This window comes from Coenobita brevimanus, chromosome 104, assembly GCF_032717465.1.
Source record: "Coenobita brevimanus isolate Jiangsu-jjx chromosome 104, ASM3271746v2, whole genome shotgun sequence".
Taxonomy (NCBI): domain Eukaryota; kingdom Metazoa; phylum Arthropoda; class Malacostraca; order Decapoda; family Coenobitidae; genus Coenobita; species Coenobita brevimanus.
Genome location: NC_137057.1, coordinates 45,471,579 through 45,597,153, shown reverse-complemented (window position 1 = coordinate 45,597,153; position 125,575 = coordinate 45,471,579). Strand labels below are relative to the sequence as shown.

Genomic DNA, 125,575 nt, shown 5'->3' with positions numbered 1-125,575 from the left:
TTATCATTCACACTGCGGTGAGGCGGCACACAGCAGCGGTACAAACTTCCTTCACAGTTAAATGGTGGTAGTGCTGGCCTTGTGCTCCCACCATTACTTTAACATCAAGGGCAGTATTGTCATGGGGCTAAGATGCTTACTAACACCTCTTCCTAACCGATTTATTTCTGATTCTGCACCATTAATATATTGGGTTATTCATGCAATCTATGTCGACAAAAAAAAAAAAAAAAAAAAAAAAAAAAGTAGGAAATGAAATTGTTATAAGGGTTATATTCTCAAACATTTGCGACTGATTCCCTGTCATGCAGCCACAGACTCCCACCATCACTGTACTGTACTCTGCCACAAATCCACCCAACTGTATCACTGAACTATACTGCGGAGTAGCGGTGGGCGATGCCACTTTTAGTGTGTGTGTGTGTGTGTGTGTGTGTAATCGCGACCAAACCAAATAATGGTATTCAGCTGAGGGAGTCTCCTGGTTAAAACCATTCTCAGACCTTATTTAGTGAGTGGTTACAATTTCTGACAGCCAGTTTATCATGGAACAGTACTCTATTCCAGTTAATGCCAGACAGTTTTCTTTCCTTACGTACTATAATCTGTTCCCTACCCTCTGTTGAGTGCCTGCCCTTTCCCCTCTCTCTGCCTTCTGCTCTGTGGCCACTAGCCCAGGCAGCACGGCCCCTCTTGAATCGTCTGCCCTGCCTCCTGTCTCTATATAGTACCGGTATATGAAATTCCTCTGTGAAATAAAGCTACCTCATGAATTGCATACATTATTATAAAGTTACTGTACAATACATTAAGTACACACATCAGCCAGCAGCTGATGCCATTTAGGTTTTATCCTTATCCACCAAAATAGGAGCTGTTTTCTCATTCTTATCAATGCCAACTGTCCTGGGATATTGAAAAGTAATACACTGTACTCAATATCTAACAAACAGTAGTTTGAAGAACACATGAAAAATGCATTTTGAAATGGTATACCTGAGTTTGCGGTCCACTCAATGTGTCAATGTGCCTGCGTCTAGTGGCGTGGTTCACAAATGAAAGAAAACTAATAACTTCTGTAGTAATCATTTCAACTAATCGAGTATTGAAAACAAAAACTGAATACTGCATTTTTTGGTTAGTGGTCAAAGCAATTGATTACGCCCATCCCTACTGCTGAGGCGACATTCAAAAACAAACTGATATAATATAATCAAGTCCCATCATGTGATATCACACTCACACCATCAATGTTCTGTATTTTGCCACAAACCCACCCAACTGTGCCACTGGATGGCTTTCTGAAATATTTTTACACTCAATTCCCTGTTGCATTATAGCTTCATACTCCCACCATTACTGTGCTGTACCCTGCCACGAACCCACCAACCCGTACCACTCTACTGTTTTACTGGGGTGACATTCTTAAACATATTTACGACCCATTCCTCATTGTAACTTTAAATTCGCTTCAGCAGAGAAAATTAACCATGGCAAAATTTTGCGGAGTCCTATAGAGTATCCTTCGTGCATAAAAGATACCAACAATAACTTCTCCTCTTTAACTAAAATTTGCTTCAAGAGGAACAGGAAGCAAAGGCAGACATTGCAATCCTCTTTTCTTGTCCTTTTTGCAACAACGACAAATTATGGTTACAACTGAAAATCGTTGAAAATATGTTTAAGAATCCCACCACTAAACTGAATATACTGAATGGTACAGGAATGTACAGTATAATGTACAGACACTGGGTAGGAGAGTGTATATGAAGGATATGGAGTGGGGGGGAGGGGAAAAAGGTAGGATAAAGGATAAAATGTAGAAAAGTGGTGAAGAGCAACATGACTGAGGGGTGTGGGTTGGTGAGAGGGTAGGCCAATGGTGGACAGGGTGACACAATATGCTTGTAGCTACCCCTTCCAAGATTAAGGCATCTAGCTGGAGACAGGCTGGACGGAAAATTCCATACTTAACAGTGTACACATGTTCCTAAAAACTACAATGTTACATGAAAATTATTTAAGGTGAAGGTTATGTTCCAGTAAGAAAGAATACATTATAAAAAATAAATAATTCACATTCAAAGTGGAAAGCAGTGTTAAATTTCATCTAATATTGTGACCTGAACAATTTAGAGGAATAACACTACCTTATTAGTGGCTGGTAATGTACAGTAATGAGATAAATGTAAGTGTGAGTTATATTACCATAATCATCTCCTTTCACTGCACAGCCTACATAATTAACAACAAACAATTGTGTTATGTGTTTTTGTTCCTGAGTGAAAGGATTTTAGTGAAAAAAAAGAAGAAAAAATGTGTTAAAGACTGTGTGTTAAATAAGAAATTACTGTACAACATAATATTTTACTTCATTTTGGACTAAACAGGTATACTGTACATTCACTACATGTTAACATTTTTCAGTCAACATCACCACCCTCACTCTTTTTCCCAGCTAAGGATGGGATGAGGCAGGATCCACATACAATGAAAAAGTGTGAAAGTGTGAGAAATATCAACAGCATGTCCTGTAAAATGGGTCCAACCACCACCCACACATTTCAAACTTCTGTCCTATCTATCTATAGCCAGACGCCATAATCCTGAGTTAGTTCTTTTATGGAGAGGGGAACTAACCCTCCGCCAACCCACTTGCTGACACGTACGGAACAAGTATGGGTTGGTAATATGGTTACCACCCAGTGCTGTAAATGGTTTCCTGGCTTACAGGAAATCATTAGGTTTGTCACTCAATGTAAAGCGACCTGAAAAGGAAAGTAATAAAAATTAACAAGAAAGATGGGAGAAATAGGAAGAGAGGAGGGTAAACACAGAAAAAGAATGATAAAGATGAAGGAAGAAGTAGGTGGCAATACATCAGTGAGTGGATGGTGGCTGCCACCACCTAAAACTTATTTAGCTACTCATATTCATTGCAATGTCCATCACTGCACAGGATATTATTTATAGTTTATAATAATGTGCATGTACGTTCCATATACAGGTACAGTAATATATTCCTGATCATATTACTGAATAACAAGATGAACACATATAATACCCTAAAAACAATAACATCATCCACTCACCTGATGTAAGACAATAATATCTCCAGGTGACTACACTAAGTGACAAGCCAAATTATTCCTTGTGGCCCGGAAAACCATTTACCACACTGGGTGGTAACCAAATAAGCAAACAGATGCCTGGTGATCTAGAGGATTAATGCAATCCCATCATATCTTGCCAGTAAGGGTTTACATCCACTGGAGGGTTGGGGTTCATACAATGCCACTCACGGGTTAAAAGACTGATCACCCTCACACTGGACATAAGGATTAAGCAGTTTACCCAAGGGCCCTTATGTACTATATGAGGCAATAATGGACTGAATTATAAACAGAGTATTATTCGTATTGTTGATAAAGGCTCCATCATGCTTGCATGCATTGGCCTTAGTTGCCTAATGGCGGCTGATCATGCTGCTTGATCTCCGGCAGCATCCTTATTCACCCCCTTAACACTATGGTCACAATCTACGACCTCATCCCAGGTCTTTTTCGGTAAGCCTCTCACAACCCTACCCAGACTAACAATACTGTAATAATAATACTGTAATTATGATAATAATAACAATAATAATAATAATAATAATAATAATAATAATAATACAGTAATAATAAACTTCTAATTATTTTTTGCCACTTAAGGACAGGATGAGGAACAGGTATGGTCCAGAGTACAATGAAAAAGAAGGAATAAAAAAGGGTAAACTATCAACAGCATGCCTGTATAATGTACTGTGCATAGAATGGTTCAGTAACATAACACATTAGATGGAGTGAGGTCTTGGGTGCAGACTGCAAGACATGGAGTTAATGAAAGATAATATTGTATGTCATTAGGCTAATCCCTTCAATATGGTGATGCAAGTTTTGGGCTTATTCTTGCTAACAACAGGCAATTATATTCAACTTAGGAATGATCTCTTGCCCTTTAGGGGTTTATAAAGGCTAGCTACATCTAACCTCTCCAGTGTGAAAAATCTTTTGTAAGCTAGGTAAAATCATCTGGCAATAACAAGAATCAAATGAAAAATATCACTATAGCATTAAGCTGAGAGAGTTAAAAACAAAAATTACTAAACCAACAGGGAATTGCAGGACAAGTATGGCAAGAAAAGTTTCTGGAATCACAGGTATACGGTATATAAATAAACACTAGATGACAGAGTTATGTTCCTGGAAAACCGACCAGACAACAGTCAACTGTATATCAAATGTGGAGATCATGGCACCCACATAAGCAAAATGGGCAATTATATACAGTCACAACTCAGTATGTGATGGGGTTACCGTATGTCAAGTGAAAACCTACTGCGTACCAGCTTATTATATATCCATGTCAGTTTAACATGGGTTCAATGGGAATACAGTATGTTGTGGTAGATCTAGGGCTATGTAACCTAAAATCTCAAAAAACATTACTGGGCACCCTTTTAGGCTTGCCCTCAGCTCCCTTAGTAGCAACACAGTTTCCACTAGGGGTAGCACCCTTGCCAGACATGATTTCCAAGTCACATGTGTCAGTATGTCACACAATCCCACTCCACTTAATAACGCACAATGCACTATTCATTCGACATGTCGAAAAAATACTCCGGCTAATACCAATACTGTACAACAGTCCTGTGTGAGACAGCCTTTACATGTACTGTAAAGTGATACCTTGGTTATCATGTACTTGGTTATACAGTATTGGTTTTCATTATCACTACAAGATGAAAATCTGCACTATTGCCGCCATTGCACATTTTTCATTTAAAAAACATCTTTATTATGCACCTGAGCCAGTTTCTGCAGACAATGGTGGTGAAATATTTATCTATGGTTTCTGATGGCTTTGAGGGACTGAAAGATGAGGCCTTATTCAAGGAGTTAATCCCAGGTGATGGAGACCACTGTTTCTCCACCCCCAAGCCTCAGAACCCCTTACCACAAGCCCATCTCCGTCCCTCTGTGGTATTTCTTCTTTACTGCATCCTTTTCATCACTTTCTACTAACCTATGCCTCTCTGTGTTTCTGATAATTACAATAACAATATTTATGTATTTAGTGGGAATAAATTGTTGCAAAAGAGAACTTTGGGTTTACAAATGGAAGGCCTGGTACCAAATATGATAAATCCCATAGGCTCTGCTTTCTTATAGTACAATTTCATTATCAAGCAATAGGTTCGGTACTGTACCAACTAGGCTATGCGCATTAACCAAGGGATCATTGAATTCAGTATGGACAGTGGGTGTTATGTGTCAAAAAGGTGACATATGGATGAGTATGTTGTGTACTGTAGGAGGACTACTGGACCATGGGAACAGACTGTATACAAACCCAGAAACATAAAATATATATACAGTATATATAAATATATACATATACATTATATAACGGCCATACCACGTTGAGTACACCGCTTCCCGTCCGATCAGCGAAGTTAAGCAACGTTGGGTCTGGTTAATACTTGGATGGGTGACCGCCTGGGAACACCAGATGCTGTTGGCATCCCTACGTGTCAAGTGGGGTTGGTGGAGGATTAGTGCCCCTCCCTGTAAAACAATTAACTCTAAGCCCTTGGCCACCCCATTTGGGATACATGGCGTCTGGCAATGAATGAATGAATGATATATATATATAGTAATCCCCGTACTATCCGGACGCCCACTTTTCGAAACCCCACTTACCGGGTCAGGATCCTTCAGAACCCAAAAATGGCCAAAAAAAAAAGAAAAAATATCTCCCCCAAAATCCAAAATTTTTCCCATCCATAATTTGAAACTGCCGAGCGGCACCAAACAGCTGTTTACACCACGGCCCTTTCACCCCTTCCTTCCTCCCCCCTCCCCCCTCCCCTGTCAAGGTTGCCATTTGGTATTTTTCATTACCAAATGTGGGCCAATTTGGTAATGAAAAATTCGTTTGGCAATGAATCAGAATAATGCATTACCAAATATGTATGAGGATACACAGGATGGAGATGGTGGATTGTTTGCTCTCTCAGATTAATCTGCTAGCCTACATAGCGTGAAAATAATCAACATGCTGTTAATTATAAGGAGAGTGATTACATGTATTTCCATTTGTATACATAATTAGTGAAGAATAAATGCTAGCTTTACGAATTTGGTAATGAAAACTGAGGAGTTTGGTAATGTAACCGTTGCGATCTGGCAACTCTGTTCCACCGTCACTAACAGTTACTGCCTAACTTCAATCGTGAGTAGATGCTTATCGCAGTGGATGCCACACGTGCTCGTTTTTTGTGAATAAACAGTGAATAAATTGCAATACCTCGTCACTAAACCACAAGGGAATTTACAGTGTTGTGCAGTGTTAAGAAATTAGAATTTAGAGTGCAAAGGATTAACTGTGGAGTGCAAATTGGTGGTTGAAACTGGTGTGGTGCAGTTAAGAACAATGTGTAGTGTTAAACAATTATAACTCACAGTGCAAAGAATTACGTGTGGCACAACACTGGATTATTGTACGTGCTTCAAGAGCATTTTCACCACTGCCAAAGCCTTAGAGAAGACAGCCACAGACGTGCTGTAAGTACCTGGCTGAGGTACAGTCACTTCTAATTCCTCATTCTGTGGTTCCTTTTCATTTATATCATGATTTATGTCCATTATTGGTGTGGATAGGGTCTTAAATAGGTTTAAATAGGTGCTATGCATGTCTGGTAGGGAGTTATTTAGGTGGCTTTCAAAGTTAGGCTGGGTTAGGGTCCTCAAGTACAAGTCCAGGAGGCTGGGGCCCACTTTCCGGACGGGACCACTTTCCGGACATGCCTTTGGCTCTACTACGTCACATAGTAGAGGGATTACTGTATATATATATACTGTATATACGCTATATATATACTGTAAATATATATATATATATATATATATATATATATATATACTGTATATACGCTATATATATACTGTAAATATATATATATATATATATATATATATATATATATTGTAAACAGTATATATATACCCTCAACCCCCTGCTATCACGCGTTCAGCTATCACGCTTATCTGCTATCATGCACACATCAAATGCACAACCACGCACCCCAAGACCGCTATCATGCGTCGAGTTTGAAGACAGGCTAAGCGAAACTTATTCACACGGCACTTCATATGAGGTTTGCAGAGGATACGATGGTTAATTGGAACGGTAACGTGGTAAAATTCCCGATTATAGCACAGGCATTTGCAATGCATCTGAATGGATTCCTGCCAAGGACACGATGGGCAAAACAGTGACCAAAACCCATTCGGCTCGAAAGAGTATATCGCACTACAGCATTGAAATTTAGCCTAACACTGAATACTGTACTTATTAATATTGTATTTTAGAATAAATATCAATCGTTTTGAAACCCTTATAAAGAGTTAATATTTCTTATGCCGAAAAAACTGTGATGTCGATAAAGTAATCACGTGTTTACAACTGAGACGGGGCTCTGATGACAGTGTGAGGAACGTGTGTGATAGCGTCCAAGTTTTGTTCCACTTAAATGTTCCTCAGCCATTCCTGATATAAGGTACCATGTGATACCCCCTTTAGCTGTGGACACTAAAGAAATGAAGACAGCCAAAGAGATCTGGCGGCAATTAAGCCACTCCCAAGCCTCGGAACCCATCAAAGCACCCAAGCCGTAATCCTTATAAATTTTTGATGGCCTTATATGTTGTTTATTTATTCATTATACTGTTATTATTAATATAATAATGCTTTATTTCATGTTAGAGGAGAGACTGGCAGGAAATCGTAGGCATAAAGTGGTTAAAAGTTAGATAAATGGGCCACTGAAAAACCAATTAGAAATTTTCCCATTGAGTGTTCACTTCAGCTATCACGGATTCGGCTATCACGTGCGTTTCCTGTGACCAATTAGGCGCGACAGCAGGGGGTTGAGTGTATATATATCTATCTATCTATCTATCTATTGCCAGAAGCCTCAATCCCGTTTGGGGTGGCCACAAACCAATCGCCTCCAAGTCGCCCTGTCCCCCGCCATTTCACTCCCCTGCTCCCAACTCACACCCCCCTCTCTCATATACTTCTCCACCCCATCTCTCCATCTCATCCTCGGCCTCCCCCTCCCTCTTTCCCCCTCCACCTCACTCACATACACTCTCTTCATCAGTCTTTCACCCTCCATCCTCTCCACATGGCCAAACCACCTCAGTGTGTTCCTCATAACGCTTCCTATCACATCCACATCCACACCACAACGCTCCTTTATATCCTCATTCGTCAGCCTGTCTCTCCATGTGACTCCACAGGCTCCTCTTAAATAACTCATTTCCACGGCTCTCACTCTTGACTTGTGTCCTTCCAACAACGTCCAAACTTCACTTCCGTACGTTAGAGTTGGTATCACAATACTGTCATGTAGTAACTTTTTCACTTCCATGCTCACTTCCCTGTTTCTTATCACTGCTTTCAAAGAACCAGCAACCTTTCTTCCCTGCTGTACCCTTTCAAGCACTTCACCCTCCAAACCTCCATCCTTACTCATCACACTACCCAAGTACTTAAACGTACTCACATTTTCCAAATTCCTCACCATCCAACCTCACTGTACATTCACTGACTTCACCTCTCTCAAAGACCATCACTTTACTCTTCCCTACATTCATCTTTAGATTCCGTTTCTTACACACTCTCTCAAACTCATCCACCAAGCCTTGCAGCTCCCCTTCGTCTTCACTCAACAACACAGTATCATCTGCAAACAACAGTACAGGGAGTTTCCAAACACTATCCTCTCTCACCAGGGCCATTCCAACATCCACTATCCTACCTTGTACCTCTTTTATTACCCCATCCATGTACAGATTGAACAACCATGGAGACATGACACATCCCTGCTTCAACCCAACTTTCAAAGAGAAAAATTCACTCAGTTCACCATCCACACGCACTGCAGCCTTCGCACCATCGTACATACTCTTCACAGCATTCAACAACTTCCCATCTACTCCATATATTCTTAACACTTTCCACAATCCTAGTCTATCCACCCTGTCATATGCTTTCTCCAAATCCATGAAAGCCGCATACAACTTCTTTCCCTTCTCTAGAAACTTTTCCATTAAAGATCTGAGAATGAATATCTGATCTACACAACCTCTTCCCTTCCTAAAGCCTCCCTGTTCTTCTCCAACTAATTTCTCTGTTCTTTCTCTAACTCTGTCAATAAGTATCCTACCATACACTTTTCCTATTATACTAAGAAGACAAATGCCCCTATGATTACCATACACTTCTTTTTCCCCTTTTCCTTTGTACAAGGGAATAATTATACCTGACTTCCAATCCTCCGGGACTCTACCTGCATCCCAGGCCAATCTGCACATCTTCCACATCCATTCTACTACTATCTCTCCCCCATGCTTCAGCATTTCACCACACACTCCATCAATTCCTGGGGCTTTCCCGAGTTTAACTTTCTTCATTGCTTCCACAACTTCTATCCTACTAATTTCTTCCTGTCTTCTCACCTCCCTCCTTCTCCCAGCCATTCCCCAGCCACTTATACTCGCATTACTTCCATCCTCCACGTTCAACAATTCCTTAAAGTGTTCTCTCCATCTGCTCACTTTTTCTCCCTTCTCCACTAGTAATCTACCATTTCTATCTTTCACTCCCCTGCTAACTTCACTTCCACCCTGTCTTACTCTTTTCACCTCTTTCCAGAACATTTTCTTACAGTCCCTCCACTTTACACTCAAATTCCTTCCAAATTCCTCATCCACTCTCTTCTTACTCTCTCTTACTAATCTTTTCACCTCTCTCTTTCTTTCTACATATAACTTTCTCTTCCGCCTCTCAACTTCTTCCACGCCCCTATTTCTCATCCATTCATTGTATGCTTTCTTCTTTTTGTGCCACAGCCAGTTTCACCTCTTCAGTCCACCACGCAGTTCCATGCACAACACTCAGTCTTCACTTCCTTCCACACACCACATCACATGCTGCACATATTTCTTCTGTAAATAGTCTACACACACACCTTCCACGTCCCCCATCTGCTCCAATTCATATTTGCCCAATCGTTCCTCCACTTCTCTCTTATACTCTGCCTTTTTCTCATCCTCTTGTAACCTTTCCACTCTCCTTGCAACTACTCCTTCCTCTCGTCTTTCCCTTCTTCTATTCCTCCATCTTACTTGAACTTTAATTCTGGCCACCACCAAGTAGTGGTCAGAAAGTCCCATCCCCCAACCTCTATAAACTCTTGCATCCAATATACATCTTCGCATCCTTTAATCCACACACACATAATCAATCATTGCCTTCCTTTCACTCAGTTCACCACCCACCCTTCTCATCACTCGCCATGTATACCTGTGGATCATTTTATGCCTGAAGAGGGTATTGGCTATCACCAACCCCCTCCCAGCACAAATGTCCACTAACGCACTCCCATTCTCATCTACCTCAGCAGGCACACCCCACTCACCAACTATTCCATCCACCTTCACATTCCCAACTTTACCATTCATATCACCAATCAAAAACACTCTCTCATTCCTTCCAAACTTTTCCATGCACACTTCTACATTTGTCCAGAACTCTTCTCCAACTCTTCTAGCACAATCTTGCGTTGGCGCATACACACACACAATCGCCCACATTTGTATTCCAACTTTCAACTTTACCCACACAATCCTTGATCCAACTGATCCATACTGTCTTATGCTCCTCTTCCATCTTTTACTCACAACTATACATACTCCTTCCTTTGCCCTCTCATTCTCACCTACTCCTGCACATATACCCCATCCATACTCCCATTCTCTCACACTTTCTCCTCTCCATTTTGTTTCAGTTATTCCACATACATCCACTTTCGCATCCTCAAGCACCTGGACAATCTCTCTCTCTTTCACCTCATCATTTGCTCCTCTTACATTCCAAGTTCCAATTGCAATGTCCTTTGTCAGTCCTTGGTCGTCAACGTTTGGTCAGTCCTTGTCCGAGGCTTCTTGTTTTTGTTTTTTAGTTATTTGTTTTCTGGGGAGGGCACTAACCCTCCGCCAACCCTTTTAGTCGCCTTTTTACGACAAGCAGGGATACTGGGAGTATTCTTGAAAAACCCCCTACCCCCAGGGGGGGTGGGGGTTTGTGTATATATATATATATATATATATATATATATATATATATACTTGTGTATATATATATATATATACACAAGTATATGTATATATATATATATATACACAAGTATATGCATATATATACACAAGTATATGTATATATATATATATATATATATATGTATATATATATATATATATATATATATATATATATTCATCATTCATTCATTGCCAGATGCCATGTATCCCAAACAGGGTGGCCAAGGGCTTAGAGTTAATTGTTTTACAGGGAGGGGCACTAATCCTCCACCAACCCCACTTGACACGTAGGGAGAACGTTATGCCAACAGCATCTGGTGTTCTCAGGCGGTCACCTATCCAAGTACTAACCAGATATATATATATATATATACTGTATATATATATAGTATAATCCCAGTAATAACCAAATGCCCAATTCCCGGACACCCGAATTTCCGGACATTTGGGCCTGGGCCTCCGGAATCCAAAAATGGTCAAAAAACAAAAACACTAATAATAATAAAAAAAAAAATACGAATTTTTTCCCACTCGTAATTTGAAACTGGCGCGTGGCGCCGAACAGCTGTGTTTACACACGGCCCCTTCATCCCCTCCTTCCTCCCCCTCCCCAGTTACCACCTAACTACAGCACCATCATAAGTACTGTAGATGCTCATTGCAATTGATGCCGCACGTGCTCGTTTTTGTAAATAAACAGTGAATAAACTGCAATACCTCGCCACTAGACCATATGGGAATTTACAGTGTTAAGAAATTAGAATTTAGAGTGCAAATGATTAAGTGTGATTTGCAAAATGGCGGTTGAAACTGGTGGTTGAAACTGGCATGGCACAATTAAGAACAGAATGTGCATTGTTAAACAATTATAACTCACAGTGCAAAGTATTAGATGCATCAACATTGGATTACTCTACGTGCTTTAAGAGCATTTTCACCACTGCCAAAGCCTTAGAAAAGGCGGCCACAGACGTGCTGTTAGTACCCTGTGCACTGCTATATATTTTCCACACTCACTTCTAATTCCTCATTCTCTGGTTCCTTTTCATTTATTTCATGCTTTATGTCCATTATTAGTGTGAATAGGGTGCTATGCATGTCCGGTAAGGAGTTATTTAGATGGCTTTCAAAGTTAGGCTGGGTTAGGGTCCATAAGTACCAGTCCAGGAGGCAGGGGCCCAATATCCAGATGAGCCCAATTTCCGGACATGCCTTTGGCTGTATTACATCGGATATTGGGAAGATTACTGTATATGGATTGTTATTAATTTGGCAATAGTGATGGTGTTTCAATGGCCTCACATGTGTAAGATGGAATGACAGGGAGATGGCCAAAGTGCATGTAAACAATGAGTAGCCATCTTGCCTCAAACTTCTGACTGTTGCCTAGTGTATTTACCTAATTGTGATATACAGGAAATGAGCTACTCTCGTAGGGGTCCCGTCTCTGTTTCTCAGTAAGTCAAATTTAGCTTTAAACACGTTTAAGTTTTTAGACTGGACGATCTCTTTGTCCAGGCTATTCCACAGGTCTATACATCTATAAGGAAAATTATATTTCTTGATATCCTTCAAGCAGCTTGGTTTCTTCAGTTTCATTCCATGTCCTCTTGTTACTCTCTTATCCCATAAAAACAGATCTTTGTCAATTTTATCTACTCCCATCATGGTCCTGAACACTGCAATCATGTCGCCTCTCTCCTTTCTTCCAAGGAAGGCAAATCCAGCTTTTCCGGCCTCTCTCTGTATGACAGATCTGCCAGACTGGGGACCATTTTGGTTGCTGTTCTTTGTATTCTCTCAATCTTGTTTATATCTTTCTTTTTGTGTGGGGACCACACTACTGCTGCATATTCTAACCTGGGGCGAATCATGGCCACTATCAATTATTTCATCATCTCCTCATCCATATAATGAAAAATTACTCTTATATTAGTCAGGAGTTTATATGTCTCTAACTGCCTTGTTAATGTGTTTTTCAGGTGACAAACTGTCCTGGACCAGCACTTCCAAATCTTTCTCTTCTCTTGCTTTTGTGATTGGTTCATTACCCATCAAATAATTCAATGATGGCCTCTTGGTACTTTTACCCATTTCCAATATTTTACATTTCTTTGCGTTGAATTTCATTTCCCACATCCGGCTCCAATTGTGTATCCTATCCAGATCCTCCTGCACATTTTACAATCCTCCTTAACCTCTACCTTCCTCAAGATCTTTGCATCATCAGCAAACAGACTTGCATAACTGTTCACTCCATCTACCATATCATTTACATAAATCAGGAACATTACTGGTGCCAACACCGAGCCCTGTGGGACTCCATTTGTTACTTCCCGCCATCCAGACATCCTATCCTTTATTACTGTCCTCATTTGTCTGTCTCTCAAAAAGTCTCTCATCTATTCCAGGAGGTTCCCCTTCAGTCCTCCTATATGCTCTAGTTTCCACATTAGTCTCTTATGGGGTACCTTGTAGAAGGCCTTCTCCAAATCTAAATACACACAGTCCACCCAACCATCTCTCTCCTGTAGCACATCAATTGCTCTTGCGTAAAAACTCAACAAGTTGGAAACACATGACCTTCCACTTCTAAATCTAAACTGACTATCAGCCAGAATATTCATCTCTTCCAAATATTTTATCCATCCATCTTTCAAAATTCTTTTGCACAATTTTGCGACCACGCTAGTTAGGGACACTGGTCTATAATTCAGGGGTTCTTCCTTGTTTCCTCCCTTATAAATTGGTACCACATTTGCCCTCTTCCATTCTTGAGACACCTTCCCCTCTTCCAGAGAACACACAATTAAACTGTGTGGGATGCACCACATACACATGGGATTGTTGTACACGGCAATCGTATAAGTAAATTACCCCACAACTAACCCGAAAATGAGTACTGTACAGTATAACTTTTACTTCACCGTGTTATCAATTTAGTGGAAACCAAACTGTCATATACTGAACTGTGACTGTACCAAAAATTTTATTTAATAGGGGACTGTGGTGATCATATAAGAGAAAGTGGCAGCATATATAAAATTTTAAAAAATGGTGCTAAATGTTAAGCTCAAATAGGCAAACAATTGTATAACAGTTGACAGTACAAGGTATGGTGAGGTTACCCTGTATTCCTTTAGTCCTGGTAGTACAGTATTGACAGTCCTTGTTATAAATACTGGTAGCCTTTTCTGACATCCTTTTTCTGCTTTTGAGTGCAGTAAATTGGAGAAAAAAATTGTCTATTAAGGTTTCATTACTATATATGAAGTTGCTTTACCAGTTCCACCCAATTTACAAGAGTAGCTAATTGAGGTAGGGTTGCTGTGTTAATGGGGATGTGTTGGAAAGCATTAGAAGAAGCAACCACCTTGAAATGGTCTGGTCATGTGAAGTGAATGGAGCATGTGAGACTGACTAGGAGAATATGTGAGTGAGGTGGACAGGGGAAGGGAAGGGGAGACCAGGTGTGAGATGGAAGGATGGGCTGGGGGAATATGTATGAGAGAGAGAGAGAGAGAGAGAGAATCTGGCCACAGAGAAAAACAGATGGAACTGTGAGTAAAAAGTTGTTCAGTTCAAAAACTCACTGCATACTTACAATGACTGAATATAGTTGTCACTTTTTAAAATGGGCAAATGTAACCCAATAAAAAAAATACACTAAAAAGAAAAGAAACTTCATTATAAACACTACCCATCTTGATATAACAACATGAAGAGCTAAGAAAAGAAAAGAATCCAGTATAAAAAGTTGCAAGACATCTGGAGTTGTATTGGTAAAGGCTCTTAACTAATTCTTTTGATTAACTAAGTCTCAATAACTGCTGGCTACCTGTATTATTGGAATCATGTTGGTTAGTCACATTTTTGCACTCTCAGTATGGTTGTGTAGGTGTCTGGCAGTTGTATGTGTGAAGATAAACCTGAAAAAGCCATAAAAACAAGCAATGTTAGACACAACTTAAGTTCAAGAGAATTTACTGTTATCAGAAATCATGTTTAACCTCTTCTTCTTCTTTTACTTTGATATTCACTCTTGTTTGGAAGTTTCATTAGAGAAGACAGAAACTGAGTTCAAGTGAGTTTGAAATTTTATCATCATCATAAATCATCTTATTTGTGTGTGTGTGTTTTTCGCTGTAATAATCACAACAATTGGCTGTGAAGTGTCTGGTAGCTATATGGGTGATGATAATATTTTGTACTGTACCTTACAAAACTTAAGGTCCACAAGTTTACTCCTGTTATATATGTTTTTTTTTTTACTTCAGTAATCATACCAATTTGGCTGTGACATGCTTTGTAGTCTGGACAAAAGTAAAAACAAAGGATTCTTAAGAACATATTGAGTTCAACACAGTTTACATTTATCAAAAATTCTCTCTCTCTCTCTCTGTATTTTTCACTTTTAATATTCACATTAGTTTGGTTGTGACACGTCTGGTTACTGTATGTGTGAAGATAAAAGTACAGACAAAAAAAATCTTACACACACCTTATATTCAAGGTAATTTAGTGTTACTGTCTCAGAAATGAATGAACGGAGGGCAATGCTTGATTATGTGTGTATGGATGACAGAATGAGAAGGTATGTAATGGATGCAAGAGCATACAGAGGTTGGGGGAATGGACTTTCTGAACACCACATGGTGGTGGTGAAAGTCAAGGTTCAAGTGCAATGGAGGAATAGAAGGAGGGAAGGACAGGAGGAAGCAGTCCATACAAGGAAGATAAAAATGTTGCAAGAGGATGAAAAAATGGCAGAATATAAGAGGGACGTGGAGGAGCAACTATGTAAATATGATTTGGAGCAGATGGGAGAGGTGGATGGTGTGTGCAAGATTTTAACAGAAGAAATCTGTGCAGCAGGTTAGGTGGTGTGTGGGGTGAAGAGATGAAAGGGAATGCAAGAAACAGCATGGTGGAATGAAGAGGTGAGGCAAGCTATGGCGCAAAAGAAGAAAGCATATGCGGTAGTGAGTGGATGGGAAGCAAAGGCATGAAGGAATGTAAGAAAATGTTCTGGAAAGAGGTAATGAGTTAGAAAGGGTACCAAAGAAGTTAGCTGGGGGGTGAAAGATAAAAATGGTAGGTTACTAGTGGAGAAGGGAGAAAAAGTGAGCAGATGGGGAGAACACTTCAATGAACTGTTAAACATAGAGAATGAAAGTAATGCAAGTATAAGTGGCTGGGGAATGGCTGAGAGAAGAAGGGATGAGAAGAGAGGGAGAAATTAGTAGGATGGAAGTTGTGGAAGCAATGAAGAAAGTCAAATTGGCGAAAGCCTCAGGAATTGATGGAGTGTGTGGCGAAATACTGAAACATGGGGGAGAGATAGTAGTAGAATGGATGTGGAAGATGAGCAGATTCGCCTGCGAGGAAGGTAGAGTCCCGGAGGATTGGAAGTCAGGTGTAATTGTTCTCCTGTACAAAGGAAAAGGGGAAAAAGAAGTGTGTGGTAATCATAGGGGTATTTGTCTTCTTCGTGTAATAGGAAAAGTATATGGTACGATACTGATTGACAGAGTTAGGGAAATAACAGAGGAATTAGTTGGAGATGAACAGGGAGGTTTTAGGAAGGGAAGAGGTTGTGTAGATCAGATATTCATTCTTAGATCCTTAGTGGAAAAGTTTCTAGCAAGGGGAAAGAAGTTGCATGCAGCCTTCAAGGATTTGGAGAAAGCATATGACAGGGTGGATAGACAAGGACTGTGAAAAGTATTAAGAATATATGGAGCAGATGGGAAGTTGCTGAATGCCGTGCAGAGTACGTATGAGGGTGCTAAGGCTGCAGTGCATGTGGATAGTGAACTGAGTGAATTTTTCTCTTTGAAGGTTGGACTGAAACAAGGATGTGTCATGTCTCCATGGTTGTTCAATCTGTATATGGATGGGGTTATAAAAGAGATACAAGATAGGGCAGTGGATGTAGGAGTGGCCCTAGTGAGAGAGGGAAGTGTTTGGAAACTCCCAGTACTGTTGTTTGCAAATGATACTGTGTTGTTAAGTGTAGATGAGGGGGAGCTGCAAGGCTTGGTGAATGAGTTTGGGAGAGTGTGTAAGAAACGGAATCGAAAGGTGAATGTAGGGAAAAGTAAAATTATGGTCTTCGAGAGAAGTGAAGTTATTGAATGTACAGTGAGATTGGATGGGGAGGAAATGGAGAATGTGAATGCTTTTAAGTACTTAGGCAGTGTGATGAGTAAGGATGGAAGTTTAGAGGGTGAAGTGCTTGAAAGGGTGCAGCAGGGAAGAAAGGTTGCTGGTTCCTTGAAAGCAGTGATAAGAAACAGGGAAGTGAGCATGGAAGTGAAAAAGCTACTACACGACAGTATTGTTATACCAATTCTAACGTATGGAAGTGAAGCTTGGACGTTGCTGGAGGAACAAAAGTCAAGAGTGAAAGCAGTGAAAATGAGTTATATATCTGAGAGGAGCATTTGAAGTCACATGGAGAGACAGATTGACAAATGAGGAAGTGAAGAAGAGTTGTGGTGTGGATGTGGATGTGATTGGAAGCGTCAGGAGAAACACATTAAGGCGGTTTGGTTATGTGGAGAGGATGGAGGGTGAGAGACTAATGAGGAGAGTGTATGTGAGTGAAGTGAAGGGAGGGAGAGGAAAGGGGAGGCCGAGGATGAGATGGAGAGATGGAGTGGAGAGGTATATGAGAGAGGGGGGTGTGAGCTGGGAGCAGGGCAGTGAAATGGCGGGGGACAGAGCGACATGGAGGCGATTTATTTGTGGCCACCCCTTACGGGATTAAGGTGTCTGGCAATAGATAGACAGATAGATAATTGGCATCAAGAAGGGTAACGCCCATAAAACCAGCCAAAACCAAAATGACAGAGCTGCATCATGAAGATTGGTTGATCACACTGACTCCATACAGTGGTGGGAAAAGATGGAAGATGGAGAAGATTGTAAACATAACTCACCCCAGAAGAGGGGAGGGGAAGGGGGAGACTGAGGATGAGATGGATGGAGGGAGGTGGAGAGGTACTGTACATGAGTGAGGGGTGTGTGAGTTGGAGAATGGTCAGCCTGATGGTGAAGGACAGAATGACAAGAATGGTGGCTTGTCCATGGCTACCCCTTCTGGGATTAATGGTCTGGCAACAGATACATACAGAAACAGACAGGTTCACTTTACATTAGCCTGGTCAGTTGGTCATGAAGTGCGTGGTGTTTGTATGAGTGAAAATGAAAGTACCATAACTGGTAAACATGAAAACATATACAGTACATTGACTGATGCCTTGGTTACTGCGCACAGTTGGTACCGTACTACACCAAATGCATGATAACGAAACTGCATGATAACAGTTGCACAGAACCTATGGAATTTATCATAACTGGTACTGGGCACCCCACCTGTATACCCAATGTTTCCCTTTTACAACAATTTAAACCCACTAAATACATACCTATATATCTGTTATGGTACCTAAGTACAGTATCAGAATCACACATGGGCATGGTCAGATTAACAGAAAATGATGAAAAAGGCACAATAAGGAAAATGCACATACTGTAACATAGAGCAGGGGTTCCTAACCTTTATTTACCCATTACCCCATTTTCCACACCTCTCTTCACTCATTACCCCTCATTGCTTATGTTTCCACAATTGCATTTTAGCTGCTTAACATTTTGATGCCTAGATTTTAGTTTGAATGTAGGACTTAATTAAAGGTTAGGCTAAAACCAAGAGGGTTATTGCAAGGAGTAATTTATTTTCATTATTAACACTGATACCAAGTAAACATGACTTTAAACATTCATCTCTGAATTTTAGTATAGGTCCGAAGTCTGTCATAACTGGTATGATTTTTAGATTTTTTTTTTTTTGTTACCTCCCCCATTACCCTTCACAAAAGGCCAAATTACCCCACTTGGGGTAATTTACCCCAGGTTGGGAACCCCTGACATAGAGTGACCTGAGATGGGCTTGAGGTAAGGGGTTCTGAGGACAGGGGGTGGAGAGTGGTCTCCCCCACCAGGGATTAACTCCTCAAGTAGGGCCTTATCTTTGAACCCCTCAATGCCATTAAAAACCATAGATACTGCTTTGTCATTAACAGCACAAACCAGCTCAGGTGACTGATAATAAAGTTCTTTTGTGAAAAAATGCACAATGATGACAGGAGTGCAGATTTCCATCTGGAAGTCTATCTATCTATCTATCTATTGCCAGATACCTCAATCCTGTACGGGGTGGCCACAAACAAATCGCCTCCAAGTCGCCCTGTCCCCCGCCATTTCACTGCCCTGCTCCCAACTCACCCCCCCCCTCTCATATACCTCTCTACTCCATCTCTCCATTTCATCCTCGGCCTCCCCCTCCCTCTCCCCTCCTCCACCTCACTCACACACTCTCCTCATCAGTCTCTCACTCTCCATCCTCTCCACATGGCCAAACCACCTCAGTGTGTTCCCCCTAACGCTTCCTATCACATCCACATCCACACCACAACGCTCCTTTATATCCTTATTTGTCAGCCTGTCTCTCCATGTGACTCCACAGGCTCCTTAAATAACTCATTTCCACTGCTCTCACTCTTGACTTGTGTCCTTCCAACAACGTCCAAGCTTCACTTCCATAAGTTAGAGTTGGTATCACAATACTGTCATGTAGTAACTTTTTCACTTCCATGCTCACTTCCCTGTTTCTTATCACTGCTTTCAAGGAACCAGCAACCTTTCTTCCCTGCTGTACCCCTTCAAGCACTTCACCCTCCAAACTTCCATCCTTACTCATCACACTATCCAAGTACTTAAACCTACTCACATTTTCCAATTCTTCACCATCCAACCTCACTGTACATTCACTGACTTCACCTCTCTCAAAGACCATCACTTTACTCTTCCCTACATTCACCTTTAGATTCCGTTTCTTACTCACTCTCCCAAACTCATCCACCAAGCCTTGCAGCTCCCCTTCGTCTTCACTCAACAACGCAGTATCATCTGCAAACAACAGTACAGGGAGTACTATCCTCTCTCACCAGGGCCACTCCAACATCCACTACCCTACCTTGTACTGTACCTCTTTTATTACCCCATCCATGTACAGACTGAACAACCATGGAGACATGACACATCCTTGTTTCAACCCAACCTTCAAAGAGAAAAATTCACTCAGTTCACCATCCACATGCACTGCAGCCTTAGCACCATCATACATACTCTTCACAGCATTCAACAACTTCCCATCTACTTCATATATTCTTAATACTTTCCACAATCCTTGTCTATCCACCCTGTCATATGCCTTCTCCAAATCCATGAAAGCTGCATACAACTTCTTTCCCTTCTCTAGAAACTTTTCCACTAAAGATCTAAGAATGAATATCTGATCTACACAACCTCTTCCCTTCCTAACACCTCCCTGTTCTTCTCCAACTAATTCCTCTGTTCTTTCTCTAACTCTGTCAATAAGTATCCTACCATACACTTTTCCTATTACACTATGAAGACAAATGCCCCTATGATTACCATACACTTCTTTTTCCCCTTTTCCTTTCTACAAGGGAATAATTATACCTGACTTCCAATCCTTCGGGACTCTACCTTCCTCCCAGGCCAGTCTGCACATCTTCCAAATCCATTCCACTACTATCTCTCCCCCATGCTTCAGCATTTCACCACACACTCCATCAATTCCTGGGGCTTTCTCCAATTTGACTTTCTTCATTGCTTCCACAACTTCTATTCTACGGATTTCTTCCTGTCTTCTCACCTCCCTCCCTCCCTCTCCCAGCCATTCCCCAGCCACTTATACTCGCTTTACTTCCATCCTCTATGTTCAACAATTCCTTAAAGTGTTCTCTCCATCTGCTCACTTTTTCTCCCTTCTCCACTAGTAATCTACCATTTTTATCTTTCACTCCCCTGCTAACTTCATTGTCACCCTGTCTTACTCTCTTCACCTCTTTCCAGAACATTTTGTTACATTTCCTCCACTTTACACTCAAATTCCTTCCAAATTCTTCATCCACTCTCTTATTAATCTACCCCCAAGGGGTAGGGGAGTGATTAAAAAAAAAAAAAAAATTACAGTAATCCCTCTACCATCTAATGTAACAGAGCCAAAGGCATGTCCAGAAAGTAGTTCTGTCTGGAAAGTGGGCCCCTAGCTCCTGGACTGGCACTTAAGGACCTTAACCCAGCCTAACTTTGAAAGCCACCTAAATAACTCCCTACCATACATGCATAGCACCTATTTAAACCTATTTAAGACCCTATTCACACCAATAATGAACATAAAACATGAAATAAATGAAAAGGAACCAAAGAATGAGGAATTAGAAGTGACTGTACCTCAGCCAGGGTACTTACAGCACATTTGTGGCCAGCATTTCTAAGGTTTTGGCAGTGGTGAAAATGCTCTTGAAGCACGTACAGTAATCCAGTGGTGCTGCACTTAGTTCTTTGCATTGTGAGTTATACTGTAATTGTTTAACACTGCACACTGTTCTTAACTGCACCATGCCAGTTTCAACCGCCAATTTACACTCCAAAGTTTATCCTTTGCGCTCTAAATTCTAATTTCTTAACACTGCACAACACTGTAAATTTCCATGTGGTCTAGTGGCGAAATATTGCAGTTTATTCACTGTTTATTCAGAAAAAATGAGCACGTATAGCTTCCACAGCGATAGGCACCTACTCGTCATCAAAGTGAGGCAGTAACTGTTGTTGGAGTGTTGGTGACGGGGAAACAAAGTTGCCAGATCGCAACGGCCACATTACCAAACTCCTCAGTTTTCATTACCAAATTTAACTTTTCATTACCAAATTCGTAAAGCTAGCATTTATTCTTCACTAATTATATATACCGTACAAGTGGAAATACGTGTAATCACTCTTCTCATAATTAACTGCATGTTGATTATTATCATGCTATATAGGCAAGCAGATTAATCAGAGACAGCAGACAATCCATCATCTCCATCCTGTGTATCCTTACACATGTGAAAAATCCATTTGGTAATGCATTATTCTGATTCATTACCGTACCAAACGAATTTTTCATTACCAAATTGGCCCACATTTGATAATGAAAAATACTAAATGGCAACCCTGACAGGGGAGGGGGGAGGAGGTAGCAAGGAAGGGGTGAAGAGGCCGTGGTGTAAACAGCTGTTCGGCGCTGCACGGCAATTTCAAATTACGGGTAGGAAAAAATTAGGATTTTGGGGGTATTTTTTTCTTTTTTTGGCCATTTTTGGGTTCTGAAGGTCCAAGCCCATAATGTCCAAGAAGTGGGGTGTCCGGAAAGTGGGCATCCGGAAAGTATGGGGATTACTGTACTTTAATTAGGTGCGCAATAACCAAGAGATCACTGTACACATCTCAAGTTTGAAAGTTTAAGAATGCAACCCCAAGTCAAACACAATGAATGGATACCATTGTGCTGTGTCGTTCCATATCATATCATTTATAAAGGCTCCAACACACTTGCATTCACTGTCCATCCTAAGAGCTTAATAGGGAAGAATGGCATGTGAAATGAAAGGGTTTCTATGTTGATTAACTGCTTCATGGTGAAAAAGGTGTTGGAGAGAGACACCTTCATGTGGTGGCACCATACAAATGTCTCTCAATTCCCTCCATATCCCCCTGCAAGGTAGGTTGTGGGCTGCAGAAGGAAAGCAATTTCATCCTGCAGTCTACCAGGTTCAAGTTCATACAAGTCTGGGGTTGCAGCTACAGTCCTACTATTACTAGGCTACATAACAAAAAACATGTTAAGTGAAAGTGTGTTAAATGACGAATTACTGTAAATCCTGACTGCTTAACTCCTTCACTACTATGACATCTTTTACACTTTCATCTTGCTGCTGCCAGATATTGTTGTTCAACTTACAAATGACCTCTCGTACTGAAGAGGTTAATGAAAGCTACATCTGACCTCTCCAGCTAAAAAAAAAAAAAAAAGAGAGAGAAAAAATCCAAGGCCGAATAAAATACTCTGCACAGACCATGAATAAAACAGAAATAGCTGCATCACCATACACACGAGATGATGAAAACCATAATGCCATTCATAAAATGGGTCTACTCAGCAACACTTACACCATTCATACACACATAAACAACCAATAACATTCATATTTTGTACTGTATGCATGATATATAATTCTTACACCTCAACTTGCCCCAGATCTCTTGCCCTCTGCAGCTTATTTCACATATATCAGTTGCATAAAGGACACTGCTATGGCTCTACATCCTTTCCACATCGATTCCTTATGACTACATCAAAATTTAGCTAATCTACTGTTACAAAACATCGTTCAATATGGAGGCATGGCAGTTTTAAGCCTAGTTAAAATTTAAAAAAAAAAAAGTACAGGTATACCAGTAAAATTCCTACATGAAATGCCAGGCAGACTTATCATAAGCCCAAAATAAAAGTACATTCGACCCTCACTATAACAGACTAACTGAGGGGGAAGCCTAATCTGATACAGCCAACAGTCCAGTATATCTGATGGTTCCCCCTCAAGGTGGGATTTCAAGCACGTTTGAAAATAAATGAGTATACTGTAATGCCATATTCTAGCGCTAAAAATGAAAATTACACCCATTTTACACTAACTTGGCCCATATTTCACTCTTTTGCACTGATTTCACATCCTTGTCATATTCTTTCTTCATAACTAGTGCAGTACAGTATTACTATTGCCTGTTCTTACAACTTAGCAATCATGATGGGGAGAGGATAATTTCAGGCCTGGCTGGAGTAAACAGCACAGGAAACACACGTATTGCACCCCACTGCACCCCATTTCGTGGACATTGTCCATTATAGCTGAAGGAAGTTCGCTGGCCTTCATAGAGTTTGTTAAATCAGCTATCCAGCCTATCAAGGTCCGTTAAAGTGATAGCCTACTGTATACAGTAGTAACTTTTGTCATCACTTTTAATTCGTCCTCATTTTATAACTATAGCTACAAGCCTTAATCCCCTAAGGGTGGCCACAAAAAAGCTGCCTTCATGTCGCTCCGTTCTCTGTCATTTGGCTGCCCTCCCTCCAACTCACACATCCCCCTCACACATCTCTCCAGTTCATCCCACCAACTCACTCTAAGTCTCCCCCTACCCCTTCTCCTCCTACTCTCCACTCCATCCCTCCATCTCATCCTTGGTCTCTGCCTCCCCCTTACATGCACTCATCACTAAAAAAGGGGGAGGCAGAAACAGGAAAAAGAAAGCAAAAAAACTGGACATTATGACTGACTAAAGTACAGGTACCTATAATTCTTTCCCCTTAACCTGGCCCATGTTTTTGCCCATTTTCACCTTATTTCACATGGCTACGTGGCACAAAGACAATGCTATGACTCTACATTGCAAATCAAGGGATCTGTATGTCTAGTATGCAGGGCCTGAATCTGTATGTCTAGTATGCAGGGTGAGATCTGTATGTTTAGTATACAAGGTGAAATCTGTATGTTCAGTATGCAGGCTGAGATCTGTATGTCTAGTATGTGGGATGAGATCTGTATGTTTACTATGCAGGGTGACCTCTGTATACTTAGTATGCAGAGTGAGATCTGTGTTTAGTATGCAGGGTGAAACCTATATGTCTAGTATGCAGGGTGAAATATCTACAGTATGTCTAGTATGCAGGGTGAAATCTCTACAGTATGTCTAGTATGCAGGATGAGACCTGCAGCTATGTCTAGTAAGCAGGGTAAGGATGTATGTCTAGTATGCATGCTGAGACCTTTATGTCTAGTATGCAGACTGAGATCTGTATGTCTAGTATGTAGGGCGAGATCTGTATTTCTAGCATGCAGGGACTAGATCTGTCTGGTATGTGGGGTGAGATCTGTAAGTCTAGTATGCATGACAAGATCAGTATATTTAGTATGCAGAGTAAGACTGTGTAGTATAAAGGGTGAGCTCTGTATGTCTGGTATGCAGGGTAAGGGTGATGTCTGGTATGCAGGGTAAGGGTGATGTCTGGTATGCAGGGTAAGGGTGATGTCTGGTATGCAGGGTAAGGGTGATGTCTGGTATGCAGGGTAAGGGTGATGTCTAGTATGCAGGGTAAGGGTGATGTCTAGTATGCAGGGTAAGGGTGATGTCTAGTATGCAGGGTAAGGGTGATGTCTAGTATGCAGGGTAAGGGTGATGTCTAGTATGCAGGGTAAGGGTGATGTCTAGTATGCAGGGGACGGGTGATGTCTAGTGTGCAGGGTGAGTTTTTGTTTAATATGCAGATCAGTATGACTAGTGTTTCCCAGGTATGCTAGCTGAGATGTCTAGGATGCATGGTGAAATGAAATGGATTGTTAGTATGCACAGTGAGGAGTTAATGTGCCTAGTATGTATGCAGGGTGAGGATGTCTGTTTGCAGTATGAATATTAGTGAGATGTGTAGGCTTAGTATCACAGCAGGGTGACGTGAAATGGATCTAGAGTGCATGGTGAAAGGTTAGTGAGCCTAGCTAGTATGAAGGGTGTTTGTCAATTTTGCTTATATGTGTGGGATGTGTTGGCCTAGTATGAAGGGTGAGATACATTAAACACATAGGATGAAATGAAACTGGTAGTGATGAAATTCCTGTGCTCAGCAAGTATGCAGGATACCTGTAAGTAGTATGCACATTAGTGTGATATGTCTCAGCTTAATATGCAGGGTAAGATGAAACAGAACTACTGTAGTGTGCAGAAAGTGGGGTTACTGAGCCTAGCTAGTATGCAGGATGAGGATAATTGTTACCTTGTATGCATATTTAGTGTGATGTGTATGCCTAGTATGCAGGGTGAGGTGAAACGGAACTAGTGTACAGAGTGAGGGGATATTGTACACACCTAGTCTGCAGGGTGAGGATATATCTGGCTAGTATGCATATTAGTGTGAGATGTATAAGTGTAGTGTGCATAGTGGCGGTGGAGGTGATGGTCTTTGCACTGGCACCTCAATCCTGCAACAGAGCATCATAGCAACAAGTTAGAGGCACATCATTCACCGCCTTCCCGCACCTCACACGCCGGATATGTCGCGTTTTTATTACTCTGGGTGGCGTCATACTGGCCTCATGGATAACACAGGTCAGGTAACAGGTGGAAACTGTCAGTAAAATGTCATTAGTTTGTCAAAGTCGCTGATTATCCCCTACGTGTTAGACCTCCCCACTGGGTTAGGCAGGCATCCCCCCCTACCTCTCCTGCCTCACCTCCCTGCCTTACCCACCGTTTCCCTGTCGCCATTTATCCCTAAACCCTCCGCCATCACTCCCACGTCATCAAATGTTACAGTGGACAAATGGGGTACTCACCAATTCTTCCTCAGGATGGAGATTTGCTGCCATTTTGGACCATCCTGTCGACGGAACTACAAACAGCTGAGCATCGCCCCACGCTCGACCCCACCAATTTTCTTTGGTTAATATGGAAGGGGAAACTGTGATGTATTTTGGCACCTCTACCTGTATTTGACATTTTATGCTTAATCACTGATTAGGACACTGATTTCTACTCATTTATGCTTGGCCTTTGGTAGTAACGTTCGCCAGAGAGTTGAGGCTAGTACTGAATGTTAAATAAAGAATCTAATATTAATTAAAAAATATATACAGTATATTGCAACTGTTAGTCATAGGCCTTTGACTGTTAGTATTTGACAGCTGTAACTTGAAACTGAAGCACTTTCATGGCAGCTAAAAGGTTAACTTAGCTTTTTCCCTCAGTTGCTCAGAATCATCTGTTCTTTGTACCATTAAATTTATTTCTCAAAGCTGACCAAACTCATCTATTCCTCTTACTCCTTCAGTAGGTGGTGGCAATCATCCGCTCACTTGATGTAGTGCTGCATACTTCTTCCTTAGGTGATTCTGCACTGACAAGCTTAACGATTTTCTGCAAGCCAGGAAACCATTTACAATGTTGGGTGATAGCCATATAACTAAACAATGGGGTGATGTGGAGCCTGCTAGGGGGTGCCCCTGTTAACTGGATGGAGATGCAAATGCAGCATGCATCCCGGAATCAGACCTCCACACTCTTTCCCATGCCTCGCTGTGGTGAGGCACTGTCCATCACAATAGAACATTGGCTGCAGGGGACTGCCCAACAGGAGCAATTGCTTTCCTGCAGCTGGTGGGTCTGCCCATCCAGACAGACCAGGGCTGAACTATAACTACTACTGCAGTGTTACTCCTTCAGTCAACCAAATGTCAGTTTAGTTTGAATAATAGCTTAGGTGTATCCATAGCAGCAAATTAGCTTCATTCCTAATATTTTATCTATTCTTTGCATGCTGTAGTTAAGCTACAGTACTACACCTTCACTCTTTATGTCTTTTTTCTCCAAGTTCTTCCCATGCTTTTGTGTGGTTATATCAACATTCTCAGTTATAAGTACTCCTAAAGCCACCTCATTAGTTATATTGTTCCTACCCCTACTGCCTTCTGGGAAGTTTTTAACAGACTGGAAAGGTTTCATCATAATCATAATCATCCAGTGCCATTACAATGCCTCCATTGGCTTCTACTGACTCTTGGCCTGTCCCATCTAATCCCAGAATAATGTACAAATTTATGTCCCTCTTATGTTTCTGCCTTTCTTATCACACTATCACTGGGTCGCTACTCCATTACCATCAAACTACTTGGTAAATAATAGGACTAGACTGCAAATGAATATTATAAGGTATTTCTTTCTTGTGGTAAATAAAGATTTGTAGCCAGACACCTTAATATCACTCCTCACAGTACACAGTAAACTCACCTCATTCTCACATCATCACGGTCATTTTGTTTCATGTATTTTTTTTAGGGGACAAACTGGTTCATCTCAAGCAGTCCTCCATTTTAACCGCTAAATATGTAGTCCTCATTAAGTCAGGAATGGGTTCTGAAATATCCTAATGTTTTCAAACAACTAGCACTGTACAAAGCCTGGGAGTTGGGTTGGGGTGTTAATGGTACCAAAACATCAAGGCCCTATGTCACATGCACAAACTACCCTACATCACATTCCTGGTCTTTGGGCATAAAATACACAGTACTGCCAGTAAATAGGTAATTTCCTCTGATAGACAAAGGGACAGTCTGATCTATGTATGGTACATAAACTCTCTCTCTGTCTGTCACATGGTCACCTACAGTATTTAGTACTGTACTGATAAGCCCCAAAACAAGGATTTTATGTTGCTTACTTTGTGCATGTACAACCTTGGTGTATGTGACCCTATGCACAAAGTACCCTGAACCATATCCCCCATAATTAGGAGTGGGGAACTTTGTGCATAGGGTGCTTTGTGCATGGATGAAATTGGTGCTTGTGACACCAAGACAAAGGGGAACCCAGAGCACAAACCAGGGTCTTGCTGATAAGTAAGTAGTACAGTACAGTGTTCTTCAGTAAAACATGAACTAGCTCTAACAAAACTGATCATCTTACCACACACAAGGATAAGTTTTTTTTTTTTTTTTTTTTTTAGGGGGGGGGGGAAGGGGAGTAGGGAATGCTGTTCCAAAAGGGATGAAGGATTAGAGGCTCTTACATTCCTCAACACTAGGGTACCAAGGTGTCTCTACCAGGTCCTAGTACCGAATATCTGGGGAAACTGTCAAATCAACTTTAAAGGTACCAATGGAACTATAATTGGTAAAATTTTTAACTGAGGACCTAATATCACAGAAATGCTAAAAAAGTCTACTACATTCTTTTCACCTTAAATTGGCCCAGAGCTGTAATCTTCCAACTTATTTCATGAAGCAGTGACAGAAAAAGACAATACTTCAGCTTTACGTTTTTTCGTTGCACTTCTTCATGATTAGAACAGTACTATATTCCTGTGTTAATCTGATGTTATAACCCTATATTCAAGAAGAAGAGATGGCAATTTTAAGGCAAGTTAGAGTAAAGGAGGTATATCTGTAATAACAAGAATTCGTGGTATTAGTCATCTGGGAGTGGTGTGGGGGCCAGTGGGGTGTTGGCATCATACTCAGCTCACAACTGGATGACTGGTGTTGAGGAGGAATGACTTCATGTGTTGGCACCGCAATAACTGTGTGGTGGAACTACATGGTTATACAAAACATTCCTCAACCCCCTCTCTTTTACCCAGAAGGATGATGGTGAACTGCTAGAGGATGAAAACTATAGCTTGCAGTCCATAGGGTTCACATTTCAGATGAACCTGGGGCTACAACAACAACAGCAACAACACCTACTACTACTACTACAACCACCACTACTACTACTACTACAACTATTACTAATGCCACCACTACTACCTCTACTACTGCTCTTGGGTAAAATTATTCTCCCTTGTCCCTGTTCACCACACAGTACAGTTAGGGACCTGGATGTATATTTGACTCTTGTGTATTGTTTTCTAAGAGATGACTAGACCTTAATAATAAACTGATTACACAGTATCTGTCTTAATATCCGTGTGTGCAGTCAAAAGGCATTAATCCCAAGCCTTTCTCTTCTGGGAGTGCCTAATTGAAATGACTAGATATCTGAAGTGCCATGTGGATTAACTCCTTTGATATTCTGATGCCTTTTTATTTTATTCTTCCTTGTGCCAGACATCTCTATTCTATTCTTGCTATTTTTGAAGCTTAGGGCAGATTTCCTTAGTTCTTTTACTTTAACTTGGTCCAGATCATTATCTTTTTGTAGCAGCTTGCATGTAGCTTAGTGGCAGAAAAAGACACAACTATGGCCCTCCACACAGTTCACTGCACTTCTTTGTCAACACCATCATAATGTTATGTTCATCAATGTTTAAAACTCTGTATAAGCGATTGAGAGATGGCAATTTTAGGTCAGGTTGGAATAAAATGAGTATGGCAGAGCAGCTCCCCTTCGTCTTCACTTAACAACACAGTATCATCTGCAAACAACAGTACAGGGAGTTTCCAAACACTATCCTCTCTCACCAGGGCCACTCCAACATCCACTACCATACCTTGTACCTCTTTTATTACCCCATCCATGTACAGATTGAACAACCATGGAGACATGACACATCCGTTTCAACCCAACCTTCAAAGAGAAAAATTTACTCAGTTCACCATCCACATGCACTGCAGCCTTAGCACCCTCATACACACTCTTCACAGCATTCAATAACTTCCCATCTACTCCATATATTCTTAACACTTTCCACAATCCTTGTCTATCCACCCTGTCATATGCTTTCCTCAAATTCATGAAGGTCACATTCAACTTCTTTCGCTTCTCTAGGAACTTTTCCACTAAAGATCTAAGAATGAATATCTGATCTACACAACCTCTTCTCTTCCTAAAGCCTCTCTGTTCTTCTCCAGCTAATTCCTCTGTTCTCTCCCTAACTCTGTCAATAAGTATCCTACCGTATACTTTTCCTATTACACTAAGAAGACAAATGCCCCAATGATTACCACACACTTCTTTTTCCCCTTTCCCTTTGTAAAGGGAAATAATTATACCTGACTTCCAATCCTCCGGGACTCTACCTTCCTCCCAGGCCAATCTGCACATCTTCCAAATCCATTTTACTATCTATCCCCCATGCTTCAGCATTTCACCACACACTCCATCAATTCTTGGGGCTTTCCCCAATTTAACTTTCTTCATTGCTTCCACAACTTCTATCCTACTGATTTCTTCCTGTCTTCTCACCTCACCTCCTTCTCCCAGCCATTCCCCAGCCACTTATACTCACATTACTTCCATCCTGTATGTTCAACAATTCCTTTAAATGTTCTCTCCATCTGCTCACTTTTTCTCCCTTCTCCACTAGTAATCTGCTATTTTTATCTTTCACTCCCCTACTAACTTCACTGCCACCCTGTCTTACTCTCTTCATCTCTTTCCAGAACATTTTCTTACAGTCCCTCCACTTTACACTCAGATTCCTTCCAAATTCCTCATCCACTCTCTTCTTACTCTCTCTTACTAATCTTTTCACCTCTCTCTTCCTTTCTACATATAATTCTCTCTTCCATCTTTCAACTTCTTCCACTCCCCTATTTATCAACCATTAATTATATGCTTTTTACTTTTGTGCCACAGCCTGTCTCACCTCTTCATTCCACCACGCTGTTCCTTGCACCCCATTTCGTCTTCTCTTCACCCCACACACCACCTCACATGCTGCACATATTTCTTCCGTGAATATCTTGCACACACCTTCCACGTCCCCCATCTGCTCCAATCCATATTTACCCAATCGTTCCTCCACTTCTCTCTTATATTCTGCATTTTTCTCATCCTCTTATAACCTTCCCACTCTCCTTGCATCTATACCTTCCTCATGTTCTTCTCTTCTTCTTTTTCTCCATCTTACTTGGACCTTGATTAAGTGGTGGCCAGAAAGTCCACTCCCCCAACCTCTATAAACTCTTGCATCTATTACACATCTTCGCATCCTTTCATCCACACACATAATCAATCATTGTCTTCCATTCATTCAGTTCACCACCCACCCTTCTCATCACTCGCCATGTATGCCTGTGGATCATTTTGTGCCTGAAGAGGGTATTGGCTATCACCAACCCCCTCCCGGCACAAATGTCCACTAGTGCACTGCCATTCTCATCTATCTCAGCAGGCACACCCCACTCACCAACTATTCCATCCACCTTCACATTCCCTTCTTTACCATTCATATCACCAATTAAAAACACTCTCTCATTCCTTCCAAACTTTTCCATGCACACTTCCACATTTGTCCAGAACTCTTCTCGCACTTTCCTTGCACAATCTTGCATTGGTGCATACATGCACGCAATCGCCCACATTTGTATTCCAACTTTCAGTCTTACCCACACAATCCTTGAACCAACTGATCCATACTCACTTATATTCTCCTTCCATCCACTACTCACAACAATACACACTCCTACTTTTGCCCCCTCATTCTCACCTACTCCTGCGCATATTTCATAACAACAAAATGGGACGGGCAGGATCTAGACAAAGAAATAATGAAGCACAAAGGGAGTACCTGTGTAAAAGATTAAAGAGGAGCCGGAGACATATTCCTTCAAGCAGTGGCACTGGCTTTGCTCCTGGTTATACAAACATCCCAAACTCTTTCCTTGTTCACTGAAAGGAGGATGGTGGTGTGCAGGAAAGAAGCAACTTCAGCCTGTAGTATGATGCTGTAATTACTTGCACATGAGGCTGGGACTGCAAGAACAACAATGCAAGGATAAATGGATACCAGTAATTACAAAGAACAATAACAACAACAAGAATGGAAAGATAAAAGGATAATTACATACAAGATAGGGCCAATTCACACCACCCATTTTGGTTCCAACAGGCAGTCCGGCAGCTAGACACCGTCGAGATTTCTTACATGCATTCTAATGTAACTGTTCACATGACCCGTCAAGATGACAGCGACAGCCATCTGTCAGCCGACCAACATGTCACTGATATCTTCTCGAGAAATCGTGGCTGTCTAGCTGGTGACCTGATGCCGGCCTGACGGGTTGGTGATGGCTCATGTGAATGAGGACATGTTGCATGCCCATCCATTCCATGACTCGGAATTACTGCCTTGTCCATGTAGATAACACATACAGTTCATTGTCTGGCATCATGGACGAAAGGCTGATCGAACTTGTGCGTTCTTATGAAGAGTTATTTGATATGACTAACAAGAAGTACTGATTATCTGCATGAAGATAAGATATGGAAAGTGATTGACGAGGAAGTAAACAAACCAGGTGAGTGTGTCATTAGTTTATTATACATGAAATTGTTGGGTCTGGTTAGTACTTGGATGGGTGACCGTCTGGGAACACCAGATGCTGTTGGCATCCCTACGTCAAGTGGGGTTGGTGGAGGATTAGTGCCCCTCCCTGTAAAACAATTAACTCTAAGCCCTTGGCCACCCTGTCTGGGATACATGGCGTCTGGCAATGAATGAATGAATGAATCTTTGCCGGTAAAATTCAGTTTTTTCTGGCCTTAATACAGGATATGCTATATCACTCCCAAGGTAGTGCTCCAGCAGGACTACTGAAAATATTTACCTCATCATCTGCTAGTTCTTTTATACAGGATCCAGATCTCCCTCGAACTTTCTCTTTTTCAGTGACTGGTGTACCCATAACCTTTTCCTCTTTCCACGAACTTTTTCTTCCTCCTCCTCTTCTAATAGTAGAGCAATTGCCACCAAATTCCTTAGAGACCGACCGGTTATGATTATCAAGCAACAATGAGCCTACACTGAATGACGATGCTGGACGGACCCGAAACACATCATGTGAATACACAACATTCTGACAGCGTCAAGCCGGCGGCCTGCCTGTCGGAACCAAAACAGATCATGTGAATTGGGCCATAATAGGATAACTAATAATAATCATAATAAGAAAAAACCATGAGTGCAGCAAATCTTTATCAACATTATTTACATCAACCTGAGTGTCATGCTAAAAATACAGCTGTCATCTTTGCATTATGTATGATCCAAATGTCACATAACAACAGCACATCAGTTCAAACACATTCCCTATATCTTGTAATGTTCAAAATTCCTGTCATCCCCAACAAAATGCAAAGTCCTAGTCAATATTTTCTTATGCGGCTTGAGTTCTATGTAATGGAGTCTAATTCACTGGATTATAGAGCTGGAGAGGGAGACCCAGTAACACAGGCATCCCTCAGTTCCCTCCCCACCTCATAAAAGGGGACGGTGGACTGCCAGAGAGGGGTAAGTTCAGTCTGCAGTCTACCAGGTTTGCCTTTCAGATGAACCTGGGACTACAGCTATTAGCCTACTACTATTATTCATGTTTTAAGAGATATCACTACATCATGACATGGTTTTGTAACAATCTACAGAACCACCAGTGTATGTATGTATGCATGAATGTATGTATATCCTCATCAACCTAACCTTGTCACCCACTTACATGAGGTAGTCGAAATACAGGAATGGGAGCAAAACAGCACAGAAATATCAGAACTATTAAAAGCGTCCAGTAAAAATGCATCACATATCCATCCACTCATCAGTTACGTCCCTGACACTCATTACCTCATCTCATAATCCAAATAATTCACATAATATTGCACTTGATAATGTCTGGGGCAGAGCCATTCCACCAACCCAAAGGTTTTGAGAAAGCGTACAACTCTTGTCATAAGCATCTCCATAAATATACGTATGTATCATAGTGTACTGCAATACCATTCTGTCCATTCTGGACCGTTACCTAAAGACTGGAAAACAGCAAGTATTGTGCCAATCTTTAAGGGAGGAGATAGGGAAGATCCACTCAATTACAGACCTGTATCACTTACTAGTACTGTTTGTAAAATCTGTGAGAAAATTATCTGAAAAAGATGGATAAAGCATTTAGAAGAAAATGAAGAGATAACACCAAGACAATTTTGTTTTACGGAAGGAAGCTCATGTGTTACTAACCAAATAAGTTTCTACAGTAGGGTAACAGATGTCATATGGGGGAGGTGGTGGCTCAGTTGGTAGAGAGGTGGCCTGCAGTCCTACCGGACCCAGGATCAAATCCCCGCTGGGGCAGGGAACAGTTTAAGGATTTAAATGTGATAAATGCAGACTTTCCTGATCTACCAGAAAACCCGCCGACATGTCATAAAAATACGCCCGATAATACCAATACACCAGTCCTGTATGAGACAGCCCTAGCATGTATTCAATATGGACAGTGGGTGTTAGCGCCGAAGTGGTGACATGTAGAGGTGCATGGTGTGTAGGAGGACTACTGGGCCTTGGAAGCAGGCTGTGAAGCTTATGCTCAGAAAAAAAAAAAAAAAAGGGGGGGGTTGGGGGGGGGGAGACAGATGGGCAGATTGTGTCTATCTTGATCTCAAGAAAGCATTTGACAGGGTGCCCTATAAGAGGCTGCTGTGGAAGTTGAAGACCTTTGGAGGGGTGCATGGAAAACTATTAAAGTGGATGGGAGATTATTTGATAGGAAGGCAGATGAGAACAGTTATAAGAGACAAGGTGTCACAATGGAGAAACGTGACTAGTGAAGCACCCCAGGGCTCTGTCTTAGCCCCAGTAATGTTTCTGATTTATGTAAATGATTTACCAGAGGGTTTAAATAGTTACATGAGTATGTTCGCAGATGATGCTAAAATCACGAAACATATTAAAGGTACTGATAGTTGTAAAAGGACTTGGACAAACTCCACAGCTGGAGCCAGACTTGGAAAATGGATTTTAATGCCAAGAAGTGTCATGTATTAGAAATGGGAATGAGTGAAAAAAAGATTGCACTGGACATATAAAATGGGCAATGAGATAATTAGTAAAAGAAAAGATGAGAAAGATTTGGGAGTGATTATTCAGGATTTGTCACCAAAAAAGCATATAGAGAGAATCGTTGGAGGCACTTATGGATTACTGACCAACATGAGAATGGCTTTTAATTATATGGACGAGGAAATGCTGAGGGAGTTGATAGTGACCATATTAAGTACAAGACTCAAGTATGCGGCTGTGGTATGGTCACCTCATTTGAAGAAGCATATTGATAAACCAGAGAGGGTTCAACACATGACAACAAGGGTGATACCATGTTTAAAGGAACTCACCTACAAGGAGTGTTTAAAACTAGATTAGACAAGTGGTCGTGGGCCCTTCGGTCCCCTCGCACTTGCTCCTGCGGAGGGCTCTCGTGCTGCTATAATACACAGTATTTTAGTTATACCTGTGGAAAAAAAATTCTACAGAGATCCCATGCCAGGCGCCTGGAGCAGTGTTTTATGGTCAAAATGTGATTGCTCATTAAATATAGTAAAAGTTTTTCAATTGTGATGGGACCAAGTTTTTTCACATCAACAAATTTTTTGTGATTTTTGTGCCAATTTTGGGGCGATTTGAATGTGTAGTTTCAGCAGCCCAAAACACACACACACACACACACACACACACCTACTGCTATAGTATATTAGATAAATGTAGATATGGAGACAGGACAATATGAGCTTTGCTCAATTCCTGTATACTACAAATAGTTAAACACACACACACACACACACACACACACACACACACACACACACACACACACACACATTACTTACATTTTAAAGAAGATGACAGGATTTTTTGGACATTGTAAAATCAACTAACTCTCTGTGGATGACTTTCACAAATAATAATCATGATGTCCAGAAATAAAACTAGAGGAGGATTTCTTTCAGGTGAACAAATATCATAAAACTGTAATTAACCAGGCAATAATTATCCAGTTTATGAGACTTCTTTAGGAAATGCTTAACTTTCTCACAACAATTACCGGTACATCTTTTCATTTTACTCCTGCTACTTCCAGTCTATTTTATTCAGCTTAGAAGACCACCCCTGCAGTGATAGGATTTATGAAGGCTGCATCTCACCCCTCCAGTTCAAAATGCCAAAGCTGATTGAACTGTACGGAGACAGCAAGAGCAAATTTAACCACTTCATTCCCCTCACATATTTTATTCTTGATACCACCAGACCAATTTATTCACCTCTTGGAAGGCTTTTAGAACTTTGGGGGTTACAGACAGCCTTGATTAACCACCTTAACTACAGTACTACAGGTCCTTCCATCCATCCATCCATCCATCCACCTATCCTTCCAACGAACCATCCACCCTTCTATCTGCCCAATCTAGTATTGCCCCATCAGGAACATAAGGACCCAGGGTTAGGCTTCTTGGTCCAGGGATATTAGGCAAGTGACCAGTTCCTAACCCCTGAGTGGCATTGTGTGTGCAATAAACTCCAGCTACCACTCATATGAACCCTTATGGGCCACATACAGTTGCAGTGCCTTAACCCAGACCACCAGGCATCTAAAGAACATATAAAGGCAATGGGGCTAATTACACAGCATAATGGACCACCCCTGATCTCCCTGCAGGCAACAATAAACAGTTCCATAAAGGGGAAAGTATTCAGGAGCAACAGAGGAGAAGTTCTTCCATTCATTCATCATCCATTTCTTCTGTCCCATCAGCTGTGGGGGCCTGGGGCTGGGCTACTCACTCCTGACATTTAAGGTGAGGGTGACCTGCCTCAGTCACCCTTAAGTGGCATTATGAGAGTGATAAACCCCAACCAGCCCTCTCTCTCTCTCTCTCCAATCATCATCGCCACTACACTCATTATCAAAATAATCACTACTATCAATGTTATAATAATTTGGTGCAGCTTAATCCATGACACCACCAGGTACCACGCTCCTTCCCAAGCTGAATAAAATGGCCAGTCAGCAACACAAATAAACCAAATAATAAGTCACCTAACTGAATCAATTAAAATATCTATTTAAAATATACAACACAGTAATGAAGCTGTTAACCATTATACTTTCTTTAAGTCTAATAATTCTTTCTCCTTCTCAGTGCCTTCGTACAGTGCCTTCTTCTGCATGGCTGACTGGAGCTGCCCCATGTTGAACTTCTGCTGTGCAAAGTTGTATCGACAGTACAACCTGAAAGTAAACAAAGTGGGGAATGGGGGATAGAGGCTAATGAAAGGTCTCTCTCTCTCTCCAATCATCATCACCACTGCACTCATTATCAAAATCATCACTACTATCAATGTTGTTATAATATGAAGAAGCTATACCTAGATGCTGAAACCTATTTGCAAAACATAAAACAGATTCTGCCCAACGTGGACCCTTTACAAGAAGTGTGTGCAACTCTTCAATTAAATATATTCATGGCAAGGTGAAATAATAATCTATCTATCTATCCATCTATTTATTGCCAGATCCCTCAATCCTATAAGGGGCGACCACAAACAAATCGCCTCCATGTCATCCTGTTCAATGCTATTTCACTGCCCTGCTCCCAGCTCACACCCTCCTCTCTCATATACTTCTCCACTCCATCCCCCCATCTCTTCCTCGGCCTCCCCCTCCCTCTCCCCCCCTCCACCTCACTCGCATACACTCTCCTCATTACTCTATTGCTCTCCATCCTCTCCATATGGCCAAACCACCTCAGTGTATTTCTCCTAATGCTTTCTATCACATCCACATCCACACCACAACGCTCCTTCACTTCCTCATTTGTCAGTCTGTCACTCCACGTAACTCCACAGGCTCCTCTCAAATAACTCATTTCCACTGCTCTCACTCTTGTGTCCTTCCAACAACGTCCAAGCTTCACTTCCATACGTTAGAGTTGGTATCACAATACTGTCATGTAGTAACTCTTTCACTTCCATGCTCACTTCCCTGTTTCTTATCACTGCTTTCAAAGAACCAGCAACCTTTCTTCCCTGTTGCACCTTTTCAAGCACTTCATCCTCCAAATTTCCATCCTTACCCATCACACTACCCAAGTACTTAAATGCATTCACATTTTCCATTTCTTCCTCATCCAGCCTCACTGTACATTCAGTGGCTTCATATCTCTCGAAGACAATAACTTTACTCTTCCCTCTAAACACTGCCCTCTCTCATTAGGGACATTCCAACATCCACTGCCCTACCTTGTATCTCTTTTATAACCCCATCCATATACAGATTGAACAACCATGGAGACATGACACATCCCTGTTTCAATCCAACCTTCAAAAAGAAAAATTCACTTAGTTCACCATCCACACACACTGCAGCCTTAGCACCATCATACATACTCTTCACAGCATTCAACAACTTCCCATTTACTCCATATATTCTTAATACTTTCCACAATCCTTGTCTATCCACCCTGTCATATGCTTTCTCCAAATCCATGAAGGCTGCATACAACTTCTTTCGCTTCTCTAGGAACTTTTCCACTAAAGACCTGAGAATGAATATCTGATCTACACAACCTCTTCCCTTCCTAAAACCCCCCTGTTCTTCTTCAACTAATTCCTCTGTTATTTCCCTGACTCTTTCAATAAGTATCCTACCATACACTTTTCCAATTACACTAAGATGACAAATGCCACACTTCTTTTTTCCCCCTTTCCTCTGATTAATTATACCTGATTTCTAATCACCCAGGACTCTACCTTCCTCCCAGGCCAATCTGCACATCTTCCGTATCCATTTTACTACTCCCTCTCCCCCATGCTGCAGCATTTCACCACACACTCCATCAATTCCTGGGGCTTTCCCCATTTTGACTTTCTTCATACTTCCATCTCACCTCCATCCTTCTCCCAGCCATTCCTGAGCCACTTATAATCGCATTACTTTCATTCTCTACGTTCAACAATTCCTTAAAGTGTTCTCTCCATCTACTCACTTTTCCTCCGTTCTCCACAAGCAAAATCTACCATTTTCATCTTTCACTCCCTAACTAACTTCTTTGGCACCCTGTCTAACTCTCTTTACCTCTTTCCAGAACATTTTCTTACATTCCCTCCACTTTACACTCAAATAATCATCATCATCATCATCATCATCATCTGGACCTCCTTTCCCACCCAAGAGCAGGGTGAGGAGTGGCAATGTCCAGACAGCACAAACTTGCCCAATCCAAATAGGCCACACTTCCATTCACTCATCATTCAAGCCCCCGGAATCCTGGATCTACTGGATATGTCAAAAACATTCACCACATTCTGCAGCTTCACAGAAACGTATCCAACTGAGTCAATCCGGACGTTGCCATGCTCACAAGGGGTGCCAAAATCCCTGATCATGCACTTCTCCTCACAACATTAATCCAGCCAGTTCGATCTCTTGTCAGTTCCCTAGCCTCACCGACTTCCAAACCTCTCTTCCTCAAACACTCATCCACCATATCTCTCCACCTTCTCCTTGGCCTACCTCACCTCCTCCCTCCTTCAAATTCACTCAGGTATACCTTTTTCACCACTCTATTGTTATCCATTCTTTCCACATGACCATACCATCTCAGGACACTCTCTTCGATTCTGATGTCCACTGACTTCCTCACTCCACACCTTTCAAGAATCACATTATTTTGTATCCTATCCACCCTCTGTACTCCACATACATTCCTCAGCAGTCCCATCTCCACTGCTCTTACTCTTGACTTTTCATTTTCATGCCACACCATAGTCTCACACTCATATGTTAAAGCTGGAACTAATACTCCAACATGTATGCCTCATGCAGCTGCAACACTCAAGCCTCTGTTTCTTATCAAGGCGTTCATTGCACCAGCTACTTTTCTTCCTTGTGTCACTCTACTTTCATCTTCTTTTGCACATTTTCCTCTCTTTTCTATCACTGTACCCAAGTATTTGAACTCTCTCACCAATTCCAGTCTCTCTCCATTCACAGTGACATCACATTGGGAGTCACCTTCTCTCTCAATAACGATCACTTTACTCTTCTCTACATTTTCTCTCAAGGAACGACGCTCACAAACATCAACAAAACTCTGCACTAGCCTACCAAGTTCTTGTCCAGCACTTGCAAGCAATACTGCATCATCAGCATACAACAAATTTGAGATATTCCATCTATCATCATTAATTACCAACGCCATCCCTCTCTCCATTACTTGTGTTTTTACTTCTCTCATCACCCCATCCAAATATATATTGAACAACCATGGGGACCTCACACAACCTTGTTGCATGCCCACACCGATCGCGAACCATTCACTTAGATGCCCATTAACCCTTACGCATGCGCTGCTACCATCATAAAAACTCTTGACAGCACCTAGCAGCTTACCATCTACACCATTTATTAAGACTGAAGATGACAAAACAAAATAAGTTTCAAAGCAAGCCTGAGGACAGTAAATCACCCATGGGGATGAGTGTGGGTTCATGGAATGTGGGAAGTTTGAGGGGAAGAGCAGGGAAAGTCGTTGAGGCATTCAGTGGGAGGTGGGTGGATGTGGCGTGTTTGCAGGAAGTCCGGTACAGGGGTGGATCAGCCAGAAAGATTGTTGGGAAGGACTGTTGCTATAAGTTGTTTTGGCAGGGGGGGACAGACGGATATGGAGGTGTTGGTGTGATGGTTGCGGAGAAATGGGTGGAATATGTTATGAATGTTTTGAGAGTAAGCAATACGATATTGGCAGTGAAAATTCTGTTGGGATGAAAGATAGCTGCGATTATATCGGCATATGCTCCACAGGCAGGATTGGATGAATCAGAGAAAGATAGATTTTGGGATGATTTAATACGTGTAGTGGGTGGTATGCGGGATGATGAGATAGTTATTTTGGGAGGGGACTTAAATGGTCATGTAGGTGAAGCAGCACAAGGTTATGAAGGAGTGCATGGGGGATGTGCGTATGGTCTAAGGAATGCAGAAGGGGAAAGGATACTCGAGTTTGGGGAGGCAACGGACATGATTGTGTGCAACACATATTTTAGGAAAAGAGACAGTAGGTTAATTACGTGAGAGTCTGGGGGAAATAGCAGTCAGATAGATTATTTTCTGGTTAGGAGGGCCGATAGGAGGTTAGTGAGGGATGTTAAAGTTATAGGAAGTGAGGAGTGTGTGCAGCAGCACAAACTATTGATTTGTGATATGGTGCTTAAAGAACAAGGGATGAAAAAGAGGACTTATGTACCTAGGAGGAAAATATGGAAGCTGAAAAACCAAGTAGTAAGGGATGCCTTCTACAGCGAGTTGAAGAGAGTGGTGGCTGAACAGGGAGCTGTAGACAGAGGCGTTAATGAACAGTACAGAGCCCTCAAGAACAATTTCTTGAGAGTTACTGATGTAACATGCATCTGGACAAGAGGACCACCAAGACATAAAGTAACCTGGTGGTGGGATGAGGGTGTAGAAGCTGCAATTAAGGAGAAAAGAAGGCTTTTCCGGGAATGGAAGAAGGGGAATGGAAGCAAAGAGGAATATTTGGCTGCCAAGCGTAGGGCTAGAAGAGAGGTATACAGGGCAAAGTCTGAGTCACAGAGACTATTACTATCTATCTATCTATCTATTGCCAGACGCCTCAATCCCGTTTGGGGTGGCCACAAACAAATCGCCTCCAAGTCGCCCTGTACCCCGCCATTTCACTCCCCTGCTCCCAGCTCACACCCCCCTCTCTCATATACCTCTCCACCCCATCCGTCCATCTCATCCTCAGCCTCCCCCTCCCTCTTTCCCCCTCCACCTCACTCACATACACTCTCTTCGTCAGTCTTTCACCCTCCATCCTCTCCACATGGCCAAACCACCTCAGTGTGTTCCTCATAACGCTTCCTATCACATCCACATCAACACCACAACGCTCCTTTATATCCTCATTCGTCAGCCTGTCTCTCCATGTGACTCAACAGGCTCCTCTTAAATAACTCATTTCCACTGCTCTCACTCTTGACTTGTGTCCTTCCAACAATGTCCAAGCTTCACTTCCGTACGTTAGAGTTGGTATCACAATACTGTCATGTAGTAACTTCTTCACTTCCATGCTCACTTCCCTGTTTCTTATCACTGCTTTCAAGGAACCAGCAACCTTTCTTCCCTGCTGTACCCTTTCAAGCACTTCACCCTCCAAACCTCCATCCTTACTCATCACACTACCCAAGTACTTAAACGTACTCACATTTTCCAATTCCTCACCATCCAACCTTGCTGTACATTCACTGACTTCACCTCTCTCAAAGACCATCACTTTACTCTTCCCTACATTCACCTTTAGATTCCGTTTGTTACACACTCTCCCAAACTCATCCACCAAGCCTTGCAGCTCCCCTTCGTCTTCACTCAACAACACAGTATCATCTGCAAACAACAGTACAGGGAGTTTCCAAACACTATCCTCTCTCACCAGGGCCACTCCAACATCCACTACCCTACCTTGTACCTCTTTTATTACCCCATCCATGTACAGATTGAACAACCATGAAGACATGACACATCCCTGTTTCAACCCAACCTTCAAAGAGAAAAATTCACTTAGTTCACCATCCACATGCACTGCAGCCTTCGCAACGTCGTACATACTCTTCACAGCATTCAACAACTTCCCATCTACTCCATATATTCTTAACACTTTCCACAATCCTTGTCTATCCACCCTGTCATATGCTTTCTCCAAATCCATTACTTGATAACCTAAATCATGGGGAAAGGAAAAATATATTTAGGGTGGCAGGTCAGGTGAAGAGGGATAATTGGGATATTATAGGTGAGCAGTGTATGAAGAATGATGAAGGAAGGGTAGTGGTGAACAGTGAGGATATTAAAGATGCATGGAGAGAGCATTATAACCGGTTGTTGAATGAGGAGTTTGACTGGGACAGGGAAGGTTTGGAGCCAGCAGATCCAGTGTCTGGCCCTTGGCCTTTGATTGATACTGCTACTGTGAGTGAGGCAATACGCAGGATGAGGGTGGGGAAGGCAGCAGGTGTGTCTGGGTTGGCTGCCGAAATGTTGAAGGCCTCAGGCGATATAGGGGTGAGTTTAGTCACTGACCTGATAAATAGGATTATTTATGAGTGTGTTGTCCCGGATGATTGGCTGAAGAGTGTAACTGTAAATGTGTATAAAGGGAAGGGTGATGCCCTGGAAAGAGGAAAGTATAGAGGTATGAAGCTTTTAGATCAGATAATGAAGGTAATGGAGAGAGTTTTAGAAGGTATGATTAGAGAAAGAGTGAATATTGATGAGATGCAGTTTGGGTTTATGCCAGGCAGGGGGACCACTGATGCCATATTCATTGTTCGACAGCTTCAGGAAAAATATATTGGTAGGAGAAGGGATCTTTATTTTGTTTTTGTTGATTTGGAAAAGGCCTTTGACAGAGTCCCTAGAGAGGTGGTGAAGTGGGCAATGAGAAAGCTTGGCTTGGAGGAGTGGCTGGTTAGGGTGGTTATAGCTATGTATGTGGGTGCTCACACCCAGGTGAGAGTGAATGGAGATTTGAGTGATGAGTTTTCCGTGAATGTTGGTGTGCATCAGAGGTCAGTCTTGAGTCCCATGTTGTTTATCATGGTACTTGAAGCCCTTTCACGTGACTTTAGAAATGGACTCCCGTGGGAGTTGTTGTATGCTGATGATTTGGTGTTGATTGCAGAGAATGAAAGGGAGGCAGAGGAAAGGTTTAGCAAGTGGAGAGATGGTATGGGGCAAAAGGGTTTAAGGGTAAATGCAGATAAAACAAAAGTGATGATATCTAGAGTTGGTGGCAGTACTGTCAAAGACGAGGGAGAGTGGCCATGTGCAGTTTGCCACAAGGGCGTGGGAAGTAATTCCATCTTGTGCGGTGTGTGTGATAAATGGGTGCATAAGAGATGTAGTGGTATCAGAGGTAGACTGCGAGATAATGCTGATTTTATGTGTACGGCGTGCCGGGGTGAGCAGGTGGAGATCGTCAAACGTGAAAGGATTGAACTTGCTGGTGAATCTCTTGAGTGTGTGGAAGAGTTTTGTTATTTGGGAGACATGTTGTGTGCTGGAGGTGGGGCTGGAGCTAGCTCTGTGGCTATGGTGAGAAGTGGTTGGAAGAAGTTCAGGGAGCTCTTGCCTCTCCTGACATTGAGAGGGCTCTCCCTAGGTGCTAAGAGGTCTTTGTATGCAGCATGTGTTAGGAGTGTAATGCTGTATGGCAGTGAGACCTGGGCAGTGATGGAGGAAGATATTCGCCGGCTCAGATGTACAGAAATGACAATGATTAGGTGGATGTGCAGTGTGTCCCTGCATCCAAGGCCTGGAGGGGCTGGGTTTACAATGGAAGAGTTGAGAGGTAGGATGGGACTGGAGTGTATTGGTGTTGTGATGAGGAAAGGTAGATTGAGGTGGTTTGGACATGTGGAGAGGATGGGGGATGATAATTGGGTGAGGAAGGTGAGAAGTGTTAATATTGGGGGTGGGGTTATGAGGGGTAGACCGAGAAAGACATGGGACGAGGTCATTAAGTGTGACCTTAGGGTTAAGGGACTGAACAGGGAGGCTGCAATGGATCGTGCAGCGTGGAGAGCCGCCATTAGGTGATCAAGGCCGACACATGCAAGCATGTTGGAGCCTTTAAAAACGAAAACGAAAAACGAAAACCATACATGTGTAAAACTTTCCACAATCCCTCTCTGTCTACTTTGTTGTATGCTTTTTCCAGATCCATGAGTGCCATAAACACCTTATGGTCCTTCTCATAAGCCTTCTCTGCTATCTGTCTCACTGCAAATACTTGATCCACACATCCTATGCCACTCCTAAAGCCACCCTGTTCATCACTCACTAGGACTTCTGATATCTCTTACTTTTTCTATAATAATTCTTCCATATACCTTCCCTACCACACTCAACTTATGCCACAATAATTCTTGCACTCACTTCACTCACCTTTATTTTTGTACAGGGGTACAATCACAGCCTTTTTCCACTCTGCAGGCACAGTTTCACTCATCCATGCCTTCTTACATATCTCCAACAAGCACTTCATTTCACTCTCTCCACTACACTTAAGCATCTCTGCATACACCTCATCAACCCCAGCTGCTTTCCCATTTTTCAGTTGTTTCATAGCGCTCTTCACCTGTGCAAGTGTCACGTCTCCTGGCACTACATTCCTTCTCTGCACACCCCCAAAACCAATCATGTTTACAGCCGCTTTGCTCCCTCTTTTCGCATTCATCAGGCTTTCAAAATATTCTTTCCATCTGGTCCTTACTTCATCTCCATGGGTTAGTAACCTACCACCTGCATCCGTCACACCATCACATTTCTTTTCGCTTTCACTTCTACATTTCCGCACCTCTTTCCAGAATAACTTAATATTTTCAGAGTAGCTCTCATTCATTTTTCTTCCTAGATCATCATTTTCCTCCTTTTTCCTCTTCACTAGTCTCTTTACGTGCATCTTGCTCTCGATATACTCAGTTCTTATTTCAACTAAACCCCTGTCCTGTAACCACTTTAGCCACATTTTCCTCTTTTCCTCCACCACTCTCTCAACCTCCTCATCCCACCATGCCGTACCCTTCTTTTTTGTTGATACTCTTGCCACACCACACACCACTTTAGCATTCCTAACTAAGCAATCCCTATATGCATTCCACAGGCTGTCCAGATCCAGTTCATTCCAATTCAGTAATTCTAACTCGTCCTCTACTTTGGTCCTGTATTCATCTGCCATTTCTTTGATCCTCAGCTTCTCAACTTTCAGTCTTTCTCCCTGACTGCTCCTCTCTCTCTTGATCCACCTCACTCCTCTCAGCTTAATCTTGCATACCGCAATCATATGATCTGACAGACCTCCACATCATCCTCTCACAGCCCTCGTATCAGCAACCATTCCCATCATCGACCTCTCTACGAGCATGTAATCAATCAGGCTTCTTTCAACACGATCCCCGTTTCCTCTATACCACGTATATCTATGTGCATCTTTGTGTTTGAAATACGAATTACAAATGCACAACCTCCTCTCCTGACACACATCCTTTAGTCGATGCCCATTATCATTTTCTCCTGGTACTCCATAGCAACCCATTATGTCATCCTCAGGACCAGTGCCTACTCTTCCATTCATGTCCCCCATCACGATCACTTTATAATAAGCTCCTGGGCATTTCTTCCTCTACTTCACCCAGCTCATCCCAAAACCTGTCTTTCTCTCTCTCACTCCTGTCCTCACACGGTGCAAACACTACAATCACTGCCACTTTCACCTTCTCAGACTTGAACTTGACATACATACACCTCAAGCTGACACATTTGTAGTTTCTCATTCCACTCTGGGGGCGCGGTAGCACAGTGGAAGCGCGCCGGACTCGTAATCGGGGGATTGCGAGTTCGAGCCTCGCCCAGGCTGCCGTGCCGGGAGTGGTAGCTCGCTCCTGTAACCCTAGCAGGGCTATATAGTCCAATACAGGGCTTAGCTCGGGGGAACTCCATTTCTCCCATTTCATTCCACTCTGCCACACCTCATTCATCAACAAAGCAACTCCTTCCTTACATCATCCTCTCCCATTCATTCCCAATCTTACACATTTCACACCCTCCCACTCCTCCACTTTGGACCCTTTCATCTTCGTTTCACACAATGCCATCACAGCATATCTCGCACTCTTGAACACATTCACCACTTCCACCCTCTTGCTCTCCTCATTCACATCTCTAACATTCCACGTGGCCATGCGAGTCTGCCCATTTGGTTGGGGCCCTGAGCAGATTTTGGGACCTCTGAGGCTCTCTGAAACGACTACCATGATTAAGTGAATTTGGATAGGGGAATCTGGGGGACACTTAACCCTGCCAGAAACCCCGGTTATATGGTTACCACCCAGCGTAGTAAATTGTTTCCTAGGGACAGGAAACCATTTGGCTTGTCACTCAGTGTTGAGTTCATATGGACCAATAATAATAATAATAATAATAATAATAATAATCTATCCATCTATCTATCTAACTACTATCTCTCTCTCTCTCTCTAAAAGAGCTGCATTGTTTGTTTCCTTGTCCTTCAATCATGCCTTCATCAAGGGCAAGAGACCCCCAGACCCATATATATTTTGCATCAGGGTGACCCAAGGATGGTTATAGGCAGGTCAAAGTTCAGATCTGGGCCATTTGTGGTCAATGCTAGTGTTCGCCTTTTTGGTCTGGGCAATGCCGGATACCCCTGTAGCCCAAATTTTGGCATGGAGCTTCAAGTGACCTCCAGTTCTAACATAGGCTATGTGAGGCTGACCTCTGAGGGCAATTGATGTCAAAGGTCAGAGGTCATTTGAGGTCACTGGTAATTGTAAACAAGTGCGTGCAAATACTGCACATTAGTCTGCAAAAGCTAAAATAGGAAGTTCCTGGAGCTGTTATAATCCCTCTTCAAATGCATAAGAGGTATATACATGGTCTTTCTGGAGTAGAAAGAAAGACTGAAGTAGAACAAATAGGATTAGAGTGTTCATCTTTTTGGCCTGGCAATGCCGGGTACCCCAGCAAGTAATAATAATAATAATAATAATAATTAATAATAATTATAATAATAATAATAATAAAAATGATAATAATAACCAGAAAGCGCTCAGAGAGAGCATACCTCTGCCAGTGTCACTGCCATTAAAATGGATTTGGATCTGGATCCAAGGATATAGGATCCAGATCTGGATCAGTCCCAAAATTTAATAAATTGTTTCTTAATCCATGGAGCACCTTTCCACAATATGTAATGGAAATTCATGGACAACTTTTGGAGACATTGCGTGGATACTCCGGATCCAGATCCGCCCCCAAATTTAAGCAACTGTTTCTTGGTCCATGGCCCACCTTTCCACAAAATTTCATTGAAATTCATTGAGAACATTTGAATATATTGTGCGGGTTTACTCCGGATCCATCCCAAAATTTAATCCTGTCTTCCATGGCCCATGCCCCATCCTTCCATAAAATTTCATCAAAATCCATTCATAACTTTTTTTAGTAATCCCGGATCCAGATCTGTGGATATACGGCCCGGATCTGGATCCATCCCCAAATTTAATCAATTCTTTATTGGTCCATGGCGCACCTTTCCACAAAATTTCATTGAAATTCATTGAGAATTTTTGGAGATACTGTGCAGGATACTATGTCTAAAATTTAACAATTTCTTCCTTGGCCCATGGCCCACCCTTCCACAAAATTTCATCAAACTCTGTTCATAACTTTTTGAGTAATCCTGCTAACAGAAAAACAGACAAACCAATGCAGGGTAAAACTTAACCTCCTTGGCGAAAATAATAAGAGGAAGAGGAACAGGAGGAGGGCAATGGCAACGATGATAATGATGACAATAAGGATATAAATATTAAAAACATTACCTACATCATAAAAGACCCTTCCCACCCACTTAGCACCAATTAAGTACTTCAAAATATTTGCCACATGATAAGTGACAAATCTGTTTGATAGCAGGATTTCTGAGCAACACTCCACAGACTGATAAAAGATTAGCAAGCACTCTGCCACTTGAGATTAACCCTGACAATCTGGACTGTTATCTTTACTCTAACTTTGCCTAAACTTGACATCTTGCAGTCTTGAATTCTGAGCTGTAGAGATGAAAACTACAATATGCTGCTAGTCACAAAATACTGCTATGGAAAGGATGTACGGCCATAGTACCATCCTATTTTGCGGCCTTACTGTGAAATGAGTCACAAAAGGACAAAAATCTAAACCAAGTAAAGATGACAGAATTTAGATAACTTTTCCTAAGTTTCCCCCAAACCTCCCAGTAGTACCAACAATAAACAAATATGTTAGACTGAAAATGATTGACAACACCATATCCATAAAACTGGCTCAAAGTAGCAAGAATACCTTTAAAAAAGAATAAAAATAACAAGATAAAAAATATATTGCTGGACAGGATGGGTATCTAGGGCTGGTGGAGGTACTGTCAAACAAGAGAGAGAGTGGTCATGTGCATTTTGCCACAAAGGCATGGAACGTATTTTCATCTTATGCAGTACTTGTATTTGTCATATCTTGGTACATAACAGATGTAGTGGTATTAAAGGTAGACTGCAAGATAATGTTGATTTTGTGTGTATGGCAAGTCAGGGAGAGCATGTAGAAACTGTTAGATGTGAAAGAATTAATCTTGCTAGTGAGTTTCCTGAGTGTTTGGAAGAGTTTTGTTACTAAGGAGATATGTGCTGGAGGTGGGGGTGGAGTTAGCTCTGTGGCTAGAGTGAGGAGTGGCTGGAAGAAGTTCAAGGAGCTGTTGCCTCTCCTGACACAGTGAGGGCTCTCCCTCCATGCTCAGGGCTCTTTTTGTATGTGGCATGTGTTAGGAGTGTAATGCTGTATGGTAGTGAGACCTGGCCATTAATGGAAGGGGATAATCGTAGGCTCAAGCATACAGAAATGACAATGATTAAGTGGCTGTGTGATGTGTCCTTGAATGCGAGGCCTGAGGGAGCCAGGTTTACAATGGAAGAGTCGAGAGGAAGGATGGGGCTGGAGTGTATTGTTGTGATGGGGTGGGGTAGACTGAGATTATTTCTTTTTTTTAATGCAAGAAAGAAAGAACCAAGGGCCAGAAGCCTGCAAGATTGTTCCCCCCAAGAAAAAACAAAACCAAGATAACAGAGTGCCAAATTCAAGATCAGTTCATTTCGAGATGTTTAGACACACTGCATTTGAAAGACAGGAGGTCACAGGCAGCAGGAAATACAGACAGTCAAAGATGGTTCCACAACAGGTTAACTCTTGCATTAGAAAGTGGGACAGAAATGGGATGAGAGTTTGTTGCTAGACAGGTGCAATGCGCCCACCGTGGTGCTGCAGGGACGCAATCAGAAAGTTCTGCGAAGCAATGACCATCAGGCAGCGATAGAAGAGAGATAAAGATGCAACAGTGCGGTTGAAAAGATAGAGGTTTATGGGAGCCAGTAAGTGGAGGAGAGTTCATCCATCCATCCATCATCCAATCGTACATTGCCCCATAAGGAGCGTAGAAGCCCGGGGCTAGGCAAGTTAGTCCTGACAAGATGAGAGTGGTCAGCCTCACTCATCCCTGAGTGGCATTACATGAGCAATAAACCCCAACCACCCCTTGGATATAAACCTGCACCTGCTCAATCTGACTGGAGCACTTTAATTACTAACTCCGGGTCACATAATCTGCTTATCCACCCAGCATAGTAAATGGTTCCTGGTGTACAGGAAACCATTTGGCTTGTCACTCAGCGTAGAGTCACCCATAGACAAAAGGAAGAAGAAAGAATTAAGGAAAGAAAGACTGAAGAAGGAGTGTAAAGTCACCTGTAGGCAGAAAGAAGAGGAGAGAATGAAGGAAAGAAAAACAGAAGACTCCACCTTGTTGAGAAAAGCTGTATGTGGGGAGCCTCCCCACACATGAGAGTTATACTCTACACAGGGGCGAATAAAACCTATATGTAAAGTCAACAACTGAGCACAGGTAAAGAAGGCGTGGAGTTGGCTTAACACACCTAATCTCTTAGAAGCAGATTTTACAAGAGAGGCAACACGATTTTTCCATGATAAATTGCGAGACAATGAAACCCCAAGTACTTTTAAAGATGAAGTAGGACTAAGTAGGATATTGTTAAAAATAAGAGGATACTCCTGTGGAAGATTTTCACGGAATGAAAGATGGGCATATGGAGAGGCTAGGGGATGACAATTGCGTGCAGAAAGTGAGAAGTGTGAACGTTGGGGGTGGGGTTGTGAGAGGCGTCCCAACAAAGACCTGGGATGAATAAGTGTGACATCAAAGGGATGGGACTGAACAGGGAGGCTGCCAGAGATTGAGCAGCATGGACAGCCACCATTAAGTGACCAGGGCCGACACAGGTATGCATGTTGGAGCCTTTACAAATTAAACAAAATGAACCTCTTCAGTCCAGGGACAGCTCTTATATATTTTGAATACCATCACCTCCCACTCTATACCTCCAAACGAGGATGGTGGGCTAAGAAGAAGGGCAGCTTCATTCTACAGTGCACTGGGTTCACATTTTAGATGAACCTAGGACTGCTACTACTACTACTACTACTACCTGTACTACTACTACTACTTCTACTACTGCTACCATTACCACAATCATTATTTTTATTCAGCTTAGGAGAGATCCCCCAGTCTGAAGGTGTTAAATAAGCACTATCATTCATCAACCCTTGTCAACTACAGCACTGCATCATCATCATCATTACTTTTTTTCACCCATGATGGGGTGAGGCAGGGTCCAGAAAACAAGGAAAGAGAAAACACAAAAGAGGGAGGACTATGACCAGCACAACATACAAGTTCCCGGAATTCTGTCGTCAACTCACAGGCCTAAAGATTTGTACATTTTGGGAGCGTATTTTCCTTTATATGTGGTAGGTGGTGGTAATCCACTCACCTGAAGTAGTGCTGCCTACATCTTCCTTCACCTTTATCATTTTTTTCTGTGTCTGCCCTCCTCTCTTCCTATTTCTACCATCTTTCCTGTCACTTTTTAAAAACTCTTCTCTCCTTTTTGGGTGGCTTTACATTGAGTGACAAGCCTAATGGTATATAAGCAACCTACACATGTTCCCCACGTGAGCATGTTGGCTGAGGGTTAGTGTCCCTCCCCGTAAAACCACTAAATCAAAGATAAACGGCGACCCCTTACGGGACTATGGTGTCTGGATATAGATAGATAGTTAGACAGATTTTCCTTCACTGATTTATCTCATATACACCTGCCAAACAAAGTCAACCCACTAAGATGACAAATGATGAGAGCTGATCACAGAAGAATTACTTGACATCTAAGTGATACTCTGCCTGCAATTCAGTGATGTCTTTTCCCACTTTTAATAAGTCAAATCAACCAAATGATGCTGTGTTCCCTCTATAATGCATCCCCATACTGAGGCTGGTCATGGTACAGCCAATGATTTCTATCAACAGAAAGCCAAACCACATGCCAAAACCAGCTAGTTATTTCTCAATAGTTACTGGAAACTGTTGGGAAAAAAGAATCTGAAATATGTGATAAGATTTGTAACCTTGTAAGTGTCTCAGCTTGGAGTCTTATTCATGTATTGTATTTGTGGATAAATGCTTCCTGCCCAAGAGTAATGACTGTGTTGCTAGTTACCTTGTTTGTCGCCATATTTCACTTCCAATGCAATGCCTCCCATGGTCGATGGTAACTTCTCAACTACTACCTATATGTAAAAGCAAAACTCTAAGTGAAACAACTTAAAAATGAAACATGCTTCTGGTTCACAGCTAAAGCTGCTTCCATACCAAATTCTTGCTTGCATGGGCAGTGTGGCAGGAGTTTTGCATTGCTGTATTCCAAACAAGTGTTCCCACTGGACATGGGCCGTGCAGGTGACAACATCTATTGGTTACACTGATGCAGAACTTCCACCCACACTGTCAAGCATTTGATGGGGATGCAGCCTTAGAGGTTAAAAGTAAGAGATATTTTTCATTCGACTTCAAAACAATTTTTTTGTGACCAACCCCGGGCACAGGCTTCACAGCCCATTTCCAAGACCTAGTAGTCCTCCTACATACCATACACCTCCATGTCACCACTTAAGCCCTAATATCCGCCGTCCAACTTAAATACACGCTAGGACTGTCTCATACATGGCTGGTGTACTGGTATTAGCGGGGGTAGTTTTACAACACACTGGCGGGTCTTTTGGTAGATCAATGGTCCGCTTTAATGAAATTCAAATCTTTAAACTGTTCCCTGCCCCAGTTGGATTTTGAACCTGGGTCAACTGGTACTGTAGGCCACCTTTCTATTGATTTGGGCACCACCTCCCCATTCATGGTGAATTATGAGCAAGTGAAGAATAGGCGATATAGCATCAACGGCCCAGTTCAATTTGATGACAATTTTTTTTTTACTTTATTCCTGCTACTTCCAGGCAAATACCGTATATGCAACTAAGGAAATATATTTTGTACTGAAGGGGAATGTGTATATTAATGAAAGCTACATTTAACCTCTGCATTCTGAAAAAGTCTAAGCTGAATAAATTAGTCTGGAAACAGCAGCAACAGTAGCTCCAGGTTCATCTGAAATGTCAACCCATTGGACTGCAGGCTGAACATTCCCTTCTCATGTAGTCCACTATCCTCGATTTAAGAGAATAGGGAGGGGAATAAGGGATAATGAAGCTGTCTGGTTATATCAATGTTACCACACAAAGGCATCCCTCTCTGGCACCGATTAAAGAGACCAATAATAAAACAAATTTAAGTGGAACAACTTTGACTCCTTGATTCCGGGTGACATCCACATTAATTCTTGCTGCCATCTGACCTGGTGCTTGAGAGGAACATCATCACAGATGATGGACTGCAGGAGTAGGAAAGCTTCAGCCTGCAGTCCACTGGGTTCATATTTCAGATGAACCTTGGGCTACAACTACTACTACAACTATCATAAGACCATTTTACTCAGAGATTTTTCAAACTGGTTGAGACAGATACAGCCCTAGTGAACACACTTAATATACGAGAATTCCTTAGGGCAGAATGAGAGACTAACTAGAAAAGTGCATGTGAATAAAGTGGAGGGGGAAGGGGAAGGGAGAGAACATGGATGAGATGGAGGTATAGGGTGGAGAGATATATGACAGAAGGAGAGTAAGAGTTGGAAAGTGTATGTGAGTGAAATGGAGGTGGAGACCAAGGATAAGATGGAAGAATGGGTTGGAATGAGATGAGAAGGAGGGATGGGGTGAAGAGAGATGAGGAGGTGTATGAGATGGAGATAGAGCAGCCTGATGACAGAGGATGGGATGACAGAGAGGTAACCTGTTTGTAGCCACCCCTTCTGGGATTGGGGCATCTGGTTATAGACAGGTATTTAACAATGTCCAGTTACAAATACAATACGTTTGACAGATATCACCTGGACTCAAGACATGCACCTGTTTACTCCACTGATTTCTTTATTACACTCATTTTTAATCTAATTTGGCTTAAAACTGCCATTTCTTCATCTCAAATGGTGCACTGCAACATCAGACTTACACAGTACCGGTAGTATGACGCTGGTCATGAAGAAGTGCTATGGAAAGGATCAGAGCAGAAGTACTGTCTTATTCTGCCACTGAGGTACAGTATGTGAAATAACCTACAAAAGGACAAAAATCTGGGCCAAAGTAGGATAGACAGAGTACAGTTTATTCTTACCATTACCAGATGATTTTATTCACAGTAGTGGGAACCTGAAATGGATATGTTAGCTATAACCTTACTTATTCCCTTCATGACTACAGATCCTTCCTAAGTTGAATACTGTTAATGATATCTACAGGTTGCAAGAATAAGCAGTGGCTTCAGTAGTAGTAGTTGTAGCTACAGGCTCATATGAATGTGAACCCAGTGGAGTGCAGGATGAGGCTGACCTTTTTAGCAGTCCACCATCCTCCTTTAGGGAGATGGAGAGAGAATCGGTCATGTCTAACCAGGAAGCTCCACCACCCAGCCACATCAGAGCCACCATGTGAAGCCATCCCTCTCCAGCACCAATAAAATGAGTAAATACATCATTTTACATAAGGAAGCTGAATGTGGATTAAAGTTCTTTCACCTTACCCTGGCCTAGATACTTGTTCTTTTGTAACACATTTCACAAACCTCAGTGGCAGATGAAGACAATACTGTGCCTCGACATCCTTTCCATAGTGCTTTTTCGTGACTACCATCACAATCTAGTATTAAACTATTGTTAAACTCAGTACTGAGGATGGGGAGAAGGTAATTTTAAACCAAGTTCGAGTGACAGGAGTATAACGATAGATAATAAAGTAAAGCACTGACCAATATCCAACAGTGATGGTGGCATATGTTGCTATGCCGTAGTTACAAGAGCGGCGGATGTTTGAGGTTGCCAGGAAGTAGGCCAACCCTGCACCCAGACCAGAGCTGATGCTGTACAGGAACGTCTCACGGAAGCACGGTATCTCAGACAACTTCTTCTGTACATTTTGGGCCTGAAAGGTGGAAGTACAGAGATATGACCACATATTCCATCATCTCTACTTCTCACTGTTCCCTGGCAGCTACTGGACCTAAATAGAAATTCAGTAAAATATATAAGTTCTTCAAATTTTCAATCATTTCTACTTCTCACTGTTCTCTAGTGGTTATTATACTTTGGTAATGAATAACAGTTGTACGGCTAGGGATATGAGTTCATCAGATTTTCCAACATCTATATTTTTCACTCCTCTCTGGTGGCTAACATTCCTTAACTGACACAGGTTTGGTATTTTTCCTTATCCATGGATGACTTTGATATGGTGGGCCAAGGCAGAAAGTGAAAGACATTCTGTAGTTGTGAGGCAGAACTGATGGAATGTTCACAAATATGACCCTGATATCCAATTAAATAGGCATACTACAAACATATAGCACATTACATAATAATAGTGCTTGCCTGCAAAAATTAGCAGGACTATGGTAAATAATAGCCTTTCTGTCACAAAATATTTACAAATACCATTATTTTTGTTTCCATACCAATACTGAGTCCATAATGGCCAATTCTGACCAAAATATCAAAGAAATGATTTTCACATATTTTTCATGTGTTGTGATTTCTGACAAAATCACGGCGTCGTACCATGTGTGATCGGCAAAATTTTTGAGGGGTATTTTTCTGACACTCACTGGACTTACCCCAACCTAATGCAAAAACAGCTAGGTACATATCTATTACCATTCTCGTGAAAGAAACGAACAAACACCCAGGGAGACAGACACATAAACAGCTTGTGTTTTTTATTTAGATACATCATAGCCAACGGCCATACCACGTTGAGTACACCGCTTCCCGTCCGATCAGCAAAATTAAGCAACGTTGGGTCTGGTTAGTACTTGGATGGGTGACCGCCTGGGAACACCAGATGCTGTTGGCATCCCTACGTGTCAAGTGGGGTTGGTGGAGGATTAGTGCCCCTCCCTGTAAAACAATTAACTCTAAGCCCTTGGCCACCCCGTTTGGGATATATGGCGTCTGGCAATGAATGAATGAATGAATCATCATCCAAAGTACTGTATGTCCCTGTAAATAAGAGGTGATCTGGACCCAGACACAGGAAGAGGAGAACACAAATGATGGGAAACTATCAACCGAGTACTGTACTGAGTAAAATAGGCCATATATCAATTCACTCATCATTCAAGCCTTCCAATGTCCTCGTTTTGTCACAAAGATATGTACCCAGGTTGAAAGATTAACACTACATCCACATCCACTGTCTGATGATGCTGGTGGGAGTTATGTATCACTGTAACCCATGTATGTGGGTCCTTCAAAAAATTCTTGGCCTCGCCCCAAACCACAACTTTTAGATATGACTGTATACTATAAAGTCTTATATGACTAAACACAGAAACTCAAACCTTTGTCTTTATTTGTTTACAGGTAAGCCTCGTTGAAATTTTGTAGGTTAGAGCAAAACCCAAATATGAACAAGAAAGATGTCCATGCTGTGATCAAGTATCTGCAACAAAGGGGTATGATCCCCAAGGAAATCAATGAAGGCATGGTCAACACATGTGGTTATGACTCTCCATAATATTCCACCATTAAGAAGTGGGCTGCTGATTTCAAGCAGGGCAGGGAGAGCACTGAAGACAACCTAAATCATCGACCATGGACGATCAAGCAGAGGCCATCCACCACATGGTCTTGAATGACAGGCGTTTGTCTGTGCAACAGATACAGATGGCTGACACCATGGGCATCAGTGTTGGCTCAGTGCACACTGTTCTGACTGATATCTTGGGTATGAGCAAGCTGTCTGCAAGATGGGTGCTCAGAATGTTGACACCAGACCAGAAGGTGACCAGACTGGAAAATTCAAGGACACCTTTGGCTCATTTCCAGACTGATCCAGCCAATTCTTCCGGAAATTTGTGACCCAGGATGACACGTGGGTTCACCACACTGAACCTGAATCAAAGCAAGCAATGGAAACACACAGTTCTACAGTTCCCCCAAAATTTAGGCAAGTGGCATCTGTCAGCAAGGTGATGGCATCAATGTTTTGGGACACTGAGGGAGTTCTTATGACTGACTGTGTGCAAAAGTGTCAGACCATTAATGAAGCCTATTATGCATCAGCACTGGGATGGCTGTCAAGAAGAAATGGAGAGGAAAACCAGAGATATATAAACATGACTACCGCACAGGAAGGCAAAACATGTGTCAGCTTGGCCGCCATGTTGGAAAGGTCGAGTGCACATCATCTGCTATGGTCTACTCTACAATTGTACTGCCTTTAACTTCTCTGAAATGCCAGTGTTAAACTAACAAGCAAACACCTGGCATCAGACAACAGGGAATAACTTTTCAAGCACTTTATACAGTAACCTCGCCCCGAACACTTTCTCGCCGAACTCTATCTATCTTTCTATTGCCAGATGCCTCAATCCCGTTTGGGGTAGCCACAAACAAATCGCCGAATGCGCTCACAATTATACGCGGTTAGTACTGGGATATGTATTAGACAACGTAAGATTAACCCTTAAACCGTGGGCTTGTTTTGCTTTGACTTGCGGCTCCCGCAGGCATATTCACGCTCTGACAGACTCTCTAAAAATATTTGTCAAAAATCAGTTATTAGTCCTAGAATATTAAAATCACATATGCTTATGGCACATACCTTCAGCTTTCTCCTGGGGTGTTTGCTGAGCCTTCGTCGAGTACCGTAGGACTTGTGGAGACCTCTGAAGTTGGGTAATGAAGTCTCCACTTTACACTTCCCGACAACTCGTAATGTGATTACCACAGCCTGATATTATCACTAGAAACACTACTCTATGATTCTCAAATAGTTTGGAATCCATACTCCAAAAAAAAAAACCCACTGTGAAAGCAATGAAACTTACCAGGGCTTACAACCATCCCATTTCCGATCATTTGCCACTGGTGGTGTCATTTATTATTCATAAATACTACCTATCTATCTATCTATTGCCAGACGCCTCAATCCCGTTTGGGGTGGCCACAAATAAATTGCCTCCAAGTTGCCCTGTCCCCCGCCATTTCACTGCCCTGCTTCCAACTCACACCCCCCTCTCTCATAAACCTCTCCACCCCATCCCTCCATCTCATCCTCGGCCTCCCCCTCCCTCTTCCCCCCTCCACCTCACTTACATACACTCTCTTCGTCAGTCTTTCATAAAAACACTCACAGTTTATATTTCTATTACTATATAACACTTATATATATCTACAGTCTTTATCCATAAGTTTTCTTCAGTAACAGTAGTTTATTGTCACTGTAGGGATTCAATTTCTTTCAGTAAAATACATAGCATTCACTTTCTCATCCTGTATACTAGCACTGAGAGTGAATGTCACTTTCACCTTCACTCTCATAACTCATAGTATTCATACATGCTAGAGTGAAACTTTCACTTTCATTACTCCTAGGGTATATACTCGTATTCTTATAATACTACTCATTTACATTTCTATTTACGTTCTCTATTTTATTTACATTATTTACATTTTTATTTTATTTACACTGTGTTATGCACTGTCACTTGAAGTAACTTATAAAACTATTTTCCACTGTTCACTTATATTTACATTCATTACTTTCACTTGCTGTTTACACATTATTTACACATTATTTACAATTCCACTTGCACTGTTTTAGTCAATAGAAAGATCGTAGTCACTCTTTTATCAATTGTCAGCCATTTACCTCTTTCCGCACGAGGTTTAGTAGGGGGTAAAGGTCACAGGGCCCTTTGCATGGGGCTAAAAAGCAGTGGAAGTTAGCAGGAGCGAATCCGACATACTTTCACCTTGAAAGACGACAGTGAACTGATAGCGGTGGCCTCCTGCCGCCTGGCTAGGGTGAGTGCAATACTGCCAACTTCAGCCTTGTGAGACCTGCTAATATATAGCAATGAAATGATTGGCAGGAAACCAAGACAATACATAATAAATTAGGTAGTTCCAGGTGAATGTAAATATCACTTAGGCTTCTCCCTTCCTTTCTTATATACATCTTTATTACGAAAATAGATTATACGGCAAATTTCAAGGGGAAATAAACAGCGAAAATTAGCGAACCAGTGCACGTGAGGTGTTGTCAGGTGATAATTAGCCAATTCTAGATGTATGGCACTCTCACTTACCTTATTTCTTTCTTGTATATATTATTTGGTATAAAAATAGGGCATAGGCCTTATTTCAATGGATGAAATCAGTGAAAAATTCCAGGGAAGATTTACTTACTATAGCACAGTCGGGCAGGCGAGAGGATAGCGTAATGGAGGGGAGGTAGGGAGGGGAGTCAAGAAAGGGGAGAAATGGCTAAATTGTCAACAATGGATGGGAGTACAGATGAGATTAGGAGTGCTGACTGGTGTTGGACATTGGCAGTACTGATAGATGATACAAGCCACCACTTGAAAGCCCAGGCGAATTCACAATAACACAGAATCACAAAAGTGACGCCCCGCGGTATGATCCCTTGCTTCCAAGCGTCACGAAAGTGACGCCCCGCGGTTAAGGGGTAAAAAAACCATTACGAAAACTATAAATTTACGCAAGAGAGGCCTTTGAAAGGCCAAATCCTCGAACCTCAGCACAGCACGCACGGTTTGTTTTGATCACGTGATCATATGATTCGCTGTACTGTACTCTAAAATCAATACAAGCGTGATATAACCCTGCCCTGCTTAGACTGATGCATGCAGACGTGCAGTACTTCCACACTGAGTTTAGATGTAACATAAACAAACTAAGTGCGAATTACAGCTGACCTTATAACATCTGACAGTACCACAATGCATTAAATTCTATTTCACTATGGTAATCAACATACAGTACTCAGATCTTCATGTACTAAGCCACGTAAGGTAAAGGTCAAGAAAGCCCTTGCCACCTCACTTTTGTTTGTTCCTGCAATTTTTTGTTGGGATGGCACTGTCTACACATTATGCAAGAAAAATCAGAGTATGGTGAATATCCGGAAAAGCAACGTTGGGTGACAGTAGAGTATTTTCTGGTGAAATGACTACCCTAACAAAACCTAACCATCTATGAACCTAACACGCACAGAGGTTCAGCAATTCCAAGGTCATGGGGACTTGCAGTTCTATATTTAATTCAGTTCATAAGATTCTAGCCACTAACTATCAAGCCTATGAAATTTCTGTGAAACTTTCTGCAAATATTTTCACCTCCCCCTTAAAAAACAAAAAGGAAAAAAAAAGGGGGGGGGGGAATTATGTTCCCAGGTTCTGATACTTCTCCTGTTATGAGTCCATATTATAATTACAAATCATAATAGATAGATAGATAAATAGACAGAGTTCCAAGCAAGCCTGGGAAAGGGAAACGATCTTGCAAGTTAACTGAGGAAATGCTGACCATACACAGGAAGTAGCAAGTCAGGGGATGATGTAGGTAGTGTCAGCGAGATAGCATACGAACAAAGCCTAGTGACATACACACATACTCACACACAGGTTTCTGGAACTTTCCAACTACAGTGTAACACACGTGACACGACCCCTGCTTCACCAGAATTTAGGAAGCAGAGGGCAGAAGGAGACAGGCCATAGAACCGGCAGGTAGTAGGGAGAAGGACTTAGCAACATGGGCGAGAGAGAGAGAGAAAGAGAGACAGGGAGGTAGCTCGCAGGTCTCTACTTATACTTCACTCGTGTGTGAGAGACTTTGTTAATATTTCCAAGACAAATAAAAATAGTCCCATACTATTCTTTACCTCTCCTGTCATTGCATGACAAATGGGAACGAAGATTATCTACTTTACAATGCCACTCAAGTATAACAACGCTCGTCCACAAGTCTAATATATATATAACTAAACAACAAACTTCCCTACAAGAAGATACAAAGTCTTTTATGACACTCCCACCTCTTCCCCCCCCTAAAATCTTATATATAATTCATGCATATTGCCACACTAGTTGAGTGGTGAGGGCTTTCTTGAATTCAACACTTGTCACTGGGTGTTTCCCTGTTCATCATATCCTTGTAAGTTGTAAACTGTAACACTCCCTGAATTCCATTATACATATACATGTTTTTACTATGGTGGCATATAATTTACATATGTTGGCATATTATTTACACATGTTCACAGTCATTCATATATTTCTTTATCAAACTCCATTTCAACCATCATATCATTCATAAATTTTAAACGATGCTAAAAAGAATTCAACTTCATGCATGTGTTAGGTTTATCATGAGTCATATTATAGTGCTGCCAGATTTCAGCAATAAATTCACTGCAGTTGGCTCAGAAGCACATGTTGCAAGTTGTTATTAATGTGGATCGCTTTGGAAATGTGCTGTGGCAAGCATGGACCAACTAAGAAAAGGTGCATTTACTTTAGAATATTTAATGAGTTTTAAAATAAGCAGTCACATAAGGAAATCCATCCAACATTAAGAAAGTTATGGCCAGAAAATGTCATCATCTGCACCCTCCGCCCACTGATTCCCACTGTGTCAGTCCAACGACCTTCCCAATATGGTGGTGCTATTGACATACATCAGTCCTACGCAGCAAAGTGCGATGCGGCATCTATGTTTATCTATTGCCAGACGCCTTAATCCCGTAAGGGGTGGCCACAAACAAATCGCCTCCATGTTGTCCTGTCCCCCACCATTTCATTGCCCTGCTCCCAGCTCACACTCCCCTCTCTCATATACCTCTCCACTCCATCCCTCCATCTCATCCTTGGCCTCCCCCTCCCTCTCCCCCCTTCCAACTTACTCACATACACTCTCTTCATCAGTCTCTCACTCTCCATCTTCTCCACATGGCCAAACCACCACACTGTGTTTCTCCTAATGCTTCCTATCACATCAACATCCACACCACAATACTCCTTCACATCCTCATATGTCCCTCTGTCTCTCCATGTGACCCCACAGGCTCCTCTCAAATAACTCATTTCCACTGCTCTCGCTCTTGATTTCTGTCCCTCCAACAAGGTCCAAGCTTCACTTCCATATGTTAGAGTTGTTATTACAATACTGTCATGTAGTAACTTTTTCACTTCCATGCTCACTTCCCTGTTTCTTATCACTGTTTTCAAGGAACCAGCAATCTTTCATCCTTGTTGTACCCTTTGAAGCACTTCTCCCTCCAAACTTCCATCCTTACTCATCACACTACCCAAGTATTTAAATGCACTCACATTTTCCATTTCCTCCTCATTCAACCTCACCATACAGTCACTAACTTCAATTCTCTCAAAGACCATAACCTTATTCTTCCCTACATTCACCATTAGATTCCATTTCTTACACACACTCCCAAACTCATCCACCAAGCCTTGCAGTTCACCTATGTCTTCATTTAACAACACAGTATCATCTGCAAACAACAGTACAGGGAATTTCCAAACACTGCTCTCTCTCATTAGGGCCACTCTCACATCCACTGCCCTACCTTATATCTCTTTATAACTCCATCCATATACAGATTGAACTATGAACAGTATTATATATCTATGAAGAAGACTGTGAATGGGTGTGCTGTTGCTTCAGGACAAAGCCCCTGTATACACGGCACAGGTGGAAGTGGCTGAAATCTGAACTGTTGCGTCATGCTCCTTACTAACCCAACCTGGCTCTGTCTGATGTCTACCTACTTTCCAAACTGAAATCCCATACCTGTGAGGTCACCATTTTCAGTGTGATGGAGTCATCCATACTACAGAGGCATACTTAGGGGCTCAACCAAGTGCACTGAACTTAGGGGAGACTTTAGTAGGTCTTCTCATTTGGCAACTTCGAGTCCAAGCAGGTACTGAATGAGCAGAAACTGCTGGATGACCGGGAAAACCTGTCAGAAAACTTCTAACAATCATGGTCGGTCACCCCACTGCAATCACAGTGTCTAGCAAGTATTATTGGTCAACCCTAAGCACTAAATCACCCTTACGTTTCTTGAGGTCATATATAGTGGAAGAGATCACACTGAAATCTTCCATTATCTTCTTCCTCAGAACACCTGCCTCCAATTTCTTTCAATAATTCAATCATCTTGGTGATAGTAAGTATGTTGTGGGTGAATTTTTAACAACACCAATAGGCTTTCCACTAGTAGAGACCATAGCACAACACGAGAATGAATGACCGTAAAATAGCACGACAAAGTTTCCAAACTTTCGAAAGGTCCCGCCCACAAAGCCAGACACTCACGAGTCATGATGGCCAATAACACATGCAGTGTTGGCAAGTAGAAATCTTCAAAAGCACTTAGCTCAACTTTAAAACGCACTAAGCTATTGGTGAACTGTTCAAACTTTCGTGCTAAATTGGACTTCAAAACACGCTAGATATAGAAGAAAATCTAATACAGTATTCACTGGAGCTAAATTATTATGCTAAATTGGCCGAGTGGCTCACCACATGTGCCGGAAGAGCAGAGAACTTTCGTAATGGGGCTATTTATGAAAAACGCCGAAAGACTGGAAATACTGTAAGACCGATGCCAAATGAGAGGACTATTACTGTATGTTGAGAAATAATACAAGCACGATCTCCTGTGACAATTTTTGGGTGAAGTCGAGAACTTTATAAAGGACCCATGTAAGTGGCAACACTGGACACAGGCACGGGGAGGTTCATTCATTTGTTTTGGAAGGCTCCAACATGCTTGCATGTGTTGGCCTTGGTCACCTAATGGTGGCTCTCCCTGCTGCTCGAGATCTGGCAGCTTCCCTATTCAGTCCCTTATCCTTGAGGTCACACTCAATGACCTCGTCTGAGGTCTTTTTCGGTCTACCTCTCGCAACTCTACCCTTAACATTAACATTTCTCACTTTCTGCATGCAATTATCATCCCACATCCTCTCCACCTGCCCAAACCATCTCAAGCTACCTCTCCTCATCACAACACCAATACACTCCAGTCCCATCCAACCCCTCAACACTTCCATCGTAAACCTAACCCCTCCAGGCATCACACTCGGGGATGCACTGCAGATCCGCCTAATCAATGTCATTTCTGTACATTTGAGCCTGCGAATATCCTCTTTCTTTACTGCCCAAGTCTCACTACCACACAACATTACACTCATAACATGCTGCATACAAAGATCCCTTAGCATGGAGGGAGAGCCCTCTCAGTATCAGGAGAGGCAACAGTTCCCTGAACTTCTTCCAACCACTCCTCATTCTAGCCACAGAGCTAGCTCCAGCCCCACCTCTAGCACATAACATGTCTCCCAAATGAAAGAACTCTTCCACACGCTCAAGAGAATCACCAGCAAGTTCAATCCTTTCACACGTGACAATCTCCATCTGTTCTCCCTGACACACTGCACACATGAAATTAACATTATCACACAGTCTACCTCTAATACCACTACATCTCTTATGCACCCACTTATCACAGACACTGCACAAGATGGAATTGCTTCCCATGCCCGTGTGGCAAATCTCACATGGCCACTAACCCTCTTCTATGATAGTATTGCCTCCAGCCCTAGATACCCTCACTTGTTTTATCTGCATTTACTCTTAAGCCCTTTTGCCCCATACCATCTCTCGACTTCCTAAATTTTTCCTAAGTCTTCCTTTCATTCTCTGCATCAACACCAAGTCATAAGCATACAACATCTCCCATGGAAGTCCATTTCTGAAGTCATGCGAAAGGACTTCAAGTACCGTGATAAACAAAGGACTCAAAACTGATTCCTGGTACACACCAACATTCACGGAAATCTCATCACTCAACACTCAAATAAACAGTAAAATGTCAGAGCAGCAAACACTAAATTTGAAAAAATATCCCTAAACACTTGTTCACAAAACAAACACCAGTAAACTATACAAAACACTAAACAGTATCATACTCTCCAACAGCAACACTACACAATGATATGCTGCCATCACAATAAGACACCATACCTTCAAACAAACAACAAACAAACACTCTCATCAATCACTTTTCACGTTAGCCATCTAAACCTCCATCGCAACGACCAACATGTCATCCGACGTAAAAGACAGTTCCCCACAGACCCAGATTTCGCACTCTTCACTTACAACCAGACGAAGCACATCATAAGCAACCTTAACCACTCTTCTGCCTGTGGACCAGACAACATAAGCAACATACACCTTAAACACCTTGGACCACAATCAATACAAGCACTCAACAACATATCAAACTAGAGCTACTCACACAACATAAAACCCAACATCTGGAAGCATGGCACTATCATCACTATCCCTAAACCCAACTAAGACCCTACGTTACCTTCCTCACTCCGCCCCATAACCCTCCTCTGCACCCCCTCCAAAGTCATTGAACAACTGGTATTACAGACAATAATCACTTCATGTAGTGCTGCCTACTTCTTCCTTAGCCTTTATCATTCTTTTTCTGTGCCTGCCCTCCTCTCTTCCTATTTCTTCCATCTTTCCTATCACATCTTACTGCTTCTCTTACCTTTACAGGTGGCTTTACATTGAGTGACAAGCCAAATGGTTTCCTGTAAGCCAAGAAACCATTTACAACACTGGGCGGTAACCATATAACCAAACCAAACGTGCTCCCTACGTGTTAACAAGTGGGTTGGAGGAGGGTTAGTGCCCCTCCCCATAAAACAAATAACTCAGAGTCAAATGGCCACCCCTTATGGGATTATGGCATCTGGCAATAGATAGATAGATAGATAGAACACTTCACATCCCCCTTGCCCAATAACAACATGGTTTTAGGCTGTTACACTTCACAAACACTCTTCTTACAAATCTTACACAAAGAATTTTTGACAGCATCAATTCAGCTTAGGCCACCACACAGAACACTCCTAGTCACACTAGACATTAGCAGATCTTTTGATGCCATCCCCCGCCATAACCTCACAAACAAAATATTCAACACAAACATGCACAATAACACAAAAAGATGGTTGGCAAACTACTTAGCAGGCAGATGTGCACATACAACATTTGCCGGTCAGTCATTGAACATCAGAACTTCACAAGTGGCATCCCTCAGGGATCTATTTTGTCCCCTACACTCTTTAACCTATACATGCACAACATACCCACACCCCACACACCACAGATACACTTAGCTTCCTATGCAGATGATATAACACTTACATGTATGCACCAAAATGCAAACACAGCTGCATACATCCTCCAACCTTACCTCAACACACTACATGAATGGTTCACCACAAACAGACTCAATATAGCCCCAGCCAAATCTACAGTGACCCTTCTCACAAACTGGACAGCAGAACATAGTCACATTCCACACCTCACCATAAACAACACCCCCCACCCCACACACACACACAAAATCCTTGGTGTAACAAACAATACATCAATGTTATTTAAAACAACACATCATGAACATTAAAAATAAATTAAAACCAAGACTCAACACCCTAAGGTCACTTGCCCATACAACATTCGGACACAACAAAGAAACCACCACCACAGTATACAAACTAATATATACATTCAGTGATGAATTATGCAAACCCTGCTTGTGCTGCTAACCTCACTAAAACACTCTACAGACCATACAGAACAATGCCCTAAAAATAGTCACAGGCTGCACAGCTACTACACCTACAGACCACCTACACCAAGAAACCAAAGTCCTCAAAGTCAAGGATCATCTAGATATGAGAGGCACCCAAATTCTTGCCACAGCCTGCACAAACCCACACCATCCACTACACTACATGGCAGTACAACCACACACACCTAGGAACATCAAAACAACACCCAGCACACGATATCATACACAAATACTGTCATCTCTTCCCCCTCGCCCACCTCAAACCAACTTCCAGAAGCATATCCATGCTCAAATCACTCGCCGCTCCATTCAGGCACTCAAAACAACACACAGCTGCATGCACGGCCTCCTGATATCCACCCTTCTGAATCCTACCTCCCTTGTGAGGGCAGGGTCCACCTGGCCAGGCTGAGATGTGGGCATCATCCAGCTCTCTTGAGTTATCAGAAGAGGTTGGATGACTCAGTCACTGATCCCTGTCCAGTATGCGACACAGCACTCCATACTATTAAGCACATTATGGAAGACTGCATTGCACACAATCGGTTGTGCCAACAACACAACATACACTCCTTGAGAGCTCTGTGGGAAGGCCCAGTCTTGGCCGTGGCCTTCCTTAGGGACCCGGGGAAGTTGGCCAGATTGCCTAGGAAACAACTACTGTACTACTACTACTGCTATTACTCATCATTCAAATCTCCATTCACCCTTATCTGGGTGAAAGCATCCACATACACGGCCATAACCACCCTAACCAGCCGCTCCTGGATCTCAAGCTTTCTCGTTGCCCATTTCACCACCTCTCTAGGGACTCTGTCAAAGGCCTCCAAATCAACAAAAGTAAAGTTCTACCTTGAAAGTGATGTGCTGTGAATATAAAAAACAATCAACAGTTCTCACCTCTCCTGATGATGATGTTTCCCCCATTGTAATGACTCAAAAGGTGTTCAAGGCAATGACACTCAACAACACACTCCCACACCTGCAAAAAGATGCTGTGTAAGAACTTCACTGTTTAATAGAGACTACAAATTGCTCTGTTTTTTCATCATCACCACTACGCTTTTTCCTACCTAAGGACGGGGTGAGGATATTTTAAAAAATAATATACACTTCTACAAGACATATTCCAACATATCAGTCTTCATACATTCATATAATAACACAAAATGAAAAACTGTGCTGACAAAAATACCTGCCACAACAAATCATCACCAGTAACTCAAATGAGAAAATACAGGAGGAGGCTAATCTACATAAAGCATAATGCACTATGATTATTCCACTGATCACTCACGCTCTTTTCCAATCACTGTACTAGATGACCACCTTCTGCAGTCTATGGTAAACTCTGTAGCTTTTAACCCATTAGTCCTTTTTTTTTTTTTTTTTTTTTTTTTTTTTTTTTTTTGCTACCTGGTATTGGAAAGTGATGCCTTCTTGTGGCAGCACTGATATAATTGGGTTACTCCACTGCCTGGTTATACAAACATCCCTCAACTCCTTCCTTACCCTCCCAAAGGAGGATGGTGGACTGCAGGATGAAGTCAACTTCAGCTTGGAATCCACAGGTTCACATTTCAGATGAACCAGCGGCTGCAACTACTACTACTACATTCTTTTTGCCTCCATATGACTGTTTCTAGGTTAAGGAAAATTTTTGATAACAAAAATTAATGAAGTGTATATTTGATCCCCTCTGTTTTTAAAATCTTTCCTAAACAAAATAAAATCATCAATATGTCACTGGTTCTGAGAGGTTAATGACTGTAATGCCATCCTAATCCTCATTCCCACTATATTCTTTTCATCTAGCAGCCCAGATTTTCATCTTTTTGCAACTTTTTTCATGCAGGTCAGTGGTAGAAAAACACAATACTATGACTCTACATGCTTTCCATAGCACCATTTCTAGTGTTAATCTATTATTGTAACTCAATTACTGTAGCTGAGAACTCAAGATGTAGATCTGGCAATTTTGGACCAAGTTAGGGTAAAAAGCGTATAGTAAATGATGTGAGCAGGATCCAAAAAACATAAGTGGAACACTCAAATTGGTCACATCATCAACCTAAATCCAGTTCACAATTTACAAAACAATTTTTTTTTTTTTTAAATAACAGAAGAGAGGAAAGAAAAACGAATGAGTCAAAAAAAATAATCCATACACCAGATTAGTGAAAATCAACCAATACACATGAACAGCCATTACCTCACTAACATTCTCTGCCAACTGTGGTAATGGAAGGTTTATCATCATCATCATCCAGACCTCCTTCCTCACCCTAGGGCAGGGTGAGGAGTGGCAATGTCCAGACAGCCCACTTTTGCCCAATCCGATGGGCCACGCTTCCATTAACATGAGCTATTTTTGTATGCTGGGATATAAGGACAACTGAGAGTATGAGAAAGAAGGACACACTGTCATTTGGGAGCACTGAGCAACATGGAAAGCTTGCAGAGGAAAACTGTTGGATTTTTCATTGTGGTTGTACACCCACTAAAAAAATGTATTCATTATCCCTGGGTGCAATGAACTCTGAAATGATTCGTAAAAGTGAAACAGTGTCCACCTGGTACTGGTAGCAGTTCAGAATCCTTGGTCTCTGCATCATACTGTATCACACCACAAGGGTAACAAATATTTTTTTTGTGGGTATACATTCACTACATGTCTAATACCCAAGTGTGATGACTATCAGAGGCCTTCCATATACAGTATGGTTGTCTTTAACCCTGTCAGTCAATGACAGAATTTGAACATTTCTTGCCATCTACAGACAATTTAATTGAGCTTAAGATATCTATAGACAGCTGAGTTTAAGAGAGACTTTTCAGACTGATTAGACAGAATACAGCATCCAATTACCCTTTTTCAAAAGAGGCCTCCCAAAGTTGAATAAAATTATCTGAAGGTGCGAAGAAGAAATCAGCAAAAATATCACCAGATTTCCTATTAACAGATAGACTGTTCCTTCATCTTGTTCCTTCCTATTATTCTAGACATACTTTCTCGATAGTAAATACAGATTTCTTAATTTATCTGGGGGATGGGGGGGGGGAGCAAATACAGACGTGAAGCTCCAGCCTAAAAGCAAATAGTTAATCTTGACTTTTTTGTTCTTACCAAAGCATGCGATGAAGTAGAATCTTGAAACCAGGAAACAGAAAGCTCAAAAGTAGAACAAACAACAATGTGCCCAGGGAAATAAGCCACACTTATTCATACATCATTTAAGACTCTGGAATCCTGTCTTCACCTCAAAAGTCTAACCACTGAAAATACAGAATTATTCTTTATAGATGCACTTCATATACAAGAACAGCAAGCAGAACTACCAACAGCACACCCAATGAAACCAGCCATTTCAATTATATTCACTAAACACATCCATCACAGGCATGATAACAGAAACTGGTTTACTGTATTAAAAAAAACACATTTATTAACAAAACCATTAAGCCAACAAATATCACCCTTTGTACAATGGCATTCGCTGCTGTATACATGTACAGTATCACAACATATTTCAGGGTAAGGTCATCAGTATTGTCACTATTACCATCTTAACACAGTTTCCTATACTGTACTCTGTGCCAGTCAATCTAGCAATAGACCTCCTTCTCACCTAACAGCTGCCTCTACTTAATTTTGATAATTTTTGTCCCACACACAGAATGTGATCTAGGTTACACAGTCTATCTGCAAATTTATTTGACCTTCCCTGAGTCTGCATGGTGTGAGAGGGCAAGGCTCTATTGCTAAAATGGGTGGTACAGAGTATACTGTAAAAAATTTCTAAGAAGCAGAGACACGTAGTACAGTAATATAATAATCTACAGCACTAGCTGCAGTGAGTCATGCTTGGTGTGCACAGATTTGAATCCATTAGTGGTGGGCAATGCAGTTTTTATGCCATGCACCCCCCCTCTTGTGGGGCTATGGCATTGCCCCCAATTTAAAGAACCTGAAGTGTGTGTATCATTTTGAAACTGGATGCCATCCCTATCATGAATTAATTGCCCTTGGTTGAAATCAAACACATGACCCTCAAGTCCAAAGCATATGCTCAACCCACTACACTAGGTACATTAATATCACCATGTTCTGGATTACGGTAGCCTAACCTCGCGTCCCTATACCTTACACGGAGCAATACGGGGTTGGGTGATGCAGGTAATCATTTTCATGGACAACACTGGGAAGACTCTTTGATATGCTATTTACCCTTATATACCGGACAAAGGGTCAAAGGAGTAATATGAAATTGGACATTACTTTCTTTTCAGTCACTCACATTCCCCTTGCAACCTGAAGAGGGTAATGAGACTAGTTTTTTATTTCCTTTTTGTCATCCTTACTTCTCCTACATTTGAAGCAGCCTACCCTTGGACCTCAACACTTCAAAGGGGGTAATAAGGAGAATGGTCATCCCTCCCCACCACAACATCCCCTACATCTTGTGGGGATTATATTAGTGCCCAGTATCTTTTATTCAGCCATTTACTCTCCCTTTACACTGAATTGGCTGTACTTTTTTTTTCCCATACCATCACAAAAATTATTAGTATTCTTAAGCAGGGGTGTAAACAGAATTTAGAAAATGGAATGGTCCAAGGAAAACCCTGCAAACCAGTCTGGGGATATTCCGTTGGAAATCTGGGGTGGCCAGGCATGTTCCCTGGTGGCACATATCACTCTGGCTATGCCATTTTTTTCTCCTGAGGGTGAAATTCTTAAAACACTTGGATATACGAGACTGGCTGTCACTTTTCCTTCCATTTCTTTTCTTTTAAGTTATTCAAGCTCTCATTACATCTTTAACTGGACTTCATTTTTAGTTTTGTCTATAAAAGCTCCAACATGCTCACAAGCATCGGCCGTAGTCATCTAATGGCAGCTCTCCATGCTGACTGATCTCTGGTAGCCTCCCTATTCAGTCCCATATCCTTGAGGTCACACTCTATGACCTCGTCCCAGGTCTTTTTCAGTCTGCCTCTCTCAACCCTACCCCTGACGTTCATACTTCTCACATTCTCCATCCAGTCATCCCCCATCCTTTCCACATGCTCAAATCACCACAATCTACCCTTCCTCATCACAACACCAATACACTCCAGTCCCATCTCCGATCCTTCCTCTCAATTCTTCAATCATAAACCTAGCCACCCCAGGCCTCACATTCAAGGACACAATAAACATCCACCTAATCATTGTCATTTATTTCTCTACATCTGAGTCTACCAATATCTTTCTCCTTAACTGCCCAGGTCTCACTACCAAAGAGCATTATAATCCTAACACATGCCACATACAAAGATCCCTCAGCACAGAGGTAGAGCCCTCTCAATGTTAGGAGAAGAAACAGCTTCCTGAACTTCTTCCAACCACTCCTCACTCTAACCACAGAGCTAGCTCCAGCCCCACCTTCAGCAAATAACGTGTCTCGCAAGTAACAAAACTCCTCCACACACTCAGAAGACTCACCAGCAAGTTCAATCCTTTCAGGCCTGACATACTTCACATGCTCTCCCCGACACATTGTACACACAAAATCACATTATCTCACAGTCTACTTCTAATACCACTACATCTCTTATGCACTTATCACAAATATTGCACAAAATGGAATTACTTCCCACACCCTTGTGGCAAATTGCACATGGCCACTCCCCCTCTTCTTTGACAGTACTGCCACCAGCCCTAGACACCATCACTTTTGTTTTATCTGCATTTACTCTTAAACCCTTGTGCCCCATACCATCTCTCCACTTTCTAAATCTTTCCTCACTTTACCATTTTTTTTTTTTCATACTATCACAAATTGTTAGTATTTCTTTGCAGGTACAGTTCAACCATTTTTTGCAAGCTCTGTGCAGTATGTTCCCACGTGCGGCAAACCGACTGCATGCTGTCCCTTACCACCACTGCTGTCCTCCCCACCTCCTCACACGCAACCCTCTGGCTAACCGCTGCATCTAACTGCGCCTGTTTCACTCGCATCTCAAGGTCGTGTTGTTCCTGTTCATGGTTCACAATATTCTCGTAATGCTTCAATTTCAGTCGCAAAAGTCTGGAGGTTAAATTGTGTCTCTGAGGCTGCTCACTGTCTGACATTCCATGGTCGTACTTTTCACGGGTCAGCATTCCTAAATCAGATACTTCACGATTTAATTCCTGATCTGACTTTTCCCCAAGGTGTGAAAACGTCTGGTCCAGCTTTCCGTGAGATGACATTTCCAGGTCACTCTTTTCTTGATTTGACATCTCCTGATCGGACACATTATGGTCTGATGCCTCCCTGTCAGACATCTTGTTATCAGACAGGATGTGGTCAGACATCTCATTATCCGACACTTCCCGATCTGACATGTGGTCCAGCATGTCATCGTCAAGTACAGGGGAGAAGTGGTGATTGGACGGCACGGAGAATGCTCGGCTCAGCAATCCAGGCTCAGCTGAAACAAGATGATAATAAGAAGACAATCATAAATAACAGTAACAGTAGTCTCAGCTTTAACTGGATGTGAACTCAACGAACTGCAAGTCAAATATGCCCCTCTCCTGCAGTCCACAATCCCCTATTTGGAGGATAGGTGAATAGCGAAGGATTTGAGGGATGTTTGTACAACTGGGCAATGGAGTTGGCCAGTTATATTGGTGCAACCAGATGGAGGCATCCCTCTCCAGAACCTCTGTACAGTAAATCCTCAGTGCAAGTATTTTTTCAAACCTTTTTTTCTATTAAATGTACAGTGAATCAAAGGGACACTGCTTATTAACCCTTACATTCTGGCAACATGTTTTACTGTTATATTCTTGTTATCTCCACATGATTTTACTCAGCTGTTGTTACTGTTTGGTCCAGGTATGTCTGGCTGAGTAGACCTGTCAACCTCAGGTAAGCTACTGCTTCTATGGAGCTATCCAACAAATACTGTGCACGCTATGTAGGGAACTTACACTCCCTTGTGGATGTGTCTCACAAGGGTCAGACCAGGGTCCTTCCCCAACACACACAATGCAAAGAAATTATACGAAAGTCTGGTTCTTGGGTGAATGCCACAGCTGCTTAGCTCTACCCAGGGTGCACAATGTCAACACACGTAGACTCCTCCTGGGAGAAACTGGCATATCAGCTTTATAAGCTGCAATAGAGGTTTGGTAGACAAGTATATGAAGTTACTGGAGAAAGAGAAAGGGGTGGGGGGGGAAGGGCACATAACAAGAACTTCTTGAAATGAAAACTGTCAGTAAGAATACTACACTCAACACTGGCAGTACACAGTAATGATGTGTGTTTTCCTTACAACATTCAGTTCTCAAGTATGGTCATTATCTTGATTGCAAAGGAAGTTTCACAGAGCCCCTTTCTTTCTTATGCATATTACACCTTGATCATTTCATGCAAAGGTATGCTACAGTCTTAATATCATCTATCTATCTATCTATAGCCCGACGCCCTAATCCCACAAAGGGTAGCAGCAGACAAAATGCCTCCAAGTAGCTCTGTCACCCACCATTGGCCTCCCCCAGCTCACTCCCCCTCCCTCATATCATACTTTGCCTTATTAAATCGATCAATCTATCTATAACCAGATGCTTTAATCCCACAAGCAATGGCCACAAGAGTATCGCCTCCATGTTGCCTTGTCTACTAACATTTGGCAATTTGGGCTGCCCTCCCTCCAACTCACACATCCCTCTTTCATGTATCTCTCCACTCCATCCTTCTATCGTATCCTCGGTCTCCCCTTCCCCTCAGTAACACACAAGGGAAATAATTTGCCAAGGAAGAAGCGCTACAAAGCCTCCTACACCACCAGAATACAGCTTTTAACTCATTCACTACAATTTTTTGTTCTTATTATAGCTACTGAAAGACTGATTTATCTGAATGATGATGAACCTTGTCTCTGGATCCTACCCCACTTTATCTTTTGGAGGAGGAGGAGGAGACAGAACTAAAAAGATTATAAAAAACATTAGGATGAGATTGGATAATAAATATGGAGGAAAGATAAACAGTAAGAAGGAAATGATAAAAGAAATACTATGAGGCACTGAGGGAAGCTTTAAGCTGAATGTGAGGAGAGGGGTGAGGGTTAAGTTCAAAGTTCAGATGGTAGACTCTTTCCACCTTAACTTGGTCCAGATTTTCATCATTTTTTGAAGTTTATTTCCTGTAGCTCAGTGGTAGAACAAGACAATATACTGACTACATCCTTTCCATACCACTTCTTTGTGACTAGCATCATTTTTTACTGTTAGTCTATTGTTACAGTTCAGCCTTCAAGATAACATGGCAATTTAGGCCAGGTTAGAGTATGAGAGGTCTTGTGTGCTAGATAATCTGGATACTGAAGCCTAAAGATGGAAAGAATATTAGCTCTGGAAAAAAGGTTGCATATTGGGGCATGAATAATGAAGGTGGTAGACCAGTATAACTTGGACCAATTCATGGAGGAGAATTGCTTACAGTGATTATTATGAAGTAATATGATACAGCAACAAGTGTGGATAGCATTAGTGTAGGAAAGTTGAAGTTTGGTTGTGATAAGGCTGATGGCATAATGCACAGTACTGTATGTGTAGACTGGCACAGGATACAAAGGATGTACTATAACAGATGACGGGAGAAATCAGTTATTGCGTCTTTGTCTAGTGGCAGATGGAAGCGCTCACCATCCACTCAATCAATGTAGTGCTGCTCTCGGGTGACTGCCCTTTCCTATCTTCCTTCCATCCTCTTCTGTCTTTCTTTCCTTCATTCTTTCCTCTTCCTTAAGCCTAAGGGTGACTCTATACTCCCTCTTCTTTTTTTCCTTCATTCCTTCCTCCTCCTTCTGTCTATGGGTGACTCTACAATGAGTGACAAGCCAAATGGTTTCCTGTATACCAGGAAACCATTTACTACACTGGGTAGTAACCATATAACTAAATTATGGTGCCTGGTTGTTTAATTAGTAATTAAGGAGCTCCAATCAGATTGAGCCTGTCCAGGTTTATATCCAAGGGATCGTTGGGGTTTACTGCTCACATAATGTCACTTGGGGATGAGTGAGACTGGTCACTCTCATCTTAAATGTCAGGACCAACCTGCCTAGCCCTGGGCTCCTACACTCCTCATGAGGCAACACAGGATTAGATGACGATGATGATTAAAGGGAAAGACGGTAATGAAAGGTGTAACAATCACTGATGGATTTACAGTATTTTTCGGACCATACGAGAGAATATAGTAGAAAACTTGCAGAAAAGATGCAAACCATTATGGAAGATAATACTGGTGAAGAAAAGGGTGGGTTAAAAATGGAAAGAGGTGTATGGATTATATATGTACAATGAGGAAATTGGCTGAGAAATATAACGCAAAGAATAAGCTGTATGTTGTATACATGGGCTTTGGGAAGACTTATGAAGTATGCTAGGCACACACGATAGAATGGAGATTGTTGAGTGTTTTCATCAATACCATCCCCATTCCCAAATTATGCAAGGGCTTGCCAAAGGATGTAAAATTTGGTAACCTGGCAAGTGCCAGGGAAGCAGAATCAAGTTAGTTTAATTTAAGATCAAGCTATGGTGAAGAACATTAAAATCTCAAAAATTCCGCAATTTTTAAACTTCTTTGATGGTGGTCTAACTTACTGCATTTGTGATCCTTCTCAGGATACACCAAACGGCACCATTTTTCTCAAAATCTTAAGGACAGTCATGTCCCAAGACCCCCTAGTACCTATGGACTCTGTGCCGGAGATGCCACTTCAGCAGGACTTAACCCAGCAACTAAGGCAGGTGTGCTCTCCTCAGGACAAATTCTGATACACTAGGGAGTCATTTTTTCAGGACCCTATGAGTCCCAGGGACTCACTTTTTGAAAACCCTCCTATGATATGTACCTGGTTTAGGGCAAAAAAAATTCTTTTTAGAAGTGGAGTACTATTTGTGACTGGGGAGCTGAAAGGAAGGATGAGACTGGAATGTACTGGTGCTGTGATGAGGAGGAGTAGATTGAGCTGGTCTGGGCATGTGGAAAGGATAGGGTATGACAAATAGGTGGGGAGAAGTGTGAGCACTGGGGTGGGACTGTGAGGGGCGGACTAAAAAGGACCTGAGACAGAGTCACAGCGTGTGGCCTTGGAGATGAGGGACTGAATAGGGAGGCTGCCAAATGTCAAGAAGCATGGAGAGCTGCCATTAAGTGACTGAGCCAATGCATGCATGCATGCTGGTGCCTTTATAAAGAAAACAAGTAGTGCATGTGTGGAGGTAGGGAAGAAACTCTATGATCCGTAGACCAAGCCAGGGATATGTTATGTTGCCCGGGTTTTCAACGCACCATAAATATAAATGGAGATGTCATGAAGTTGAGAGTGACAAGAGCATGTGTAGTTGAATAAATAGTTACACTTATGTATAAAAGCTGATGAATTACCTGTAGGCAGATGATGGTGTTCTGATGAAAGAAAGTGAGTAATCTGCAGAGGATAGTTAATGGGTCTGAATGTTAGCGCAGGATGATAATCAAAAGTGAATGTGAACAGAAATAAAATAATGGCATATTGGTATCCAGTACAGAACTTAGGGAGGAAGATGTATGAACTGCAGGGCACAAATAGAAACTGAGGTGCTTGATAGTTTTAAATATCAAAACACAGCACATCAGTGTGAGATTAAGTAATGATCACTTAAGGGAAGATTAACTGGTGACCCTGGCTCTATTTTGAAGAGTATAATGATCACTACTTACGAGAACCCTGAATGAAAGTATTTTATTGCCACCACATTCATATGGGAGAAAAACCTGGGCAGTGAGTGAGGGAGGACTTACTAGGTAATTAGCTGTATAGAGCATTTTTTTTTTTTTTTTGAACAGTTGCAAGCATTTGCAGGATGGATGGCACTGTTTTAGTACAGTAATAATGAATTTTCGTATATTTTGGCTTGGAAGAAAGGATGAAAGGAATGAGAGTAGGAATTTACTGACTGGATAAAAAGAAAAAATTAGTATAGTATGGATATACAGTAATCCCTTTATTATCTGGATGCCCACTATCTGGATTCCTAATACCCGGACATTTTGGGCCCAGGCCTTTGGCCCCCCCCCCCAAAAAAAAAAAAAAAAAAATCCAACATTTTTTTTCAACCATACTATGAAATTGGCACTCAGCGCTGAACACCTGTGTTTACATGTGCCCCTTTCTTCCCCTTCTCCAGTTACCACCTAACTACCATCCTGACTAGACACTCATCACAATGGATGTCGCACGTGCTCGTTATTGTGAATAAACAGTGAATAAATTGTAATACCTCGCCACTAGACCACATGGAAATTTAGTGTTGTGCAGTGTTATAAAATTAGAATTCAGAGCGCAAAGATTAAGCACAGAGTGCAAACTGGCAGTTGAAACTGGCATGGTGCAATTAAGAACAGAATGTGAAGTGTTATACAATTATAATTCGTAGTGCAAATGATTAAGTGCAGCACAACACTGGATTACTGTACGTGCTTCAAGAGCATATTCACCACTGCCAGAGCCTTACAGGAGACGGGTTAACCTTCATAACGAATGGCCATGGACGTGTTGTAAGTACCCTGTACACTGCTAATAATTTCCATACTCACTTCTAATTCCTCATTCTCTGGTTCCTTTTCATTATTTCATGCCTTCTGTCCATTATTTGTGTGAATAGGGTCTTAAATAGGTTCTGTGCAGGTACAGTAAGGAGTTAGGTCATTTTCAGTTAGGCTGGGTTAGGGTCCATAAGTACAGTACCAGTCCAGGAGGCAGGGGCCCACTATCCGGACAGACCTACTTTCTGGACATGCCTTTGGCTCTATTATATCACATATTGGAGGGATTACTGTACTCCAAGAATGGACAAGACAGGATACCATAAGAAAGTCACAAAGTGAATCTGTCCATACCTACAAAAGGGAGACCTCATTTGGTATAGAAGAGTGTGGGGAAAGGGAAGGAAGAGCTGTGTCTGAGGAAGAGAAATGTGTGTTACAAAGTAGCATGGAGGTAATTCTGTCATGGTCATCCTTTATTGGGGAGTTCCCAGGAGGGACCAGTGCATCATCATCATCATCATCATCATCATCATCATCATCATTGTCTCATCATCATCATATCATCATCATCATCATATGATGATGATGATGATGATGAGACAACGACGACGACAATGATGATGATGATGATGAGAGATCTCTCAAAATGATCTTAGGATCTTACCAATGTGTGTGGTTGATTCCAGGTCAGTAGCATTGTCATCAGCAATAACCCCCAAAGCCTGAACCACGTCCACATCCAGCTTCTCAGGGCTCCCACCAACAGACTTCAAGCGTTGTCTGCTGTATGATGATTGTGTTCTTTTGGCTCTAGAAAATAAATATGGTTACAGCACACTCCACTACATAAATGTGCTCATTATCTTCATCCCAAGGGCAACTTAATCTGACCAATCCCCTCCCACACACGATGTTCCTAATAAATGTAAATGATGTCCAATAAAGTTTGGATATATATATGTTTGCAGATGATGCACATATTATGAAACAAACTGCAGATGAAACAAGCAGCAGGGAGGTGAAAGAGGACCTGGATCAACTATACAGATGGAGCCAAGAATGGAAAACTGAATTTAATGCTAATAAGTGTCATGTGACCGAGATGAGTGTAAGCAAGAGAAGACCAAAATGGGACTATAAAATGGGGATGGAAGAAATTGCCAAGACAACACATGAGAATGACTTGGGTGTATTAATAAAACAGAGATTATTATCAAAGAAGCTTATAAACAAGATAACAAGCAGTGCATACAATATTTTAATGAATATAAAAGCAGCATTTAATTACATCAGTGAAGAACATGCTGCAGCAATGTGGTCTCCTCATCTGAAAAAACATACAGTAAAATCTTGATAAGCCGACCCTGCAAAAGGCGGAATTTCTGGTAAGCTGAACTCTGACCGAGGTGTGACGGTGTTTATTCAAAGGGTTACATTTTAGTTTCTTATACAGGTATTCCAAGTGCTACATTTTAGTTTATTATATTCTAAGTGTTATATTTTAGTTTAACTGATTGTAAAGTGAAGTAAACATGTGCAGAACTTTACGTAATTAAGGGAATGTTGCGCCCCTCCACCCACGCTACCTCCTATCCTAGCCTAGCCTATGACATGCACCAAATTGTTTTTATAATTTTTTATTGCTTTACAAATGCTTCTTTAGTCTAGTGATGATAAACATGTAAACACATACGGGGGGGGGGGGGTACTATACGTTTCTTTGCAATTATTTCTGGTTAGTCGGAAATTCGGCAAGTCGTACTACCCTAGAGCCCCATAAAGTTTGACTTAGGAAAGGTTTACTGTATTAACAATTTAGAGAAAGTGCTGAGTGGCTACTAAGATTATACCAAACTAGGGAACTGCAGTGTGAGACATTACAAAACCTGCATTACCTAAATAACAAGAAGGAAGAGAACGGGGAGACGTAATACGACGGACAAGTGTATGCCAGGTATTGTAAAGTGCTTGGGCGACATAAGAAAATACAGTTTTCTAAAAAGAAGTACTGTATAGCTAAATGGAATCAGTTGGATGAAAGTGTGTTAAGTGCTAAGAACATCTATACTTTTGTGGAAAAGTTGGATAGTTGTAATGCTGCAAACAGTACAATAAATTTATAAGACTTAAATCTTGAAAAATACTAATAGGTCCACACACACACACACACACACACACACACACACACACACAATCAATCAATCAATAATGTTCCAAAATATCAATTTTCCATACAACATGTGCTGTAAATTGGGGGTAACTTGCAAATTAGCTTTACAGGAATTAAGGGAACTGTTGACAGTGAATTTGTTATATTTAAGGTGAATTTTGGTGGTAGGTGGTGGCAACCATCATCCACTCAATGTAGTGCTGCCTACTTTCTCTTTCACCTTCATCATTTTTTTTTTCTGCATCTGTCCTGTCTTCCTATTTCTCCATCTTTCCTGTCACTTTTTATTTCATTTCTTTCCTTTTCAGGTGACTTTCCATTGAGTCACAAGCCTAATAGTTTCCTGAAAGCATGGAAACCATTTGCAATGCCGGGTGGTAACCATATAACCACCCCATTCATGTTCCCTATGTGTCAACAAGTGGGTTGGTGGAAGGTAAGTGCCCCTCCCTGTAAAACAACTAACCCAAAGTCAAATGGCCACCCCTTATAGGATTATGGCATCTGGCTATAGACAGACTGATAAATGGTGAATTTAAAGGTAGTCTCTTCAACCTAATGATGCATTTATATTCTTGTTATCTAATTATCTAAAGCCAAACACCTTAATCCTGTAAGTGAGGGCTGCCATTTTGCAGCCCTCCCTCCAGTTCATGCCCCCAACTCTCATATATCTCTCCAATGCATCACTCCATCTCATCCTCAGTCTCCCCTTCCCTCTCCCCCCCCTCCACCTCACTCATATACCCGACACTTTAGAATCTCGCTCTCCATCCTCTTCACATGGCAAAACCACCTCAATGTTTTTCTCCTAACACTTTCTATCACCTCCACATCCATAAATAAATATATAAATAATCAAATTCACCATCTTGACATCTTTTTTTCCACCCAAGGATGAGGTGAGGTAAGGACCATAAAGGAAAGAAGAAACACAATCAGAGGAAAACTACTGTACCATAAAAAATAAATATAGCTTATGCAATGAAATAAAAAATAATATATGTGTCACATGGGGGCACCTACCACCCACTCACTTGTTGTAGCACTGCCTTTGGGTGACTATACTGTACTGAGTGAAAAATCAAATAAGTTTCCTGTAAATCAGCACACCGATTACTATGCTAGGTGGTAACCGTATAACCAAATGATGCCTAACCATTTATTGGGTCATGGTGCTCCAACTGGATTAAGTCTGTGAGGCCTTACATTCCAAAGATGGTTGGAATTTGTTTCATTGTAAGGCTCGAACATGCCTACATGCATTGGCCTTGGTCACCTAATGGCAGCCCTCTATGCTGCTCGATCTCTGGCAGCCTCCCTATTCAGTTCTTTATCCATGAAGCTGCACTCTATGACTTCATCCCAGGTCTTTTTCAGTCTGCCTCTAGCAACCCTACCCCCAACGTTAACACTCTTCACTTTCTGCCCCCAAATGTCATTTCCCATCCTCTCCACAAGCCCAAACCATCCAAGTCTGCCTCTCCTCATCAAAACACCATTACACTCCAGTCCCATCCTACTCTTGACTCTTCCATTGCAAACCTAGCCCTCCCCAGGTCTCACATACAAAGATGCACTACACATCCACCTAATCATTGTCATTTCTGTGTCTGAGACTGTGAATATCCTCTTCCTTTACTACCCACGTCTCACTATGATACAGCAATACACTTCTAACGCATGCCGCATACAAAGATCCCTTAGCAGGGAGGGAAAGACCTCTCAATGTCAGGACAGGCAACAGCTCCCTGAACTTCTTCCAACCATTCCTCACTCTAGCCACAGAGCTAGTGTCAGCCCCACCTCCAACACATAATATGTCTCCCAAGTAACAAAACTCTTCCACTCACTCAAGAGAATCACCAGCAAGATCAATCCTTTCATGCCTGACAATCTCCACATGCTCTCTCCGATACACTTCACACATGAAATCAGCATTATCTCACAGTTTGCCTCTAATACCACATCACTTATGCACCCAATCATCAGAAACACTGAACACCATGGAATTACTTCCTATGCCCTTGTGGCAAACCACACATGAACACTCTCTTCTTTGACAGTAACGCCACCAATCCTAGATACCATCACCTTTGTTTTATCTGCATTTACTCTCAAGCCCTTGTGCCTCATACCATCCCTCCACTTCCTAAATCTTTCCTCTGCCTCCCTTTCATTCTCTGCAATCAACATCAAATCATTAGCATACAACATCTCCCACAGAAGTCCATTCCTGAAGTCATGTGATAGGACTCCAAGCACCATGATAAACAACAAGAGGCTCACAGTTGACCTCTGATGCACACCAACATTCACAGAAAATTCATCACTCAAACCTCCATTCACTCTCACCTGGGTGTGAGCACCCACACACATAACCATAACTACTCTAACCAGCCACCCCTCGATCCCAAGCTTTCTCATTGTCCACTTTACCACCTCCCTAGGGACTTTGTTAAGGGTTTTACCAAATCAACAAAAACAAAGTTCAGATCCCTTTTCTATTCTATACCAGTATATTTTTCCTGTAGCTGTCAAGCAATGAATATGGCATTAGTGGTCCCTTTGCCTGGCATAAACCCAAACTGCATCTCATCAATAGTCACCCTTTCTCTAAATATACCTTCTAGAACTCTCTCCATTACCTTGGTTATCTGGTCTAAAAGCTTTATACCTCTGTAATTTCCTCTTTCCCTTTATCATTCTTTTTCTGTGCCTGTCCTCCTCTCTTCCTTTTTCTCCCATCTTTCCTGTCACTTTTATTGCCTTTCTTTCCTTTACAGGTGGCTTTACATTGAGTGACAAGCCAATTGGTTTCCTGTAAGCCAAGAAACCATTTACAATGCTGGGTGGTAACCATATAACCAAACCATACGTGCTCCCTACGCGTCAACAAGTGGGTTGGTGGAGGGTTAGTGCCCCTTCCCGTAAAACAAACAACTCAAAGTCAAATGGCCACCCCTTACGGGATTATGGTGTCTAGCAATAGACAGATAGATAGATAGACAGGGCATCATCCTTCCTTGTACACATTTACAATCACACTCTTCAATCAACCATCTGGGACAACACACTCATATATAACTGTATTTAATAAATCAGTAACTAACAACGATCCTTCATCTCCCATGGCCTGATGCATTTTAGTAGTCAACCCAGACACACCTGGTGTCTTATCCACCTGCATCCCACCTATTACCCTTCTCACAGTACTAACATCAATCAAAGGCCAAGGGCAAAACACTGGATCTGCTGACTCCAAACGTACATGCAAATGAGGTCAGTTCAGAAAGTATCCAACCTTATACTCTGAAAAAAATAATCAGCTAACATGTCGAGCTAGGACACTAATCCCTCTCAAAGCAGGCTCCTGACTTGACACATGTAGCCCAGTGTTCTTTCCACTGCTGAAACATTTTTCTAAGTCAGTTTTCAGTATTTCCTGCAGGTTCTTCGTTGCATCCGTCATGATGAAAGTTGCCCAAGACATGTGGGAGTGGGCAAAATCACAATTCATACTTTCTGAAGACTGTTATTACTGGAAATGAGACTTGGGTGTATGAGTACAACCCAGAAACCAAAGCACAGTCAACCCAGTGGAAGCATTCAGGGTCACAGCCAAAAAAAGCATGACAGGTCCGCAGCCAAGTGAAATGCACTCCCATTTTTTTTTTTTTTTTTTTTTTTTTTTTTTTTTTTTTTTAACCACTGTCGTGTTGTGCATTACAAATATGCACCAGATGGTCAGACTGTCAACAAAAATTACTACCATGACATTATCAACCGTCTTCATGACACAGTTCGGTGAAAGAGACCACACCTTCGGAAAACAGCAAGTTGGAAGCTGCACCATAACAATGCTCCTGCCCATTCCTCTCAATTGATTCAGGAATTTTTGGCCAAGCACAACATCCTGCAAGTCCGGCAGGCTCCCTACTCACCAGACACGGCTCCGTGTGATTTCTGGTTATTCCCCAAGCTCAAGACTCTGCTGACAGGTTCCCGATTTGAGACAACAGAAGAGAACATGAAGAATATGATGATGTACCTGCAGGAAATACTGAAAACTGACTTTGAAAAATGTTTCAGGCAGTGGAAAGGACACTGGGTTATGTGTATCAGGTCAGAAGTGGACTACTTTGAGGTAGATTAGTGTCCTAGCTCAACAAGTTAGCTACTTCTTTGTTTAGAGCCTAAGGTCTGATACTTTCTGAAAAGACCTTGTACATACATAATGCCAGTCAGGGGCAAGTACGGTTAAGTTACATACACCTTAAACCTAGTCCTGCGCTTCTACACTCTAGATGAGCCCCTCCTCCACCCAAAAAAAGATGGATGAAGGAAATAATGGAAGTAAATAAATATACAGTATAATAAATTATTTTTAAAAAGCAACATACTCTATGTGGTAACGAAGACATACTGTAAGTCACATTACTATACAATACTTACTTAACTTTGATAGATTCCCAGCTCCTGCGCAGTTGCCTCACACCACGCGGGGACCACAAATCCGACGCACTGGACTTCAACCCGTCCTCCTCGGGCAGCTGCTTCTTCCTCTTGAAAGTCTCAGTGTCAGATGTTTCTTCATTAGCCTCGTTCTTCTCCTCCCGAACCTCCAGTGAGTGACTCGGCTCAATTTCTGGGGACTTCTTTCTCCTCTTGACTGTATCGCTATCTGGAGCGTCATTTTGTACAGCTGCCTTTCTCTCATCCCCCAGCTCAAACGTGTGGCCTCTCTCATTGTGCTGCTCACTAGACATGATACCTATGGTTCATCAACTTTTACTTGGTGCAGATTTTTGTCTTATTTCCAGCTTATTTCTAGTAACTCAATTACAGAACGTAAGAGTACTATGGCTCTACATCTTTTCCACAGCAATTCTTTGTGACAGTACCGTTATCTACTGCTTATGTCTTGTTACAGCTCAGCATTCAAGATGGAGAGATGGCAATTTCTGGCCAAGTTAAAGTGAACTGTGTATAAGCATGTCAGTACCTTTTATACTTCAACTTAAGTATGATAACATCTTTTACAATAATACGATAATATCTTTTTAATTACATTCTTATTACAATATTATCAGATAATTTTACCCACATCTGAAGAGATCAACGTGTAGTAAATGCATCTATAAAATGCTGTAGATCAAGAGTGTCTTTCATTACACAGGCATCGCTGCACTATACCGTGATTCATTAATGTAGTTACCTCAATTATCCCCTTCAGGAGCATGACTTACACAATTTCTTTTTATCTTCTTGCTCCTGCCTGATAATTGCATTCAGTTTATATGAACCCCATCACAGTGAAGGGCTTCAAATGGTGTTGGCTATGATTAACTTCCACTACTGCCATACACCACGCTGGTTCAGGGTAAAATACACTAATTCCTTGTCACAATAAGTTTCTCATTAATGTTTTCTGCCATTACCTTACAGAACACAGACACACATGTACATTACTACACACTGGTTCCAAGACACAATAATTTCACTTAATTATTTTGCTCAAATGACTTCAATATTCACACTCTGTGTCCTTTACAATATAATGCTATTCATAGTTGACATACTCTATTTAAATTACATTTGGAAAATAAAATTTATTTCTAGATTTATAAACCCACCTGACAGTTAAACAAATTATTTTAAACATATGGATTTTCCCACCACCAAAAATTTAACGGTACCTCACAGGTTAACTTCAACAAAACGGTCCCTCATATATAATGCTTATTTTTCATTCATTCATTGCCAGACGCCATGTATCCCAGACGGGGTGGCCAAGGGCTTAGAGTTAATTGTTTTTTTACAGGGAGGGGCACTAATCCTCCACCAACCCCACTTGACACGTAGGGATGCCAACAGCATCTGGTGTTCCCAGGCGGTCACCCATCCAAGTACTAACCAGACCCAACGTTGCTTAACTTCGCTGATCGGACGGGAAGCGGTGTACTCAACGTGGTATGGCCGTTGGCTTATGCCCGTACAAAAAAGCAGCGTTACACTGAATCACCCACCAGTAAATAATTTGAAGTATTTAATAACAGTTCCTATTATGCAGCACAGGCTAACAAAGTCTTAAAAGGTTAACACTCAATGCTTTCAAATATAACTACAGTATGTGCAAAGTACCTGTACTGTATATGAAAAGCTCTAGTGAACACAGCATCATTTTCACTACCTAACATCTTTCTGATACCTAATATACTGAGCAAAAAATCCTCATTCTATCGTGGGCTTACACATACAGTATTAGACAGCACACATAGGCAGTTCTGTTAGAAGAAAGGTACATTAGAGGCAAAATATAAAAAATTGCTATGAATTTGTTTTTTATTGTAAATGTGGGGAAATTTGCATATTGGCTTACAAATAACAGCAAAAATTTCATGAGCCATTTTTTTTTAACTTATGAAGACTTAGCAGTAAAACAAAAAATTGCAAAATACTGTATGAGACTAATAATGAGGAATTACTCTAATTTGAGCCAGTATCTATAAATATCCAACATAAGTACTGTACTCTACTGTATGTACTGTTATTCCTGTGCCCAACTTGTGCATGCTTTATGTGCTGCCAGCTGTGCTCTATTTTTCAGGTTATGCGTGAGACATCTCCAGCATGTATCCAATACTGACACTGGGTATTTGCACTGAAGTGCTGACATGTGCAAGTGTGTGGCATGCAGAACAACTGTTGGGTCTCCAGGAGTAGGCTATAAAGTTCATACTCAGGTTTGAGCCCAGAAAAAATATATATACAGTATACTGTATACCGTATATGTGTTAGCTGAGCTGACAGACAGCACTTTGTCACTGGAGAAAAGACTTGACCTAACTCATCCTTTACAGATGAGTACTTATGAGGGAGGCTGGCTGGGTGTAATGGATAGCCCTGGTTTAAAACTGCTTCACTGAAAGTTGTTTCATCATAAACTGGCTGTTGAATGAGGGCTCAATTTTCATTTAATGTTGCTTCTGATTCACAGTAGGGTTGGAATAAGAAATTAGTGTGTGTGTGTGTGTGTGTGTGTGTGTGTGTGTGTGTGTGTGTGTGTGTGTGTGTGTGTGTGTGTGTGTGTGTGTGTGTGTGTGTGTGTGTGTGTGTGTGTGTGTGTGTGTCTCTCTCTCTCTCTCTCTCTCTCTCTCTCTCTCTCTCTCTTCAACCCCTCATTCAAGAACTACAAACACATCACATCTAAATTTGCTTCAATTGGCGTAGCATTTTGCTTTCACAAAGCCCAGATACTAAATAAGGGCTGACTATATTTTTTATTACTATGTTTGGCTGAACAAGGTGGATACAATCCATATCCATTATGCACAACACAACTGTACACAACAAATGAGGTTGCTTCTCTTCAGCATCATTCCCAGCGGGTTCCAGATATTGCTGGACTCAACACACAACCTGTAAAGTAATAAGGCAATGTTAATTCTTACCTTGAGAGGCATGGGCACCATATATTTAACATAATGAGGCTACACCGATGGAAAAGTGTCTCTGTCTATCTATTTATTTATCCATTTCCAGAAGTTCATCCACAGTATTTATGTTTACAAATAGAGATCCCTGGCAATGCAAATCTGTGTGGGTCTTTGCATATGATGGCAGCTCTCAATGTGACACAATCTTCAGCCAATTCCCTGTTCAGTCCTTTCTCCAGAGGTCTCCATGCAGAACCTTACCCTATGTCTTCCTTGGTTGGCTTCTAGCATTCTTCCCTCCTCACCTGATCCCCTTGCCCCCTCCTCTCAACATTCTAACCACACCAAAATGCCTTCAAGCCTAAAGTTCTTTCACCTTGACATGTTCAACATTTTCATCCTCTTGCAGCTTACTTCACAAACCTCAATGGCAGAAAAGATAATGCCACAGTTCTACATCCTTTTCATAGCACTTCTTTGTGACAAGTATCACTTTCACATGCTAATTTATTGTTCTATCTATCTATCTATCTATTGCCAGACGCCTCAATCCCGTTTGGGGTGGCCACAAACAAATCGCCTCCAAGTCGCCCTGTCCCCCGCCATTTCACTCCCCTGCTCCCAACTCACACACCCCTCTCTCATATCTCTCCACCCCATCTCTCCATCTCATCCTCAGCCTCCCCCTCCCTCTTTCCCCCTCCACCTCACTCACATACACTCTCTTCGTCAGTCTTTCACCCTCCATCCTCTCCACATGGCCAAACCACCTCAGTGTGTTCCTCATAACGCTTCCTATCACATCCACATCAACACCACAACGCTCCTTTATATCCTCATTCGTCAGCCTGTCTCTCCATGTGACTCCACAGGCTCCTCTTAAATAACTCATTTCCACGGCTCTCACTCTTGACTTGTGTCCTTCCAACAACGTCCAAGCTTCACTTCCGTACGTTAGAGTTGGTATCACAATACTGTCACGTAGTAACTTTTTCACTTCCATGCTCACTTCCCTGTTTCTTATCACTGCTTTCAAAGAACCAGCAACCTTTCTTCCCTGCTGTACCCTTTCAAGCACTTCACCCTCCAAACCTCCATCCTTACTCATCACACTACCCAAGTACTTAAACGTACTCACATTTTCCAATTCCTCACCATCCAACCTCGCTGTACATTCACTGACTTCACCTCTCTCAAAGACCATCACTTTACTCTTCCCTACATTCACCTTTAGATTCCGTTTCTTACACACACTCTCAAACTCATCCACCAAGCCTTGCAGCTCCCCTTCATCTTCACTCAACAACACGGTATCATCTGCAAACAACAGTACAGGGAGTTTCCAAACACTATCCTCTCTTACCAGGGCCACTCCAACATCCACTACCCTACCTTGTACCTCTTTTATTACCCCATCCATGTACAGATTGAACAGCCATGGAGACATGACACATCCCTGTTTCAACCCAACTTTCAAAGAGAAATTCACTTAGTTCACCATCCACACGCACTGCAGCCTTCGCACCATCGTACATACTCTTCACAGCATTCAACAACTTCCCATCTATTCCATATATTCTTAATACTTTCCACAATCCTAGTCTATCCACCCTGTCATATGCTTTCTCCAAATCCATGAAAGCCGCATACAACTTCTTTCCCTTCTCTAGAAACTTTTCCACTAAAGATCTGAGAATGAATATCTGATCTACACAAGCTCTTCCCTTCCTAAAGCCTCCCTGTTCTTCTCCAACTAATTTCTCTGTTCTTTCTCTAACTCTGTCAATAAGTATCCTACCATATACTTTTCCTATTATACTAAGAAGACAAATGCCCCTATGATTACCACACACTTCTTTTTCCCCTTTTCCTTTGTACAAGGGAATAATTATACCTGACTTCCAATCCTCCAGGACTCTACCTTCCTCCCAGGCCAATCTGCACATCTTCCACATCCATTCTACTACTATCTCTCCCCCATGCTTCAGCATATCACCACAAACTCCATCAATTCCTGGGGCTTTCCCTGATTTAACTTTCTTCATTGCTTCCACAACTTCTATCCTACTGATTTCTTCCTGTCTTCTCACCTCCCTCCTTCTTCCAGCCATTCCCCAGCCACTTATACTCGCATTACTTCCATCCTCCACGTTCAACAATTCCTTAAAGTGTTCTCTCCATCTGCTCACTTTTTCTCCCTTCTCCACTAGTAATCTACCATTTTTATCTTTCACTCCCCTGCTAACTTCACTTCCACCCTGTCTTACTCTTTTCACCTCTTTCCAGAACATTTTCTTACAGTCCCTCCACTTTACACTCAAATTCCTTCCAAATTCCTCATCCACTCTCTTCTTACTCTCTCTTACTAATCTTTTCACCTCTCTCTTTCTTTCTACATATAACTCTCTCTTCCGCCTCTCAACTTCTTCCACGCCCCTATTTCTCATCCATTCATTGTATGCTTTCTTCTTTTGTGTCACAGCCCGTTTCACCTCTTCAGTCCACCACGCTGTTCCTTGCACCCCCCTCCGTCTTCTCTTCCTTCCACACACCACATCACATGCTGCACATATTTCTTCTGTAAATATTCTACACACACCTTCCACGTCCCCCATCTGCTCCAACTCATATTTGCCCAATCATTCCTCCACTTCTCTCTTATACTCTGCCTTTTTCTCATCCTCTTGTAACCTTTCCACTCTCCTTGCAACTACTCCTTCCTCTCGTCCTTCCCTTCTTCTATTCCTCCATCTTACTTGAACTTTAACTCTGGCCACCACCAAGTAGTGGTCAGAAAGTCCACTCCCCCAACCTCTATAAACTCTTGCATCCAATATACATCTTCGCATCCTTTCATCCACACACACATAATCAATCATTGCCTTCTTTTCACTCAATTCACCACCCACCCTTCTCATCACTCGCCATGTATACCTGTGGATCATTTTATGCCTGAAGAGGGTATTGGCTATCACCAACCCCCTCCCAGCACAAATGCCCACTAATGCACTCCCATTCTCATCTATCTCAGCAGGCACACCCCACTCACCAACTATTCCATCCACCTTCACATTCCCAACTTTACCATTCATATCACCAATCAAAAACACTCTATCATTCTTTCCAAACTTTTCCATGCACACTTCTACATTTGTCCAGAACTCTTCTCTCACTCTTCTAGCACAATCTTGCATTGGCGCATACACACACACAATCGCCCACATTTGTATTCCAACTTTCAACTTTACCCACACAATCCTTGATCCAACTGATCCATACTGTCTTATGCTCCTCTTCCATCTTTTACTCACAACTATACATACTCCTTCCTTTGCCCTCTCATTCTCACCTACTCCTGCACATATACCCCATCCATACTCCCATTCTCTCACACTTTCTCCTCTCCATTTTGTTTTAGTTATTCCACATACATCCACTTTCGCATCCTCAAGCACCTGGACAATCTCTCTCTCTTTCACCTCATCATTTGCTCCCCTTACATTCCACGTTCCAATTGCAATGTCCTTTGTCCGGTCCTTGGTCGTCAACGTTTGGTCAGTCCTTGTCCGAGGCTTATTGTTTGTTTTTTTAGTTAGTTGTTTTCCGGGGAGGGGCACTAACCCTCCGCCAACCCTTTTAGTCACCTTGGACAAGCAGGGATACTGGGGGAGTATTCTTGACAAACCCCCCTACCCCCAGGGACAGATGGCATTTCAGGCCATGTTAGAATAAAAAGAGCACCTGTATACGCAAAACAAATCAATATCTCTCCTTCCCACTACTCCACGTAGGCACTGCTTGTGTTTATCTTTCAGGGTTACCCCAAATAAAGGAAGAAATATGACATAGCTAAGCAATTAACACTGACAGATAGATATATATATAGATATATAGACAAATTTAATCCCTTAAAATCGAGTGATGTCCTTTTCAGTTTATTCTTACTGCTACCAAACAACTTTATCCAGCTCAGAGAGGTATCTCATTCTGAAGGGGTTTATCAAGGCATTATCCATTAGGCAACCCTTCCAATTCAAGTTTATCCTATGGTGAATAAGATCATCAGAAGACAGCAAAAATAAACTGAAAGACATCCCTAATCTCAAAGGACTATACACATTTTGTGACGGATACTAGTGAATGTTGAATATGCCTAAATTACGTTAAGTTCAATGCTCCATAAACACACAAGCTTATTAATACAGCACAAATTCTGCAAGTATGATATGACATTCCTGATAAAAAGTACTGAACAGCAATTTGCAATTCAGACTACCATACAGTCTGGAGAGAAACTAAGAAGATCCTTGCCCATGCCCCTTAAAGGTAAGAATCCACAGAGCCGTCCATGCACACAAAGGTGGTGTTTCTGGATATGGAGGCACTTTTCATACCTGTTGCCACTTCACTCTGGGTGACAGCCTTTTTAGTTTATGCTTGCTGCTACCAGTGCTTGGTGGGGGCACCCATCACTCCCAACATCCACTCACTTGATGTAGTGCTGCCTACTTCTTCCTTCACTTTTTATAATGTTTACATCTGTCTACCCTCCTCTGTTCCCACTGCTCCCTTTCCTTCCTGTCACTTTCTAATTACTCTTCTTTCTATTTCAGGTGGCTCTATATTGAGTGACAAATCTAATGGTTTCCTGCAATCCAGGAAATCATTTACCATGCTGGATGGTAAACATATAATAAAAAAAAGGGGCAGAAGTGAAGCCTATTATGGAGTTCCTGTTAAATGGGTGGAGAGATGAAAATGCGGCACTGATTCAGGAACCAAACTGTGCACTTTTCCCCTGCACCCTGCTGTCACAAGGCACCACTGACCGCAAGCAAACCTCAGTTCACTGCACGGCTTGGCCCTGCAGGAGCAACAGTTTGCCTACAGTTGATGGGTCTGCTCGGTCAAACAGACTGGGGTTGATCATCATCATCATCAGCAGCAGCAACAACAACAGAAACAACTTGTTACTAACAGACAGTTTTATTCAACTTTGGAAAGACTTTCTATACTGAAGGGATTTATTGTATTAACTTGCTACCACTGACTTACCTCTATAGAAGACCTAGCTCTGCAGGTGACATATTCCATGAAAAACCAAATAAAATTTAAGTATTTTATTTATTTGTGTGAGTGCTCATTACAGCTAAAGCATAGCAGATGATGACCTGAAAAATTTGCCCACTCATTTCAATATGCTCTCGTCCATCTCATCCCCATAAAACTGGTATCAGGTGATAAGATTAAAAAAGAATTGAAAGCTAAGTGAAATAATGAGACAGTGAGAATAAACTGAAAAAGACAAACATACTGTATACAATATATACGACATAGTTGCATTCTAGACTCGAGTGTCCTGACATTTGCCACTGGTATGGTATGCATTTTCATTTTATACCGTAAAATGGTCCACCCCACTGTAACCCTTTACAATATTTAGCACTGCTGTACACATTTATTTGGCTAACATCTGATGTTATTTTTTAGATTCGAAGATAAATGGTATGGAAGAAGAGTGGAACAATACTTTGGTGAAAGCGATGAAGGAAAAAGGGTGTTTGAGAGAGAGAAAGAGTAAGAAAGATGAGTAAGCATAGGTAGCATGGAGGAGCTTCTGTCACAGCCATCCCCTGTTCAAGGGCTTGTAGGAGGACGCAAGGCATCAGAGATGATGATGACGATAGTGATGGGAGATACTATACTGTATCAAGAAGAGACTCTTGTTGTGGCCTGAGGCTCACATGAATGTGAACTTGGTGCAGTGCAAGCTGAAGCTGCCTCCCTCCTGTAATCCAACATCCTCCTCTTAGGAGATAAGGAATTAACCCATACCCTGCAGCTCAGGTAAATCAAGCACCTCACCTGTCATGGAAAACATCATTTTCTAAAGCATCTCCTACTGATGTCTTGGTTATACTCCCTCACAGAGAATGTGACAAACCATTTGTTTACTTGTATAAATTTTAGAGCTGCGTATGCTTTTATTTTTCAGTAAGAATTTCCTGAAGTGGTTTTTCACTCACACACACAAACATCCAAATCTATTTTAGTTTCACAGTAACAATAACCAATAACAAAAGCAATCCATAAAAAATAACATTTTACAGTAATTAGTACCTGTCAGAGCCACATCCTATGTGATAAGTAGCTGTTGAGATTTTAGTACAAATGGGCAGTAGAGCAACCCCCAGTTATATCAGTGCCACAACATGATGGCACCCTTCTCCAGTGCCTCATGATAAGAAATAGTAAGAAATAGTTTCCATTAACGGCTCCATTATGATAGCAACGTCCATTCTTCCTATCATCTTGACTTCCCTTGAGTATGAAAAGTTTTTCCAAGTTGAATTACAATCATCTGGCAATACCAACTTTATCTCTATTGCCTTTCTCCCTCTTGGAAACTCACTGACCGAGGACACATTAACAGAACTGCCTCCAGGGTACTTATTCTTCACATAACTCTGCAACTTCTCTCTCACCAAAATTCTACTTTACTCTCTTCTTCATAAAAAGCACTATAAACTTCGACACTAATCTCTTCTTCATGTATAGCACTATAAACTTCAACAAAAATCCTTCTAGATCCTCATTACCTCTTCCATATCACATACAGCAGTCTAATATTCCAAGATCTATATATCTGTAGCCAGACATCCCAATCCCATAAAGGGTGGCCACAAACAAATCGCCCTTCATGTTGCCCTGCCATTTTGAAGCCCTTCTCCCAACTCACACCCCCTTCTCTCATATACCTTTCCATTCCATCCCTAAATCTCATCCTCAGTCTCCTCCCCTCCTCCTCACGTACATACTCTCTCCTCATTAGTCTCTCATTCTTCTTCCTCCTCTCTACATGACCAAGCCACATCCACATTACAATGCTCCTTCACTTCCTCATTTCTCAGTCTGTCTCTACTCCACATGCTCCTCTCAAATAATTCATTTCCACTTCTCTCACTCTTGACTTGTGTCCTTCCAACAAGGTCCAAGCTTTGCTTCCATACATTTGAGTTGGTATCACAATACTATCATGCAGTGACTTTTTTTACTTTCATGCTCACATCCCTATTTCTTATCACTGCTTTCAATGAACCAGTGACCTTTCTTCCCTGCTGTACCCTTTCAAGCACTTCATACTCTAATCTTCCGTGATAAAATACAATAGTAAGGTGTAAGTCCTCCTACATCTTCACTCTTCTTCCATACCATACACAGCAGTCTCAATACTGCAAGACACAATACACAGACAAGTTCTCATCAGTGAATGATTTATTATTCCATAACAAACTAAAATTCTGACTAGGCTATAATAAAAACCGAACCTCTTATAGGTCAGGAAATGCAACTGCTTGAAAACTTACCCCTAATGAATAGGGGACCGGGCCCTATGTTAGCCCGGTCGTGCTTGAAAAGCCAATTATAAATGTCTGCAGTTAGAAAGGTATGCTGTTAACCCCTTCAATATGGCAATATACTTACCCCCACTATCTCCTGAGTCTTTTTTCACCTTACGAGAGACTTTTCTGACTGCACAGGTTAGATGTAGCCTAATCTTCATTAATTCCTTCAATCCAAAAGGCCTATCTGAAGCAGGACAAAACTATCTAGAGCAGAGGTCAGCAACCCTTAAAGCTAGAAGAGCCATTTATTTTAAAGTTTCATAAAAATGTAGTACTCTCAGAGCCACAATAAAAAAAACTGTCTCAATCCACAGTACTTTTAAACCTAAACAAAACATTACAGTGATATTGTTCGAACTACAGTACTTAATAGCATAGACCTTTTCTATCTATCTATCTATTGCCAGACGCCTCAATCCCGTTTGGGGTGGCCACAAACAAATCGCCTCCAAGTCGCCCTGTCCCCCGCCATTTCACTGCCCTGCTCCCAACTCACACCCCCCTCTCTCATATACCTCTCCACCCCATCCCTCCATCTCATCCTCGGTCTCCCCCTCCCTCTTCCACCCTCCACCTCACTCACATACATTCTCTTCGCCAGTCTTTCACCCTCCATCCTCTCCACATGGCCAAACCACCTCAAAGTTGAATTAAAAATCTAATGTTGCCTTGCATGTGTTATTTGATGCCTTCATTCTGAAAGAATAAATAATTATTTATAATACGTGTAGTGGGTGGTATGCGGGATGATGAGATAGTGATTTTGGGAGGAGACTTAAATGATCATGTAGATGAAGCAGCACAAGGTTATGAAGGAGTGCATGGGGGATGAGCGTATGGTATAAGGAATGCAGAAGAGGAAAGGATACTCGAGTTTGGGGAGGCAACGGACATGATTGTGTGCAACACATATTTTAGGAAAAGAGACAGTAGGTTAATTACGTATGAGTCGGGGGGAAATAGCAGTCAGATAGATTATTTTCTGGTTAGGAGGGCCGATAGGAGGTTAGTGAGGGATGTTAAAGTTATAGGAAGTGAGGAGTGTGTGCAGCAGCACAAACTATTGATTTGTGATATGGTGCTTAAAGAACAAGGGATGAAAAAGAGGACTTATGTACCTAGGAGGAAAATATGGAAGCTGAAAAACCAAGTAGTAAGGGATGCCTTCTATAGCGAGTTGAGGAGATTGGTGGCTGAACAGGGAGCTGTAGACAGAGGCGTTAATGAACAGTACAGAGCCCTCAAGAACAATTTCTTGAGAGTTACTGATGTAACATGCGGTTGGAAAAGAGGACCACCAAGACATAAAGTAACCTGGTGGTGGGATGAGGGTGTAGAAGCTGCAGTTAAGGAGAAAAGAAGGCTTTTCCAGGAATGGAAGAAGGACGGTCGCAAAGAGGAATATCTGGCTGCCAAGCGGAGGGCTAGAAGAGAGGTATACAGGGCAAAGTCTGAGTCACAGAGACTATTACTTGATAACCTAAATCATGGGGAAAGGAAAAATATTATATTTAGGGTGGCAGGTCAGGTGAAGAGAGATAATCAGGATATTATAGGTGAGCAGTGTGTGAGGGCAAAGGAAGGAGTGTGTATAGTTGTGAGTAAAAGATGGAAGAAGAGCATAAGACAGTATGGGTCAGTTGGGTCAAGGATTGTGTGGGTAAAGTTGAAAGTTGGAATACAAATGTGGGCGACTGCGTGTGTGTATGCGCCAACGCAAGATCGTGCTAGGAGAGTGAGAGAAGAGTTCTGGACAAATGTGGAAGTGTGCATGGAAAAGTTTGGAAGGAATGAGAGAGTGTTTTTGATTGGTGATATGAATGGTAAAGTTGGTAATGTGAAGGTTGTTACGGAACAGAGAAAGATAACGTACACTTTAAGTGAGAACACGAAGAGTCACCACTGTCCCGCAAAGTTCCAGGTTCAAAACAAAAGAGGTAAAATTACAAGTCAAAGTTTAATGCACAAACTAACAACAAAACATTCAGAACTCATAAGGATAATGTAATGGCAAAAACAGGTTAAATATATGGTTAACTGCAATAGCCTCTATTAACACGAAATTAGCAAGAGTAAATTTATCTAAGTCAGCCCTGATAAAATGAGATACCAGATAATACTCAGTGAATGCCAGATAAATAATTACAGATACAAACTATTATCAAAAATGACTTACATAAAGAACCCTACATGAATTACAAAAACTTCACTAGGCCTACAAATTAAACTTATGCTATACAGTACAAGAAAAAATGCAATAAAAGTAATACTCAAATTACACACAGCTGCTAGATGGTTGGAGATTTCTTGAGCACTCACAATAATAATATCTGTATAGGGGAGGACAGAGATGTGAACAAAGTGAGGAGCAGATCTAAGTGGCAATGATGCAGAGACTGAGCTCATTATATAGGGGCCAGCAGAGCCTGATACAACTTGTAATAAGGACGCGCAAATGAAGCGATGGGGACAAACGGTCGACAATCCCGCACTGAATAACAGAAAGGACGACTTACTCTACTATAACGGTAGAAGGGGGGGACTGAGGCAGAACACGCTCGTGATCAAACATGCAGCATACTGTGCGTTAAAAATTACACAAAGGATGATGAAATCATAGGCTATGTAACACCTCCCCACAAAGAAAAAAGAAATTTACAAAGGAAATTTCTTATTACTCTAAAACAATCTGTATATGGCACTACAGACCATGCAAAAGTCTTTCCTAATAGTACAAAACATGAGATCTCCCTAGCACGTTCAGTCATAGGTACTTGCCAGTATCCCTTTAACAAATCAAACTTACTTATGTACCTAGCCTTTCCGATCTTGTCTATGCAATCTTCCACACGAGGGAGAGGGTAAGTGTCTGTTTTAGTTATCTGATTAACACGTCTGTAGTCGATGCAAAGCCTCTGTGACCCACCTGGCTTAGGGACCAGAGTGACAGGAGAACTCCACTCGCTCTGACAGGGCTCAATCATCTTGTGGTCCAACAGGCAGCCAAGCTCCTTCTGGATGAGAGGAACTTTCACTGGGTTCACACGGTAAGGAGGCAATTTAATTGGCTTTTGCGTCTCCAACATCGACATCATGCATCAACACAGTGGTTCTTCCTGGAGTGGCACGGAACACTTGCGGGTACTCCTGCAGTAATGCCGAAAACTCCTGCCTTTCCTTAGGAGGTAGATGAGAAAGCTTAGTCTGGAGATCATTCATGATATCAGGATTCTTCCCCAAACTATCACTCAGGCTCATGCTGCATGGGAGAACTTCACTTGTAGACTCGGGTGGAACAGCTACAGTGCAGACTGGATTATTTTCGTCCCGCCTGTGATATAACTTTAGCATGTTGATGTGACATAGTTGCTTGTTCTTTCTACGATCTGGTGTGGCGATGACATAGTTGACATCACTGAGTTTCTTCTCCACGAAATAAGGACCACTAAACTTAGCTTGAAGAGGTTGCCCATGAACTGGTAGCAGAATCAAAACCTGATCTGGCTGAAAGTGGCGTAACCTGGACTTCTTATCATACCAAGTCTTCATCTTCTCCTGAGCAGCTCCTAAATTCTCTCTCGCCACCTGTAAAGCAGTGGACAGCCGTTCTTTGAAATTCATCACATACTCCAGCAGGTTGACGTCATCTTCCTCCGACAGGCAGCATTCCTTGAGTAACTTAAGGGGTCCTCTTACTTCATGGCCAAACAGTAGTTCAAAAGGTGAGAAGCCCAGTGATTCATTTGGAGATTCTCTTGCGGCAAAACACAACGAATGGAAGACCTTTATCCCAGTCTTTCTGATGTTCCAAACAGTATTTCTTGAGCATCGATTTGAGTGTTTGATGATATCTCTCCAACGTTCCTTGGGTCTGGGGATGGTAAGCTGAAGACGTGATCTGGGAGATGCCCAACTCTTTCAGAGACTGCTTGAAAACATTTGACATGAAATTACTTCCCCGGTCTGACTGTACCTCCTTGGGCAGACCAAACTTTGTGAAGAACCCTAGCATTTCCTTAACCACGTTCTTTGCTGAGATATTTCTAAGTGGAATGGCTTCAGGATAACGAGTAGCCATATCAATCATGGTCAACACATAAGAAAATCCTGAAGAAGTCTTAGGAAGAGGGCCCACAATATCCACCAACACACGGGTGAAAGGCGCCTCAAAAGGAGGAATGGGAACTAGAGGTGCAACCTTTTCGGTCTGATTACACTTTCCCACAACTTGACAGGTGTGACAAGACTTACAATACCAGGAAACATCCCTGAAGATACCTGGCCAGTAGAAGTGTTTCAAAATGCGTGCCACAGTCTTCCTCACTCCAAGGTGTCCTGCCAAACTGGTATCATGAGCCACTCGAATGATATCCTGCCTACAAACACGAGGGATGACAACTTGATGTACAACCTCCCATTCACAGTCGGCTGATGCTGTTGGCGGTCTCCACTTCCTCATAAGTACTCCTGACTTTACATAATAACAAGTAGAAGCACCAGCTGACTCTTCCTCACTGCAAGCAGAGTTAGCTAGACCTTTCAACTCAGGGTCAGCAACCTGCAACTCAACCAACTCTTGACGAGACAAATTATCAACACTACGGGGTACTGCCTCATCTGGTGAGTGGTCCAAATTAGCAAGAAAGTGTCAGCTAGGATAACATCATCATCATCATTATCCTCTAAATCACCAGTAACTTTAGACTTAGCCCTAGTGACAGCACATGCAGGGAACACATCAGGGACATCACAATCCCGGGACACAGCCACTGGCTCACTAGACAACTGAGGAGCTGGACACACTTGACTTCCACCAATATCATTTCCAAGTAAGAAAGTTACACCTGACATTGGGAGTGTCTCAACCAACCCAACCATAACAGAACCATTAACAAAACCAGACTCTAAATTCACTCTGCACAGAGGAACAGAGAAGTAATTATTCCCTACACCTTGTAAGATTACAGTTTCATCAGAGGAATTAACATTAGAGCCTAGAACACTGGTCAGCATAAGGGATTGGCAAGCACCTGTATCACGATATATTTGAACTGATTTCCTGTCATTACTGTCCAGAGGACTGACAAAACCATCAGACAGGAAATTAGCACATGAACTCTTGAGAGTGTCACCCACGTTACTGCTCAAAAGAGGAGCTCCATCATGAGAATTTAAGTTACCCCTCAAAGCAGGTTCAGTTAACTCAGTTAAAGAATTCTGGGAACTCTCAAGAGTGGACACTAGACCAATTGACTGAATATTTAAAGACTCCTTTTTGTTCACATCACGCTGTCTCCTGAAACATCTCTCCGTAGTATGACCAAGCTTACTACAATAAGTACATTTACTTTTCTGAAATCTAGAGGTGAAGCTGGTATTTACTTCCTGAGAAACATCATCCTTATTCTCTTTCCTGTTACCTGTACTCTGAGTAGAGGCAACGCATTTACTCTCAGCTTTCCCTTTTTCTCTAGAATATCTCTTGTGAGTGAGAACATACTCATCAGCTAAAACTGCAGCATCAGACAAATTATCTATTCTTTTCTCATCAAGATATAGACTTACATCTTTACTAATACACCTTTTGAAATCCTCCAGCAAAATCATCTGCTTAAATTTACCAAAATCAGAATCCACATTCTTAGAATTTAACCACTGCTCTAACAAATCTTCTTTGATTTTTGCATACTCAACATGGGATTGCTTATCTTGCTTGTAAGTTGTCCTAAATTTTACTCTATAAGCTTCAGGAACAAGCTCATAGGCCTTGAGAATCAAGCTCTTAACTACATCATAATTATCACATTGATCCTGAGGCAAAGATGCATAAGTTACTTGAGCTTTACCGGTGAGAACAGTTTCAAGGAGTACTGGCCAATACTCCTTAGGCCAATTAAAACCTGTAGCTACCCTCTCAAACAACTGAAAATACTTTGTTAAATCAGATTCATTAAAAGGAGGGACAAGTTTAACATTTTTAGCCACATCAAAATCATCAGAGCAAGATGATCCAGTTCCACCTTGTTTCATGCGATACTCATGGTCTGCCTGAATCCTGGCAAGTTCAATTTGTGCCTGAGCCTGTACCTGTGCCTCTTCAATACGAGCATTTGCCTCCTTAACATCAGCCTCCTTAGCACGTGCTTGAAATTCAGCTTCCTTCACACGAGCCTCCTGCAGGGCTAGCTGTAACTTAGCTAATTCAATCTGCGTTTGCTCATTTGGAGGAGTTACATTAAACAAGCTTTTATTAATCATGCCAACAATTTGATCTTTAGAATGATGAGAGTGAACTGCAATTCCCAATTGTTGAGCAACAAGCTTAAGTTCATTCTTTGTTCTGTTTTCTTTATCACACACTGTTTGCACATTTGACAAAAAATCTTTGGCTTCATCAAGTGTAGAAATAGTAGCCATCATGAATATATCACAGTCACAAAATATCAAACAATATCCTTATGATAATATCCTGAATATCCTGGCGAGGTCGCCAAATTTATGTTACGGAACAGAGAAAGATAACGTACACTTTAAGTGAGAACACGAAGAGTCACCACTGTCCCGCAAAGTTCCAGGTTCAAAACAAAAGAGGTAAAATTACAAGTCAAAGTTTAATGCACAAACTAACAACAAAACATTCAGAACTCATAAGGATAATGTAATGGCAAAAACAGGTTAAATATATGGTTAACTGCAATAGCCTCTATTAACACGAAATTAGCAAGAGTAAATTTATCTAAGTCAGCCCTGATAAAATGAGATACCAGATAATACTCAGTGAATGCCAGATAAATAATTACAGATACAAACTATTATCAAAAATGACTTACATAAAGAACCCTACATGAATTACAAAAACTTCACTAGGCCTACAAATTAAACTTATGCTATACAGTACAAGAAAAAATGCAATAACAGTAATACTCAAATTACACACAGCTGCTAGATGGTTGGAGATTTCTTGAGCACTCACAATAATAATATCTGTATAGGGGAGGACAGAGATGTGAACAAAGTGAGGAGCAGATCTAAGTGGCAATGATGCAGAGACTGAGCTCATTATATAGGGGCCAGCAGAGCCTGATACAACTTGTAATAAGGACGCGCAAATGAAGCGATGGGGACAAACGGTCGACAATCCCGCACTGAATAACAGAAAGGACGACTTACTCTACTATAACGGTAGAAGGGGGGGACTGAGGCAGAACACGCTCGTGATCAAACATGCAGCATACTGTGCGTTAAAATTACACAAAGGATGATGAAATCATAGGCTATGTAACAAGGTGGATGGAATAGTTGGTGAGTGGGGTGTGCCTGCCGAGATAGATGAGAATGGGAGTGCGTTAGTGGACATTTGTGCTGGGAGGGGGTTGGTGATAGCCAATACCCTCTTCAGGCATAAAATGATCCACAGGTATACATGGCGAGTGATGAGAAGGGTGGGTGGTGAACTGAATGAAAGGAAGGCAATGATTGATTATGTGTGTGTGGATGAAAGGATGCGAAGATGTGTAAAGGATGCAAGAGTGTATAGAGGTTGGGGGAGTGGACTTTCTGACCACCACTTGGTGGTGGCCAGAATTAGGATGCAAGTGAGATGGAGGAATAGAAGAAGGGAAAGACGAGAGGAAGGAGTAGTTGCAAGGAGAGTGGAAAGGTTACAAAAGGATGAGAAAAAGGCAGAGTATAAGAGAGAAGTGGAGGAACGATTGGGCAAATATATATGAATTGGAGCAGATGGGAGACGTGGAAGGTGTATGTAAGATATTTACAGAAGAAATATGTGCAGCATGTGATGTAGTGTGTGGAAGGAAGAGAAGACGGAGGGGGGTGCAAGGAACAGCGTGGTGGACTGAAGAGGTGAAACAGGCTGTGGCACAAAAGAAGAAAGCATACAATGAATGGATGAGACATAGGGGCGTGGAAGAAGTTGAGAGGCGGAAGAGAGAGTTATATGTGGAAAGGAAGAGAGAGGTGAAAAGATTAGTAAGAGAGAGTAAGAAGAGAGTGGATGAGGAATTTGGAAGGAATTTGAGTGTAAAGTGGAGGGACCGTAAGAAAGTGTTCTGGAGAGAAGTAAAAAGAGTAAGACAGGGTGGAAGTGAAGTTAGCAGGGGAGTGAAAGATAAAAATGGTAGATTATGAGTGGAGAAGGGAGAAAAAGTGAGCAGATGGAGAGAACACTTTAAGAAATTGTTGAACGTAGAGGATGGAAGTAATGCGAGTATAAGTGGCTGGGGAATGGCTGGGAGAAGGAGGGAGGTGAGAAGACAGGAAGAAATCAATAGGATAGAAGTTGTGGAAGCAATGAAGAAAGTTAAATCGGGGAAAGCCCCAGGAATTGATGGAGTGTGTGGTGAAATGCTGAAGCATGGGGGAGAGATAGTAGTAGAATGGATGTGGAAGATGTGCAGATTGGCCTGGGAGGAAGGTAGAGTCTTGGAGGATTGGAAGTCAGGTATAATTATTCCCTTGTACAAAGGAAAAGGGGAAAAAGAAGTGTGTGGTAATCATAGGGGCATTTGTCTTCTTAGTATAATAGGAAAAGTGTATGGTAGGATACTTATAGACAGAGTTAGAGAAAGAACAGAGAAATTAGTTGGAGAAGAACAGGGAGGCTTTAGGAAGGGAAGAGGTTGTGTAGATCAGATACTCATTCTTAGATCTTTAGTGGAAAAGTTTCTAGAGAAGGGAAAGAAGTTGTATGCGGCTTTCATGGATTTGGAGAAAGCATATGACAGGGTGGATAGACAAGGATTGTGGAAAGTGTTAAGAATATATGGAGTAGATGGGAAGTTGTTGAATGCTGTGAAGAGTATGTACGATGTCGCGAAGGCTGCAGTGCGTGTGAATGGTGAACTAAGTGAATTTTTCTCTTTGAAAGTTGGTTTGAAACAGGGATGTGTCATGTTTCCATGGTTGTTCAATCTGTACATGGATGGGGTAATAAAAGAGGTACAAGGTAGGGTAGTGGATGTTGGAGTGGCCCTGGTGAAAGAGGATAGTGTTTGGAAACTCCCTGTACTGTTGTTTGCAGATGATACTGTGTTGTTGAGTGAAGACGAAGGGGAGCTGCAAGGCTTGGTGGATGAGTTTGAGAGAGTGTGTAAGAAACGGAGCCTAAAGGTGAATGTAGGGAAGAGTAAAGTGATGGTCTTTGAAAGAGGTGAAGTTAGTGAATGTACAGCGAGGTCAGATGGTGAGGAATTGGAAAATGTGAGTACGTTTAAGTATTTGGGTAGTGTGATGAGTAAGGATGGAGGTTTGGAGGGTGAAGTGCTTGAATGGGTACAGCAGGGAAGAAAGGTTGCTGGTTCTTTGAAAGCAGTGATAAGAAACAGGGAAGTGAGCATGGAAGTGAAAAAGTTACTACATGACAGTATTGTGATACCAACTCTAATGTACGGAAGTGAAGCTTGGACGTTGTTGGAAGGACACAAGTCAAGAGTGAGAGCAATGGAACTGAGTTATTTAAGAGGAGCCTGTGGAGTCACGTGGAGAGACAGGCTGACGAATGAGGATATAAAGGAGCGTTGTGGTGTGGATGTGGATGTGATAGGAAGCGTTATGAGGAACACACTGAGGTGGTTTGGCCATGTGGAGAGGACGGAGGGTGAAAAACTGACGAAGAGAGTGTATGCGAGTGAGGTGGAGGGGGGAAGAGGGAGGGGGAGGCCGAGGATGAGATGGAGGGATGGGGTGGAGAGGTATATGAGAGAGGGGGATGTGAGTTGGGAGCAGGGCAGTGAAATGGCGGGGGACAGGGCGACTTGGAGGCGATTTGTTTGTGGCCACCCCAAACAGGATTGAGGCGTCTGGCAATAGATAGATAGATAGATAGTGTGTGAAGAATGATGAAGGAAGGGTAGCGGTGAACAGTGAGGATATTAAAGATGCATGGAGAAAGCATTATAAATGGTTGTTGAATGAGGAGTTTGACTGGGACAGGGAAAGTTTGGAGCCAGCAGATCCAGTGTCTGGACCTTGGCCTTTGATTGATGCTGCTACTGTGAGTGAGGCAACAGGCAGGATGAAGGTGGGGAAGGCAGCAGGTGTGTCTGGGTTGACTGCCGAAATGTTGAAGGCCTAAGGCGATACAGGGGTGAGTTTAGTCACTAACCTGATAAATATGATTATTTATGAGTGTGTTGTCCCAGATGATTGGCTGAAGAGTGTAATTGTAAATGTATATAATGGGAAGGGTGATGCCTTGGAAAGAGGAAATTATAGAGGTATAAGGCTTTTAGATCAGATAATGAAGGTAATGGAAAGAGTTCTAGAAGGTATGATTAGAGAAAGAGTGAATATTGATGAGATGCAGTTTGGGTTTATGCCAGGTAGGGGGACCACTGATGCCATATTCATTGTTCGACAGCTTCAGGAAAAATATATTGGTGGGAGAAGGGATCTTTATTTTGTGTTTGTTGATTTGGAAAAGGCCTTTGACAGAGTCCCTAGAGAGGTGGTGAAGTGGGCAATGAGAAAGCTAGGCTTGGAGGAGTGGCTGGTTAGGGTGGTTATGGCCATGTATGTGGGTGCTCACATCCAGGTAAGAGTGAATGGAGATTTGAGTGATGAGTTTTCCGTGAATGTTGGTGTGCATCAGGGGTCAGTCTTGAGTCCCATGTTGTTTATCATGGTACTTGAAGCCCTCTCACGTGACTTTAGAAACAGACTCCCGTGGGAGTTGCTGTATGCTGATGATTTGGTGTTGATTGCAGAGAACGAAAGGGAGGCGGAGGAAAGATTTAGGAAGTTGGAGAGATGGTATGGGGCACAAGGGTGTAAGGGTAAATGCAGATAAAACAAAAGTGATGATATCTAGGGTTGGTGGTGGTACTGTCAAAGAAGAGGGAGAGTGGCCACGTGCAGTTTGCCACAAGGGCATGGGAAGTAATTCCATCTTGTGCGGTGTGTGTGATAAATGGGTGCATAAGAGATGTAGTGGTATCAGAGGTAGACTGTGAGATAATGCTGATTTTATGTGTACGGCGTGCCGGGGTGAGCAGGTGGAGATCGTCAGACGTGAAAGGATTGAACTTGCTGGTGAATCTCTTGAGTGTGTGGAAGAGTTTTGTTATTTGGGAGACATGTTGTGTGCTGGAGATGGGGCTGGAGCTAGCTCTGTGGCTAGGGTGAGAAGTGGTTGGAAGAAGTTCAGGGAGCTCTTGCCTCTCCTGACATTGAGAGGACTCTTCCTACGTGCTAAGGGGTCTTTGTATACAGCATGTGTTAGGAGTGTAATGCAATATGGTAGTGAGACCTGGGCAGTGAAGGAGGAAGATATTCGCTGGCTCAGACGTACAGAAATGACAATGATTAGGTGGATATGCAGCGTGTCCCTGCGTACAAGGCCTGGAGGGGCAGGGTTTACGATGGAAGAGTTGAGAGGTAGGATGGGACTGGGGTGTATTGGTGTTGTGATGAGGAGAGGTAGATTGAGATGGTTTGGACATGTGGAGAGGATGGGGGATGATAATTGGGTGAGGAAGGTGAGAAGTATTAATATTGGGGGTGGGGTTATGAGGGGTAGACCGAGAAAGACATGGGACGAGGTCATTAAGTGTGACCTCAGGGTTAAGGGACTGAACAGGGAGGCTGCAATGGATCGTGCAGCGTGCAGAGCCACCATTAGGTGACCAAGGCCGACACATACAAGCATGTTGGAGCCTTTAAAAACGAAAACGAAGCTCCTGGAGCTGCAAAAATGTCCTAAAGGAGCCGCATGTTGTCGACCTCTGGTTCAAAGGAATCATAAGTAACCTACAATATCATATCCGGATTCAAAGAGTCAGCATCACCTTCCATACCCTGGGGTGGCCTTTTACATATCTCTTACTGCACAAGGTGGAAGGGACAGATAATCTCTAGGACTCTGGGAACCATGAAACCAAGCTGCCTTGATCTGCCTCCCAATTTCTAGTAGGAATGATGATGACAGTAGCAGCTGTAGCCATAGCTTCACCTAGACATAAACCTGGTGGACTACAGACTGGCTGCCCTTCCCCTGTAGCCAACCAACCTCCTTCTGGGGGGATATAGGGATCTTTGTAAGTCCACCACCCAGTTGTAATGACACCACCACATAAAGGCATCCATCACTAGCATTTATGATGCTGATAATAACTAGCCATCTTTCTGTTAGTTTAGGCAGTTGTCACCTCTTACTGAGCATTCCAGTTTATTTCCTTATGAAGCATGTTAGCAGTCTTTTATTCAGTATATTCTTCATGAAAGCTCTATCACCATCAAGAATATATACATGTCATAGCTGACTATTAAGACGTAATGTTAAAAAAATAAACAAAATCATGGGTAAATGCGATTCTCATCTATCGCTTACGGTAACGCGATTCTGCAGACCCTATGACCCCCACGTTTTATATCATAATAAAACAATATCAATGCGATTATAATACATCCATATCAGTAATCACCGAGCTGTGAAAGGTGAGACCAGATTAATTTGCGCAAACAACAAACATTACAGTACACAAACACATTACATCACAGCCACGAAGACCTCCCGACCGGACAATGAACCCACCTATAACAGTATCTACAGGACCGAACAGTGGGAATCAGAGACAGAAACAGAGAAATTCATGACATACTCACTCAAATCACAGGCCTGTCACCTGCATGGAACCGCTCCAGAAGAAATTTAACTAAGTTTTGTGAAACTCCGCAGCAACTGAGGCACCACCAGGCAGCACACCAGCCCTCAGCATGTAAACAAATAATGGCCAGTCTCCCCGCCTTCACAGTTGCCAAATTCGTCACAAGTATCGCTAAACTGGCACTAAAAAAAAATGATACATTGTTAATAAATACAAAAGTATACCAAAATTTTATACAAAATGGTACAAAATCTTTAAGTTATCCCCAAAACTTTGTAAAAGTTTTCATATCACTAGAATTCATACTGCTAGACGTTTAAAGTTACTGATAAAATGGAAACAAATATCTCAATCTAAGAGCGTTAAATTGACAGCACTACCTGCTTACTACGCGTGCATGACAATTTAGCGCTGTCTCCGAGTTTCGACGGAAATTATCAATTTTATTTATATTTGGGCGATATCCTAGTTATTTATAGCAGATGTGCCTAGCGATTTGTGAAATTTTGTGTACCGTGCAACATCCTAGTGCATTGCAGCTTTCCACAGCGCTACTACACCCACTTTACGTACATGACAGCATTTTCATGTGCTCTGAACTTTAATTTTTTCATTGTAATGATGTGTCTAGTGTGTTAGTTACTTTACTGCATCAATGGTAAAAGCACTTGGTAACCACTGCCGTAACGCAAGCCACATTCCTCATAAAAGGCGTCATAGTCATTTAACTGACAAACAATTTTGCTTTGCGGATATGTTCATCGCCATCAACTGAAAGTTGAGGATACGCCCACCATCTTCCCACTTGATATTATGTTGCTACCCTCGGGTGACAAGCCAGTTTCATCAACTCAGGAAACCGTTTACAACGTGGAAGGTATAGGTTACAACCAATGAATGGACGTTTGATGGTCGAGTGGGTTAAGACCTGTAATGATACATGTCTGAGGTTGGTTGGACTTCGCTATTTGCAAAAGGGAATAATCCCCCGAGATTGACCTTGATAGATCATACAGCCCTGCCTTCTCTCAGCGAGGCAGCTACCCTGGGGGGGACGAACTCTTGACCTCGCAGTCTTGAATGAAGCACTCGAGCTTCCCCCCCCCCCCGTACTAGCATAAGGAATTCAGGGAAGAGCAACTGGTTACCCTTGCCCCAAATATCAGGGTCCCTCCGCTCCTAATAGGATGATTAATGCATGGAACACGCACAAGTTACTCCTCACCCATCATAAAACACTACCATTGCTAATCATGGTTGGCCTCCTCTTTGGCAATGCTTCTTCTTGACAGGCAGCTTTTGAAAACATCGAAATTCCTTCTTAAAATGCTAAGAAAGAGGTGAATCCATCCCTCTCTCTCACTCACTAAATGCTGTACCCTTCTACTGCTTTCTGCTGGAGAGGGGGCCTGCATGTGCTGGCAATGATATAAGTGGATAGTGGAGCTGTCTGGTTGTACAAATGTCCTTATCTCTCCCTATCCCTCCAAACAAGGATGGTGGACTGCAGGTGGGAAACTTCACCATGTAGTCTAGTGGGTTTACATTCAGATTACATATATATATATATATATATATATATATATATATATATATCTCATCTCATCTCATCAGCCTTTTGAGTGTCCACTGCAGGACCGGCCTATCCCAACCGAAGTGGGACAATACAGCCAATGTATCTCTACCAAGTGGCTTAGGCTGTCTGGTAGAGACTGTATGTAGGGTGAGAAGTGGATGTGTGTGTAGCCTGTGAGCTAAGTGTAATCGGCCTGTGCAAGCCCACTGGGTGCAAGCATACTTTATAGTATGCGACACTGGTTCAACCACAGCACCCCTGCTGTCTGCCAATGCAGTAAATGGCCAGAAGAACGCTCCCAAAGCTTATTACCCTGGCGAGGCACAAACCCTTGTTCTTCAGTGTACAAAAATGCACACTTTACCACTGTACCACAGAGGCTCCATATTTAAATATGTATATGTATTCATTTTCATTTTTAAAGGCTCCAACATGCTTGTATGTGTCGGCCTTCGTCACCTAATGGTGGCTTTCCACGCTGCACGATCCATTGCAGCCTCCCAGTTTAGTCCCTTAACCCTGAGGTCACATTTAATGACCTCGTCCCACGTCTTTCTCGGTCTACCCCTCATAACCCCACCCCCAATATTAACACTTCTCACCTTCCTCACCCAATTATCATCCCCCATCCTCTCCACATGTCCAAACCATCTCAATCTACCTCTCCTCATCACAACACCAATACACTCCAGTCCCATCCTACCTCTCAACTCTTCCATCGTAAACCCTGCCCCTCCAGGCCTTGTACGCAGGGACACGCTGCATATCCACCTAATCATTGTCATTTCTGTATGTCTGAGCCAGCGAATATCTTCCTCCTTCACTGCCCAGGTCTCATTACCATACAGCATTACACTCCTAACACATGCTGCATACAAAGACCCCTTAGCACGTAGGGAGAGTCCTCTCAATGTCAGGAGAGGCAAGAGCTCCCTGAAACTTCTTCCAACCACTTCTCACTCTAGCCACAGAGCTAGTGTCAGCCCCACCTCCAACATATAACATGTCTCCCAAGTAACAAAACTCTTCCACACACTCAAGAGAATCACCAGCAAGATCAATCCTCTCATGCCTGACAATCTCCACATGCTCTCCCCGATACACTTCACACATGAAATCAGCATTATCTCACAGTCTGCCTCTAATACCACATCTCTTATGCACCCAATCATCAAAAACACTGAACACCATGGAATTACTTCCCACACCCTTGTGGCAAACTGCATATGGCAACTCTCCCTCTTCTTTGACAGTACTGCCACCAACCCTAGATATCATCACTTTTGTTTTCTCTGCATTTACCCTTAAACCCTTGTGCCCCATACCATCTCTCCACTTCCTAAACCTTTCCTACGCCTCCCTTTCGTTCTCTACAATCAACACCAAATCATCAGCATACAACAACTCCCACGGGAGTCCGTTTCTAAAGTCACGTGAGAGGGCTTCAAGTACCATGATAAACAACATGGGACTCAAGACTGACCTCTGATGCACACCAACATTCACGGAAAACTCATCACTCAAATCTCCATTCACTCTTACCTGGGTGTGAGCACCCACATACATAGCCATAACCACCCTAACCAGCCACTCCTCCAAGCCAAGCTTTCTCATTGCCCACTTCACCACCTCTCTAGGGACTCTGTCAAAGGCCTTTTCCAAATCAACAAACACAAAATAAAGATCCCTTCTCCTACCAATATATTTTTCCTGAAGCTGTCAAACAATGAATATGGCATCAGTGGTCCCCCTACCTGGCATAAACCCAAACTGCATCTCATCAATATTCACTCTTTCGCTAATCATACCTTCTAAAACTCTCTCCATTACCTTCATTATCTGATCCAAAAGCATTATACCTCTATAATTTCCTCTTTCCAGGGCATCACCCTTCCCTTTATACACATTTACAATTACACTCTTCAGCCAATCATCTGGGACAACACACTCATAAATACTGTAATCCTATTTATCAGGTCAGTGACTAAACTCACCCCTGTATCGCCTGAGGCCTTCAACATTTCGCCAGTCAACTCAGACACACCTGCTGCCTTCCCCACCCTCATCCTGCCTATTGCCTCACTCACAGTAGCAGTATCAATCAAAGGCCAAGGGCCAGACACTGGATCTGCTGGCTCCAAACCTTCCCTGTCCCAGTCAAACTCCTCATTCGACAACCGGTTATAATGCTCTCTCCATGCATCTTCAATATCCTCACTGTTCACCACTATATATATATATATACACAGTATTGGAATTTTCACCTTGATAGATCATATAGCTCCACTGGGTTACAGGAGAACGCTGCCTCCCCCAGCCAGGGCAGCTACCGGGATGGGGTGTGAACTCTCAAACCTTTGGTCTCGGGTCAGATGCTCTACCACTAAGCCACCCTGCCCTCAGGAAGTGACTTGGGGCCATGGCCCAGTAGCTGGCCTCACACAACACTCCCAGATGGGGAACTCACCCATGCTTATCAAGTACTGTAGTTAAAGTCCAGGCTGACACTACTACCAATTAAAAAAGAAAGAAAGAAAAAAAAAAATTGTCCAGAGGCAAAACAGGGATCTCCTCTTTGGCTCAGTGATAACATGCGCACATTTGGAGAGCGAGGGTCTGCGATTGAATCTCGGCCAGACCAGTGATTAATTTGTTAAGTTTCATTTTGGTTATTACATATACACACATTATCCTCTTGGGGGCTATGATGCCTCCTTTTTCTCTGCATCTTACCATGTCGAGGGACCCTGTTCCTCCCTTGGGATGGTATTATCTGCAACAGGAAGGTGGCTGCTTGCTTGTGAGTGATGGGTCTGCTCAGCCAGACAGACTTGGGTTGAGCAAAAACACCACCCAGATATAGTCCAGGTATTTCATTCAGTCTAGGAGAGACCCACAGTCAAGAAGGGCTTAATGAAATTTGAAAGTTCCCTCCTATGTTGATCAACCCTCTCATGTGAGAGCAAGAACACTCTGTACAAACTATCACCACTCTGAAGGGTTAAACATAAAGATGCATGGAATGGTGATCCAGGGTGCATGTTTATCTATTTTTACCCACAAAAGGTGGCCACAAATAAAATGCCTTATCATCATCCTGTCTCCCGCCATCAGGCTGCTCTCCCTTTAACTCACAGCATCCTCTCCATGTCACCCATTCCTCAACCATCAGGCTACCTCCCCCCCCCCCACCAACTCATACCACCCTCTCCCTCCTCCCCTTCCTCAGTTTCCCATCCTCCTCTCCCCCTCAACCTCACTCACATACACACTCTTAGCCACACCCATTGTCTCTTCTCTTCACAAGGCTAAACCATCTCAGGGTACTTAACACTTTCCAGCAGATCCACATCATCATCAGAGTGTTCCTGAACATATTCAGTAAGGATACAAGTGTCTCCAGTATCATCAGAAGTTGTTTTGTTGTTGTATTTTCCACTTTCCTATTCACTTCAATTTGGTTTTAAAATGTTGGTTAGCTGTATAAAAAGGCAATCTTATACACACACTGATCATCTTCTGTCCAAGAATTTTTTTTTGTATTATTCTTGATGCCCTCAGAGGATTATAATTAATCTTAGAAGAGATTGTCAGAACTTAGGAGTTTGATATAATACAGTAGTCTTCATTATCTCCTTTAATACTGTGGTGCTCTCCTAAACAGAATTATCTGGAAACAGCAAGAATGAAAAAGAAAAATATATCACTGGATTGAAGGGGCTACATTCAAGACAGTTTGTTAATATAGAACCTGTTTAGTCTCTTCCTCTGCAAGTTTATAGACAACAGTATAGGTATTTCTTGCTTTAAGTCACAGATATGCTTAAAAATATATCATTTTCTACATAATTATTACTGTAAGTTAGGTGAAACTAGCAAATCAGCTTTGTACATAGCAATGCACGTTTAATGTTATTGTTGAGCAACCCTTCACTGTCTGGCTGAGAAAACTATGAACTGCAAGCAAGCAACTGTCCTCTGCAATGAATTGATGGTCCCTTGCAGTAGACAGCGTCTCACCGCAACAAGGGATGGGGATCTCTCCACCCTGCTAACGGGAACCATTCTAGCCTCCACATTACGCCATTTTTTTATTTTATGGTTATCAACCACTGTCACAAGTGGTTTCCTAGGTTACATGAAACCATTAGGTTTTCACTCAGTGTAGAGTCACCTGAAGTAGAAAGAAGAGTAATAAAATGTGACAGAGAAGATGGGAGAAACATGAAGAGAGGAGGCCAGACACAAAATGATGATAAAGGTTAAGGAAGATGCAAGCAGCATTACTTTGAGAGTAGATGACTGCCACCACTTCACTGTGAATTTATACACAGTGATTCACTACTATGTGACCCAGAATAACACCAGTGCATCCATTATTAATGAAGAAATTTAAACTGAATCCAAATTAACACAGTTCTTTCGATATCAGTTACATACTATACTTGAGAAACTCCTTCAATATACTGTAAGAATTTAAAGTAACATTTGTGAGAACTTAAATGCCAGTCTCTTGCCTACACAGTGCTTAGTAGTTGTCAGTTGGGCTACTGTACTGTACTTATTTACTAATGATGTCATACTCAAAAACTGAATATATATGACACAGTACTGTATTCTTTATTCTTCAGATTTATCTCTGCCAATTTTTTCATGTGGGGCCACCTTGGGGGAAAATAAAATAAAAAGGCTAAAAGACATTATTTGGGAGACCGTAGCTAAGAGGATACACTGCACCAAACAGCTACCTATCTACCTACTGGCAGACGCCTTAATCCCACAATGGGTGGGCACAAACAAATTGCCTCCATGCCGCCCTGACCCCCGCCATTTTGTTGCCCTCCCCCCAGCTAACATCCCCTTCTCTCATATACCTCTCCACTCCATCCCTCCACCTCATCCTCGGTCTCCCCATTTCTCTTCCCCCCTCCACTTCACTCACACACTCTCCTTGTTAATCTCTCGTTCTCCACCCTCTCCACTGGGCCAAACCACCTCATTGTATTTCTCCTAACGCTTTTCATCACATCCACATCCACACCAGAACGCCCCTTCATTTCCTCATTTGTCAGTCTGTCATTCCACGTAACTCCACATGCTCTTCCCAAATTACTCATTTCAACTGCTCTCACTCTTGACTTGTGTCCTTCCAACAAGGTCCAAGCTTCACTTCCGTATGTTAGACCTGGTGTCACAATACTATCATGCACAGTCTTTTGTACTTCCATGTTCACTTCCCAATTTTTTATCACTGCTTTCAAAGAACCAGCAACTTTTCTTCCATGTTGTACCATTTCAAGCACTTCATCCTCCAAACTTCCATCCTTACTCATCACACTACCCAAGTACTTAAATGCACTCACATTTTCCACTTCCACATCATCCAACCTCGCTCTGCATTTTTCTCGTGAGACCATAACTTCACTCTTCCCCACATTCACCTTTTGATTCCGTTTCTTACACAGTCTCCCAAATTCATTCACCAAACCTTGCAGTTCCCCTTCGTCTTCACTTAACAGTACAGTATCATGTGCATCCACCTGTATGAAACACTGGGTTAGCTATAGTAACTGGATATACTGTTTTGAAATAAAATATTTACTGAATTTTGCTTCAGTCTGATCAATAAGAAAGAAAATACTTACATTATTCTGGGGCCTCAGAGTATATTCATCATCATTATTATCACCAACATTTCACCAATATTCTTCATCAATATCAATCATCATCATCATCTATCTATCTATCTATTGCCAGATACCTTAATCCCGTAAGGGGTGGCCACAAACAAAATGCATCCGTGTCGTCCTGTTCCCCGCCATTTCACTTCCCTGCTCCCAGCTTAAATCCCCCCTCTCTCATATACCTCTCCATGCCATCCCTCCATCTCATCAATATCAATCATCATTATCATCAATCGTCATCATTATCATAAAAAAGAAAAAAAATGGGAGGGGGGAATATTATAAGAAGTTTGCCCAAATAAATGGACCACACACACATTAAATTACCACTCCATCCCCCTGTTCATGGATCTTTCTCACAAGCATAAACACCCACACATGCTTCACCCTATAGAATATAAAGTTAACATAGGTGACTTCATGACTTACCCGTACAAATAGGGCTTACTGTACAGTACAGTAAATCCTCTTTTTTCGACGCCTCGTTTTTCATGCAAGAAAAAAGTTTCCGAGTTGTCTCACAATTCACAAATTTCCCTACATTTCGATGCTCCCAGCTGGCAGCCGACAACTACAACAGAAACATACAGGAGCAGAGACAAGCTCAGATCACACGATATTTTCATGAGAGACAGACTATGGCTGCTATTCTCCAAGACTTGGATGTGCTAGCAGGGGTGGATGAAGGAGGAGAAGTGGACAGAGAGGAAGTGGAGGTGATGGAGCCTGAGTTCAACTTCGAGGGCTTCGGCACAGGTGATGGGACTTCCCCAGAGAGGCCCATGTCACCTAGTAACTAGCCCATCTACCCTCAACACACCTTCACTTGCCACTCAAGCCAGTCTTCACTTTATTTCTGGTAAGGATTTTTGGTGTTGCAGCTCTTTATAACAGCTTTAATGTCTTTTCAGGTACATGTTTATTGTGTTATGCTGTTTTAGCAGTAGCAAACACTCTTCATTTAATTTTGGGTAGGGCCTGTTTGGTGTTATAGTACTTTCTGATAGGGTAGGTACATGTCCCACCAGAACGCTCCTCTATTTTTCCCACTGATTCTTAACTTCACACTTCGACATTTCGCATTTCGTGAGGTTTTGGTGGAACATCCAAGCAGCGAAAAATGAGGATTTACTGTATTTCAAAGTTAACCGGTATGAATTTAGAAACTACTATGTAAATAATAAAGTTTTATACAATTTACACTTTGACAACCAAGCTGCTCACACTGAACACTGTACAAATTGTACATATATGTTAGATGAAAAGTCAACACATTAAAGAAAGATTATTGTCACAACTCTTCTTGCACTATTAAATATTTACACTGGGTAGAGTACATCATCTCCAGTGTTGAAGAGGGATGCCCTCATGTGGTGGTACTGATATGACCAGGTGATTCCACTACCTGGATACACAAATGACCCTCAACTCCCTCTCATCTCCCAAAAGGAGGAGGATCAGCTGCAGTAGGGCAACTTCAACCTGCAGTCCGGTGGGTTCACAATGAGATGAGCGTGGGGTTGCAACTACTACAACTACAACATCAACTCCATTTGTCATAATGCTACCAAGTGACTTTCTATAGTTAAATTTAGGGAAGATGTCTTGTGATGAGGGCATGAATGAAGGCTTTATTTAACCCCTCATGTTCAAGGTGTATCCCTAAGCTGAACTGCATTATCTGGAGATGCCAAGAGTAACATGGAAAAATGTCCTCAGACTGAAAAGATGGAGATTTCATATCACAGGATGATTAATATGATTTATCATTGTACTGTCAAAATCATCATCTGTTTTTCATCTTGTTCTTGATGTGTACAGATTATTTTAGGCTTAGGAGAGACTTTAAATTGGGGATGTTGGATCTATTTTTCATTAAGTCCTTCAGTATGACAGACCTTCCCTAAGTTGAAATAAATCATCTGGAGGTATCAATAAAACAAGTAAAAATAAATCACAATATTGAAGGAGTTAACCACTCCAGCTACTTTAAAAAAAATACATTCTAGTTGCCAAAGTGATTTTAATTAGTTTTGGAGACCCATTATTGTAGTAGTAGTTGTATCAGACAAACATGATCCCAGTGAACTAGCAGGCTTAAACTGACCTCCTGCAGTCCACCATCTTCCTTTCAGAGAGACAAGCAAAGAACTGACGGATGTTTGTATAACCAGGCAGTGGAGCCGACTGGTTATATTATCAGTGCCATCACATGAAGGCATCTCACTCCAGCACCACTCATCACAGTAAAGGGGTTAGGTAGTCTCCAGCATCCCCTTCAGTGCCAGGATTTTATTTTATTTTTGTTTTTTATTATTATTTTTTTTTTACTCCTGCTGACACCAAATCCTCAGGCTAGCAGTGTTAAACATTATATAATAATATACTGTATCTATGGTTTCTTGATCATACGGAATTTTCAGAAGTCTCTTTATAGTCTTTTTATCATTTTTTCCTCTGAATATATATATATATATATTTTTTTTAGGTCAGCAATGAACCCTGTCAGTCCAATGATGTGCTTAATCAAAATACACTGACTGCCCTGATATTTTTTTTTTTTTCTTACAACTTTGGGGAGACATTAAAAAAAAAGGGGGGGGGGGGGTAAATTTAGGATGGATCTCACCCCTCCAGATAAGAAAGTCTCCACTTCAAAATAAAACTCTGGTGATAGCAAAAATAGAACAACAATACTGTACTGTATGTCATCAGAATGAAGGCATCATATTCTGTAATTATTTAGGATGGATCTTACCCCTCCAGATAAGAAAGTCTCCACTTCAAAATAAAACTCTGGTGATAGCAAAAATAGAACAACAATACTGTACTGTATGTCATCAGAATGAAGGCATCATATTCTGTAATTATCAATCTGGAATTTAACTCCCTTCATCCAATAGCATGGTTTATATATCACTCACTCTACCATCAGACAATTTTTCTTTAGCAATGGAGAGACTTACTTGTATTAAAGGGATTAGAATACAACTCCACTGACCCTTTCAGCAATAAGAAGTCTGCTGTAGATCAAAATATAACTGACTGAAGGCAGCAGGAATACAATAAAGGTGACGGAGATTTGGGTTGGACCGACAGGACAATTAACTCTAAGCCCTTGGCCACCCCGTTAGGGATACATGGCGTCTGGCAATGAATGAATGAATGAATGAACCATTTAATCAGTAGTCAATAATCGGCCAATACCGATTAATCGCCTGATGTTTAAGAAATTTTAAATGTGATTCATCTTCATGAAATTATTGGTAACACAAAGTTAAAGACATCACCCTAATGTTATTTTTGACTTTGTTTACTGCCCAACTACCATCTCCTGTATGGAAAGCAAATGATTTTAGTCATTTGCCACTAGTTTTACTTTGTTGCAACATCTCATGCTGTGCAATCTGGTTGTAATTTGTTAGAATTTGTCATTTTTCTTGTTTTTGTGGTGATCCTAGATGCTACAAGAAATGGCAGTGAACAGAAAATGTATCAATCTCTTAAGCCCTCTACTAACTTCTTAGTCTGGGCTCTAATATAGTGTGTGTTTGGCTGGAGACGATATCAGAGTTTTGGTAACATCATCATACTCACATACTGACATTAATACATTATGCAGGTCAGTACTGTATAAAAGACAGAATAAGCTTCTTCAACTAATCGGCCTCAATTAATCAGTGAAAAGGTCGATTACTGATTAATTGGCAACGTGGCCGATTAGGCCGATTACTGATTACCAGCCGATTAATTGGCCAAACCCTACTGGAGAGGGTTGCCTTCATGTGGTGGTACAGATATAACTGCATGGCTCAAGTACCTGGTTTACAGTGATCCCTAGGTTATCGCACATAAATGGTACCGAGCCTAGTGTGTGATATCGACAATGCACGACAACGAAAGCATGGAACCTATGGAATTTATCCTAATTGGTACTGGGCACCTCACTCATAAACCTGAATTTTCCCTTTTATAACAATTTAGATCCACTAAATGCATATGGTACACAATGGAATGGTATCAGAAACACACACAGGCATGGTTAGGTTAACAAAAAGTGATAAAAAGAACACAATAAGGAAGAGACAAGTATCACAGAGACCTGAGAAAGACTTGAGGTAATAGGTTCTGAGGTTAGGGGATGGAAAGTTAATGGTCTCCACCACCTGGGATTAACTCCTCAAATAGGGACTCATCTTTGAATCCTTCAAAGCCATCAGAAGCCCAGATTCTGCACTATCATTGTCGGCAGAAACAAGCTCAGGTGTGCGATAATGATGTTTTTTAGTTAAAAAATGTGCAATAACAGCAGGAGTGCAGATTTTCACCTTGCAGTGATTATGAAAACTGCCATAACCAAGGGATCACTGTACACACGTCCCTCAGCTACTTGCGTGTCCCCTAAAAGTAGGACGATGGACTGCAGAAGGATAACTTAAGCCTGCAGTCTACTTGGCTCACATTTCAGATGACCTGTGGGCCACAACAACAACAAAAAACAATGGAGTGAATGACTTGATTTTTACATACCTATTTGGCCACCATGATGTCATACTGTACTTTCTTTTATTCCTGCCAGAACCATACACTTCATTCAACCTAGCATGAAGGGGCTAATCAGTTTTAGACTTATAAACAATGTACAGTGGGGTGAAGTTTAAAGGTTGGATTTTTTTTTTCTTCATAGGTCTTACCCCTTAAAAATGTTCCACTTCAGCTAAAAACATTTGAAAAATAGTTTGAACTATTTAATCTTTACAGGTAGCTCAGTCATCACAAAGAATAAAAAAAATAACAAATTTGTTACCAAAAATGCAGAAACAAACTGTGTACAATTTTCTTATTGTTATGTAACAAACTTAATTGCTTGTGTTGATATTTACATTCATCAACAATTTGTCACATACATCTTTTAAAGGATGTAGAAAAACAACAAAATCAATGTAATCCACAAGGTACAATCAGTGTCTGTCTCTTGCTGTCTGGATAAAGCTGCTGGTGCTGCTCAATGATTTGTAATAAGAACTAAAGTTGTGACCTGTCTTATGTCAAAAGGGCACTGCATTCTTAAATCAAAGCTATGCCATGTTCAGCATAATCATTCACCACTTTGATGATGCACACAGTCTTTGAAGCTTTCTGAAAGTCTTCCTGTGTCTCCCACGTCTGGATCGTCTTCGAGAAATGTGTCTGGAAGCTTCATTATTTTAAACAGTCATACTCTTGACCGAGACAAAATCTTCAAGGGTCTGGTCCCTGAATGAATTTAAACTAACAATGATTCGTTTTGTATGGCCCTGGTCAACTTCCTTTTTCATGGTGCTCACCATCAGCCTCCTTCTTGAAGTACTTACTTGGCTGTCAAATAGGCTAATCCAATTAGCCTAGGTCCTGTGACAGGTACCACAAGTGATTAGAAAACTTCTGTGCTATAACCATTGATACTTCAGGGTTGATTGTGGTGTGATTCAGAAGTGATATCAACAGCAAGAAGTTGTATGGAGCATTGGCTGTGAGGGGAGCCATTATCCAAGTCCTCAGATAAACACATACTGCAAAAACACACACTTCTTGGAGTCCCTTTCCTCTTTTGGTGTCAGGGTGAATTGATCTCGAAACATCCAGATCTTCAAATAATAAATAACTTTAGACATCCTTTGAGCATGGTGCATGGCCCCAGGTGCCATGAATCAGACTTCTCTTGCTGGAACAGCTCCAAGAAAGCCAATGACCAGTTCTAAAAACTCCCTACACTCATCTCCTTGCTGGTTCTCTTCCAGGTGTCTAAATGTAACTTGATGGTGCTTTCACTAACGTCATCAACTAGCCCAAATATAGTACTGCTGGCCTTTCTTGTTCCATATTTCTCTTGAACAACAAATGCCCAGTATTCTTTGAAACACTTGAGGAGAGGAACCTCAGGACATAATGTGATACCCAGACAAACTTGAAACATTGTACATGATGTGATGTCTATGTGCTAATGATAGCAACTCCTTACCTAGCTTTAGTTCGAAGAGAACACAAGTGGCAGCAATCCAACCAACGTTTGAGCTGGTTGTATCAAAGCACACAGCATGAACACTTTTAGCCACACTCCAGTCTTCCAATGCCCTCTGGATAGTTGCAGCCTGGGCCATGCCAGTTCCACTTGGCAGCTTTGCGACTGTTAGGAACTGAGAAAGTCCTCTGCCAGAAACAATTACTGGGAGTTGATCAACTTGTTCTTTGCTAATCAGGTTAGCAATAAGTGTGCCATCCCAGTGAATAGCCAAAGGTACATTACTTTGGAACTCTGCTGCTTGTTTAGCCCTGTATATCATTCTCTGACTGTGAATTGAGTCATGACTGACAGCAAGATCATCAATGCTGTGGCCTAAGCCCTTAGCGATTTCAGCAATAACAAGTGTAGCTTTATAATATGCTCTTCATTGCATTCAAAGTTGCTACAAGTTCTGGAGTGATAACACTCTTTCTAACACCCGTTCTCTTTGTCAAAGTCTGAAACGTGCAGCCTTCATCACCTAGGTCTCTAGCTGTTTTGTACTGACTACTCCCTGCATCCTCTTCACTAAAGCTAGCACCTGATAATGATATCAGTGCTACTGCTTCAGTTTCCCTTCCTTGCACATCTTCCATTAAAGATGCCTTTCAAGATTCTGCTCCTTCCTGTCTTCTGACAGGAACAACAGTTTTGCACTTGCTACAATTAAGCTTCAGTAGAACCAGTATAGCTCTTTTACGATAGAATTTTTTAGTCAGTAAAACACATATGGCCGACTTATAAATACTGTATATGGGGCAAAAATGATGTCAGCGTATTGTCCAAGGGACATTGCTGCAACATGCATGTATGAATATACTGCAGCGGGCTTACATCATCAGCTAAAATACAGGGTGATTCATGATACAATAATATGACTTGGTTAACTGTATTTCTAATTGGTACAGTGACATGATTCACTTTATTCAAGAATGCTCTCTGCAGAAACATTATCAGATGCATTAAGAATATCGGTGTTGTTGAGCTACCAGTATATGTTCACCAAATTCACTGGTATTTGGCCTGATTTTTTTTTCCATATATTCAAACAAAATTAAGGGGTAAGAAGGTAATATTTAATAAAGTCAAAAAATAAACTCCACCCTAATGTACAGTTATCATCAAAAGTCCCATTACATTTCCTACTTTTTTCTCCAGGGAACTACAAATCTGCAGCAACTGACACTGGCTATCAATCAGCATCATTACTGTGGGTCACTACAGATTCGCCACGTTGATTTTCACTGTTTATGGAGACAAACATAGAAGCAGCAACAGTATTACTGATGCCAACTGTACCTTTAGTCTGTCACAGCTCTACTTCATCCCTTGAAGCATAGGATTTGTATATTATTCTCTAAAGATTTTACTGTCACCATGTAATTTTATTTGCCCTTGCACAAATGTTTTTTTCCAACTTTGTAGCTAATGGTCTCTTTTCCACTTTATTCTTGCCATCTCCTGATGATTTTTTTTTTTTACAGGAGAGGTTGCATAAAGCCTTAGTTAACCCCTTCACTGAGAGTTGAATAAAATAATCATCATCATTACTGTATTATCCAATCTCATTTTGCCCCATATAAACAGGACTGCAGGGACCCAAGGCTAGGCTACTCAGTCCCAGCATTTAAGGCAATTGTGATTAGATGACGATGATGATGACCAGACTCGCCTGCCCCTGAGTGGTATTACAAGGGAAATAAACCCCAACCACCCCTGGGACTAAACTTACAAAGGCTCCAACTCGTTGGAGCAGCTTAGCCCGCTGAACCACCTTGTGTGATTTGGTTACATGGTTACCATCCAGCATAAGAAATGATTTCCTGTGATCCCCTGAATAAAATCAAGCAGTGCTATGGCAAAGACGTCCTTGGTCTGAAGGATTAACCCGTGGAGTGTGAGTCACAGCTCAGGCCTTGCCAAACAAACCAGCACTTCAACCTGGCACACTGGGAAAACTGTGAATGCAGGCAACTGGGCACTTCATGGATTAAACTTATGCCTCACACTATAACATAAAAGACATTCAAGTAAAATAAATATGTAAATAAATAGATAATTGTTCACCCCATGGGCTACACTTATGCCTCATACTCTAACATAAGATATTCAAGCTAAAAAAATAAAATAAATAAAAGGAAACTGTAAATCCTGACTTCTGAGACTGTATATGACGTGTACTTTATACATAAATACACTGGACACATATTAAACCCTTCAATCCAATGGTGTATCATTAAACTTAATTATTAGTTAATTAAAGTATCACTCAGAGGTAAGGACCCTTATCTTTACACGGTGCTTTAATTAACCAATTTGTCAGGCATACCAGTAATTGCCCTAATAATAATTTTATTCTTGCTATCTTCAGACAATTTTATTCAGCTGTGCAGAGACTTTTTGAACTGAAGAGGTTAGATACAGCCTTTATTTAAACCTTGATTAGTGTAGATACTTCTTCTGTTTAATAATATTGCCTAGAGACAGCAGGAATAAAATAAAAATTGTCATTGGACTGAAGGAAATTAAAACAACTGCCATAGGCAGTGAAATAGTTCCATATAATCTCAGTGTACAGACCATCTAAAAATACAAAATGTTTAGCTTAGTAAAAAACACAAAACATTATTATCACATTAATTCAAACTGACAAACAACTTCCAAAAAGAAATGACATACAGGAGTTTGTATGTACTGTACATTAAAGGCATAGTACAGTATGTTCCCTGCCAACATAGTAAAGCTTTATTCATTCCATCTTCATGAAAATATATACAGTATTGAGTACATACTATACATGCACTGGATATATGTATGTACAAATAAATGTACACTTAAGTAGATATATGCATGCATAATGCAGCATGTCCTAATTATATGTTGCTTTCTGATGTTCTTTTTAATTATTAAGATGCAAGTTAAAGAAAACTGTTTACTAAATTTTCAATGCTTCTGGCATCTTAAACACAAACTGGCCAGTCATCTCAATTTTCTGTACTAACTGTATATGTGTATTTTAAATCACATCCCTGACATATAACAAGGACTGCCTGTAATAATAATCCAGTCTCGTGTTATCCTTTGTGAGGTGTATGGATTTAAGGCCAGGATACCATAGTTCAGATCATTTGAATATTTAAGGGTAGGTAAGCAGTCCAAGCTGCAGGTGGCAATACACAATATTAAACACCTCCAACTGGCCCCTTAGGTTTTCAAAGGGATATTTATAAACTCTCTTAAGGTTAAGTTGTACTTACAACTGGTTGATTATACTTTCCTCTTCATTCATACGGCTACCAAACACTACAAAACTAGAGTGAATATTTAAGTGACAACATAACAAAGGGTTTTATTACCTGGGTGGCACACATTAGACCGCCAAAGCACAGGAGTGTTTGCTGGTCCCAGCCTGGGATCAAACTTCCATGTTTCAGACAACAAACCACCAATCCAACCACTTAAACACTCACTGGAGTGTCATGTGGTCTTCATTCATGTGTTGGAATAGCCAGTAGGAGGGACTGAAACTTCTTTGATCATGTACTACCACCAAAAGCCTAAGCTGGCCACTTATCCCTATGTGTTCTGGACTTTGGAAACTTGGTCTTGGTCCTCTACACCTGTCTGTATGTAGCCAGATGCCTTTGTCCCATAGGGGCTGGCCATGAACAAATCACCTCTATATCACCCTGTCCACTTTACACTGTGCTCCCTCCAACGTATACCAACCTCTTTCATATACTTCTCCACTCTATCCCTCCACCTCATCCTCAGTGCTCCTCTCCCACTCTCCCCTTACACCTCACTCACATACACTCTCCTAGTCAATCTCTCACATTTTGTTCACTCCATATGGCCCCCCGTGGGATTCTCTGTTAACCCCTTCAGTATAATGGCAATTTTAAAATTTTTCTTGCTATTGCCAGCCACCTTTTGTACTGAAGGGATTAAATTACTCCTCAGTC

General features: G+C 41.7%; 2 protein-coding genes and 3 non-coding genes across 5 annotated transcripts; 2 read left to right on the top strand and 3 right to left on the bottom strand.

Moving 5' to 3' along the window:
* Positions 1–5,446: 5,446 nt before the first annotated feature.
* On the top strand, positions 5,447–5,565 carry LOC145416181 (5S ribosomal RNA). The gene has a single exon (XR_013900225.1). It is a non-coding gene; the product is annotated as a 5S ribosomal RNA (ribosomal RNA).
* A 31,774-nt stretch (positions 5,566–37,339) lies between these two features.
* l(3)87Df (cytochrome c oxidase assembly factor COX20 lethal (3) 87Df) lies at positions 37,340–108,439 on the bottom strand. The gene is made up of 4 exons (XM_080285056.1): positions 108,306–108,439; positions 67,988–68,069; positions 55,344–55,516; positions 37,340–37,675 (listed from the first exon to the last, which is right to left on the bottom strand). Exons 2-4 carry the CDS (start codon positions 68,012–68,014, stop codon positions 37,546–37,548), a joined length of 330 nt encoding a protein of 109 aa, XP_080141182.1. The 5' UTR covers positions 68,015–68,069; positions 108,306–108,439; the 3' UTR covers positions 37,340–37,545.
* On the top strand, positions 56,325–56,443 carry LOC145416172 (5S ribosomal RNA). Its single transcript, XR_013900217.1, has one exon. It is a non-coding gene; the product is annotated as a 5S ribosomal RNA (ribosomal RNA).
* Positions 72,454–85,855, bottom strand: LOC145415948 (uncharacterized). Its single transcript, XM_080285053.1, has 3 exons — positions 85,295–85,855; positions 79,334–79,479; positions 72,454–73,546 (listed from the first exon to the last, which is right to left on the bottom strand). The coding sequence occupies exons 1-3, from the start codon at positions 85,606–85,608 to the stop codon at positions 72,906–72,908; spliced, it is 1,101 nt and encodes a 366-aa protein (XP_080141179.1). The 5' UTR covers positions 85,609–85,855; the 3' UTR covers positions 72,454–72,905.
* Positions 86,708–86,826, bottom strand: LOC145416179 (5S ribosomal RNA). Its single transcript, XR_013900223.1, has one exon. It is a non-coding gene; the product is annotated as a 5S ribosomal RNA (ribosomal RNA).
* Positions 108,440–125,575: the final 17,136 nt, after the last annotated feature.

Bases quoted from the DNA above. Each gene is read 5' to 3' on its own strand.
- LOC145415948 (XM_080285053.1), bottom strand. From the start codon at position 85,608: ATGTCTAGTGAGCAGCACAATGAGAGAGGCCACACGTTTGAGCTGGGG. The intron at 79,480-85,294 runs GTAAGTATTGTA...TTTATTTTCTAG, and splicing joins TGGGAATCTATCAAAGTTAA to AGCCAAAAGAACACAATCAT. The intron at 73,547-79,333 runs GTAAGATCCTAA...ATCTTGTTTCAG, and splicing joins GGAATCAACCACACACATTG to CTGAGCCTGGATTGCTGAGC.